At 47.8% G+C, this 121896-nt stretch overlaps 6 protein-coding genes across 8 annotated transcripts; 4 read left to right on the top strand and 2 right to left on the bottom strand.

Moving 5' to 3' along the window:
- The first annotated feature begins 328 nt into the window (after positions 1-328).
- PLCD4 (phospholipase C delta 4) lies at positions 329-18687 on the top strand. Its single transcript, XM_047083769.1, has 15 exons — positions 329-350; positions 472-651; positions 1940-2168; positions 3299-3428; positions 4246-4477; positions 8743-8944; positions 10462-10606; positions 11483-11635; positions 14366-14560; positions 16335-16491; positions 16832-16948; positions 17163-17335; positions 17873-18008; positions 18352-18501; positions 18580-18687. The coding sequence occupies exons 1-15, from the start codon at positions 329-331 to the stop codon at positions 18684-18686; spliced, it is 2328 nt and encodes a 775-aa protein (XP_046939725.1). The 3' UTR covers position 18687.
- Positions 18688-19358: 671 nt separating this feature from the next.
- On the bottom strand, positions 19359-37456 carry ZNF142 (zinc finger protein 142). Of its 2 annotated transcripts, none has more exons than XM_047083767.1 (10): positions 37214-37456; positions 36796-36947; positions 34925-35237; positions 30979-31578; positions 29680-29874; positions 27945-28769; positions 26111-26288; positions 22446-25362; positions 21794-21899; positions 19359-20865 (listed from the first exon to the last, which is right to left on the bottom strand). In XM_047083767.1, the coding sequence occupies exons 3-10, from the start codon at positions 35202-35204 to the stop codon at positions 20396-20398; spliced, it is 5571 nt and encodes a 1856-aa protein (XP_046939723.1). In that variant the 5' UTR covers positions 35205-35237; positions 36796-36947; positions 37214-37456; the 3' UTR covers positions 19359-20395. The 2 variants fall into 2 exon arrangements, with proteins under 2 accessions (XP_046939723.1, XP_046939724.1); XM_047083768.1 differs by having other exon boundaries at positions 29680-29847.
- A 375-nt stretch (positions 37457-37831) lies between these two features.
- Positions 37832-41494, top strand: LOC124515383 (mitochondrial chaperone BCS1). Its single transcript, XM_047084231.1, has 7 exons — positions 37832-39166; positions 39270-39409; positions 39612-39806; positions 40067-40130; positions 40369-40538; positions 40768-40885; positions 41032-41494. Exons 1-7 carry the CDS (start codon positions 38847-38849, stop codon positions 41282-41284), a joined length of 1260 nt encoding a protein of 419 aa, XP_046940187.1. The 5' UTR covers positions 37832-38846; the 3' UTR covers positions 41285-41494.
- Positions 41495-41773: 279 nt separating this feature from the next.
- On the bottom strand, positions 41774-48203 carry RNF25 (ring finger protein 25). 2 transcript variants are annotated; one of them, XM_047085190.1, is made up of 10 exons: positions 48139-48203; positions 45806-45880; positions 45461-45563; positions 45301-45368; positions 45139-45208; positions 43920-43991; positions 43685-43822; positions 43238-43330; positions 42624-42758; positions 41774-42424 (listed from the first exon to the last, which is right to left on the bottom strand). In XM_047085190.1, the coding sequence occupies exons 1-10, from the start codon at positions 48177-48179 to the stop codon at positions 41846-41848; spliced, it is 1374 nt and encodes a 457-aa protein (XP_046941146.1). In that variant the 5' UTR covers positions 48180-48203; the 3' UTR covers positions 41774-41845. The 2 variants fall into 2 exon arrangements, with proteins under 2 accessions (XP_046941146.1, XP_046941147.1); XM_047085191.1 differs by having other exon boundaries at positions 43238-43327.
- An 835-nt stretch (positions 48204-49038) lies between these two features.
- Positions 49039-73513, top strand: STK36 (serine/threonine kinase 36). The gene is made up of 26 exons (XM_047085818.1): positions 49039-49202; positions 49894-50034; positions 50145-50222; positions 52037-52167; positions 52398-52647; positions 54303-54396; positions 54690-54859; positions 55280-55467; positions 55980-56079; positions 57760-57903; positions 61893-62072; positions 63001-63098; positions 63487-63592; positions 64996-65146; positions 65338-65465; positions 66030-66134; positions 66479-66577; positions 66664-66752; positions 67036-67099; positions 67285-67395; positions 69019-69099; positions 69537-69699; positions 69916-70063; positions 70284-70431; positions 70994-71740; positions 72798-73513. Exons 1-26 carry the CDS (start codon positions 49119-49121, stop codon positions 72939-72941), a joined length of 3942 nt encoding a protein of 1313 aa, XP_046941774.1. The 5' UTR covers positions 49039-49118; the 3' UTR covers positions 72942-73513.
- Positions 73514-77943: 4430 nt separating this feature from the next.
- Positions 77944-116849, top strand: TTLL4 (tubulin tyrosine ligase like 4). The gene is made up of 19 exons (XM_047084871.1): positions 77944-78201; positions 96808-98419; positions 99506-99615; positions 99973-100036; positions 105240-105361; positions 105797-105907; positions 106266-106342; positions 107041-107232; positions 107326-107408; positions 107633-107761; positions 109446-109568; positions 109868-109966; positions 110288-110422; positions 110847-110984; positions 112391-112493; positions 113180-113390; positions 113531-113601; positions 114003-114088; positions 114584-116849. The coding sequence occupies exons 2-19, from the start codon at positions 96906-96908 to the stop codon at positions 114840-114842; spliced, it is 3627 nt and encodes a 1208-aa protein (XP_046940827.1). The 5' UTR covers positions 77944-78201; positions 96808-96905; the 3' UTR covers positions 114843-116849.
- Positions 116850-121896: the final 5047 nt, after the last annotated feature.

The raw sequence follows: 121896 nt of genomic DNA, 5'->3' as shown, positions 1-121896 counted from the left end.
GTGTATCCCTCTCTGGAGCTGACTATGGGAAACAGCAGAGGCTTTGGAATCAGACATATTTGGCTTTAAATTCTGAATCTTATGTGATCTGATGCAGGTTTCTTAGCCTCTCTAAGCCTCAGAGTCTAACAAACTCGAACTGGAAGTAAAAAGAGCTGAAGAGTCTGTAGATGAGGTACCTAGCACATAGTGGCCAGTCAGGGCACACTGGTTTCCTTCTCTTCCTCCTTTGATCTATTATTCTAAGACCACCAGTATTAACCCAAAGCTTTTTGTTCCTCCTTGCTCCTTTAGGTGACTCTGGCACCAGCTTGTGGAGCAGTAGGTGATGGTGTCCTTGATGCAAGGCCGTGAGTACCCCAGCAGGAGAGGAGGGCTTGGGGACACAGCCCAGGGAAGGGGAGGAGTCTGGACCCCTGTCCCAAGAGCTCCTCTGGGGCCCTCCACCCTCCCTGCCAGCTACCCACCCAGCCCCTTCTTCTCCTGGCCCAGGGCTGCCCATCAATCAAGATGTGCTGCTGATGCAGAAAGGCATGCTGGTGCGCAAGGTGAGGTCCAAAAGCTGGAAGAAACTAAGATACTTCAGACTTCAGGATGATGGCATGACAGTCTGGCATGCCCGGCAGGCAGGAGGCAAGGCCAAGCCCAGCTGTGAGTCACGTGGATAGCTAGGGGTGGGCGTGCTGGGTAGACAGGACTCTGAAGAGGCCAGCAGCTAGAGAGCAGGGGAGGGACCGGGATCCTACAATGTGTCCTTGTGCTGTCCCTCTTGTGTCTCTCTCCTAGCCTGCAAAGTGGAAATTATAACAGCACTTGCCTCGTAAGGCTATTCATGAGGATTCAACCAGTTATTGCATGTAAAGGGCTTAGGAGAGCCCTAGCATATAATAAGGCTCAATAAATCACAGGTTATATTTTATTACTATTAAATTAAGGCATGATCTCAGGCATCGGGCTGCTTGGATTAAAACCCTTGCTCTGCAACTTTCTAGCTGAGTGGACAAGTTACTTAAATTAAGCTTCAGTTTCCTCATCTGCAAAATAGGGATTAAACACTACCTGCCTAGATGGTTACAGGGACTAAATGAGTTCATGTATAAAGCACCTAGCATGGGACCTAAAGCCAGGATGCATTTAATGCATTAGCCACAATGATGAATATTTTTAAAAATCATAAATGCAACATAGCAGTGTGCATCCTATTGGCCAGAGATGCCTTATGAACCCTCTAAAAATCTGATCACAGGACACATCTAAGAGAGTCTGCTTTAGAGATATAATCAAAACTCACCAGCCACACCACCTCCAGCTGAGGAAAGGGGGTGGAAGAATTTCTCTGGCTCTCCCCTAGACATCTGGAAAGAGGAAGCCCTCAAACCTGGAACAGGGGAATTGAATTTGGGCACATCATGCTTCGGTGTAACTGCTACTATGTAGACTTCAAGAGTGTTTCCTTCTGTCAGCCCTGACAGTCCTCCTGTGATGCCTCTACATGGGAGCTGAATTCAGAGAGGAGATAAGGCAGGATGTTGGCAAAGGGGGTTTAGAGCCCTGTCCCCTAGAGTCTAAGGACCTGAGACATTCTGTGGCCGGGCCACGGAAGGGACCACCCCTTATTTCAGATGAGAGCACAGAGGGGTTAAGTCATTTTGGTCTGTGTCACACTGCCAGCTGGTGGCCAAAAGCCAGGTCTTGCCACTCCCAACACAGGCCCCTTACCATGCTGCCTATGAAAATGGCCGTGACTCATGGGGAATCTTGAATCCCAGGGGTCTGCATCTCCCTGTACTAAGGATTCAGGGGTTTCATCCTATGGAGGTTGGAGTTCCTCTTCCCTATGGCTTCACAGAGAGGAAGGGAGTACTGGTCCTTGACCCTTAGCCCCTGCAATTTGGTGGATTCTCTTCCTCAGTGCCCAACTCGTTTTCTTCTCCGGCAGTCTCAATCTCTGATGTGGAGACAGTGCGTGAGGGCCATGAGTCTGAGCTGTTGCGCAGCCTGGCAGAGGAGTTCCCCCTGGAGCAGGGCTTCACCATCGTCTTCCATGGCCGCCGTTCCAACCTGGACCTAGTGGCCAACAGCGTTGAGGAGGCCCAGATATGGATGCAGGGGCTCCAGCATTTGGTGGACTTTGTCACCAGCATGGACCAAAAGGAGCGGCTGGACCAGTATCAGCAGGATGGAATCAGAGTGGGGACCAGGGGTCACTGAAGGAGCTGCAGGGCTAAGGATGGGGGGGGCGGTGCGTGGCATGTAGGGATAGGGGGGTCTAAGAGTCCAGTTGGGGTGGGCAAGGGCAGCTCAGGCCAATACGAGACAGAGGATATTGGAGGAGTAATGGAGGCTTGGGACAGCAAAAAACATAGCCAGGCAGAGAGTGGGCAGAAGTTAGGCCCTTCAGGATTGGGACAGTGAGAGGCAAAAGGCCAAACAAGGTACTGATCTTGAGAGCTGAACAGAAGATCCCAGTGGCATTAGCTGGCATAGGACTGGGAAGCAGCTTTAGTGGTGTTGACTGATTCAGGTTTCCTAGATTGTATTCACCTTCCATGCCAGTTCGTTCATTCATTTGCTCGTTCATTCATTCATTCATTTGCCATTTATTAAGCAGAAGGTGTCAGTCACTATACCACACTTTAGAAGTACAAAGATCAGTGAGACTCAGGCATTGTTTTGGTCGTTGGAAAAAAATGGAATTGTGTAAATAACCTAAGTATCTTAGAAGTGTTAGGGGACTTAGATTATTTGTGGGTGTTCAAAGGAAGGAGAAATACTTAATTCTAGCTAAGAGAGTTCTAAGAAAACGTTAGGCAGGAAGTTGCATTTGAGCCGAGCCTTGAAAAGGAATAGAATTTGAACATAAAGAAGGAGGGAAAGGCTCTCCTGCCTGAGGGAATAGCATGAGTAAAGGCCCAGACATAGAACATTGAAGAGCAGGAGGGAGAGTGGGACATCAGAGAGTGGGGGGGGTTGCTGAGTCTGGCCAAAGTACAGGGAGGATAGAGGTGTGGTGAGAAGGCTGGGTGGGGGCCAGCTCATGAGGGTGAAGACCTTCATCTATGTTAAGAAACTTGGGCTCCTTTCTGCAGGCAACAGGGAGGCCCCTGCAGGCACCTCAGCCATGCAAGGACAAGATAGATCTCTGGGGAGATTATTCTGGCAGCTAATGTGGAAAATGCATTGGCCATGGACGAGAGACTGGGAAGATGATAGGGGAGAAGATGTCAGTGGATGAACATGCACACTCATCTGCACACACAAACACACACACGGTGCTTTTGCCTTGACTCACACCTGGGTGGCTGAGTGACTGGTTCCAGCGTGGAGACAAGAACCAGGATGGTCGCATGAGTTTCCCAGAGGTCCAGCGGTTACTACACCTGATGAATGTGGAAATGGACCAGGAATATGCCTTGCAGCTTTTCCAAGTGAGTCTTTTGGGGAAGGGTTTTCAGAAGCCAGGCAAGGCCACATTCTCAGTTGGCCAGAAGTACTCTGGCCCCATCCAGCATCGCTCTTTGTTGAATCTCTCCTATGCACCCTACCACTATGCCAGGCTCGATGGAAAGTGTCGGGCATGCTTCTTACCCTTCGGTCCTAGAAAGATGATTCATGGGACACCTGGGTGGCTCAGTCAGTTAAGCATCTGACTCTTGGTTTCAGCTCAGGTCATGATCTCACAGTTCGTGAGTTTGAGGCCTGCATCGGGCTCCACACTGACAGTGTAGAGCCTGCTTGGGATTCTCTCTCTCCCTCTCTCTCTCTGCCCTTTCCCTGCTCACACTCTGTCTCTCACAATAAATAAACTTAAAAAATCTTTTTTAATAAATTAATTTAAAAAAGGAAAGATGATTCATAATCTTATGAAAGGCAAACAATACATTACTATGTCGTAGCTCAAGGACCTCTCTGTCCATAGCCAGAATTTCACAGGTGCCTAGTATCAATGGAAAACTCCAACTGGAATGTGAGTAAATAGGAGGAGGGATCTTTTGACCTTGTTGGGGGGCATTTCACTCTTTCTAGTTGAAGTTTTTCTCTAGTAGCAAATGGTGTGGCTGCCATTTTGCTTTTTACTTACCAAAGTGGCTTCTATGAACACTAAATGTCAGGAGTTGTGTGGGCATACTGTGGAAATGTGTTTGTATCCATCTGTCAGTAAGATTGCCCTTACAAGGTAAGTTGAAGCCATAAAATTTGCTCTTAAAAGGATTTGTCCACAGTCCTCTAAACCCTCTCTTGCAGGCAGCAGACACATCCCAGTCTGGGACTCTGGAAGGAGAAGAATTTGTAGAGTTCTATAAGGCGTTGACTAAGCGCCCTGAGGTAGAGGAAGTGTTTGAAAACTTTTCAGCTGATGGGCAGAAGCTGACCCTGCTGGAATTTGTGGATTTCCTCCGAGAGGAGCAGAAAGAAGGAGAAAGAGCTTCAGACCTTGCTCTGGAACTCATCGACCGCTATGAGCCTTCAGATAGTGGTAAGAGGGCCAGAGGGTGGAGAGGCACCCGTCACGGGGTGGGGAGGGGGACCAGGGTTAGAAAGGTCCAGAGCCAAGCCGCCTTCTGCCTAGCTCAGGGAAGGCTGAGTCTACCCGTATGCAGTCCCTGTGCTATCATTTTCCTCTCATTCAACCACTCCCTGGGAAGGAGAGCAGCGATTTCCTTCCCAAGTAAGACAGGAGTCTCCCATCGTGCTGGATCTCTCCAGAGGAAGACCCTTCCTTAAGTCCCCTCTCTTCCACTCTGCTCCTGCTTCACTTTCAGAATAAGTTCTTCCTGATATCAACGTTTGTCCCCAGGGGAAAAGGGAGCTCCTTGGTCCTCTTGCCTTGGCTTCTCCTCTAGCGCATATGATTCGTCTTCCTCTAGCTCCTTCATGGTCCCTGTTTGTTGTTTCTTTAAGTGCTGGGTCTCTGCCCTTTCCTGAGCTCTCTCCAAATTCTCCGAGTGGTTCTTGAGTCGCTAAGCCCCTGGGGAAGGAAGCTGGTCAGTGCCTGGCTGAGGGGGCGTGATGAGGAGGCCAGTCACCCAGCTTTTAGCAAGCACCACTAACATACGCCCTCTCTGCCCTCAGACCTTTGTCCCTGCCCCTTCAGTGGACATCTCCCTGCCCTCCATGCCCTTCAGAATAGCAGGAACTGACATTAATAATAGATGATTTACAAGGAACTTTCACATCACTTGCTTCATTTAGTCCTCCCTACAACCTTGTAAATCAAAAGCATAATCTTTATTCGGCTTCTGCTAAGTATCCCGTCATGTGCCAATATTGCTACATGCCTTTTCTCTCCTCATCCTTCCAATGGCCTGTCGAAGTGGGTTCTGTTATTAAGTCAGTTGTGCGAAAGAAGAGAACTAGGGTTTAGAAAGATCAAATGAGCTGCTCAAAGCCAACAGCTAATGAGAGGAGGAATCAGGATTCAAACCCGAGTCACTTGACCCTTTCCTCATACCTCTGTGGAGCATGAGGATTAGAGATGAGATGAATGAGAGCTGGACAAGGGACCCACGTTGCCAAGTCTCAACTCCCAACGCCCTTTCATTCATTCATTCACTCACTACGTCAGCCAATGCTTATTGAGCACCTGTCATAGGCCAGGACCTAGGCTCAGGACCAGAAATACAGCAGGAAGAGGTTGGACAAGGACACTGCCCTCATGGAACTTAGAGTCAAACAGAAAGGGCTGGAATCGCTGATTCCAGATACCTGTTCATGCTCAGAGAAGAAAGGGGGCTATAAAGAAATCATTTCAGAAAACTAAATAGAAGAAGAATGCTGAGGCATTAGAAGTGGGATCTTCCCTTTCCAGTGCAGGATCTGGTAGACATCAGTTACATTTATTCTACTGCCGGTCCTTCTGGATATTCCCTCCCCTGCATTCACCTGGCAGTTACTATACTCTGGCTGCAGAGCATCGTATCAGCCAGGAGACCTGGGCTTAATTCCCCACTGTACTTCTTTTTTTTTTTTTCTTTTTCCTTTTTAAAAATTATTTATTTATTTTTAAATTTACATTCAAGTTAGTTAGCATATAGTACAATAATAATTTCAGGAGTAGAATCCAGTGATTCATCCCCTACATATAACATCCAGTGCTCATCCCAACAAGTGTCCTCCTTAATGCCCCTTGCCCATTTAGCCCATGCCCCCACCCACAGCCCCTCCAGCAACCCTCAGTTTGTTCTCTATATTTAAGAGCCTCTTATGTTTTGTCCCCCTCCCTGTTTTTATATTATTTTTGCTTTCCTTCCCCTATGTTCATCTGTTTTGTATCTTAAATTCTACATATGAGTGATATGATATTTGTCTTTCTCTGACTGACTTGTTTCACTTAGCATAGTACCCTCTGGTTCCATCCACGTTGTTGCAAATGGCAAGATTGCATTCTTTTGATTGCTGAGTAATACTCCACTGGATATATAAACCACATCTTCTTTATCCATTCATCCATTGATGGACATTTGGGCTCTTGCCATACTTTGGCTATTGGCGATACTGATGCTATAAACATGGGGGTGCATGTGTCCCTTCGAAACAGCACACCTGTATCCCTTGGATAAATGCCTAGTAGTGCAATTGCTGGGTCGTAGGGTAGTTCTATTTTTAGTTTTTTGAGGAACCTCCATACTGTTTTCCAGAGCAGCTGCACCAGCTTGCATTCCCACCAACAATGCAAAAGAGATCCTCTTTCTCCACATCCTCGCCAATATCTGTCATCATCTGAGTTGTTAATTTTAGCCATTCTGACAGGTGTGAGGTGGTATCTCATTGTGGTTTTGATTTGTATTTCCCTGATTATGAGTGATATGGAGCATTTTTCATGTGTCAGTTGGCCATCTGGATGTCTTCTTTGGACAAGTGTCTATTCATGTCTTTTGCCCATTTCTTCACTGGATTGTTTGATAAGTTCTTTGTAGATTTTGGATACTAACCCTTTGTCTGATATGTTGTTAGCAAATATCTTCTCCCATTCTGTCAGTTGCCTTTGAGTTTTGCTGATTGTTTCTCTCACCATGCAGAAGCTTTTTATCTTAATGAGGTCCCAATAGTTCATTTTTGCTTTTGTTTCCCTTGCCTCCAGAGACATGTTGAGTTAGAAGTTGCTGCGGCCGAGGTCAGAGAGGTTTTTGCCTGCTTTCTCCTCTTCCCCACTGTACTTCTTACTAACTGAGTAGCCCTGGGCAGAGTGAGACATGGTTTGCTCATTTGTAAAATAATTGGTTACCGAATGAAATGATGAACATGAGAAGTATCTGGCAACTGTGGATTTACCATCGTGATTTAAGTTATTACTATCAAGAAGAAAACTTCCTGCCTGACTTCCTGCCACTGCCTTTCTCCATCTCTAGGCCTTGTCAAAGCTGGAGCAAGGAAGCTGGGCATTAGAGTCAAGTTGTTTGGCCTCCCAAGAGAACCCCTCTGCAGTGTTGTTACCCTCAGTGAGACCGCACAGCCCAGTGATATGGGTGTGGCTCAGACACCTGGCTGCCTGGGTTCAAATCCCAGCTCCTTCACTTACTAGTTATGTTACCTAACCTCTCAGGGCAGGTTATATTATATCTGCCTCATCATGTCGGTGAGAGCATTAAGAGAGATGCTGCATGGAACGTCCCAGGTATAAGTGCTCAGTATTAGTTGTCATTGTTGGTATTGTGTGAAGCCCATGCTGAGATGGGTGAGGGCTATGGAAGGAATGACAGGACCCTACCATCAAAGAAAGTGTAGTGTAAGGTGATATTGGACAAATACTCTTCAAAATACCATCTGAGAATTGATGATAGGAAGAAACCCTCAGGTCATGGTTGGCAGCAGCTACGCAGCCCAGGGAATAAACCACAGGTACCTCGGTCATGCCACTAAGTGTTCGACTTTGTTTCTCTCTGGTCCTCAGCTTCCCCATCTATAAAATTAACCCTTTGCACTGAATACTGTGCTGTCCATTATGGTAACCATGAACTCTGTGTGACTATTTACATTTAGATTAACTAAAATCAGGGTGCCTGGCTGGCTCAGTTGGAAGAGCATGGGACTCTTAATCTCGGGGTCATGAGTTCAAGCCCACACTGGGTGTAGACATTACTTAAAAGAATAAATAAATTAAAACTTAAAAAATAATAATTAGCTAAAATCAAAATTTTAAATTCAGTTCTTCAGTCACACAACCACATTTCAGGTGCTTGGTAGCCATATGTGTTTAGAGGCTACCATACTGGATGGCACAGAATAGAACATTTCCATCATTGCAGAAAGTTCTATTGGATAGCACTGGATTAGAATGATGTTTAGTTTTGTTTTTAACTAATGCTTTTTTTTTTAAGCTTATATATTTTTGAGAGAGACAGAGAGACCATGAGTGGGGGAGGGGCAGAGAGAGAAGGAGAGAGAATCCCAAGCAGGCTCCCCGCTCAGCACAGAGCCTGACGTGGGGCTCAATTCCACAACCATGAGATTGTGACCTGAGCTGAAATTAGGAGTTGGATGCTCAACCACCTGAGCCACCCAGGCACTGCTGGACTAGAATGATCTTAACGATTCTCCTTGTAACTTTAACTTTCTCTGAGGGCGGTGATGATCGAAGTGACAGTGGGTGGGGCACATTTTGGGATCTAGAGGCTGGGAGTGGACACCATCTGTAAGTCAGGACTCTGGAAGAGGGGGTGGGGTGAAAGACGGGCTGGGGATGTGCTGGGATGCTCTCACTCAGAGCTTCTCACTCTGGCATTCCCCTGCTCCCCACCTTAGGCAAAGTGCGACATGTGCTGAGCTTGGATGGCTTCCTCAGCTACCTCTGCTCGAAGGATGGAGATGTCTTCAACCCAGCCTGCCTCCCCATCTACCAGGATATGACTCAACCCCTGAACCACTATTATATCAACTCCTCTCACAACACCTACCTAGTGGGGGACCAGCTTTGTGGCCAGAGCAGCGTCGAAGGATATATACGGTGCAGCGGGAAGGGCTCCAGCTCATGAGAAGGGGCCATCTGTGCTCTCAGTAGCTAACAGGGATTGAGAAGATGTCCTGGGGGGGGCTTGGGGCTGAGGATCCCTGGATCCCTGGGAGACTTGAAGGACATGTTGAAGACTGACAGGAGACTAGTATTGAAACTCTATGGGTATATAGAGCTGCTTTCTCTTTCATAGGCTATGAAATGCTCCTGGAACCCAGAGGTCCTGACAGGTTTATTTTGAACAAATAAAGTAAATGTTACACAAAAAGCAGTAGCGCATAGAAGTTAGAAACGTATGTTCTGGAGTCGGACCATTTGAGGTCAAATCCTAGCTCTCTCAGAGCTTGGTACTCTGGTTCTAAGTACTTAACCCCTCTGTACTTCAGTTTCCCCTTCTATGAAATAGGGATGATAACAATGCCTATTCTGTCTGAGTTGTGAGGACTTTTTAAAATGTTTATTTATTTATTTTTGAGTGGGGCAGGGGAAGGGCAGAGAGAAGGAGACAGAGAATCCCAAGCATGATCCACATTGTCAGCACAGACCCCAATGTGGGACTCGATCTCACGAACCTCAGATCATGCATGACCTGAGCTAAAATCAAGAGTCGGACACTTAACCGACTGAGCCACCCAGGCTCCCCCTGAGTCGTGAGGATTAAATGAGATAATCCATGTGTTAATAGCTAATAAGTGGTATCTTCTTTTATTGTGATTATCTGTGGCTAGATTGAATAGTCAAGATATCTTGACTTACAGTGTCAGCAACTGAACTAGCAGCTTCAGGGTATACAAAGATTAGTGAAATATATTGTTTCTGTCCCAGGACATTCAGTAGAGAAAATAAAGTATAAATTTACTGAGAATTTGAGGGGTGCTTGTCTGGCACAGTTGGTAGAACATGCAACTCTTGATCTTGGGGTCGTGAGTTCAAGCCCTATGTTGCGCATAGAGCTTACTTTGAAAACAAACAAATAGGGGCGCCTGGGTGGCTCAGTTGGGTTAAACATCCGACTTTGGCTCACGTCATGATCTCGCAGTTTGTGAGTTCCAGCCCCACGTCAAGCTCTGTGCTGACAGCTCAGAGCCTGGAGCCTGCTTCGGATTCTGTGTCTCCTTCTCTCTCTGCCCCTCCCCCACCCGTGCTCTGTCTCTCTCTGTCTCTCAAAAATAAATAAATGTAAAAACAAACAAACAAATTTCCTAAGAGTTTAAATAACTCAGGGGCCGCAGAACGATACACAACCAGATCACCAGAAGCATCATGAGGCAATATGTGATGACTTGCTGAAGGCAGCCTGTGAGTTAGGTGGGCTGGGGGTGGGGGGGTGGAGGTGGTGAGAGCTGTAACAGTGTTCCAGTGGACAGAGAAAGGCCCACGGAGATGTGGCATGAAAGGGTCTTAACAGATAAGTGCCGGCGAGCACTGTTCTCTCCAGAGTGGGTAAGGGTCCCTAGACGGAAGAGGAGACCTTAACCTCTCCGTCTCTTGGTGTTTGGGGTTTTTTGCAGGGCCCTGAAGAGGGGGTGCCGCTGTGTGGAGGTGGATATATGGGACGGACCTAGTGGGGAGCCTATCGTTTACCATGGACACACCCTGACCTCCCGCATCCCGTTCAAAGATGTCGTGGCCACTGTAGCACAGTACGCCTTCCAGGTAGGAGCCCCGGGATGAGCATACTGGTGAGGGAAGATGATCTGAGGGAGGAGCGGCTGGCTCTGGATCTGCAGAGGGTAGAGGGATACAGGGGAGGTCTTATCAAATAGCATGTATGTGTAACTGAAACATCAGGCGAATATTAAGGGATTATGAATAAGGGTTGGGTATGTCACCAGTAATTAGTAGTCAGAGAGGCTATTGCTAGAGATTAGTAACTAGTACCTTGAATAACTGTCACCTATTTGGGAGAGGGTGGATAAGGAAGCAGAGAAGATGGTGGGTAGGGCTGGGGGACAAGAGGAATCGGGAGAGGAGAGTGTAACATGAGCACATAGTTAGGGGAATGGCCTAGCCTTCCCACTCTGAGGCTAAACACTCAAAGGTCCCAGAGGGACCTGGGTCAGACCTGGTGCAAGTCTCAGATTTGGGATCCCAAGAGTGACTTTTTTATTTTTCTTCTTATTTAATTATTTAATTATTTTTATTTTTATTTTTTTTTGAGAGAGAGAAAGAGCATGCACAAGTAGCAGGGAGGCAGAAGAGGGGTGGGGAGAGAATTCCAAGCAGGTTCCAGACTCTTAGCCTGGAGCCTGACACTGGACTTGAACTCACCAACCGTGAGATCATGACCTGAGCCGAAATTAGGAGTCGGGCACTTAACCGACTCTGCCACCCAGGCGCTCCCACAACAGTGACTTTTAAACATGGGGTGGGCCCCAGACCCAGCAAGACCTCCTTGACACCTGGAATCGGGTCACAGGAGTTTAGCCATCAGGGTACTCCGCTGAGTGAGTCACCAGGGGAGGCCTGGAGACGCAAGGAAGTTACAGGCTATAGAACTCTGGCTCCAGCCTCCCCTCCCTTCCCTATCAGACATCAGACTACCCAGTCATCTTGTCCCTGGAGAACCACTGCACCTGGGAGCAGCAGCAGGTCATGGCGCTTCATCTGACCGAGATCTTGGGGGAGCAATTGCTGAGCACAACCTTGGATGGGCTGCTGCCCACTCAGCTGCCCTCGCCTGAGGTAGGCGCCCTGTTCCCCAAGCCCGGGCTCTACCATGGCTTCCATACCCTCCCCATCTCGGCTCCTTCCTCCATGCCCCTCCTTTCCCTTCTCCTCACCCTCAGATGGATTATCCTTCTCTTTAATATCTTGGAGACAACTTTTTTTTAATTAAAAAATTTTTATTTTAGAGAGGGAAAGAACATGAGCAGGGGAGAGGGACAGAAAAGAGAGAGAGAGAGAGAGAGAGAGAGAGAGAGAGAGAGAGAATCCCAAGCAGTCTCCACGCTCACGTGGAGCCCAGTGTGGGGCTCAATACCATGACCCGATGTCCCAACAATTTTAATTTTTAAAAAATACAATTGAATACAGAATTGTTTATAGTTCTCTAAATTTTAAATCAATTATTTACTTCTTACTTCTTTTTTCAATGGAAATATCTTTTTTTTTTCCTGATAGTTCATAATTATTGTAGACTATACAAACAATATACAGAAAGGGAAGTCCCCCACCATAATCTGAGCCTCTCCCAAAACAGCTGTCAATAGATTTTTAAGGTTTATTTATTTTGAGAGAGAGAGAGAGAGAATATGAGTTGAAGAGGGGCAGAGAAAGAGGGAGAGAAAATCCCAAGCAGACTCTACGCTCCACAGTAAGCCTGATCCGAGGTCGATCTCACAACCCTGAGATCATGACCTGAGCTGAAATCAAGAGCTGGAAAGCTTAGCTGACTAAGCCACCCAGGTGCCCTGTCAATAGTTTTTTTTAAATGCTTATATAAACATGTATGTGTATATATATTTATGTTTTTAAAAACGTGCATGGGGTCCTTTTCTATATCCCTTTTATATTTCACATACCGTATATATCATGGATGTCTTTTCATGTATAATTTTGCTCCTTCTAATAGCTATTCTATTTCCTATGTGGTATTCTATTTTCTGTTATGAACCATCATTTATTCAACCAGTAAATGGTAATCATTCAGGTTGTTGCTAAGTTTTCATTTTTACATACAGCTTTGTCCATTTATTCTTTCTGTGAGATGGGTTTCTAGAAGTAAAATTGCTGGGTTGGAGAGTTTGCATGTTGATATTTTGGTAATTATTACCCAGTTGCCCCTGGAGGAAAAAAACCAAATTGCATTCCAACCAACAGTGTAAGAGAATGACTACAAACAACTCCAGTAGTGAGATGATTCACAGTGGCAAATGTGGAAAAAAAGAAAGAAAGAAAGAAAGAAAAGTTCAAGTTTTTAAAAAAGAAAGGTCTATATTTTCTTCTTTTGGATTAATTTATATTATTTTACCCACTTTTATTGGGGTTTATAATCTTTTTCTAAATTTTATTTTAGATAGAGCTCATACAGGGTAGGGAGGGGCAGAGGGAGAGAGAGAGAGAGAGAGAGAGAGAGAGAGAGAGAATCTTAAGCAGACTCATGCTCAGCATGGAGTCTGACTTGGGGCTCAATCCCATGACCCAAGCCAAAATCAAGAGTTAGACACTCAACTGACTGAGCTACCCAGGAACCCCAGGTCACCCTGGGTTTGTAATCTTTGTTGATACATAACAAATTTGTTTGTTTGTTTTACAGAGATGATTCCTAAGCAAGAAACTGTAGTTACGGTTTTATTTATTTATTTATTTACTATTTATTTATTTATTTATTTATTTATGAGAGACAGAGGGAGAGAGAGCGTCAGCAGGGGAGGGGCAGAGAGAGAGGGAGTCACAGAATCTGAAGTGAGCTGCAGGCTCTGAGCTGTCAGCACAGAGCCCAATGTGGGGCTCGAACACATGAACCATGAGATCATGACCTGAGCCAAAGTCTGATGCTTAACTGACTGAGCCACCCAGGCATCCCTGTTTGTTTGTTTGTTTTATTATTTTTAAGTAGGCTCCACGCCCAATGTGGGGCTTGAACTCACGACCCTGAGATGAAGAGTCCCCTGCTCTCCCAACAGAGCCGGTCAGGTGCCCCTATTTTTTAAATGTTAAAGATATAAATGCTTTGGAAAATATCTGTTTTTGCAGTCTTTGCTTTTGGACTATTGTCTCTTCTGCCTTATTGGGGATTTTTTTTTTTAATGTTTATTTATTTTTGACAGAGAGAGAGAGAGAGAGAGACAGAGCACAAGTGGGGGAGGGGCAGAGAGAGAGGGAGACACAGAATCCGAAGCAGGCTCCAGGCTCTGAGCTGTCAGCACAGAGCCCGACGCAGGGCTCGAACCCACAAATTGTGAGATCATGACCTGAGCCGAAGTCGGACGCTCAACCGACTGAGCCACCCAGGCGCCCCGTGCCCTACTGGGGATTTGAAGCTTTATGTAGTCAAATCTGCCAGTCTTTTTTATGTCTTCTGAGTTTTCATCTCCTGGTTTTTTTTCTTCTTTTTTCCACCTCCTGTTTCTAAAGGCTTTCCCATTGAAAGATTATTCAAAAAGATTCTCTATTTTTTTCTGATACTCTTAGTTCTTTACATTTAAATCTTTAATCTGGGAGAAATCTTCAAATGTGAGGTAGGGGTCCCATGTATTGTTTTCCAAATGGATAGGGATGTTACAAGTTGGCTTAAGGATAGGGAATCCCTACTCTATGTATCATGCAGCGCCCCCCCCCCCCTCATGGGCACTCCTGACCACCCACTTCCCCTGTCTTTGAGGTGGTCCCATCAGAGCAGTGGGCACTGCATGGTCCCCAGGAGAGGCCCAGAGCAGACAAGTAAACAAGTCCCTTCATTTCCACCCCCAGGAGCTTCGGAGGAAGATCCTGGTGAAGGGGAAGAAGCTACAGACCCTTGAGGAGGACCTCGAGGAAGAGGAAGAGGAGGAAGTGCTGGAGTCTCAACTGGAGGGAGAGCAGGAGGCTAGGCCAGAGCTGGAGGCCCAGTTTGAGTCTGAGCCCCAGGAGCTGAGCCCCCGCAGTAAGGACAAAAAGAAGGACAAGGTGGGCCAGGAGGGTGGTCTTTCCACTCTAGCACTGGGTCGGTCTGTACCATAAGCTGAGTTCATGTGTGGAGAGACTAGAGCCAAGCAAGGTGGAGAGCCAAGGAGCAAAACGCCCCTTACCCCCAGTAAATGAGGTGTAGGGATGGCATCACTATATATGGTCAGAGAGAGAGAGAGAGAGAGAGATTGCAGTGGCTTTCTAACTTCTTTGGGCCATGAAATCTTTTTTGAATGAAATCTTATACGGGTGCTCTGTATACAAGAGATAAATGTGGAGCTGTCCTAGGTGGAGCACCTATTTGGCTCTCTCCTGGGTCCCCCCACTGACTCCTGAGATATCTTTTTAAAATAACAATTTTTGGGGGCACCTGGGTGGCTCAGTCGGTTGAGCGGCCGACTTCAGCTCAGGTCATGATCTCGCAGTCTGTGAGTTCGAGTCCCGCGTCGGGCTCTGTGCTGGCAGCTCAGAGCCTGGAGCCTGTTTCAGATTCTGTGTCTCCCTCTCTCTGACCCTCCCCCATTCATGCTCTGTCTCTCTCTGTCTCAAATAAACGTTAAAAAAAAAATTTAAAAATAAAATAAAATAACAATTTTTTAATGTTCATTTTTTGAGAGCGAGCAAGCTCAGGTGGGGGAGGGGCAAAAGAGAAAGACACAGAATCCAAAGGCTTTGAGCCGTCAGAACAGAGCCTGATATGGGGCTTGACCCCACGAACCAAGAAATCATGACTTGAGCTGAAGTCAGATGCTTGACCGAGTCATCCAGGCGCCCCTCCTGAGACATCTTTGTACTAATTCTCAATCTTCTTAAAGGCCAGATTGAAAACCACTGGTGTGGGGAGAGCAGGGAGAGGAGAGGGAGGGAGGGAGGAAAGGAGGGAGGGAGGGAGAGAGAGAGGACAAAAACACGCTCTACTGTATTGGGTAAGTAGGGCTTAGTGGAGGGACGCCTGTGGCCTCATCTAAAATGAGCTTAGAGAAAGCTTCTTGGAAAAGGTGACTCTGAGAAGGGGCCAGAAATGACCAAAAAGAAGGAACAGAAAGTCAGGGAAGGCGAAGGCTTCAAGAAGGCTGTGCCAAGGTGGTCCAACTCCCTGTGGGGAAGGGGTGCCATTGGTGGGTCCGCCAAGATCCTGATTTGAAGTCTGCATTTCCTTCTCATGCGCTTCCTTGACTTAGCTAACTGCTGGCTTACCCTGTCCTCTCTGGGGCTGTGGTGTCTAACCTGCTATCATGTCCAGGGAAGGAAATGGGAATTCAGGAGACAAATGTAACGCTATTACTCTGGGACCCTCACATCCTTCCAGGTGTGACTTCCATGCCCATTTGCATACCTTGCATATCTGTCTGGATTTGACCAAAATTCACTATTGTTTTAAAAGATGAGAGGTAGGGAGGATGACACCCCTCTGCTTAAAAATCATTACAAACCTGTTGCCCAGAAAGTAACAGTAGAGCAGACCCTTTAAGCCCAGAAGCTGAAACCAGTCCCATCAGTGTATGTAGACTGCCTTTATTCCCATTCCCATCCCCAGGTTGTGTTGTGTCCGCCGTTTTGTACGCCTATCTGTTGTCAGATTATGGTTCAGGCTCCTAGTTCCAAGCCTGAGTCCCTTCTCTTTCCCAAGCAGGTGAGGCAGGAGGGGGAATGCAATGGGGAGGCAGTGGGCAGAGGCTCAGGCTGGGTGGGGAAATTCAGATCCTGGCCACCGGCCCCTTCCTATCAGATCGCTGAGGGTTCAATTTCATCTTCCTATTTTCTCCTTTTCCAGAAATCCAAACCCATCATGTGTCCATCCCTCTCTGCCCTGGTTGTCTACTTGAAGGCCGTCTCATTCCACAGCTTCACTCACTCGAGGGAGCACTACCGCTTCTATGAAACATCATCTTTCTCTGAAACCAAGGCCAAGAGCCTCATCAAAGAGGCTGGTCAGGACCGAAAGGGAGGGCCAGGGAGGGAATTGGGATGAGTAGGGTCAGGCTGCTGGGCAGGCAGATGAGTCCCAAGAAAGAGGACAAAGGGACTAAGGAGAGACGGGGGAGCTATGAAACTCCTCAGAGTAGGCACAGGGACAGGAGTTATGAGTAGTGGGCTCATGGCTCCAGGGGGAGGGAAGCTGGGGAGACGGGTCAGGATGGAACAGAGAGGCATGGTGAAGCCTTCCGGAGCTGGCCTTGCGAGGTGCTGGGCACAAGAGTGAAGTACCTGGGGCCAGGGAAGTGGTGGAATCCACTCCATTGCCATCTCCCTACTATATCCCTTTTGCAGGCAATGCGTTTGTGCAGCACAACGCCTGGCAGTTAAGCCGTGTGTATCCCAGTGGCCTGAGGACAGATTCGTCCAACTACAACCCCCAGGAACTCTGGAATGCGGGTTGCCAGATGGGTGAGGGGTCAGCAGGGACGAGGAGGAGGGAGGGGAAGGGCCACAGGTGGCAAGAGGGCCGGGGAATGCTTGAAGTGTGCTAGGCTGAGAAAGATGCTAAGGGGGTGTTCCCAGCAGGCCCTCTTCTACCCAACACATTTCCTTACTCCCCTGAAAGAGGGCCTAGATGGTTCCTGAGATACATCCTTCCTTCCTATTCTCCTGGGGCTCTCAGTGGCTATGAATGTGCAGACTGCGGGGCTGGAGATGGACATCTGTGATGGGCTCTTCCGCCAGAACGGTGGCTGTGGCTATGTGCTGAAGCCAGACTTCCTGCGTGACATCCAGAGTTCCTTCCACCCAGAGAGGCCCATCAGCCCTTTCAAAGCCCAGACCCTCCTAATCCAGGTACCTTGGAGAGGAGAAACTGTTGGGCAGAGCCTAGGGTAGCTGGGATAGAAGCAGGGGGAGGAGATGGCTGGGCCCGGTGGGAGTGTGATGGGTGAATTCCTCACGAGGCAGCACAGCCCAACTGTGAACAGTGTGGTGTTTGGAGCCAGTTGCCTCGGTTCAAGTCCGTTCATGGGCTGTGTACCTCTGGGCAGGTTCCTTAACCTCTGGCTCCTCACCTGCAGAATGAGGGTATGATACCACCCACCTCACAGGGTTGTTGTGATTATCATAAAGTGCCTACAACAATGTCTGGTGCAGAGTAAATGCCGGAAAGGGGTTGCTGATGTTAACATACCTGCTTCCAAACCTTGTTAAATTTCTACTTGGATGCATTTTAAATTGCAGGTAGATTACTAGAAGAGAATATATTACCCAAATCCAGAAGCCGTAGCGCAAGGTCCTGTGTATCCCCGCCCCCCTCCCCTGGGTGTAAGAGTGAGCTGGAGCGGGGCTGGGAACAGGAACTATTGAGGTTCCAAGTCCTGCTTACAGGTGATCAGTGGTCAGCAACTCCCCAAGGAGGACATGACTAAAGAGAGGTCCATTGTGGATCCACTGGTGAGAGTTGAAATCTTCGGTGTCCGCCCAGACACAACCCGGCAAGAGACGAGCTACGTGGAGAACAATGGTGAGACTGGGCAGTGCTGGGGGGAGGGGAGGAACATGGCCGTTTTCCTACCATGCTGGCCTCCATGAAGCACAGTCCCGGTCACCACCCCTCTCCCACCCCCAAGGGGAGCAGTGTAGAACGGGACAAAGAAGGGCTCGGACATCTTGGGTCTGAGTCCTGGTCCCTTACTTATAAGCTCCAACAGTGTGGGCAAATTGCTCACCCACTCTGGGCCTCCATTGCCTCACCTCAACTCCCTCACACTGATTGCTCTGAAAAATCACAGTGGCCCAGGATGGGCTTAAAGAAAACCGCCAATGATCTGTCCCTTCACTCCCACCGTCTTTCACCCCCTCTTCAGGTTTTAATCCATACTGGGGGCAGACACTATGCTTCCGGGTCCTGGTGCCTGAACTGGCCCTGCTGCGTTTTGTGGTAAATGATTACAACTGGAAAACCCGACACGACTTTATTGGGCAGTACACACTTCCTTGGACCTGCATGCAACAAGGTGGGCCGGTCCCCCAAACCCTGGCCAGCGGTCCAGCTCCGGCTCCCTTCCTAATGCTGTCCTCCTGCCCCTTTCCAGGCTACCGCCACATACACCTACTCTCCAAGGACGGCACCAGCCTCCATCCAGCCTCCATCTTTGTGCATATCTGCATCCGGGAAGGACTAGAGGGGGATGAATCCTAAGGCGGGCACTTCTTGGGAAGGGTGGGTGCGCTGGCTTGAGACGGTAAGAAAAACCTGGAAGGGTGCTCCAGAAGGCAAACACAGGTGGTAAAAACCAAGTTTTGGGTTGTGCATTCCTAAGCACAAAATTACCTCACCTTTCCTAACAAGCAAATCTAGGACCTGATTTTTCACTCTCTCTCTCTTCCCTTTCTTCGTTTTTCCACCTGTGGTATCTTTTCTGCCCCTTTCTTCGCATACTCTCTGCTGGACTTCCTTCCTCTTGCCACAGCCTCAATCCCATACCTCAGTCCCAAAGGATGAATCTCTTTCATCAACCCTGGCTCAAACGATGGTTGCCACCAGAAACCCAGAGAGGGGGCTGGAGCAGAGAAACACTAAGAGGCATTATCCCCTCCACACTAACTTCCTTAAAGCTCAGAGCCAAGGAAAGGATAGACCAATCCTCCAGGTTCCCCAGGCAGAGGCTGGGGAAGGAGACCTGACCCCAAGACTACACAGACTCTCAAAAGAACACTGCACAGCCGAGTCCCCACTGGACTGCTCTTCCCTAGTCCCACTTGTATAAACAGAACTTTTCTCCCCAGTTGTGCTTGAGTATGGTCTGTCACTGTCGGGCAAGAGGAAGTATGAAGGTTGGGAGACATTCAGGTAGACAGGTGGGCTAGGGAAAGGGTAGGAAAATAAGAAATTTCCAGGGGCCCCTGCATGTGCTACATAATGTAGAAAGGTTCATTAGTATAGCTTCTAAGGGCAAAAGGAGGAGACAAAGGGTATGTGATCCCAACCCTGCTGAGGTTTATACCTGGAATCATCCTGGTTTACATCTGTTGTCCCAGCATAATTACTAAAAGTACCCTCTTTCATTTTCCCAGTGTGTCCCAGTGTAGATGATTAATCATCCAGTCATTGTGAGGTCTGGATTAGAGATTCACACCAGCCCCCAAGTCCTCTGCATTTCACACTACCTTGTACTTTAACTCTAGTGTCCCTGCTGAGCCAGGCTGAGGACAGATGCTGAAACAAACCTGCTTCTAGGAACAGGCTTAGTGGGGGGCAGTCCTCCCTCTATAGGTAGACCAAGGGACTTGGCAAGAAGGAGCAAGGCAAAGGCCTAGACAGGTTCAAGGACAGAGAGAAAACAGACCTGGCCCATTTCAGAATCACGCAGTGAAAATGGAAGGAGACAAAGGAGAGGCAGAGGTCTGAGAGGGAACAGGGCAGATCAAGAGGACAACCTGGAAATGGTAAGTCAGGGACGTGGACGAGTCTATAAGCTAGTAATCACTCTGTTTAACATGCTTTAGACAGCATCAGGCACAACAGCACATGCAGGTAGATACAACTGTTTTGAGGGCATTGAAAGAAAACAGACTTGACAGCAAGAAGAAAGGGGACGACAGAATGGGTAAAACCAGCATCTTAGAGCCAGGGACTTTGGGGGAGGGATGGTGAAGAAAGCAGGAACTCATGGGTTAAAAACACAGTGTGCCGCGACAGGAAATCAATTTGTGGTCCGTGTTGCTCTTTTATATATATGGCCATCAACTTCAAAGTACTAGAGCCTGAGTCCCAGGAGGCCTGCAGCCCCCTCCCCGGGCGCCTCAAAGCTAGCCCCTCCTCTGGCCCTGAGCTCCAGGCTCGCTCTGCCTCCAGTCAGTCTGCACTGCACGTCTTGGACCACACCCTCCAAGAGGTGGGGTAGGCTCTCAGCCCTCTGGTCCAGTTGGAAGAGCAGCAGGAGCAGGGGGGCTGGGGTCCTCCAACTGCACGTCATGCAGGTGCACTGTGGGGGTGGTGGGGTCTTTGCCCACTCCTTGGTTTGGGTCGGCCTGGTCGGGGTGGTGCCTGCGCACATGCTTAACCACCTGGAACTTCTGCTTGGCCTTGTAGCTGCAGAGGCGGCAGAAGAAGGGGTGGCGGTCGGTGTGGGTGAGGGCGTGATGGCGCAGGCCGGCAGCCCAGCGGAAAGCACGGTGGCACACGTTGCACACATAGGGTTTGGCCTCGCTGTGCTTGCGGAGGTGGGTGCGCAGTAGGAAGCGGGTCTTGAAGGCCTTGCCACACTGCTCGCACATGAAGGCCCGGGCTTCCCGGTGCCGCGTCTCCTGGTGCACACGCAGCGCATCAGCCCGGTTGGTACAGTATTCACACTCGGGACACTGGTATGGCTTCAGTCCTGGGGGACAGGGCGAGGACAAGGAACAAATTACTGCTGAAGGGAGTCGAACAATGCTCAGTGTGCCGGAAGAGTCGCCGTGATCCCGGGACACAAAGAACACAAGCAGCATGGTGACTAACGACTGCATCTTTGGAATGTTCCAGTCTCCTCTGACATTTCTATGCCCTTCTCCCAAAACAGCCCCTTGTATACAGCGGGTGCTCAATGGATGCTGATAACCGATTCCCAAGTAGCCACCTGACAGCAACAAATACTCACTCAAATATGACAGGGTTTCCAAATGGGAGATTCTAACCCCCTTTTGATCATGGGGTCCTCATGCAACTTGGAAATCCATTTAAATACAACTCCTTGTCCAACCCAAACAGGAAAATAAAATGTTTAAGAAGGAAGAGCTAGAGGCAAAAGAAGTGTCATTCATAGATGCAGAGTGCCTTGAAATGCATCTGGTTACTTCCTTTACATGAGGGGATCATACACAGTAATCACAAGCACGGCATCATTAAGTCTTTCCTGAGAAGCCATAGTTCATGGACTCCGTACCCAGAAGAAAAAAAAGAAGTCAAAACAAGTGAACCCTTCACATTCTCTTTGTTACCCATAACCCCATCGTGTCTGCAGGAACCAAGGAGACCTCCTTCAGTCACACATTTGAGTTCTCAATGGGAGGTGGGTAACCTAGGGCCATGAAGCTTTTACACAGTGCAGACGCATAGGCTCCCAGGTCCACCTCTCTTCTGATTCTGATAGGTCTTCAGTGGGCAGGGAAGCTATTCTGGCCATTCAGCCTCCCTCCCTCCTACCACCAATGTGAAAAACTGACGTGCACCCTGAACCTGACTAAGGACACCCACAACCTCAAGGAGGCTGGGTGTGCCAGAGAATGGGGGAACCCCTTGGGCCTGTCGAAACCGCACAGACTCACCTGTGTGCTTGGTCATGTGGTACTTGAGCTGGTTGACCCACTTGCACTTGTAGCCACAGTCAGGGCACAGATACTTGCGTTCTTCCTTGTGGATCCGCATGTGGTACTGGAGGAGGGAAGAGCAGAGTATGCCCAGAAAATGCATACCCTTGACACTCAAAGGATGTGCTCCCATCCCGGCCATACTTCTGTTACCAAGCAGGCTCCCCAGTCTGGCCATGTGGACACCAACCTAACCCACTGGGCCTACCTCTTGATCTGCCCTATCTCAGCTCTGCCACTTGCTACCTGTGTCTTTGGGGGCTTAACCTCTACCTCACAGTTTATTAACCTGTGAAATCAACTGCAGAAGAAATAGCAAAAGCAACTCTATCTTGTGTTTTGGAAGGACTAAAATTAGTATCCAGCATACAATAAGTGCTCAATAAATGTTAGCCATCATCACGGAGATTACCACCCAACTATTACCTGCCTTCATCACATACCAAGCACGTATGACGGAATTTTATCTCTGTTAACAACTCTGTGCAGTATTCTCTTCCTTTTACACACGAGGAATCTGAGGCTTGGAGAAGTTAGGGGGCTTGACGAAAGTCCCAGAGCTCATAGCTGCGAGTTGGGATCAGGGAAGTCCCCAGGGCCCCAACCTTACCTTGAGTCGAGAAGGGTCAGCACAGGCATAGGGACAGAGGTGACAGCGGTAGGGCTTTTCCCCGGTGTGGATGCGGCTGTGCCAGGTGATCTTCTGCCGGTTCTTGGTGCTGTAAGCACAGTCGGTGCACTTGTAGAGCCGGGTGCCCCCGTGCCCTTTCACGTGGTGGTCCAGCACGAGCTGATGGCGGCACGTAAAGTCACAAAAGGGGCAGCGCAGGGGGGGCTGGCTGGCACCTGCACCGCCCTCCGAGGCCGCTGCCGCCTCATGCTGTTCCAAGTAGTGCTTCACCAGGCCCGCCCGCTCCCGGGCAGCGAAGTCACAGAGCTGGCAGCGGTGGCTGAAATGCTGCTGTCTCCGGTGCTCATCCAGTGCCGGCCGGCTGGGGAAGGCCTCCTGGCAGGCCCCGCACTCCAGCCGCGGATGCTGTTTCCGGGTGTGTCCTCGCAGGCTGGCGGGGCTGGGGCACAGCAACCCACAGCGGGAGCAGTGCAGGGGGCCCTCGGTGGCCTCTGCAGGAGAGCCGGGGGCGGGGGGCGCAGGCTCAGGATGTCGGCGCAGGGCATGCTGCTTGAGTGCCGTCTCGGAACTGAACTGGGCCTCACACCGGGGGCAGGCAAAGGCAGGAGTGCCCCGGTGGCAACTGTTGACGTGGCGAGTGATGTCATGGCGAAGGTAGCCACTGTAGTCACAGAGGGGACAGAAGTGGGTGGGTGTTTTGTCATGTACCCTTAGCCGGTGCAAGCGCAGTTTTGAGTTGGTACCAAATGTCTGGGGACAGGAGCTGCAGGGGATGCGGCCAACACCTGTGTGTCGCGACTGGTGCGCCTCCAACCGGTACCGTCTGGTGGTGGAAAAGTCACAGAAGGGGCACTGGTGCGGCTTCACTCCCTCGTGCTTGAGCCGCCGGTGCTGCTGTAGGCACCGGCCCTGCTTACAGGTGAAGCCACAGTCCCCGCACTGCAGAGGGGGCCGGGGCCCACGGGCAGGAGCCGTGCTAGGGTGCCTCCGCTTCTGGTGTAGCCTCAGGGCGGCAGCGGCGGCAGTGGTGAACGTGCAGAGGCCACAGTGCAGCTCACCGGACCCCTCGAGGGGGCAGCCCCGGGTCTGGTGAGTCCTCAGAGCCCGCTCCTGCTGGCAGCTGAAGGGACACGTGGGGCAGGAGAAGCGCGCCCCCTTCTGCTTTGGCACCGCAGTCGTGTCCCCATTCCCAGGGCTGCGCTCTGTGCTGCCGCTGTTTAGGGGAGCGGAGCCTCCATCGCTCAGGAGGGATGCAACGGGCTGGGTCTGGGCGGCCCCCCGCTTTCCTCCCCCGCCACGTCCCCCCCGGCAGCCTTCGGCCACGTGAGAGGTAATGGAGGAGAGCCGAGAACAGAGGAACGTGCAGGAGTTGCAGTGAAACTTGCCCTGCTCGAAGTGGAACTTCTCAGGCGTCTCTTCGGGTGAGGGGTTTCCTGCAGGAGGGACTGCAGGGACACACAGTGTGCCAGGAGGCTCCTCTACTTCCGGCTCCCTGGGAGGCACAGAGGGAGCATCTTTTGGGAGCACCAGCTCTACTTCTAATGGCGCAGGTGGGGGCTTCCCACCTTCCACATCCCCTGAGTCCTGGGTGCCCGGGGGCGGAGGACGCAGAGGGACGGGTGAACTTGGTCTGGGTAAGCCCTTGTTCTTTCTGAGCAGAACAGGGCACTTCTTCAGCAGGTGGGTGCTGAGGCCACGCTGTTGCTTGAAGCTAGCCCCACACTCAGGGCACAGCAGGGGCTCTCGGCGGCCCTGGCACCCAGTCCTGGAGTGCACACTCAGGGCCTTCTCCCGGCGGGTGATAAAAGGGCAGTGCGGGCAGCGGAAGGCCCGCCCCTCTCCCTGTATCACAACCATCTGAACCCGCCCCTCCAGCACCAGAGCCTCTGCTTGCTCTTTGTCCTGTCTCCGCAGGGCCTTGAGTAAGGACTCTGACTCTGGGAACTGGGGGAGGGGAGCGGTCTCAGCAGGCAGAGCTGCCTTGAAGGTTCCCACCCAGCTGTCAGGGGCCTCCTCTGAGGAAGGGGGGTTTCTGGGGCTTTCAGGGGCTGGCTTTTCCAGAACGGGCTCTTCTTCAGCATCCAAACCAGACGTCCCAGCACCTTCAAAGGTAGACAGCTCTGTCAAAGTTGCACCTGGCCCTTCCAGTCTCAGGGGCCCCGAGGGGTCCAGGGGCCTGAACTCCGCAGGGGCGGGTTCAGTGATCTCCTCAAGGGGCGGCTCAGCCACGGGCTCCAGCTCCACCCCCAGGGCCTCGAGGTGCAGCGTGCAGCCACCTTCATCTGCCTCGGCCGGACTGGGGCTGCTACCCAGGTCGTCCCCCCGCGGAACCTCGCTGCCAGCCGGTCTCCCGGCGCGGTCCTCCTCACCGGGCTCCGGCGGGGCCCGGTCCACGTTGGGGTCCACCACAGTCCCGGGGTCACGGTCTGGCGCCTCAGGCTGGGGAGACAGCTGGCTCGAGGGCTCTGAGTCTGGCGGGGGTGTCGGGCACTGCCTGGCCCCCTCCGGTTCCTGGCTGGCAGAGCGGAGCTGCCACACCTGGTCCCCGGGCACGTAGCCGTGGGCCTTGCGCTTGTGGAAGAAGAGGGTGGTGTTGCTGAAGGTGCGGTAGTCGCAGAGGGCACAGCGGAACTCCCGGAGGCGGGTGTGCTTGCAGTTCTCGTGGCTCAGCAGGGCCTGCTTGTGGCGGCTCTGGTAGCTGCAGTAGCGGCAGGGATAGAGCGGGGCCGGCGCGCCCGGGTGGTGCTGGGAGGCCATGTGCTTCTGCAGCTCATACTTCCGCTTGCAAGCGAAAGCACACACCTCACACATCAGGGACTTGCCCTGGTGGCGCAGCTTGTGGCTGCTCAGCTGGTCAGCCCGGTGGCAGCGGTACGAGCACTGGTTGCACTGGTATCTGGCGAGGAGGACAGGGGTGGGGGTGGGGGGCAAAATCACAATTATCGATCTCCCTTGACAGGTAAACGAGCACTTACCATGGACAAGGCTCTACACTCGGTACCGTACACGCATCATCTAATTTATTCTTTTTTCCACTGCCCTGTGACGTAGGTATCTATTTGCAAGTGAGGTCACTAAAGCACGGAAATTAATAACTTGCCTAAGGTTAAAAAGGAAGTGAAGGGCAGAGACAGCCTAGCTTCAGGGCCTGTGTTCCGACCCCTCCTCTGTATCGCTTCCCAAAGGGAAGAGAGCATAAATCAGCAACCTGCTGTGGACTCCGAAGGAGCTGACAGGGCTACAGCCTCACGGGGCAGGTTTCTGTGCCTAGGTCCCATTCTCCCGTGGAGGCATGGAAGCTAGGAGAAACCCCCTGGCCAGCTGTGCCACAGCTCAGCGGGAAACATGCCTGGGTTGGGGTCACAGGTGCAGCCTCCCTACTTTCCCAGGACCGGACTCAGAACCCAAGGGACACCTTCGTGTGTAGGCCTGCGCTCCCTCCCCTGAGCCCAGACAGCTCTCACCATGCACACTGGGCCACAGGCACAGAGGCCAGCTACAGGCAATGGAGCTGAGGCGAGAGGAGCAGAGAGGGACAATAGGAGGAGTCGCTCTGGGGCCAGGAGAGCAAGGTGAGTTCAAGAGGAGGCTAGCCTGGCATAAGGTCCTTGGGAACAGGGACGGAGGCATGCGTGTGCTCATACCTGAGGTCCCCTGCATGTTTCCGCATGTGCACACTGAGGTAGTGCTTCCACTTGGTGACATAGCCACACTCGGTGCACATGTAATCCTTGGTATTGGAGTGGGTCAGCATGTGCTTGGACAGGTAGCTCACGTCTCGGCACGTGAAGTCACACAGCTCACACTTGTGAGGTTTCTCGCCTTATGGGGGAGTGGGGGTGGGAGAGGGGAGAGGACACAGGTCAGACATGGACTGAGCGAGCACAGACCATCTTCCCCAGCAAGCTTGCCCTGATGCCAAGCAGAACGAAAGCTTCACGCGCGGCCCGCGGCGTGGCTCACAGGTCAGTGCTGCTCCCAGCCCTCGCAGACGATTTCTCCACTCCGACACGGAGCAAGCCCCGGCGGAAAGTGAAGACCATGCTTTCCAAAACCAGCTTGGAAGTCTACCCTTGATTTGTTGTGGAGCTTGTTGGCACTGGCTCCACTTACCCTAGTTCCTTCCAGTTTTGTGGAAGAGGAGAAAAAAATCAGGCAATACAAGAAGTAGTTAAGAATTTGAACTCTGAAATCCGACACGGTAACAAAGACGTCAATAGTCAACATGTATAGAATGCTCATTATGTACCAGGTCCCCTCGTACTGACTCCTCCCAACAGCCCCCGGAGGAGGACTGCCCCATTTTACAGAAAAAGAAGCCAAGGCAGAGAGAAACCACAGAGCTATCAACTGGTGGTTCAGATCCCAGCTTACTAACGTATGGCTTTGGAGAGGTCATTTAACCCCTCCAAGTCTCAGTTTCCTTGGCTCCAAAGAGGGAGCAACAAAAATACTGACTGCTCATGGTTGACAGAAGATTAAATGAGATGTCCCAAAGTCCTCAGCAGTGCCCAGCAAGGACTCAAGGAAGAGCTGTCTGTGTAGTTGGTCAAGACCAGGTCCTTCAGGACCCTTCCCTGTGATCCCTGCCTACCAGCTCAGCCCACTTCCCCACGGTCAAAAGCAAGCAACGTGGTGGTCTGGCTCTGGTTCTGATACTAGCTGTGTGATCCTGAAACAGGCCATTTAAGTGTTCAGTTTCTCTTTTTCACCTGTCTTCCTTACAAGATTGTTATTATGAATTAAATGAAGTGATCTATCTAAAAGAACTCTAAACTATAAAGCACCGTAGAGATGAAGATTTTAGGAAAGGCCGCAGGAAACGAGGCTTGGTGACCAAAGCATGCGTAGAAATGACCTGTTCCAGGGAAACAATGGCTTTACCCCAAGCTACCTAAAACCTGGCCTCCCAAAAATCTTTGATGAGATTTTTTAAATATTTTATCAACCCAATGATTCTTGCCTAGAGAGCACAAATGGGGTGATGCTGTAGGAGGAAGCCTGATGTGGCTGTGTCACTCAAAGCATCAGCAATGCTGGTAACCAATTTAGACTCTGAGTCGGCTGCCAAGGCTACAACATATGTAGATGGTTCAGTCCCCTCGCCCCATCTCTCATAGCACACCTCAAAACTCGAATTGCAAAGGAAGGTATCTCCCCCCGTCTGGGTTTCTTCGCTCTAATAGGCTGGGTACTGACCCAGGCAAGCCTGACGAAGGGCAAGCAGAACTGGACGGGGCCTTAACGGTGAGACACAGCAGCATAGCAGTGAGAGCACAGTCTTTGGCTCAGTGGCTTAACCGCCGTACTAGCTGAGTGACACTCGGCTTAAGGCTTGATTTATATCTAGGAAGACTGGGTCCAACAAGACAATGCACGCAAGGCCCTTCCTGTGTCTTGTACACAGTAAAAGCTCACTTCTGCCGCCCCCTCCTCATCGCCACCCTTACGTTATGGGAAGCAGGGAAGCCAGCTCACCGGTGTGCAGCAGCATGTGGCGGATGAGCACCCTCTTGTGGGCGGTGGCAAAGCTGCACTCAGGGCACTGGTGGATCTTCTCGTGGGCGTGCATCTTGCCCACGTGGTCCTGGTAGGCCACCGGGTTGAAGGTGGCAAAGGGGCAGAAGGTGCAGCGCAGCTCTTCACTGCCGGGGTGGCCCTGCTTCTTGTGTTTGCGGAACAGGTGCTTATTGGAGCAGGCAAAGTCGCAGTGTGGGCAGTGGAAGGCGTAGTGGCTTTTGTGATGGGCCTCCATGGCTTCGGCTGTGGCGAAGAGCATGGGACAAGAGTGATGGCGGCACTCCACGGCCCGCACACCATGGGTCTCCCTCAGGTGCTTTATGAAGGCCTTGCGGTCGGGGGCCGTGTAGCCGCAGCCTTCCTGAAAGCAGCGGAGGGGCAGCGGCTCTGCCGCCGCCGCCGCCGTGTGGCTCTTGAGGTGCTCCTTGAGGGCCTGGCTGAGGCGGAACTCCTCGCGGCACACGGGACAGGTGTAGGTGTCTGAGTAGAAGTTGGAGATGTCCTCGTGCATGCTGGCCATGTGGCGGTTGAGCGCGTTCCTCTCCACCGCACTGTAGTGGCACAGCGGGCAGCGGTGGGCCTTCTGGCCCAGCTCCCGCAGCAGATGGGTCTTGAGCTTGCTCTTGCTGGTGAAGAACTTCTGGCAGTTGGGGCACTGGAGGCTGGGGTCCGGGAAGTGGAGATGCAGGTGCTCCACCAGATGGGTCCGCTTCTTAAAGCAGCGCTTGCATTCTGGACACATGTGGGTCTTGAAGAGGGACTCGGTGCCAGAAGCCACATCCCCTGGGAGAGGGAAAGGCACAGAAGGTAGCTCAGGGGCTGGCCAGATAATGGGAGAACCACAATCTGCCCAGACACAAACATCGTGTGGCCTTTCCCGTTTCTCTCCAGGAAACCGAAACAGTAGCACCTCAAACACTGTAGTCTCAAAGAAGAGACGAGAAATTCAAGTATTGAAAGAAGCAACATCACAAGGATTTCTCAAGCCTTGTGGCAAACCTATTTGAAGAGCTTTACCCAGCCACCTACTGTTCCTAAGCCTTTGTCTAGAGCTGCTCGAGAGAACAATCCGGATGGACCATTCTTGTTCTTCCTTGTCCTCGTTCATGGAGGTAGGCAGTGGGATCAGCAGGGTTGGTTGGAAGGAAAAAAACCCCATGGAGTGTGGAAAAGGGAAGTGAAGAAGGTAAAGTACTCCCACTTCCTAACACTGGTTCACTGAGTTCTAGATCATAGAGAACTGGTCATAAATACAACCAGATCTTTTCTATTCTCTTGACAATAAATGTGCTCCCTGTGGGCTGGATGGGTTTCAAATGTTCTAGTGAGTTAGAAAACTGGAAAGTAGGGTTTCAGGAACAAAATCTCAGTGGGCCCAATGCCAGACATGTCAGGCTGCTGATCAATAACCTCTAGCATCTTTGTATGATGAATATCACCCTCTCCTTCCCTGCAAAAAAGCTTTCTGCCCAAGGAAAACCAGCCCAGGAGAGCAAACTCTATTTACCCCGGCTCTGTTTCTACAGTCTTTACTCATTTATCATTTTCCCACTAGACATGTCAAAGTGGAGGGGTAGGAACAAAGGGATATGAATCAAAGCCCAGGAAACCAAACCCCGGAGCCTCAATGCCAGGCTCCCCTCAATCCATTCCTCCCCACCACCAGGAGGTTCAAGCCCAACCATGTTATTACCTTCTAACTGCTGAGCCCCCTGGGCTTTCTCTGGGGCTTTCTGGGAGTCCTTTAAGGTGCCATTCCCCTCTTCTTCCTCTACGTCCTCCTCGTCAGCTGACTCTCGCCTGGGCAAGGGCGTATCTGCTTGTTCTGAAGGCTCTCCCTCTCTACTGGGCAGTTTCGGAGCTGGAGACACATAACACTCGATGATGTCTATAGAAGCCAATGCCAGCAGTGAAGGCTTGGACTGCTCCTCTTACTGGCTGGCAGAATCACCCCCTCCCCATTTAGTGTAAGAGAATCTCAGATTCTAAGTCTATACATTTATTATCACTCAAGACAAGGATAGGAAGACCAAGAGCTAAGCTGTCATTAATGCTCCAACCTAGAGTAAATCAAACCTCAGATAACACCATCCTTAGACCCCTGAAAGGTAAGAGCTTTGAGATCACTGCAGTGGGGGTAGGGGACTGAGAGGGACAGAATGGGTACAGAGCCCTTCCCTGGCTTGGGTTCCCAGGGCTAACGGCTGGTGGCTCAACGCAGGGTAACATAGTCTGTCCTCTTAACTGCTCTACTGAGAAGCCTGATCAGCAAGACAGGGTCACACCAATCCAGCCCTTCTATCCCTCAACAAAGGGAGATGCCTCAGGAAGGCAAAGATACAAGACTATTTCCCAGGAAAAAGGGGTCTTCTCTTTGGGAACAAAGCACCAACAGGTCTTAGCAAGCCTAAGTCTCTCAGCAGAATCCTGACCTTCCAGGCCTGGTTTCTCTATTTTCTCCTGCTCTTCTATCCACCCCATGCCCGTTTTTTTTGTTGTTGTTGGTTTTTTGTTTGTTTTTGTTGAGACTGAGAGGAGTAAGGATCAGTGAGGCTCCACCCTCCTAGAAGGTTTCTTTTTAAAAGAATCCCGGCTTCTCTGGCCCAATCCCACGGACTCTAAAAAGAAGTCTACAGGTATTCTACCAGTGGCTACGGCCACGGATGAACATTTTAGCTTCTGCCCTCAGAAAGCTCTGAAATGAATCAAAAAAAGGATATTGGTTAAGTAACTTCAAGGCCACAGCACAGCTAAAGCCAAATATCACTCACTGTCACGGACAAAGACTTGCTCCTTGTCTTATATATTCTGACTGGTCCAGGGTTTCTAGATGCCTTCCACTGTCAGTCAGTAATGCTGGCCTCCTGAGCCACTGCTCCACGTTCCCTTGCATTCACATATACATTCATGGCACTGGAATCAATGGCCTGTCCTGTAAGACTGACCGTGGCTGCATTCCAGGCAAGGCACTGCTGGGCCTCTGGCCTCATACCTGGCAGCAGCTCCTGGGATGGAAGACCCTGAAGGGCAGACAGTTCTCCCTGTGTCCCGGCCCCGTGGCTCCGCTGATGCTGCCGGAAGAGTTTGACGTTGGAGCCCACGAAGCTGCAATGGTTGCAGTGGAAAGGGTAGTGGGCCTGCCGGTGCAGCTCCATGCCCTGCTGGCTCCCAAAGAGCAGGGGGCAGCCCCGGAAAGAACAGGGCACGGGAACCGTGGCGTGGGCCTGCCTCAGGTGGTGCTGCAGACCCTTGCGATCTTCAGCGGAGAACACACAGCCAGACTCTGGGCAGGAGAAGATGTCGGGAGTGGCCCGGTGAATCTTGAAGTGGCTCTTCAGGGCCTGGGGTTGGGCAAACTCCTGTCTACACACAGGGCATGGCAGGGGGCTATCTGGTGGGCCCTGGCCCTGCAGAGGGCCAGAGAGAATGAGGTTGCTGGGGGTCAGCTCTACAGAGCATGGAAGGCTAGAGAGGCCCTGCATAGGCTGTATAAGGGTCTCAGTACACTGGTGCAGGGCCAGCAGAGTGGGCTCTGCGAAGCTCTGCTCACAGCGCTCACAGAAGTACACCTCCACCACCTTTACCAGGACACCTGCAGGCAGAGGACCGACAGAGAAAGGCACAGAATCAGATGGAATGAGACTCACAGGAGTTAGCTACTAGTAGAAAATGTAGGTGAATCTTTTAATATTAGTAGAGTGGAGATGGACCTTAAGTCTGGTTCTATCCCTGGACAGTAAGCTCCATAAGGTCAGGGACAGTCTATTTATTTGCACATACATTTGGATTCCCACTATCAAGTGCTCGCTTCGGCAGCACATATACTAAAGTTGGATTCCCAGTATCTGGCCCAACATTTGGCACAAAATAGGTATTTAATATTTGCTAAATAAATACAACAAGCATTAACCAATCAGGAAAGCATTAGGAAAAGGCAATACGTTTTGCCCAAATGAAAAATTACGAACTTCCAAAAGAAGTAAACGACAATCTGCGGATAACATCTACAGTATAAATGACAAAGTATTACTTTCACATTCTGTAAAGAGATTTTTCAAAGGCGTAGTAATTTACAAAATGGAAAACATCCGTTTCCAAAAGACCCAAATCACGTTTACAGTAATCACTGCCATTTCTTAAGCAACGGGCAGGACCTTGACAAAGGTGTAGGAAACACTCACTTGGTGCTCCAGTTGCCCTACGAGAAGAGGGGCCTGGAGTTCTAAGGTTAAGGCCATGGTGCCTGTTAATGGTGGAACCAGGACTCAAGCCCAGGTCTGTGCCACATCTACCCTGGGAATCCTTTTTTTTTTTTATCGTTTCTTTGTTTAAATAAAAGTTCAGTGTGACAACTCAAATAACATAGATGTATATAAAGAAAAAATAACCCCCCCACACTCTCACACAAAATTTGGTGTATATTCTTTTTCTTTCAGGCCTTTTTCAGTCATTTCTCTGCAATTTGCTTCCCTCCCCGCCCCGCCCCGCCCCCCCCCCCCCCCCCGCGCTTGCTATATATATCAGATACTTTTTTTTCTGAGTACCTTTAGCTCTACCTTGTATTTTTTTTTGTCCAGTCCAGAGTACTTCCTGGCATGAACAAGTCAAAATGAAGTCTTGCCCTTACTGATGGACATTTGGGTTATTTGCAATCATTATAAATAAAGCTGCTCGGGACATCCTTTTACCCCTGTCTCCTTGTGCATATGTGTGAGTTTTCCATAGGACAGAGGCCTAGAAATGGAATGACTGGGTCAGTTTAAAGTTTGTTATATAGGGGTGCCTGGGTGGCTCAGTCGGTTAAGCATCCGACTTTGGCTCAGGTCATGATCTCAGGGTTCGTGGGTTTGAGCCCCGTGTCAGGCTCTGTGCTGACAGCTCGGGCCTGGAGGCTGCTTCAGATTCTGTGTCTCCCTCTCTCTTTGCCCCTCCCTCGCTCACACCTCTGTCTCTCTGTCTGTCCCTCAAAAGTAAATAAACATTAAAAAAAAATTAAAGTTCGGGGCGCCTGGGTGGCGCAGTCGGTTAAGCGTCCGACTTCAGCCAGGTCACGATCTCGCGGTCCGTGAGTTCGAGCCCCGCGTCGGGCTCTGGGCTGATGGCTCAGAGCCTGGAGCCTGTTTCCCATTCTGTGTCTCCCTCTCTCTCTGCCCCTCCCCCGTTCATGCTCTGTCTCTCTCTGTCCCAAAAATAAATAAACGTTGAAAAAAAAAAAATTTAAATAAAAAAAAAAAATAAATAAAAAAAAAAAAAATTAAAGTTCATTATATAAAATGACCTTCAAAAGATTATGCTAATTTATACACTCCATAAGCTATAAGGCAGTTATCTGTTTTCCTACCAACACTAAGTATTATAAAAAACGTTTAATTTTTGCCATAGTTGGGAAGCAACATGGGCATTTCATAACTGTTATTATTTTTTTTAAGTTTATTATTATTAAGTTTTTTTAGTAATTTCTACACCCGACGTGGGGCTCGAACTCATGACCCCGATATCAAGAGTCACATGCTCTGGGGCACCGGGTGGCTCAATCAGTTGAACGTCTGATTCTTGATTTAGGCTCAGGTCATGATCTCACGGTTTGTGGGTTCAAATCCCACATCAGACTCTGCACAGAGCCTGCTTGGGATTCTTTCCCTCCCTCTCTGCCCTTCCCCCCATAGGATCGCTCTCTCCCTCTCAATAAATAAATACACTTAAAAAGAAAAAAAAAGAGTCATCTGCTCTTCTGACTGAGCCAGCCAGGCACCCCTCATAATGATTTTTAACTGGAACTTATTTGTGTGTTAGTGAGATTATGCATCCTTATGGTTATTGACTATTTTTACTCTTCCTTATTGAAGTGCCTATAGGTTTCTTTTTCCCTTTCTAAAAAAATAACAAAACCCCCAAAAAACACCGTTTCTTTTTCTTATTTCATAGCTCTTTGAATTTTAAATTTTTTTTTTTTTTCAACGTTTATTTATTTTTGGGACAGAGAGAGACAGAGCATGAACGGGGGAGGGGCAGAGAGAGAGGGAGACACAGAATCGGAAACAGGCTCCAGGCTCCGAGCCATCAGCCCAGAGCCCGACGCGGGGCTCGAACTCCCGGACCGCGAGATCGTGACCTGGCTGAAGTCGGACGCTTAACCGACTGCGCCACCCAGGCGCCCCTGAATTTTAAAGATATTAACTCTTCCTCATGTATTGCAAATGTTTTTCCTAGGTTTGTTCTTTGCCTATTACTTGTTTCATTACACAGAAGGTTAGAAATACTCTACGATCAAATTAGCTAATCTTTCCCAGTAGTTGCTGTCACTATACTACACTGCCAAGGGAAGTTGTGACAGCCATAGCTGGAGGATGGCAGTTAACAGCAGGGAAGTTACCTAAAAATAAGAAGTTGTAGATATGGGAAGAATAAAGGGGAGAGTCTTTTTTCTAGAATAAATATAAATGTTCAACTCCCACTCTTGACAACACGCCTCGGATGAGTTAAGTATGTTATACACAAGAAACTAGGGCAAGGAAATACCAGATTACCTCTGGGAAGCCCTGCCAAGCCCAGGGTGGTGGAGGCGCTGGGCCTGTTGCCTAATCCCTGGCTGCAGTTCCCGAGTGGGAGGGTCAATATGGGGGAAAAACTCCCCGAGGGCTATAGGAGTAAGGATCGGGCAGAGGTGTCAGAAAGGTCTTCCCTTCTGGATTGCTGCCTAGCAGACATGAAGCCGTCACAGGGATAGACTCTGCCAAGAGCTCGGTACCAGGTTGTGAACCACCTTGCCAGCCTTCAATCAACATTCACCAACTGCAAATCAAATTACAACATCTCTAAGAATAAAAATAAGATGTTACCTTGTGTTCTCATCACATTTATATAGAAGGGTCAAAAATAGCACAGACAAAACCTCAGGGCTGACTGTCCCACTGGCCTGGTAGCAACTATGTTTGTACCTGGGGGCTCTCCAGGAGCACCTGGGGACAGGTTTCCAGCTACTGCTTCCACAATGATCTCCATGTTCCCTGTGTCCTCTTCAGTTGCCGTGGACTCTACCAGCAGGCAGCCTGGGTCAGCAGGCAAAGGTGTGGGATTCCCAGCAGGACAGGGGCTCTGGACAGGCTCCAGGATTCCACGGTTAGACAGAGATGGGGGGATCAGCAATAGCTCAGGGCACAGTCCATCCATCTCCCCAGTGCTGTCGGTTGGCTGTGGGTCCAACACGGGGTCTGTCATCACCACTGACCGGTGTTCTGTGGTTTTTATGTGCTGATAAGCCAATCAGAAGAGAACCCAAACAAAATATAGTTAGAGATCTCACTCACTTTCTTCCCAGCTGATGTGGGTGCACGGCCCAGTGCCTGCCCACTTAGGCATTTCCTTGCATGGCAGCATGCCACACCTAGTTAACCTAGAAGTTTTTACAACAATGCTCAGAACGAGAAGTATACAAATGTTAATAGGGATCAATATTAGAAGACAGCCAACAAGTTTTGGCCAATATACTAAAGATTGAAGGTTAAGTTTCTTGGATCTAAGTAACCCTGGTGAAATCATAAAGCAATCTGGGTCCCAGTTTTCTTAATCTGCAACAAAACTTGGGCCAAGGGATCTCAGATGTCCCTTCCCCGCTTAACATGTTATGATATCACTACTCCTCTGTATGGGTATAAGGCCCTTCCTTCATGACCTGGCCCCTGCTGACCTCTCCAGACTCATCTACCACCTCTCCCCTCAACAGATCTCTGATCCAGTCATACCAATGAGTTGCCATTCTCCAGGCTCACCAACTTCTCTTTTGCTCCCATACCTTCACACATGCCTCTCTCTCTCTCTCTCTTGGCTTGACGGGCCATTTCCCCTTCTCCATCTCTCGTCTGGCTAACCAACTCTTCACTGTCCTTAAGAATCTGCACAAATGTCACTTCTGCTGTGAAGACTTCTTGACACTGTTTATGTAAGTTACTCTCTCTGGGGTCCTCAGGGCCTTGTACCTTGTACCTAACTCTATCAGAAACTGTCACACTGCACTGTTGTTTAGCTATCAGTCTCCCTCCCTAGACTTAGAGCTTTCTGAGTGCAACTGACTGACTTATCACTTCACTGAACACAAACCACAACAATCTATGCAAGTAAGACAAATGAGATTCTAGTGGAGAACCGCAGACATGGAGATGCATCAGAGGGAAGCTAGGTCTCCTACAAAGATAAACCAGTGGTTCCTTACATATGAAGGAACACACCTGGAGAAATTTCAAACTCATTGACTATGGCCTCATATTGAAAACACTAGAACACAACTGAGAAATGAATACCAACTAAATTGCATATCCTGTTACACATGGCTAAAATTAGCGTAAGCTGAAGAATAAGTAATGTATGACAGTAATTACTCCATGAAATTGAGTCATGGAGGTCAAGTAAGGGCCTCAGGGATAGGAAATCAGGTTGCAGGTGTGAATCCTGCAACTCAAAACCTCAGATCGGGGGATTCGGAAGGTAGCTGGGAAGTGCATTTCCACGGTCAGAGGATTCTCTGGAAACCACAGCCTCCTCTCACAGAATTTTATCGCTGCTCTGCGGGGAGCCAAGGAGGACACAGTGCCTTCTAGATCAAGAACCTGAAAACCTGAACCTTCAGCGGCTGGAAAGCGGGTGAGGTGGGAGAGAGGCGGGCACAAGAGGAGAAATGAGCACATCTTTGGGGCAGAGGCACTGAGCAAGAAAAGGGACAAATTAATGCAGAGAGAAGGCCTGGGGAAAGAATGTGACCCGGCGTGGGGACAAAGGCACCCGGGTTTCCACGTGTCTTTGGGCTCTGACTCACCGCGTGGCCTCTGATAGATACAGTCACCTCGCTTCCCAGGGCCTCAGCTTTCCTATCTGTAAAGTGGAGATGATGACAGCGTCCACATCGTTGGGCGGGAGCGGCAATCACAAGAGCCAGCAAATGGGAAAGCCGTTTTGTGACCTGCAAAGCTTGGGATGGAGCATCGTCATGATTATGGTCCTGAGGAGAGGCAGCGGGCAACCGGGCGGGATCCAAAGCAGTGACGCGGCTGAGGCACCGGGACGGCTGCTGTGATGCGCCGGGGCCCCGACCGTCGGCGTGCTTCTTTCAGCACCTCCTCCAGGGGATTCCCACCGCCCAGGCCCACCCTCATCCTGGGGTTCGAGAAACTTTTGCCTCCGGCCCGCTCCACAAACACTCCCTACTAGTTTCCGCCCTGCAGCCACTAACTCACCTCCCGGGCCAAGGCCGGCAGGAGCTGTGTCTCTCTATGATCCACCAGCTGCTGGAGCGGCCTCCCGGGACTCCTTTTGTGCGACCGCCTCCGGCCCAGCCGCCTCTAGGACTTCGGGCCGATGGAGGCCGCTCTCTCTTCCTCTCGTCGGCTGGCGGTGTACTCTATGGTTTTCTCCGGCGTTTTCCCTTTGCCCCTTTTCCCAGCCGAGCGGCCCAAGGAGTACCATCGAGAGTTGTGGGGCAGAGTGGCACGGCCCGCTAGGTGGGTGTGGCGGGAAGTAGGTGAAGGAACGCCGGGGCGGGGCCGAGCGGCGCGTCCCTGGAGTGCCGGGGGCTGAAACCATCGAGAGGGAGGGCCAGAGAGTCATGGCGGTAAGGGGGCGGAGTGACGGGTTACTCCGAGCCACGCTGCTGGAGGCGCGAGCTGGGGTGTGGAAAGGGTTCGGGAAGGGGCTTCTGGGCGTCAGACAAGGGACGGGAGGGGGAAGGGCTTTGTCTGTGGCCTTCCACGCATAAGTATTTTGGCATTCTGGATTCTACTCTGAGCCTCAGCCGTGGTCTCGGCTGTCAGTTCACCGTCCCGCGTGCCTCGCGCACAGCAAAGTGGCAGGGGTCGGGAAGGTGTGCTAGAAACGATGTGACTTCCAATCCCTCGGGACCTTACAATCTAAAATTAGACTGGGTCACATTTTATTGGGGGAGAATTCGGGGAAAATGTCCGTGGAGGAAGCAGCAAATGGACAGGTGTTGAATTGGGGGAGAAGGAAGAGTCAGTTAGAATGGGGATTCCGAGTAGAGAAGACCTGCCTGAGCAGAATTATACAACAGAGATTATTAGGCGCTAAGCAATGAAAGATAGGTAGGCCCTGTGTTGTGAAGGGTTTTGAGTACCAGGCAGAGGAGTTTTTACCTAATTCAGGGATCTGTTCACAACAAGCCATTGGATTGAAGCAGACTGTGTAAAGAAAGATCTGGATCCCTGTGTAGCAATTTGGTACGCCAAAGCCAGAGGTAGAGGCCCATTAAGATGACGTTTTAAGAACTAAAATTAATTTTAAAGAGACAGTTTAGTCGTGAGGTAATAAAGGGCTAACTAAACAGGACATTAGGAATTGAGCATGTAAAGGAGAGGATATTTGAAGGGTATTACTCATGGTGGTAAGGCATGGGGTTACTGACAGGTCAGTGGAAGAGAGTAGCTTCATCCTCTGTTAACTCTGGGCAGTGGGCCCCTTTCCATCTCAGCTAGTCCCAGGGACCACAAAAATTCTGCCCATTATCCTGATGAGAAGATGGTTACATTGTTCTCTCATGTTTAAGGAATCTTTAGACCTCGTCCTCTGGCAGGAAATTGAACTATGAACAGGATAATGAAGGGCAAAATGGGAAGAGGGCCCTGAAGTCTCAGCCCTTGCATTCCAGCAGGACCTCCATCCCACAAAGGGAGGATATGGAAACACAGAACTGACCTGTCCTTCCTGCACCTGGCCTCTGTGGGAAGAAGGGATGAGGGTGACGAGGAATTGCAGAGTCCTTTCTAAACTAATCTGCTTTGTCCCATCTCCACTGCTCTCCACCCCCAGGTTTGAAAATGCGTCAGAGCCTGTAAGGTTCAGTGTTTCCCTCTCAAGATGCCCCTTTCAGACTTTATTCTGGCCCTGAAGGACAATCCCTACTTTGGGGCTGGATTTGGGCTTGTGGGTGTGGGCACAGCCCTGGCCCTGGCCCGGAAGGGTGCCCAGCTGGGCTTGGTGGCATTCCGGCGCCATTACATGATCACACTGGAAGTCCCTGCTCGAGACCGAAGCTATGCCTGGTTGCTTAGCTGGCTCACCCGCCACAGTACCCGTACTCAGCATCTCAGTGTTGAAACTTCATACCTTCAGCATGAGAGTGGGCGCATCTCCACTAAGTTTGAATTTGTCCCCAGCCCTGGAAACCACTTTATCTGGTAAGGTTGGGAGCCAGGGAGGGCTCTAAGAGTAGAAAGGAGAATGAGGGGAGCTGGATTTGACCCCCCATTCATTCACCTCATTGTGACCATTTTTATTCAGGTACCAAGGGAAATGGATCCGAGTGGAACGAAGCCGAGAGATGCAGATGATAGACCTGCAGACAGGGACTCCTTGGGAATCTGTCACCTTCACAGCTCTGGGCACTGACCGAAAGGTTTTCTTCAACATCCTGGAGGAAGGTGTGGGATAGCACGGGCTGCCTTTATGGCGAGGGGGGCGGGGGGGCAAGTTGCAAGAATAGGGGCATATGACGTCAGAGGAAGAGAAGCTTGGAGAGGAGGATCTTAGCCCATGAGACCAGAGGGAAGCTGTTTTGGCACAGGTCTGCCTAATAGCATGGCAAAGACGAATTACTGGCTTTGTCTTATTTCCCCCTCTTAGCTCGAGAGCTAGCCTTGCAGCAGGAGGAAGGGAAGACGGTGATGTACACAGCCATGGGCTCTGAATGGCGCCCTTTTGGCTATCCACGCCGACGGCGGCCACTGAGTTCTGTGGTTCTAGAACAGGGTCTGGCTAACCGAATTGTCCGAGACATCCGGGAATTCATCGATAACCCCAAGTGGTACACTGACAGAGGTGAGAAGCTGCTGGGGTCTTGGCCAGGCTGTTTTTGATGTGGTGCTATAGTAAGGGAAAACAGGCTGGTCTCTGTGGTCATATGGGATGAATATGAAGCTCTAGCTTAATTCCCAGATGAAAGTTGGCCCCTAGGGTTAATTTCTTCCAGTACTGAGGTCATCAGGCCACTAGGGGGCAGGGCTGGTAATGAATGTGGACATTTGAAGTAGAGTACTTGAATTCATTTTAGGTCCTGATCATCTTGGCTGTATTCCTAGGCATTCCCTACAGACGTGGCTACCTGCTTTATGGGCCCCCTGGTTGTGGAAAAAGCAGTTTTATGTGAGTAGGGTCACATTTTCTCTTAATCCTTAAACTGGAGAAAAACTGAGCTGTGGGGTTGGAAAGGGAATTAAATGTGGAGACCCGGGAACATGATACACGTAGGACATGAGATGCCTTAAGATGGGGTGATAGAAGGGTTAGGTCTCTGAGACCCCACCTGTTATGGGGAGGACAAGTATTTGGGCCCAAGGACTGATTCCGGGTTGCCTGCCTGCTGTCATCCTGTCCTCCATAGCACAGCCCTGGCTGGGGAACTGGAGCACAGCATCTGCCTGCTGAGTCTCACGGACTCCAGCCTCTCCGATGACCGGCTCAACCACCTGCTGAGCGTGGCCCCGCAGCAGAGCCTGGTGCTCCTGGAAGATGTGGATGCAGCCTTTCTTAGCCGGGACCTAGCTGCAGAGAGTAAGTGAGGGGAGCTGAGGAAATGGGGAGCATTTCTAAGTGACGGTAAATGAGGTACAGGAGTGAGGAGCAGTGGAAGAAAGTGGAAATCCAGAGGGCTGATGGAGGACGCCTGAGTTGGCAACGAGAGTTCACAAGAGTCACTGATAAGTAGGGGAACGTGGTGGGGAGTAAAAGGTTTAAGTAGGGTTATGATCATCCACGTCTCTTTATCTCTGCCTTCCTCTAGACCCAGTCAAGTACCAAGGTCTAGGTCGTCTCACCTTCAGTGGACTGCTCAATGCCTTGGATGGTGTGGCTTCCACTGAGGCACGCATTGTGTTCATGACCACCAACCATGTTGACAGGTAAGAAGGGATGAGGCAATCTGAGACTGTGAGGCAGGACTCCCTGCCCCCTCGGTGCCTTGGGAGATCAGGAGGTTCAGAGAAACCATCATTTTAGGGGGTAGCAGTGGTACTTGTGCCTGTGATCCTGCTTTTGCTGCTCTTAGGCTGGACCCTGCACTGATCCGCCCTGGACGAGTAGACATGAAGGAGTACGTGGGCTACTGCTCACACTGGCAGCTGACTCAGATGTTCCAGAGGTTCTATCCAGGGCAAGCACCTTCCCTGGCCGAGGCCTTTGCAGAACGCGTCCTTCAAGTTACAACTCAGATCAGTCCTGCCCAGGTCCAGGGCTACTTCATGCTGTATAAAAATGACCCTGCAGGGGCAGTTCATAATGCTGAGTCTCTGAGGACGTGACAGGCTGGCCATGCTCAGCTCTTCTCTAGCTCAATAAACACCTGCCACACCGCTCTGGTCTCTGACCCCCTTCCTACCTCCCTGTATTGGTACTTGAATAAAAAGCAAGGACCTTCAGGCATCCAGCATACACAAGTGTTGGGGCATAAGCTAGGGCAAAGCAGAAAGAAAAGATACTATGGCAATCAGGGAAGTAGAGTCTTCCATTTAAAAGGCATTCAATTAAAAAGAATGCATATGCATAAAAATGTGTGTGTGTGTGTACATAGTATATATATGTTATGTTCCCATATATTCTGCTTAAATGCTGGCTGGCCTCTACTAGTTTTCCTGAAACTCACACTAGCAGAGACGTCAGACCTGCCTTTACTCAGACCCTGATCTCTTGGGAAAACAGACTTTAGAGCAAAGTTAGGGCTATTCTGCCACACTCCAGTCTTGCCAGGAAGTCAGAAAAAGCCATACTGCACAAGCTAGGCGCTACTAAACAAAGAAGCCAAACAAGGCCAGATCTCTTTATTGCCCCCTGCCGCCCCAAATCCCTGTCCCCCCACAGTACTGCTAGGAACCATCCTCAGACTCCAGGCTCAGGGGCTCCCTTCGAGTACCAGGACGATAGGCTCCCCGACCCCGAGGCAGGCGGGGGTAGGAAGAGCCCGGAGTCCGACCCTTGGAGCGCTCCCAGCGAGCACAGTCCCGAGTCCTGCGGGGTGGGGGACCCTGCCAAGTGCCAGGCCCCTTCTCTTGGGGAGGACCTTCAACCCCTTGGCTACAGGGTTCTGGCTTTAGGTCCATGGGCTCCTTGAGGGGCCCCTCGGGAGGTGGCAGTTCCTGGGTGTCATTGGTACCTTTGTGGGCATTGCACTCCCCTCCCTTTAGGTGCCTCCGTTCAGGCTGTCTCCAGGGGCCTCGACCGGCCCGGGGAGGATCTAGCATAGTTTTCGGGGTCTCGCCCAACCTTTGCTGATTTGGCCCAGCCCCTGGAATCTTCTCACACGTGTGCTGGGAGGCCATAGGCAGAGGAGCTGATAGGTCGGGTTGGGCAGTTGATGAGGTGGACAGTTCTGTGTCAAGGGCACTGGGTGGGTGGGATCCTCTGGAGGCATCTACAGCTGACTCTGGTTCCAAAGGGGCAGGAGGCTAGAAAGAAGTGAGCAGATACAGTGAGGGAGACGCAGTTCCCCAAAGCAGGGAACTGCAGGCCCCTTGCTCACTACTGGAGCTGACCACCATCAGCCTCAAGGGTAGAAGAGAGCTCACCCTCAGGGCCACTGTGGCAGACGCGTGCTGGTGGGAAGGTAGGTGGCATTAAGTGAGGACTGAGAAAGCCTTTCCTCACCTGCTGGAGGCTGATGAAGTACCGATTACGCTCAGCCTCAAGGTCGATGATACCCCCCCGCTCCTGCTGCCTTTGGTAGAGCCGCTTGCGCTCTTCTTGCTGGCGCAAGCTCTCTGCGTTAGGCTGGTACAGCTCCTAGAGGGAAGCGAGCAGAATGACAAGGAGGAAAAAATAAACAGTAGAAGGCAGACTTGAACCTCTGCTCTTTCAGGATTGCCTCAGGAAATCTGCACAAGGTTCCTTTTTTCTCTGAGAGACAGAGGATGCAAGCGAGAGGGACAGAGGCAGAGAGGATCCCAAGCAGGCTCCACACTCAATGCAGTGCCCTGATTAAGGGCTCAATCCCATGACCCTGGGACCATGACCTGAGCTGAAATCAGGAGCCAGGTGCTCAACCGGCTGAGCCACAGGCACCCCCTGTACAAGGTTCTTGGGCTTGTCGCTCAGATGGGGCTCCCAAAGTCTTGGCCTAGTGGGGGCTACGGCTCTGCAGAGAGGTCCCAGGCTGGTCAAGCCCAATTCCCAAGATCCCATTCGAAGCGGACAAGATGCCATCCTTCCCTCCTTGGAGAATGCCATTATTTCTGGCTCAGATGAGAAGGGGGTTCCCTTACCATGGGCTGTTGAGGTTCGGGGGCTGCTTTCAGTGAGGCAAGATCATACACGAGGGGCTCTCTGCACACCGGACACTGCACACCGACTGCCTTCTAAAAACAGAGGAGCAATCAGAGCCCTGCTTCACAGCCCATGGTGCTCGCCAGCTGCCTAACCCAGTCAGCCAGCCTAATCCACACGGGGCTGGGACGAAGGGCAGAGGTACACCGTTCAGTAGTGAAGGATAGGACAGGAGTCGTCTCCCTAGATGGAGATGTGGGAACTCTCTGAAACTACAGCAGTACATAGATATGTTTAAAAGAATGCCCTTTTTTTCTGGACAGAGGTGAGCTTTCATTAACCTCAAAGGTATCTGTGACCCTAAAAAGGTGAAGAGCCCCTGGAGTGGAGAGACAGAAAGGGTGTGACGCAGGGGGTCAGGTGGGAGCAGGGGCTGGGGAGCTGACCTGCTTGGTTGCGGCATGCTGTCGTTCCTGCTCCTGTCCTTGCGCCTGGAGCTCATGCTCCATGTGCTGGATATACCGAGCAAGGCAGTGGCAGTGGAAGTAGTGGTAACAGGGGGTTTTGGTAAAGGCCTCCTTCTCCTGAAGGCAGGACAGACATCCAGCATGACATCAGAGCTCTCATGAGCCCTCCACTGCCCGTCCCAAGCAGACCCCAGGTCCCAAGAGAGAAACCCACCTGGAAACCGTACAGGCAGATGACACACTGGCCATGGGGGATGTTGTTATCTGTGAGAATTTCCTTCCCTTTCTGAAAGGAGAGAAGACACTGTTCAAACAGGGAGGCAGGGGCAAGAACTGTGAACAAAGCCTGTCTATTATTCCCAGGAGTGACTGGAGGGACTGTCTCCTATCAAGTCAATGTTACTTTGTGTTCATGAGTTTCTGTCTTGGTGAGGAAGGGAGGATTCACCAAGGGAGGAATCAATCCTCCGTGGCCCCGCCCATCCTCCAGAATCTACCCAGCTGCAAAATCCAATTTCATTATTTTTCCACTCATTAAATCACTTTTAATGTGTCTCGGGGATGAAAGTAATACACCTTCAGAGAACAAAATGTTCAATTAAAACGTATCTTCTGGGAGGTGTTCCTAGGTTAAACCCCTCTGAGTATCACTCCCACCCAAAAGTCTGTTCTGGAGTCAGCCTTCAGAAAGAAAGTCAAAGCATGGACAACCCAAACAGAGAACTCAGGCATCAAGTTAGGCAATGAACTAACACATCTGCACTGCTGTCTGAATAGCTAATACTCTGGAATTCTGCAAAGTTCAAAGTGGCATTGTGGAGGCTGGGCTCAGGAGCACTACAATGGTCTAAGCCCACTCTCTGACTCTGGGCCGCCCACCTTCATTCTCTTCTAAACATTTTTTCTCAAAACTCGAAGTTAAGGAAAACAAGACTGTACTTATTGTGTGTTTTTAATCTCAAGCAACAGAAATTATCTGTGTATGTGAACGTGTAGCTCTATGTGTTCGCTGTGTGTTGTTAATTTCATCGGGGTAGAAACTCTGAACCATGATTTTCTCAGTCAGTTCCAAGGGCAGGTGAGCCTTCAAATGTTCATTTGTGGCTAGATCCTCTAAGCAAGGCCCCTATCTCTTGCTACTTTCAGCCACCAATGCCAAGAGAATGCACTGAAATGGAATAAAAAAATCCAAGTTAAAGAGAAAAAGTAATTTTCAAGATACTGGCATAGGCAACTTGGGGAAGCTACAGAACTGTCTTTTTTTTGGGGGGGGGGTTATTCTCAGAAACAGAAGAAAACCTTATTTTTCTGGATTTAGGCCTTACCTAAACAAGGACTAAATTAATGACTCCAGACATATTTAAGATTCTAGGCCCATTACCTCCCTTGAGAGAAACTGCTCTAGCAGTTTCCCAAGCCAGGACACCTCTTACCTCGATGAGTTCATAGAGCATGGCAGTACCCAGCCCAGCATTGGCCACATGGCTCAGTGCCTGCGAAATCCTAAAAAGGGCAAAGCAAACATTAGGCCTGCCCCCTCCCCTCACCAGACTGAGCTGTATCTCCTTTTCCCTCCTCTGAACTGTCCAACTTACTTGTGGATCTGTTCATCTGAGAGTCCTCGGGGGTTACGGATAGAGATCTGTGGCACCTCATTGGGGTACTAGTGGGAGAGAATAACAAGTTACTGCTAAAGCACTCCACCTCAGGGCCTCTCCCCTTCCTCTCTTTGCTACCATAAAGTAGGGGCCTCACCTGTGCTGGGACCTGAAGCACCAGAGTGAAGCAGACATACTGTGAATCCTGATCTTCTGCCGTGGCAGGGTGCAGGGTAATGTAGATTTCCCATGGTGAAGATCTGCAAATGGATAAGTGGGGACCTGGGATGTGACTAGGCAGGAGTTTGAGGACTGGGGAAAATGGAGGTGAGACAGTAAAGTGGGTGGAGGAAGTGAGCACTGGGCTCTTTCTTTTGGAGATTAAAGGAATAGTCTTTGTCTCCAGGAGAGCAACATTTTCTCTGGATCAAGGCTCACGGATTCTCCACGGAATCCTCTCATTACTAAGGGGACTCCTGCCCACCTCTAGTTGAATACGTACCTTCCATTTCCTTTAACCACCTGTAGTTCATCCAGATAGATAGACTCTAACACCTCGACTTCAGAGGGAAGTACCCTAGAGAGACAGGGGGAGATTGACTCACCATTACAGCTCTCCCTGTTAAAGCCTGCTAAAGCCAATGAAGGCTGGCTTTGTAGAAAACTGGCACTCTACCTGAGTGCATTCTCTTGCTAACCTCCATAAAAATTGGGGAAATATGTTTTAAGCTGTCAAGTGGCCAGGAAGGAAGCATGGAAGTTATTCTGTCAACAGTTGAGGAAATGGATTCCCAGGAAGGTGAAATAACTAGCTCAAATATCAAAGTTTAACAGAGGCAGAACTAGAACCAGAGCCAGGTTCCCTGACCTCCTTTTTAAGTTCCATCGCACTGTTGATTGGCCATCTATCTGACCCAGAAATATCACGTCCATTGATTACCAACACCGCTCCTGGATTTCCCTACACCACTGTTCACATGGGTCCCAGTGTCTACACATACTGCCAGTATCGGTCACCCTAAGCCTATTCAAAAAGAGATACCAAGAAAAAGAGATAAAGGCCATGATACAAAAGAGCCACCAACTTTGGAGTAACAGGTACCAGTCACTTACCAGTTACATGATCTAAGTAATTATCTCTGTAAGCTTGAGTCAACCTACCATATATAATACCACCTACTCTCTAGGGTTAAAGAATAAAAGGTTATTTATGTAAAGTACCTAATAATATCTTGGCCACAGTAGCTAGCCTATGTCCTCTTTTCTCCTATTGGTATATAACTTTCTCCCTTAAAAGGAAAGAAGGAAGGATGTAGTTAATATTCAGTGTATTCATGACCCTTGTTGTTTGGCTGATCTAGATCAACCTGTTTAGGTCAGGATCTGGTGGTCAAATGTAAATGAGAGGACATACATATTTAATCCTAGAAACAGCAGTTGTAATGCCATTGAAGATGAGTGGCTGGGTTGAGTCCGTAGCTCTACCCAGGCAATGCATGTAAAAATGCATTCTTGGTTTCCTTTCTATAGTTATTGTTCCCTCTTCATCAAGAGCAGGTCTGCCCTAGCATGACCTATATATTACTGGCTCTCAAACTTTCTTTTTAAGTCTTAGAGGCCTCAAAATATAAAATAGGTAACAGTGGAGTACTTTGGTTGACATGAGTGTGGGAGTCTCAGAGCATCACAAGCCAGCTGCTACCCTTTCCATGGCTCAAAGTGTCTCCTCCAAATCTTAAAGTTCCCCTGAAGAGGGTTGAAAAACCATGAGCCTAGATGGTCTCAATAAAGGCCAACACAGGCTGGGCTCCCTGAACCAATGAAACACTGACATGTAACCTCCATTAAGAGGCCCTTCAATACTTCACCCCACCATAGCTGTGACTTGCCCTGGATGTGAGGGATGGGATGGGATGGTGGTAAGGAGGTGGCCAAAAAAAGGGCGGGGGAGATTATAAGAGTGCTAGTCCTAAAAACATAAGATTTGGAGTCAGATAACTTGGATTCCTAGTCATAACTATGTACCTTTTTAGCAAATCGATTTGCCTCTTCAGGCCTCATCTAGTCCCACTAGATGCCCCATCTAGTGCCCACACCTCAGTTATTAATGAAAAGAAGGCTTTTATATAGGTTACAAATCCATCGTGATCCTCTCAACTATTCTGAGGTAGATGCCACACCCACTTTTTTACATCTGAGTACACTGACTCACAGAAGCTAGGTGGCCTGGTTAGCATCACCCAGCTAATAAAATGTGGAGTGAACCCACATTTATCTTATTTCCAAATCCCGGAGTCCTTCCAGGTTTTGGTCTCTTGTTGAGAACGTTTGAGAGAGAGAAGGACTAGGAGAGCATTTTGTGAGGTGTAAAGCTTTATTCAGACAATAGTCCTCATTAGTGCTAGCGGGGAGGGAGAAGGTCGAGGAAAGCCTCGGCGGAACTAGGCTGATCCAAGGGGAAAGAGGGACGTGAGCTGGAGGACATCATTCTGGGAAGTAAAAAGCGGCGGGGAGGGGGGGGGGGTGTGTGCTGATAAACAGGCATCCTCCGGGACCCTGGGCAAATCCACTTCAGGGGAGAAGAGGGGATCGAGCCAGACAAGGCGCAGCCCGAGCTGGCCTGGGCGGCGCAGATCCTGTCTCCTCTCCATCAGATCAGCGCCTCTCCACCCTCCCGCTCCCCAGTGCAGAAGCTCTCTGAGACATGTCAGCGTCTCTGCCATCCCTTATCCCTCGCTCCGCCCCACGCGCCCGCCATACGGACCGTCCGCGGCCACTGCCAGTCCCCCGGACCGGATCCAGGCGGCCAGCCAAAGCCCATGCCCCCAAAGTTACCAGTCCTCCTCCCCGGCAGCTGCCGACGCAGACGCCGCCATGTCTTCTCCGGCCCACAGCCGGAACCGGAAATACTCTCGGGGAAGTCGGAGGCGGCAGGTTAAGGGAGGGAACGAGGGAGGGTGGCTACGGGCCGTTTCTAGGCAACCATAGACTCCAGGTCCTTAGTGGGTCCTGATGGCCAAGAGAGGGATCGGAAGTGCCCTAGAAAGTGCCTGTGGGTGGTCCGACGACTCTCCAATACTTCTGAACGCCTTTGTCCTCTGAACCTCTCTGACCAGTTCCAGCGAGCACATGTGGTAACAATGGGAGTCTAAAGAGAAAGGCAGCGGGGGTGGAGAAGAATTATAAGTCAGGCAAAATCCACAGGCAGCCTGAAGGGGCGGGGCTGAAGGCCAGGGCCTGCATCCCTCGGCCTGAGGAGCTTGAAGCTCCTAGGCTGGGGGTGAGAGTGGGGCTCCGGTCTGCGAAGCGCGCGGGCAGGTGGCACTGGCGGGGGTATTGAGGAGGTTGGCGGTGGCAGGAACCTGGGGAGACTGGAAGGGGCGGGGTCGGTAGGCGAGGCTGGATGGAAGGGGCGGGGTCGGGTGGGCGAGGCGGGACGGAGGGGGCGGGGCCGAGGGGAGAAGCTGGATTGAAGAAGAGGGGGAGCGGTCGAGTGGGCGGAGCTGCGTGGAGAGGGGCGTGGGGCACGGGTATCGGTGGGAACGAGGTTGGGTTGGGGGCCAGGAGGAGGTTGAAAAGGAGGGAGAACAAGAGGCTCTCTGTTTGCTCCCAAGATCTCATCTTTCCATCCACTCCACCCTACCATGTTTTTGAGGCCTGGATTATTATGAAAAAGGAAAAGGCAAGGTGGCTAACATAAACCTTTCTTTTATGCCCAACCCAGGCCTCCTAGATGTGTGGAGCTGTCCCTGGAGCTGTAGCCCTTCACCACCATCTCTACCTCCTTCCATCTGAAGGATCCTGAAACCTCTGTCATGGAGAAGTACCACGTGTTGGAGATGATCGGAGAAGGCTCTTTTGGGAGGGTGTACAAGGGTCGAAGAAAATACAGTGCTCAGGTGGTGAACAAGGAGGGATATCTCTTGGGTGGGATTCTAGAGGGACCAGAATACGGACCTGTATTCCAAAGGCACTGACTCGGTCATTCCTCTTGTGGAGTGTGTGCTCTAATATTGGATTACTAGGTTCAGACCCAAATCCACCATTTCTAGCCTTAGAACTGTGGATAAGTTACTTAAACTCTCAATGTCTCAGTTTCCTCATCTGTAGAATGAAGATAAGAACAGTATCTGATTGATGGGTCTTGAGGATTAAATATGATTCATGCTGAATCACTACATTAGTATAGTGTCTGGCACCTAGTAAACAATAAATTTTATTTTTATTATTGTTATTGTCTATCATACCACGCAGGAAGAGATAAACCACCTTAACTTTATTCTTCCTTCTTCATTTTCTTCTTCCTTCTCTTTCCCCTAAATCTTTTAAATTTTTACCCAGAGTTCTTTACCCAGATCAGAACACCTCTCCCAGATTCCACCAAAGGGATCTGTCTGGCAGAGGCTGTTTTCTCCTAGGGCAAGAGGTGGGGGGAGTCTGGATAAGGCCAGGGTACTGTAAGGAAGAGGAGTAGGAGACTAGCAGGTAATGAGAATTTGCCCAAACAATCTGAAGCCTGAGTTCTGGAGCTCTGAGGTGAATGTTTCAATAGCATGGTTAGGCCTTGACTCTTCTTCTTACCACTGACAGGTGGTGGCCCTGAAGTTCATTCCAAAACTGGGACGTTCAGAGAAGGAGCTGAGGAATCTGCAACGAGAGATTGAAATCATGCGGGGTCTGCGGCATCCCAACATTGTGCATATGCTTGACAGCTTTGAAACTGACAAAGAGGTGCACTTCAGTTTTGGGTCACCTCTCCCCAGGAAGAAGGGTCCCCCAAATTTCCCAGCCTCAGAATGCATAAATCTGGAGCCATCAGTACCATTGCCTTCTCCCTGCAGGTGGTGGTGGTGACAGACTATGCTGAGGGAGAGCTCTTTCAGATCTTGGAAGATGATGGAAAACTTCCAGAAGACCAGGTATGTTTCCTGGCTCAAACTTGTCCCCTACCCTGACCTCTTTTCAGATTAAGGACTGGTAGCAAAAGCTGAGGGCACTGAGATTCTCCATTTTGAAAACTCCTGAGGAAACTGTAAGAGTCTAGGTGTATATAGAGACAGTGTGGCATGTCAGTAAAGTAGGTGAACACTGGAGCCAAAATCTCTGAGTACAAAGTTGTCTCTGCCACTTTCTAGCTGGATCCTTTTGGGCGAGTTACCTTAACTTCTTAGCACTCAGTTTCCTCATTTAAAAATGGATGTCATCGGGGCGCCTGGGTGGCTCAGTCGGTTAAGCGTCCGACTTCAGCTCAGGTCACGATCCCGCGGTCCGTGAGTTCAAGCCCCTCGTCGGGCTCTGGGCTGATGGCTCAGAGCCTGGAGCCTGCTTCCCATTCTGTGTCTCCCTCTCTCTCTGCCCCTCCCCCATTCATGCTCTGTCTGTCTCTGTCTCAAAAATAAATAAACGTTAAAAAAAATTTAAAAAATAAAAAAAATAAATAAAAAATAAAATAAAAATGGATGTCATTTTAATGTCTGTCTCATGAGACTATTGTGAAGATTAATGAATTCATGTAAAGCATTTAAATCTTTAAAAAAAAATTTTTTTATTTTTGAGAGAGATTGAAAGCTCGAGCATGGGAGAGGAAGAGAGAGAAGGAGAGAGAGAGAATCCCAAGTAGGCTGTGCACTATCAGCATGGACCCTGATGTGGGGCTCAAACCCATGAACTGTGAGATCATGCCCTGAGCCAAAGTTGGATGCTTAACTGACTGAAACATCCAGGCACCCCTCATATAAAGCATTTAAAAGAGTGCCTGATGCACAGTATTCAACATTCCTGTTATTAATGCTTTTGCTGTCACCAGATAGCACGTGTGGTGGTACCAGAGAGGGCAGGAAGGGAATAAGAGTTGTTGTTAAGGCAGGATTCACCACCCAGACCTGCTGGTTGGCAGTGGGATTTGGTGGAACACATTCTCCAGCCACACTCATTCTAGGGATTTCTCTGTACTCTAACAAGTAGCCCCCCTCCCCAGGACTTCCTGTTGTAGCAATCCATTTCTTTCTAAGCATTGTCGTTTGTAAGTCATCATCGTACTTATTTTGTCTGTCTTGTTTGTTGTCTGATTACTTGTCTTGAGAAAAAAGACTTTGTCTTGTTTAATAACAGCTAACGTAGAGGCACCTGGGTGGCTCAGTCAGTTGAGCATCCGACTTCGGCTCAGGTCATGATCTCCCGGTCTGTGAGTTCGAGCCCTGCGTCAGGATCTGTGCTGATGGCTCAGAGCCTGGAGTCTGTTTCTGATTCTGTGTCTCCCCCTCTCTCTGCCCCTCCACCACTTGTGCTCCGTCTGTCTCTCTCAAAAACTAAATAAACAAAAAAAAAATTTTTTTTTTTTTTTAGTAACAGCTAATGTATATTGAAGGCTTACTAAATGCCAGGCACCATTCTGAGCATGGCATGCTTTGACTTGTTTAATCCTCACAATAATCCTATAAAGGAGGTGGTATTATTATCATGAGCTTACAGATGATGCATATGAGAGGCACGAGATAATTTGCCCATCCCAGGTCACAGCTAGTGAGACTCGATACATTTTCCTTGAATGAGTGAATGAACAAATGAAAGAATGAGTGAATGGGAGTCAAGAGCTAAGGAAGATGTGGGAAGCTCTGGAAGAAAGAGCAAGAAGAGAAGATCTCATCAGTAATTTAGGGAAATGTCTTTGGGCTCGTCAGTAGGCTCCTTCCTCTGGCCTCTCCTTTCCTTCCCCTGCCTGTTTGACCCCTAGGTTCAGGCCATTGCTGCCCAGTTGGTGTCCGCTCTGTACTATCTGCATTCCCACCGCATTCTCCACCGTGACATGAAACCTCAGAACATCCTCCTTGCCAAGGGTGGTGGCATCAAGCTCTGTGACTTTGGGTGAGGACCCTGACCTTCTGTCTCAGCTTCCAGTTCTGCAAGGAGTCTTCGACCATATGCTTAACTTACCTGGACCTCATTTTAGAACCCGAGCTAAAAGACTGGGGGTTCCTGTTGGGTCTTTGGAAGGTGTTCTCTGTTTGAGTTTGGAATATCTCACGCCATGATAGGCCTTGTTTTTATTGAATATGTTTTTTCTCTTCCCAACTCTGTTCCCTCATCTCCTGCAGATTTGCCCGGGCAATGAGCACCAACACGATGGTGCTGACATCCATCAAAGGCACACCACTTTATATGTCTCCAGAGCTGGTGGAAGAGCGACCGTACGACCACACTGCAGACCTCTGGTCTGTGGGCTGCATACTGTATGAGCTGGCTGTGGGCACCCCTCCCTTCTACACTACCAGCATCTTTCAGTTGGTCAGCCTCATTCTCAAGGACCCTGTGCGCTGGCCAACCACCATCAGTCCTTGCTTCAAGGTAATGAACGTCGAAAGGGAGATTACTTTTGCATTAGAAACCTGTCTTCCTCTGCCCTGGTTCCCTTTTCCAAAATCTGGGGCAAGACTCTGCAGTTACTGAACTAATGTGGGAGCTGGGCCAAGCTGCGTTGCTTTTCTGCTGCAGGGGCTTATTTTCTGGGAGGCTGTTCTAAACTCTGCAGAATTTGGGAATACCAGCCAGCCCCTCCTTGGGGCGGGCTATTCATATACATAGTGGGATATTCATATGTATGCGTGTGTGTATATATGTGTATATATATTCATATGTATGTATGTGTGTATATATGTGTGTGTTTTTTTAAGTCTATTTATTTGTTTTAAGAGAAAGCACGTACGCGCTGTGGGGAGGGACAGAGAGAGAGGGGAGAGAGAGAATCCCAAGCAGGCTCTGCTCTAGTGCAGAGCCCAATGTGGGGCTTGAACTCACGAACCTGTGAGATCATGACCTGAGCTGAAATCAAGAGTTAGATGCTTACCCCACCGAGCCACCCAGGTGCCCCCGGGGCAGGCTATTCTTTATCACAATGGTAAGGTAGTTTCAAGCCACCAGAGACAGAAACTGTCCTTTTACACATCCTCTCTTCCACTTACTTTCTATCAGATGCAAAGTCCTCATGATATCTAGATTTGCCCACAGACTTCTTAGTCTTCTTCCTGAAAGAAGGAATCTTCAGAAATCCAAATGGCCAGAGCTAGTGGGGCTAGATCAGCGAAGAGGGGCAGATGATAGAAGTGGTATCTGTTGATTGCAGCTAAGTCTCAGGAGGTGAGGGAGGGAGGGAGAATAAAGAGTTGACCCTTTTTATTTCTTATCTAGGGCAAAATTTGGGCCCTCAATGGAATTTAAGTGCAACCTTTTCCCAGAGTGCAGTCTCATTATAACTTTCCCTTGGCCTGTCTAAGATGAAAAGGGACAAGTTTCTCCCTAACCTATTTAGTTGGGGAGGCTCAAATAATTATCAAAAAGAATCTAAGCAAAAGAAATTTAAGTGGGTGATCTACATAGGATATTCATTCTCCCTTAGAGCAGACAGGCAGGCATCTTCAGCAAGAGCCACAATATACTAATCACCTTGTTTTAGAACAGTGGTCATAATCGACCAGTACCTTCTATCCTTATTTTAGGCCCAACTGGGGATTTTCCCAAGGATACACCATAACAGATACACCCTTTTCAGAGGCAGTCTCCCTTCCCTTCTGCCATCTCAAGACTTGCTGAAAGATTTCTGTTTTTCTGTGCTCCCAAACACATCTTTACACAATGACTTGTGTGTGAGTGTGCTTTTAACCACCAATGCTTCTGGTCCTACCCAGCTGCAAACAAACCCGCAATCAAAGGGAGGGCAAAGTGAGCAATTTGGACTCTTTTGAATGTTTGCTTTCTGAAGATGGTTGTGAAGGTGACAGTAAGTCTCTGGACAGGAATTGGGGCTCTGCAGGAGGTGAGGCAGAGAAGTCTGTCCCTGAAGCCAGCTAAATGAGGCCTAAGGATAGGATTAGAGAGGGCGTGATCAAGACCAGCTAGTTTGCTGATAGAACGGACTCAGGAGTCTTGGTTTCCTAGTTCTGCTGGTGAGTTAGAGGGAGTCTGTAGGAAAGCGATGACCCATGGGGTATTTTTTCTCTCCACAGAACTTCCTGCAGGGACTGCTCACCAAGGACCCTAGGCAGCGTCTGTCCTGGCCAGATCTCTTACATCACCCCTTTATAGCTGGTCGTGTCACCAGTGAGTCATTGGGGTTCCCAGGGCTTTTACACTTCCCTGCTGCTCTTTCCAATCTACCCCCTTCCCCCACTGTCTGGATGTAACATGTCTGCTTTACCCTACCAGCTGGAACTTTCTTCCTAACCTTTTGCCTAACCTTTGGCACTTCTCTTGCAACCCCACTCCCTCTTTGTCACATTGTCAAAATGGCCTCCTTCCACAGAAGCCTGAGGACACTGAAGTTGTCTCTGGCCAAGTGGAGATGGTGGTGCAGCCCCAGTGTGATCACATATTCTCCCTCTTCTTCCCTACAGTAATAACTGAACCAGCAGGCCCAGATTTGGGTACCCCATTCACCAGTCGCCTACCCCCAGAACTTCAGGTCCTAAAGGACCAACAGGCACACCAGCTGGCCCCCAAGGGCAATCGTTCTCGAATCTTGCGACAAGCCTGTAAACGCATGGCTGAGGAGGCCAAGCAGAAGGTATGTGGACAGAAGGGAATATGTGACATGACCAGCCTAGTGACGGAGAGAATTGGAGAAGGAAGGTTGAGAAAGGGCCATGAATAGGTTTCATTCTGCCCTCTGAGTAGGTACCATTCATACCTATGAATGATTTTGTTTTGTTTTTAAATTTATTCATTTTGAGAAAGGGCATGCGCAGGGGAGGGGCAGAGAGAAAGAGAGAGAGAGAGAGAGAGAGAGAGAGAGAGAGAGAGAGAATCCCAAGCCGGCTCCACACTGTCCGCTCAGAGCCTGATGCAGGGCTCGAACTCAGGAACCACAAGATCATGACCTGAGCCAAAACCAAGAGTCAGATGCTTAACCCACTGAGCCACCCAGGCAGCCCACCCCACAACCAAATAGTTTTGATTCAGTGTGTCTCCTGCCCATTTCCCACAGAAACACCAGAACACAGGACCTGCCCTTGAGCAAGAGGACAGGACCAGCAAGATGGCTTCTGGCACAGCCCCTCTGCCTAGACTAAGAGCCACTCCTCAGGAACCAGGCCTCTTGGCTGGGATCTTGGCCTCAGAAATGAAGAACAGCTGGGCTGAGTGGGGGGCTGGAGAGGCCCCCCCTGTACCTCGGTGAGGAGGGACTAGCCAGGGGTTTATAGATGGAGGTCCCTTGAAGATCTTTGGTTTTAGTCGAAACAAATACAAAATGGTGTCTATCACTAGCCACCACCTAAGTATGGACAGGGCCCTCGGAATCCAGGTCCTGTGTTCTTGAATTCCGATTCTGGATACTTTCCTGATTCATCAGTGGAAATGGGAATTTTCCTTTCTTTATGCCTCAGTTGTACATTAACTGAGAAGGAAAGAATTGTCTCCATGTAAAAGGGAAGATATTTGAGTTGAGAACGACAGGTGAAAACTGCCAAGGTAGGCTTGAGGGTAAGGTTCAAAGTGGAAGGGCAGTCAAGGATATGTGTAGTGGTCAACATCCTGTCCTGCCATATCCTAGAAGAAAGCTCTTTTCTATCCAGTCCTATATGGCTCGTTTTTCATTCGTATCTTGGGCCTAGAGAGAGGAATATGTAGATGAACCCTAAGCCTCACAGGTCTGGAACTCTTCCTGTTCCCTGTTCCTCTGGCAGGGAAAACCAGATCAGCCAGGATTCTGAACCAGCTCTCCTAGAGCTGAGGCCAGAGGTGGTGAGCCAGCGGAGCATTGATGCAGTGGACCTAGAAAATGAGGTGAGCTGTGGGGGCCCCTCTTGGCCTTGACCTTGCCATCAGATGTTGGGTCTGGGTACATGTTTTTCTAGAACAGTGATTCCCAACCATCCAAGAACAAGCTCCCCTGGTGTTGAAAATTGCTTTCTTACTATTAATTTGTAGATTTTTAATTGCACAGTATAAACATGCAATTATCAAAAATTGGAACACATGGGTAGAAATGAAAGTCCTTCTTGCGTCTTACCCCAGTTCCAGAGGTGTCTGGCATTATTAGTTTAGTCTTTCTTTTTCCAAATGTTTGCACTTCTACATGTATGTATACACATACATAGAAATCTGTAGTTTGACTATTTTAATGTTATTGAGTTCACACTACATGTACTGTTTTGCATCATGCCTCTCTTACCAGATGATCCATTTTGGAGATCTTTCTACATCTGAACATATAATTCTACCTTAATCTTTTCTGGCTTTTTTTTGGGGGGGGGTAGTTAACTTTTTATTTTGAAATAGTTTCAAGCTTCAAGAATAATTGTGAGGATACCACAAAGAATTCCTGTATGCCCTTCATCCAGATTCACCAACTCTTCAAATTCTGCCACAGTGGCTTTATGACTTTCTCTCTGTATATGTCTGCTTATATAAGGGTGTATCCTCTTTCTTGAGTCATTTTAGGGTAAGATACAATCATGTCCCTTTACCCCTAAGCACTTTAGTGCACATTCGTTAAGAACAAGATCCTTGACCTACACTACTACAGTACAATTACAGAAGCCAGAAATTTAACATTGATACAATTCTGCTACTTGATCTATAATCCATATTCAAAGTTTGCCAATTGGTCCAGTACTATTCCTTATAGCAAAAAAAAATTTTTCCTGGTCCATGATCCAATCCAGGGTTATGCATTGCTTTCATTGTTATATCTCATTAGTTTCCTTTAATCTGGAATAGTTCCTAGTCTTTCTTTGTCTTTCATGACTCACAGTTTTGGGGTACACAGGCCAGTTATTTTGGAGAATGTTCCTCAAATTGATACTTTCTCATGATTAAATTCATTTATGTAGTTTTGGTCAGAATACTACATTAGTGATGTGTCCTCAGTACTATAATCTTTTTTTTCTATTTTTTTTTTGTTTTTTTGTTTTTTTATTTTATATTTGAGAGAGAGAGACAGACAGAGCATGAGGAGGGGAGAGGCAGAGAGACAGAGACAGAATCCGAAGCAGGCTCCAGGCTCTAAGCTGTCAGCACAGAGCCTGACATGGGGCTTGAACCCACGAACCATGAGATCATGACCCAAGCTGAAGTCGGACGCTCGGACACTTAACCGACTGAGCCACCCAGGCGCCCGAGTACTATAATCTATTTAATAACTTCATCATATTTCTTAATATGGATGTGCCATGATTTATTATTCCCTTACTGATTGCCTTTATGACATTGCCAATTTTTTAAAATTATAAATGGACATATTGTAGGTACCTCTTTATGAACACATGCTAGTGTTCTCCAAGAGACTTTTCAAGACCCCTCACATACTGCCAAACTATACCTTTTTAAACCGGTGGTTGAAGCAAATACATCTGTGTTGAAGGATTCCCTGGTTCTTGCATTTACTCCATGATTCTTCAGGTTGAGGGCTACTACCCTTGAACCTTACACACTTCTGACCTTGTTCGTTCCCCTATGCCTCAGGAGCCCGACAGCGATGATGAGTGGCAGCACCTGCTAGAGACCGCTGACCCTGTGCCTGTCCAGCTGAAGGCCCCCCTCACTCTGTTGTGCAATCCTGACTTCTGCCAGCGCATCCAGGGTCAGCTGCGCGAGGCAGGAGGGCAGGTAACGGGCAGAAGGATACTGTGGATGAGATTAGACTATTTTAATCACAGATGAGGTATTAAAAAACATAAGGAGAAAAAGAAAGCTTGTCCCTTTCCAATTCTCTTGCAATCATCCATCTATTTAATTCAATATTTGCTAACCTCCTTTAGTGACATAGAAAGAACAGGCCTTAGATTTCTCTTTCTTTCTTTTTTTTTTAACGTTTATTTTTGAGAGAGAGAGAGTGCAAGTGGGGGAGGGGCAGAGAAAGGGAGATATAGAACTCGAAGCAGGCTCTAGGCTCTGAGCTATCAACATAGAGCCTGATGTGGGGCTCGAACTCACGAACCGTGAGGTCATGACCTGAGCCGAAGTCAGATGCTTAACCAGCTGAGCCACCCGGGTGCCCCATTGGGTTCTCTTTCGGAAGGGAAGAGCATTCACCGAGAGCAGGGGTCGGCAGACTGATGGTAAACGTTTTAGGCATTGAAGAGCAAGAGGCAAAAATGGAGGGTATTATTTAGTACTTCCATAGTGAGAGAAAGCGCTTTTCCATGAAATCTTTCTTGATTAAATTAAAAATCCTAATTAAATCAGAAATTTTAAAAAAATTTAAGTAAGTTAAAAATAAGTATACAATATTTTCTAATATAGGTATACTAATGAGAAGAATGAGATTCTTTTTTAAGGAATAATATTTTGCTTAATTGGTATTCATAGTGTTCTCTCTTACAAAGCCTTTCCTTTTTTTTAATTTTAATTTTAACTTTTTTTTAATATGAAATTTATTGTCAAATTGGTTTCCATACAACACCCAGTGCTCATCCCAACAGGTGCCCTCCTCAGTGCCCATCACCCGCTTTCCCTTCCCTCCCACCCCCCAACAACCCTCAGTTTGTTCTCAGTTTTTTAAGAGTCTCTTATGTTTTGGCTCCCTCCCTCTCTAACCTTTTTTTTTTCCTTCCCCTCCCCCATGGTCTTCTGTTAAGTTTCTCAGGATCCACATAGGAGTGAAAACATATGGTATCTGTCTTTCTCTGTATGACTTATTTCACTTAGCGTAACACTCTCCAGTTCCATCCATGTTGCTACAAAAGGCCATATTTCATTCTTTCTCATTGCCACGTAGTATTCCATTATGTATATAAACCACAATTTCTTTATCCATTCATCAGTTGATGGACATTTAGGCTTTTTCCATAATTTAAGCCTTTCGTTTTCTGAAACACCATGATCTTCCTTCCTGGGAACTGGCCAGAATATGTTGCCTGCATTTCTTTCCTTCTATTTTCTTTAAAGTTTTTTTTAATGTTTTTTTTTTAATTTATTTTTAAGACAGAGCATGAGTGGGGGAGGGGCAGAGATAGAGGGAGACACAGAATCTGAAGCAGGTTCCAGGCTCTGAGCCATCAGCACAGAGCCCGACATGGGGCTCGAACTCACAAACTGTGAGATCATGACTTGAGCTGAAGTCGGACCCTCAACTGACTGAGCCACCCAGGCGCCATTTGTTTTTTTTTTTTAATGATTTTTAGGAAATTTACCAAGTTGTGAAACCATCACTATAATCTAGTTTTAGAACATTTTTATCTCCCCGGTAAGATCCCTCATACCCATTTACAAGTCATTATCATTCCCAAAGCCCTGGTCCCAGGCAACCCCTAATCTATTTTCTGTCTCATAGATTTGCCTGTTCCAGGTAGTTCACATAAATGTAATCATACAGTACACAGTTTGGTTTTTTCTTTGTTGTTTTTTTCATGTTTATTTCTGAGAGAGAGAGAGAGAGAGAGAGAGAGAGAGAGAGCGAGAGCACATGCACGCACCAGCAGGGGAAGGGCAGGGAGAGGGAGACAGAGAATCCAAAGTGGGCTCCACACTGACTGCAGAGAGCCCAATGTGGGGCTCAAACTCACGGAACCACAAGATCACAACCTGAGCCAAAGTTGCACACTCAACTGACTGAGCCACTCAGGCACCCCAATACCCAATTTTTACATCTGGTTCCTTTCACTTAGCGGAACATTTTTGAGGTTCCTTCTTCTTGTGACATATCAATACTTCATTCCTTTTTATTGCTCGTTCTCATTAGAATTCTGTCATATGGCTACATCACATTTCGTTTCTTCATTCATCAGTCCAGTTGATGGACATTTGAATTGTCTCCACTTTTTGGCTTTTATGAATAATAATGCAATGAACATTCATATGGAAGTATTTTTGTGGATAAATGTTTTCATTTTTCTTCTGTGGATACCTAGGATTGCTGGGTTGGATGGTAATTTATATTCAACATTTTAAGAAACTACTAAACTATTTTCCAAAGTGGCTGCATCATTTAACATTCCCGCCAGCAATGTATGAGGGGCCCCATTTCTCCACATTCTTGCCAGCTTGTATTATTGTCTTTTTATCACTGCCACTCTAGGGAGTGTGAAATAATGGCTTATTGTCATTTTAATGTGCACTTTGCTAATGACTAATGTGGAGTGTCTTTTCATGTGCTTATTAGCCATTTGTGTATCTTCTTTGGTGAAATAGCTCTTCGGTCCTTTGCTCATTTTTAAATTGGGTTCTGTCTTCTTGAGTTATAAGAATTCTTTGTATATTCTGGATAAGAGACCCTTATCAGATATGTGATTTGCAAATATTTTTTCCCAGTCTATGATTTGTCTTTTTATTTTCATAAGAGTGTCTTTTGAAGCACAAAGGTTTTGAATTTTGATGACATTCAATTACCATTTTTTCTTTTTGTGTATTATGCTTTTGGTGTTACATGGAAGACCTCTTTTCCAAACCCAGAGTCAGAAAGATTTCCTCCTATGTTTTTTCTAAAAGTTTTTTTTTTAATGTTTATTTATTTATTTTGAAAGAGAGAGAGAGAGAGAAAGCACTAGTAGGGGGAGGGGCAGAGAGATGGAGAGAGAGAGAATCCCAAGCAGCCTCTGCGCTGTGCTGTCAGCACGGAGCCAGATACGGGGCTCCATCCCACGAACTGTGAGATCATGACCTGAGTCAAAATTGAGAGTCGGACACTCAACCGGCTGAGCCACCCAGGCGCCCCCATCTGAACTACTCTTTAGCTGTGTGATTATTGACTCCTTACTTAACCTATCTAGAACCTTTAGTGTAAAATGGTTAATTGCATTTCCTGCACAGGGTTATTGTAAAGAGTAAATGAGCAAATAAGTGAAAAGATTTAGAAACACTGAATGGCATATGATAAAGCACTTGATGTAAACATTACTCTCTTTTGAAGAGTATCCTTTTATTTTTTAGAAATTTTTAATTTATTTTTGAGGTGGGGGGACAGAGAGACGAGAGAGAGAGAGAATCCCAAGTAAGCTCTGCACTGTCAGCACAGAACCCGACACGGGGCTCAATCTCACGAAACTGAGATCATGCATGCCCTGAGCCGAAATCAAGAATCGGGTGCTTAACTGACTGAGCCACCCAGGCGCCCCTAAAGAGTAACCTTTTAAAGAATAGCCATTTCAAAGTATCATACTGACCCTACTTTGCAGGCTATATGAAAATAAGTGGCAGGCTAGATTTGGCCTGTAGGTCATACATAGTTAGTCAAGTCCTGATCTAGAGTTGGATGATATTGCTTTATCTGTCTGGAGTTGAATGACACTGTTTTGCGTCCATTGTGTTTAATCTTTGGAAGTGCGTGTGGGCACATACATATGTTTTTTAAAGTTACAGGCTGGAGAAGGGAGGGAGGAGATAGGAATGGCACTGGGCCTGACGGAGATTCTGAGGGAGGTCCCCTGTCCCTTGGTCACCACTGTTGTAAGTCAAGTGACCTGACCATCTATATCTATATTCTTCTTCCTTGTTACTGCTTCCCTTTTTCTCTATTCTCCTTCTTTGGGTTTTAGAGTCCCAAAGAAAGGAATGAGAACATTGGTCTGCTTTGCCAACTCCTTGGGGACAATTAGTATTTGTGACTCCTTTTCCCTCTGATAAGATCGATTACTCTCTCTTTCCCTCGTGTCGCCCAGATCCTGAAAGGCATGCTGGAGGGTGCTTCCCACATCCTTCCTGCACTCCGGGTCTTGAGCAGTCTTCTGTCCAGCTGCAGCGACTCTGTTCTCTTGTACTCCTTCTGTCGTGAGGCAGGGCTCCCCGGGCTGCTGCTCAGCCTGCTCAGACACAGCCAGGACAGCAACAGTATCCAGCAGGTAAGCAGTAGGCCAGTAGCCTTGAAAGACTTCCAGGACTTTCTGCTCCTTGGATTTCTCTTCTTCAAAGTGCCATCTCTATTCGGCCCACTGCCTTTTCTTTTCTTTCCTCCTCTCCGGTTAGTAGACCACGAGTTGCATACTCCACTGCCTTCTGATGCCAGGCAGATCCCGTCAGTCAGGGAGGTAGACTCTGTGTGACTGTATGAGAGTAGTGGGGAAGACGACAGACTGGAGATCTTGTGCCCAATCTGAATGGGACATGCCCTCAGCTTCAGCTCACTGTTGCCACATGAGAACACGGGCCCCGTGTTGCCAGATCTTCCAGTTTTCTAAGAGAAGCTAGAAATCCAGATTTTTATGCTCAATTTCCCAATATTTAGAGCACTGTGGTTTGGAATATTAAATCCTAGGTTTTAATTGACCTGCTTTTATAGAACAGAGTACTGAAATTCCGGGATTAATCAACTTATACACCAGCATTAGCTTGTAAATGGCCACAGGGACAATAAATGGAGGAGGTAGGATAAACAGAGGAGGTAGGCATGAGGCTCAGGGTGTCTGAGGCCAGATCTGTGCTACCCCACGCTGCATTCTGCTGTGGCTGAGCTGAGAGGACAGAACACTGAAATGTTTAACGGGAAGCTGCATCCTGCTGGTGAGTGTTAACCTTGAATGTTTCTAAGGAATTTAGAAAGGAATTTGAGTTATTTGAAAAATAGAGCCTCCTGAACTCCTAAATGCTATTCTGGCCAAGCAAGATACAGGCTGTTTACAGCCCCCTGGCTGCCCCTTTGTTACCTCTAGATTTCCTCTTTCTGTCCAGAAGCCTCCCTGTTTGGTCAGCCTGATTGGATATCTGACACCTTTTTCACTGCCTTTTCTCTTCGTCTACATTGCCCTTATTCTCCGTCCTCTTCCCTGGCAGCAATGTTGGTATGGGACCTTCTTACGGCACCTGATGGCTGTGATTCAGGCCTATTTTGCCTGCACCTTCAATCTGGAGAGGAGCCAGACAGGTGACAGGTGGGATGAGAGCCAGCTTTGCTCTGTTGGCCACTTTGGCTTCAATTTCTACCCCCAATTCTTCCTTCCTCTATTAGGAAGAGGCTAAGTGAGGAGAAAGCAACAGGTTAGGGATCCCCTGATGCTCTTAAGGACCGAGACCACTCTAAGTTCACCCCAAGACTTTGAGGTTCTAAGGGTCACCATACACTAAATGGAAGGGTCACAATTTAAATAACGTAGAGAAAATGGCAAAGAAAGGTCTTGGAGGGTATGTAAGACTCCGTGTGTGTTTAGTGGGGGGAGGGGAAGGAGCATTCTGATACATTCCTTTGCACAGATTCTCCTACCTGCAGAACTGACGTTTACCACACGTGGGCTTTTAGAGAGATGGGCTATTTTTTCCCAGCCTACAGGTGTTTCAGGAGGCCGCCAACCTCTTTTTGGACCTGTTGGGGAAACTGCTGGCCCAACCAGATGACTCTGAGCAGACTCTAAGGAGGGATAGCCTTATGGTAATCTGCTCCCTTGTCCAGATTTCTGTCTCTGATATCTTTCCATGTTTCTCCCTTTCCCTTTCTTATAACTATAGAGGGTTAGATCAAAGTAATAGAACAAACATTTATTGAATACCGACTGTGTGCCTTATGCCACTTGAGTACGAGAAGGTCCCCCTTGTCAAGGGACTAGTAGTCTAGTAGGAGAGATGAAAAATGATCAAGGACAACAGCATGAAAATCATCTTTGCTAGGATTCGAAGAATGCATAGAAGTTTGCCGGGTGGGTGAGGCAGAAAGTAGGGAGGACATTCTAAGCAGAAAGAGCAGCATTTACAAAGGCCCAGAGGCATTAAGGACTGTGGCCTGTTTCAGGGAACTACAAATAGAAGTATTTCTTCTTTTTTTTTTTAATTTTTTTAATGCTTTTTTAATTCATTTTTGAGAGACAGAGAGAGACAGAGCATGAGTGGGGGAGGGGCAGAGAGAGAGAGGGAGACACAGAATCTCAAGCAGGCTCCAAGCTCTGAGGTGTCAGCACAGAGCCCAATGAGGGGCTTGAACCCACGGACCGTGAGATCATGACCTGAGCCAAAGTCGGATGCTTAACTGACTGAGCCACCCAGGCACCCCTAGAAGTATTTCTTTTTGAAGAGACTTGCAGATGGACTAGTATTTCCCAAATGTATTTACCCTACGACTAGCAAGCTAGTGGGTTCTCGCCCCTGGACTCTGGAAATGAGGGACAGGAGAATAGAAGATTGAATGAGAAGATAGCGGAGTTCTGACTGATCTCCAAGGAGACACTTAGGGAGGAACATGAGCAAGGAAATAAACAGTTGCCTAGCCATTGTTCAGACTGGCAATTGGGAACACAGATCTGGGCTGCATTTCTGCCTCCAGTGAGCAGTCCATTCGAACTCTTCTAGTCTGAGAGCCTATTTTAACCTCCCTCATCCTTTCAAGTCAGGAAGCTTTCAACGTCTAACCTAAACTTTGGCCATCAGTGACTCACATTATTGGCCAGCATTTGTCATATGTCACCGTGCAGTGAGTGCATAGGAAGTTTGGAATAAATATCCCACCTCCTGAAATTCTGAATCAGTAAGACTGGGTTGGAAGGGACCCAGGAATCCCCGGGAATTCTCATACTCATGGACTACAGATAACACTTTGAGAAACATCATCTAGGAAGCAGCTGATCAGAGAATAGGATTGATAACCTAAAATTGCCATCCTTGAAATGTGAAGGCAATTAATTATAATGCATTTTCTGTGTGAGGAATACTTAGAATGCCACAGCTGGTCCCCTTGGGTTTTCTCCTTTATTCTCAGGTTTTCTGGGTGGATTCTTGCTCCTTACCCTAAACCCAGTCAGTTTTCTGCTGCCCTAATGTTAATGCCACCCTTGTCTCCCTTAGTGCTTTACTGTTCTGTGTGAAGCCATGGATGGGAACAGCCGGACCATCTCCAAAGCCTTTTACTCCAGCCTGCTGACTACCCAGCGGGCTGTGCTGGATGGGCTCCTTCATGGCCTGACAGTACCCCAGCTCCCTTTCCACATACCCCCAGGTAACCAGAGTAGGGAGTGGAGGTTCTCTTGCCTTCTGAGTAACTCCGGCTGTGCCCTCCCGACTGCCATTGCCTCGAAGAGTGCCTGGCATTTAGTGAGGGTTCAGCAACTAACTGTGCACTGAAAGAATGAATGGGGATCCGAGACAAACAATCAGACCCCACCCTGCGTTCTTTGCTTTTCTCCATAGGAGCCCCCCAAGTGAGCCAGCCACTACGGGAGCACAGTGAGGACCTGCCTGGAGCCATGTCTTCTGCACTGGCAGCCATATGCACTGCTCCTGTGGGGCTGCCCAGCTGCTGGGAAGCCAAGGAGCAGGTCTGAGCTGCAGTTTCTGATTTCCTCTCATCCATGTTGCTGGAGATGAGGCTGGCCTCAGCTTCTCAGAAAGGCAGAAAAACAAGCATTTTTGCTTCCCCTGACTCTGTACTTCCAGAAACAGATGCTTCCACCTGGGTCTGGTAATCTGGCCACTTGTTGAACACGATGTTGCCAGAACCCTTGGCCCAGAACCCTTGGCCCAGAAATCCCAGAACCCTTGGCCAGCTGGCTAGAGAGCTCATTGACAAACTGCCCATGTGGTAGGGTAGCTGACCCGAAGCTACCTGTGATGCTGCCTCAAGGGCTCAGGATTTAGATTTCCTGCTCCCTTTTGGCCAGCAACACTTTCCTCTATACCTGTCTCTACTAGGGCTAAACTAGGCCATGACTTTTGGTTCTTCTTTGGCCATGAAGACTGGGAATAGAATGGGATCTGAGGTTCCTGGTGAACCTGAGGAAGAGTGGCTAGCAAGGGGTTGAGAACCCTGAGTAGTTGGAGACATGAGAGGAACAGGATTGGAATATGGGAATGGGGTTGAGGCTTCAAGTATGTCCCTACAGATCTCTCAGCATTTGGCGAATCAGCTCACCGAGGACAACAACCAACTGAGACCGTCCCTTATCTCTGGCTTGCGGCATCCCATCCTGTGCCTACACATTCTCAAGGTACTGCCTGTCGAGAACTCTTGGGACTTCAGATTTCTTTTTAACCCCCAAGACCAAGAGAGAAAGACACTGAGAGAGACAAGAGACCCCAGAGGGTCCCTTTCTTTTCAGTCTGTTCGACCTGAGATGGCCCCACTGTTAGCCAGTCCTCACTAGAATAGAGCAGTAGCCCTATCTCACCGTCTTATAGCAAGAAGAGGCAGAAGTTGGCCTGAACTTCTCGAATTGCCCCGGTGTGGACACTAGATCTGCGGAGAGGCTAGCCTGCTTCTCAGCTGAGCCTTCTGATCCAGGAACCCAGGGGCTGCTCGGCTTCACTGACAGACTGCTTCCCACTCCTTTAGGTTCTCTACTCATGCTGCCATGTCAGTGAGCGCCTGTGCCATCTGCTAGGGCAAGAGCCCCTGGCCTTGGAGTCACTGTTGATGCTGGTCCAGGGCAAGGTAGGCCAGGAACACAGGCAGGTATATCGTGGTGGCCCTACTGTCTCAATCAGAAGTTGCTCTGATATCTTTGGTTTCCTTTGTAGGTAAAGGTAGTAGATTGGGAAGAGTCTACTGAGGTGGCACTCTACCTCCTCTCCCTTCTTGTCCTTCGGCTGCAAGATCTGCCGTCTGGGTAAGCCTGAAGTAGGGTCTGTCCACTGGAATCTTCCCTCCCGATAGCTCACCCTGATGTAGAATATGGGGAATGGCACCTTACAGCCTATCCTCAGAAGGGATGGGGATAGAAGGGATGGGGATGTTCCCTACACAGAACAGAACAGACCTAGATTCCTACCAACTTTGTGCCTCGGGGCAAGGTCATGCAGCCGTGTGGAGAGTGCCATCCAGTGGGGAGGGAGGCCACTCCCTAGCCTCCTTTCATTTGGTGCATCCTTTGATGAATCTTCTTTTTCCAGAATGGAGAAGCTAGGCAATGAGATTGCTACTCTCTTTACCCATTCACACGTTGTCTCTCTCGTGGTGAGTTTTCAGTTTTCCCCTCCTTCCCCTTTTCACCCTGCAACCCAGGCCTGCGGGGTGCACGGGCATCACTCTCATAAGAGGTGGTTATGAGGCATTCTTCTGGGCCAGAGACATAAATCTTCTCTGCCTGTCGTGACTACTGGGCAGATTCAGACATTCCTTCTCTTCCTCTAATTCCCCAGAGTGCAGCAGCCTGCCTGTTGGGTCAACTTGGTCAGCAAGGGGTGACCTTTGACCTCCAGCCTGTGGAGTGGATTGCTGCAGCCTCACACGCCCTGTCTGCCCCTGCAGAGGTGAGGTATACCGGAGAGGGCACAGACAACATTTTCACTGAGTCAGACCCAGGACTCCACTTGGGGGCAAGACTGAAGCGCCAGCTTGTCTGGGGCAAACTAAGCAGTCATTCATTTCCTCCCTGTCTGCCCCCAGATGACAGCTTCTCTGAGCCCAGACTGGGCTGGCACTTCCAAAGAGGGACAGAGGGAGAGGGACCCGAGTTACCTACTGGAGGATGAGATCTTCCTGCCTACTTTAGTCTCCTCCCGCAGAAGCTCCTTCTCCTGTTGTTAGGGTCATTTCAAAAGCTTAATCTCTTCCCCTCTGACTATAGTTTGGCTTCCCTGTCCCCCCTCCTTCTCCTTAACTGAAATGGAAAAGGTGGCTGGCATCCCGAGAACTCTTGAGGAATCCAGTCCATTGTGTAGCCTCCTTTCTGCTTTCTCCTTTTCCAGGCCTTCCCCCCGCCCCCCCCCCCCCGCCTCTCCTTTTTAGGTACTTTGGAACCCCTATTTCTTTCATTTTGTAATAAGGATAGACTTTGTATTCAAATGATCATCATCCTTATAGATGCAGAATTCTTTATAATTTGGAAAGCACCTCACATCTTATCTTACAACACACTTGAAAGAGAGACGCATGAAATGTAATGAGACTCACCTGATTTTTCGAGATAAAGTTGAACTTCAGAGAGGTGGTACCAGTAGTGATGACACTCACATTCATCGAGGAGCCCCAGTCAGAAATCTGGGAGTCATCATAGACTGTGTTCTCTGCTCCATTATTCCCCCATCTAGATGGTTCCCCCAGGTCCCATGTGTTCCACCTTCCTGTTGTCTCAGATCTTTTTTTACCTGGCACCATCACTGCCCTGCCTTAGTTTGTGTGCACACCATCTATCTTGCACTGTGGTGCTTGCCCGCTGAAGGATCTCTATTCTAGGCTCTCTCCTCTCCAGTCTATTCTCTTCACTGCCACCAGGGTGAGCTTTCTTAAAAGTCTAGTCATTTGTTCAAGTATTTAGCACAGAAGTATCTATTGAGTACCGAACACTATTCTGGGTTCTGAGACTACAGCAGTGAATAACAGAGACGAAAATCTTGCCCACGTGGAGCTTGTGGAGCTCAGTGGCTTCCGATTGCTTCTGGGATAAAGTCCAGACTCCTTTACCTTCTCCTCAAAGCTCATCTGTTACCTCTGGGCTCTATAATCCTGCTATACCGGGCCACTTCCAAAATTCACTATCATTTTTCATGACCTGCCTTTATTTATGCTACAAGGAATGCTGTCCCTTCCTGCCACCTCCTTCTCTTGACTGCTTTTTGAACTTTTAATTCATCAGTGTCCTACCTCCAGAAGGCAGAGTTAGGCACTCTCAACTGTGTCTCCACCCCCACCCCAACCCCAGCCTCTTGTGTGGCAAGTGTCTTCCGACCCTACCAGATGATGTGTCTTTAGAGCAGAGGTAGTCATTGAATGAATAGTCAGGAACCAGGACTTGTGTAAGTCCAGGAGAGCTTTCCCCACTACACCAGGCAGAGGACAAGCTCTTTCTGCCTGACCAGGAGTTGCAGGCGTGGGTTTGTGAGGCCCCTTCATCTCTCTTGGGGATCTGCATTCTTCCTGCCTCTCTCTGTCAGGTCCGGCTGACTCCACCAGGTGGCTGTGGATTCTATGACGGCCTCCTCATCCTGCTGCTGCAGCTTCTCACCCAGGTACAGGTGCATCCTAGGTTGGATGGGAAGGCAGGAGAGACAAGCTAGGCATTTTGATGAACCGCTAGACGATAGGAATGAAGAAGCAACCCACACTTGCCTCTTCTGTCAAATATGGTGGCCGTGATTACCTTCAAAAGGGCCCCCCCTGCCCTCATCGTGGACCCTTTCTGGGGAATCCCAGCTGCATCCCAGGATTCAGTGGGGAGGAGAGCTGTAATTCCCTGGTTTCTAGCAGACACTTGCGTGGGTTAAGATGTGATAAGAAAGGCAACTAAGACAACAGGGAAATCCGACGTTGTTGGGAAAACAGAGGAATTATTTCTGGGACTCCCTTTCCTTAGAGGTCAGGGATAAGAGTGAAAAAAAAGAAAAGAAAAGAAAAAGGCATTTGATACCTGACTTTGACTTCCCTACCCACCCTCCTTCAATTTCATCTCCAGCCAGGGAAGGGTAGCCTGATAAGGGACGTGGCTAGCTCAGAAATGTGGACCATTCTATGGCACCGCTTCTCCATGGCTCTAAGGCTCCCCGAGGAGATGTCTCCACAGGAATCACAGCCATCACAAAGCCCAGAGCCAGACTGGACGCTGATCTCACCCCAAGGTATCTTTCCATAAGCATGGCCTCCTTTGATCCTTTTCAAGAGGAGGCAGCCTAGAACTGGGTTAGCCCACAGAGATTGCAGCCGCTGCCCCCTGGGGAGAGGATGGCACAGGCTGCGCTGGATGGGAAGGGGACTAAATAGGTGGGGGCCCTGGAGAAGCTGGAGCATCCGGGGCCCTTCCTGCACCACTGGGTCTCCATTCTCGGTGTTTCCAGGCATGGTAGCCCTGCTGAGCCTGGCCGTGGCCACCTTCACCCAGGAGCCCCAGTTATGCCTGAGCCACCTGTCTCAACGTGGAAGTATCCTCATGACCACCCTGAAGCACCTGCTTTCCCCCAGCTTCCTGCGTCAGTTGGGCCGGGCGTGAGTTCGAGCTAGACGAGGGAGACCAGACTGTCCAGACAGTCTGCAGTGTGGCGGTGGGGAGGGGTGGGCAGGAGAGCCGTAGCTGGCAGCTTGAGCTATGAGGCCAGAAATGAGGTTGGAGAAGGGGCGCTGGACTCAGGGATTTGAGAAGGGGGCAGAGAATAATAAAGGGTGGGTGAGTAAAACCGAGTAAATCCTTCCACTCTGCCCTCCTTAGGCCTCACGGGTCTGGGTTTCTGCCCGTCATGGTGCTCTCTGTCTGCCAGCTCCTCTGCTTCCCCTTCGCCCTGGATGTGGATGCCGACCTCCTTGGAGGTGTGTTAGCTGACTTCGTGGACTCAGAAGTCACAGCCCGCCTGCTGCAGGTATTTGGGAAAGCCACCAGGCGTGAAGGTGGAGGAGGAAGGTGACCGACCTCGTGTATTGTAATTCACTTCCCAACAGCTCCAGGGCTCCCCTGAGCCCCTGGAAGAGTGGAGCATCTGGCTTGATGTAAGCGTTGGAGTGGAGAAAGCATTCAGGCCTGAGCAGAAGCACTAGTTGGAGCTGGGGCTGGCGCCTCCCGTCTCCATCTGTCCCTCATCTGGATCTGTTGAAGCTCTGTGGGGAGGACATCCCAGTCTGGGCAGGGAGACTCAGCTCCTCAGCCAGGAGTCACTTCTGTGCAATCCTTGGCATTCAGCAGTGGGTTTTTGAAGGCAGAGAGCCTGAGTCCTTGCAGAGCAAGGAATGATCCTGCACCTGTTCCCTTGGGCTCCACAGTCTCACGTGGAGGGCTCGGGTCAGGTCTTCCAGCTCTCTGTGGTATTTCTCAGCATAGCTTGGCTTTTCTCTTGGCCAGAGCTTGGGCCCCTTCTAGCTACCTCGCTGCGGTGAATTCTTCCTCTCCCTGAACCACTTTGCCTGCTCCTCTATCCCTTCTCCCAGGTCTGCTGCCACCATCTTCCGTTGACGCAAGTTGAGTTGCCTGTCAGCCTCCTCACACACCTGGCCCTCACGGATTCCACCTCTCTCAACCAGTTTGTGAACACAGTGGCTGCCTCCCCTAGAACCATCATCTCCTTCCTCTCAGTTGCCCTCTTGGGTGACCAGCCGCTGCTGACCTCTGACATTCTCTCCTTGCTGGCCCACACAGCCCGAGTACTGTCCCCCAGCCACTTGTCCTTCATCCAGGAACTCCTGGCTGGCTCTGATGAATCCTATCGGCCCCTGCGCAGCCTCCTGGGCCACCCAGAGAATTCTGTGCGGGCCCGGACTTACGGGCTCCTGGGCCACCTGCTGCGATACAGCATGGCTGTGCGTGGGGCACTGCAGAGCCAGACTGGGCTGCTCAACCTTCTGCTGCTGGGGCTTAGAGACAAGGACCCTGCCGTGCGGCGCGGTGCCAGCTTTGCTGTGGGCAACGCAGCCTACCAAGCTGGTCCCCTGGGACCTGCCTTGGCAGCCGCGATACCCAGTGTGACCCAGCTACTTGGAGATCCTCAGGCTGGTATCCGGCGCAATGCCGCGTCAGCTCTGGGCAACTTGGGCCCTGAGGGGTTGGGGGAGGAGCTGTTACAGTGCCAAGTACCCCAACGGCTCCTAGAGATGGCCTGTGGAGACCCCCAGCTAAACGTGAAGGAGGCCGCCCTCATTGCCCTCCGGAGCCTCCGACAGGAGCCCTGCATCCATCAGGTACACCCCTGGGGACTTCCGGACCATGACGATGGGGTTGTATTTCACATTTTTCTGAGATAGCCTTTAAGGAATTGGGATGCTGGGAAACCCATGGGCGGTGTCTTGGAGATGGGTGTGCCATCTACCATCTCCCACCCCGGAAAAGGGAAGGAATGTGGGAGAGGGCTCCGATGAGTGGCAAATTCCCAGGATCTCCAAGCCCAGGGGTTCTCTCTTCTTGAGGCTATGTGGGAAGGAGGTGAGGCCAGATGAGGTGATGTTGAGGTCTAGAGGGATTTCATTCTGGGGGCTGGGAAGGGGCTATCTTTTTTCTTTTTTTTTTGCACTTACCACGTGAAAAGCGCCATGCTAAGCATTTTACCTTTATTACCTGGTTTAAGCTATTATATTCCTCATTTTGCAGGTGAGGAAACTGAGGCACTAAGGATTTAATAACGTGCCCAAGTTACAAAGCTAGTTTGGGGAACTGGACTTCTGAGCTCAAGGGTCTGAGTCCTGAGCCCATACCTTAACCACTGCTTTATTCTGCTTTTTCTGCTTGTGACATAAGTAGCCTAATGGGAATCACACATCTCCCTATGATAAGGCTAAACCTCCAAATTATAATAAAGCAGTGTGGGAACATTGGCTGGTTCATGCAGAACAGAAATTTTGACGGGATGGTGATGATGTAAATTATAGGATTTTCTGGCAATCCATATGGGGAAATAATATAAGAGACTCTTGGTGGTACTGAGGTTAAGACCCACTGGTCAAGATTCATGACTAGAAATCACACTTTTTGACCTACTGTCACTGCTGCACTTATGACCCCTTCCTGGGACAAATGCATGGATCCCTCGGTGCCTCAGTTTCATGGTGTGTAACCGAAGAGAATGGCAGTAGACCTCCGGTCTCGATGAGCCCTCTCTCCAAAGTTTCTCTTTCCCCGCAGAATCTATATTGATTCCCCAGGGGCCCATTGTCTTTTTCTTTCTTTACTAGAGTGGGAATTGCTGGGCCAAATGAGAGTCCTCTGCATGTCCTATTCTGTCATCTGCTCTCTGTCTCACAGGTGCTGGTGTCCCTGGGGGCCAGTGAGCGATTAGCCGTGCTCTCTCTGGGGAATCAGCTACTGCCGCATAGCAGCTCCAGGCCTGCCTCTGCCAAACACTGCAGGAAACTCATTCACCTCCTGAGGCCAACCCACAGCACGTGATCTCAGATTCCTACGGTCCATCCACCCACTTTCGTTATCCCTCTATTGCCAACCTTTTTGTACTATTCAAGCCACCAACTCAACCAAGAACTAAAAAGAGACTAAAAAAAGAGATAAGCTACAAGTCAAATGATTTAAGAACGAGAAACTAGAAGAGATTTATGTATAAAGCTCCCTCCTTTCCCCAGATTCAGGATGATTTCAATCAGTAAACTTCATTGCTGTTGGTGCCAGAGAAGATTCCTTCCTTTTCTACATGCAGGGGTCTTTCTCCAATAATGTGCCTTTAACCCCAGGAGCATACCTCCCAGACCTCAGGGAGGTACCTTCTACCTGAGAGGCCGCTTCCTTTCTAGAGCTTGTATAATCCTCCCAACAGGTTCTTGCTTTTGTGCACTGGCCGTAGGACAGTGATGAAGACTGAGCCCATCTCAGCTCTAGGCTATGGGGATAAATGCTGCTGTGGATGGTTTCCTGACCCATAGCCCACATTCCCATCCATGGGTTATGGTAGAGAGTCTTTTCTTTTTTCTTTTTCCTTTCCCCTCTCTCCCCTCCCCTTTCCTCTCCTTTCCTCTCCTTTCCTCTCCTTTCCTTTATTTCTTTAACTTTCTTCTTTCTTTCTTTCTTTCTTTCTTTCTTTCTTTCTTTCTTTCTTTCTTTTTCCTTTCTTTCTTTTCTTTCCTTCCTTCCTTCCTTCCTTCCTTCCTTCCTTCCTTCCTCCCATCCACCCATCTTTTCTATGTAAACTCCTGTAGTAAAAGGTATACCTCACCTTACTTGGAGATGCCAGGGTAAGAGCTTGGGTGGGGGGTCAGCTCCTCTCTTGGCTGCTGGTTGGTGCTGCAGCTCTTGTGTCCCGTTCACACAAGACCATGGTTTGGGACCTTATTTATGTATATCTGTTCCTGCCTTCCAGCTTCCTGCATCTCAGCTGAGCTACATGTGGTCACCTACTTCCAAGCCAAGACCAGTGGAGCTGAAATAGGGAGAGATAGGATTAAACAGAGCCGTACATTGGATTGCTTTGTGATCTCAGGCTTAGTGATGAGTTTTGATGTTTGATGGAATTTCAATGTATAGGGAAGCCCAATTGCTTGAGAAGGGCAGCTGTTTAGGACGTCGTGCATTTCACCAGAAAGAGATGTTTGGCAGACCCATTAGAGTTGAGATCCAGCTGGAAACATACTACAAAGTTTCAACCCTGACTCACTGGATGGCTTGCGACAAGCTTCCCAGAGCCTTCCTTGGTTTCTCTATCCATAAAGTGGGGGTATTACTTTTTGTCCTTCCTTAAATTCCAATTGTTTTTGAAATGAAAGATGAATAAAGTGCCTTAGTTTTATAAGGAATTTTATTTAGCATTCATCTTCATTGTCTGTGTTTATATTTTAGCAAAAATAACATTTTTTTCTAGAGACCACTGGAATTTCCTCCTGTCCAGATTATGGCAGTTCAGTTCAACATTGAGTTCTTTCTCTGTGCGAGGTACCCTTGTAGGCACTGGAGATACAGCAGTGCTTGTTTGTCGTAGAGTTTCCATTCTAGCTGCGGAGTCAATGAACTTACCAAAATAAGTGAATTCTGCACAGGATGTAGAGAGGTGATAAAGCTCTGGAGAACAATGAAGCGGAGAAAGAGGACGAGGAGTGCTGAGTTGGATGGTTAAGGTAGGCCTCACTGGGATGACCTTTGAGCAAAGACTTGATGGAGATGAGGGAAATGAGCAGTGTAGCTATCTGAGGGCAAAGTGAGGCAGAGAGAATAATCACTTCAAAGGTCCGGAGATGGAAGCTTGCCTGGTGAGCTTGAGGAGCTATGATGAGGCCAGTTTGGATGGCAGAAGTGAAGAAGGGGGAGAATAGTAGGAAATGAGGACAGGAAGGTAGTGAGGACCAGATGTAAGCCTGTAGTAGACCTTGTACTTCGGGTAAAGTAGGGATGTATTGGAGAGTTTTGACAGAGAAGTGATGTAATCTACTTATGTTCTGAAAGATTACTCTCCATTCTGGTGTTGTGCATGGACTGTGAGGAGTGGGGGAGGCTGGAAAGCAGGGTGAGGGCTTAGGAGGCTGTGGTGGTACTAATGGAATGGTGTAAAGTAGTCAGATTCTGAATATATTTTGCACATGAAGCAAATAACATTTCTTACCTGATTGGATGTGAGGGTGTGAACGAAGGAAAGCAGACAAGGATATGACTCCAAGGTTTTTGGCCTAAGCAATTGGAAGAATGGAATTGCCATTAACTCAAATGGGGGAGGCTATTAGTGGAGTGGTGGTAGGTGGGAGAATTCAAGTTCAGTTTTGAACATATTAAGTCTATTAGTTGGAAATTTTTAAACACACAAAATTAGAGACATTAGTTCAGTGAATTCCATTACTGTTCCAAAAGCTACCATATCTATTCTTTTTCTATTCAAGTATTTTAAAACACATCTTGGGAAATATATAATGTAACCCATATTACCTTGGTGTTTATCTTTAACAGATCAGAACTTCTGTTTTTGTTTTTAACAAAGCCATAGCTGGGGCACCTGATTTCAGCTTAGGTCATGATCCCAGGGTCATGGGATGGAGCCCCTTGTCAGGCTCCGTGCTGAGCGGGAGAGATTCTCTCTCCTTCTGCCCCTCTCCCCAACTTGAGCTCTCTCCAAAAAAAAAAAAAAAAAGAAAAAAAAATTAAAAAACAGAAACCCACAAAGCCACAGTACTTCACTAAGACTTGTCTGGATTTAGACAAATAAGTATTGTGTTTTAAAATCTAGATTTCCCCCCCCAAAAGATAAACTAGGAAGAATTACCTTAGGAAAGAATTATTCTTTTTATTTTTTTAATGTTTATTTATTTTTGAGAGAGAGACACACACACAGAGTGCTAGCGGAGAAGGGTCAGAGAAAGAGGGAGACACAGAATCCAAAGCAGGTTCCAGGCTCTGAGTTGTTAGCACAGAGCCCAACACAGAGCTCAAACTCACAAACCGTGACATCATGACCCAAACTGAAGTCGGACGCTTAACCGACTGAGCCACCCAGGTGCCCAGGAAAGAAGTATTCTTTAGGAAAGAATTATTCCTTCCCCCCCCCAAATAATTCATTAAATACTAGCTAGAGATATCATGCTTGTCTGGCATATAAAACACTCGATGTAGAGAAATTAAATATACAGACTTTTTAGGTTATCACATAAAGCAATAGTTAATCATTTTATGAGGAAGCATAATAAGAAAACATATTTCCATCCTTGTGAGCATACAATCTAGGGGATTAAAAATCTATAAACAATCTTACACCATTTTATATCATTGCACAAAGTGCTGAGAGGATTAGAAGTGAGTGCTGTGAGAAGTGTCTGGAATTCACAGAACGTCTGGAAGGTTTGAGCGTTTATGCCCATGTTTCATTTTGCGTATGTATGAGTGCATGTCTGCTTTAACTCTTTTGGTGGGAGAGGGAAGTTAACGTTTTCAAACATAAAAATAGAATAGCATAATAAGCTCCCAAACTCTGATCTCACAGATTCAGCTATTATAAACATTTTGCCACACTGGTTCTACCCATTCCATTAAAAAAATTTTTTTAACGTTTATTTAGAGAGAGAGTGAGAGAAAGCACAAGCCAGGGAGGGGCAGAGAGAGAGAGAGAGACACAGAATCTGAAGCAGGACACTTAACCAACAGAGCCACCCAGACACCCCAATAATGGTTTCCTAACATCTGTCTTTGTTCTTAATGTCCCCAGCCCATATTCAGATTTCTCCACTGTCTCAAAAATATCTTTTACAGTTGGTTTGTTTGACTCAGGATCCAAACAAGGTCCACTCATTGCATTTGATAATGCCTCTTAAGTCTCCTACAATCTAGAACACCTTTTTTTAATACTCTGAAATCGTTGAAGAAATGAGGTCATTTGTCTGTACATTGGCCCACCTTCTGGATTTGTCGGATTGCTTTCTTGCAGTGTCATTATTTCTTTTTACTGGAAGTTGGAGACAAAAGCTTGATTAGATTCAGATTCAACTTTTTCAAAAATGTTTATTTATTTTGAGGGAGAGAGCATGAGCAGGGGAGGGGCAGAGAAAGAGAATCCCAAGTGGGCTCCATGCTGACTTGGGCTTGATCTCATGACACATGAGATCATGACCTGAGCCAAAATTAAGAGTCTGATGCTCAACCGACTGAGCCACCCAGGCACCCCAGATTCAACAATTTTTTGACAAAAATTCACTACTTCCTAAATATTGTGTAGTTTAAATTGCATCACATTAGGAAACATAATTATAGCTGTCCCACAATACACGATCTAAGATTGGTTAAAATCTATAGGGGATCCCCCAATCAGTCCTCTAATGGTTTTAGCATCCGTCATACTGTTGCTGAAATCAATGATTTACTACGCATCCTTGCTCTGGTCCAGATTGTTTTCATTAGGTTAGTCTCACCTTTTATTGTTCCCTTTATTTCTGTAGCCTACTGTTTAGAAAAGATCTTTTCACCCTCCAGCTCTCTTTCGATTTTCAGATCCATTAAGTCTAGGGTCATATGGGACTGAGGACATCTAGGGCACGGTCTGCCTTGCCTAGGGAGATAATGAATTGGAGTCAGTGTTTCCTAAAGTTCATACCTGAAGCTCATAAAGCAGGAGGTTGTAATAGTACTCTGAGTGGACTGGAGTTAGGGGAAAGTGGGTTGGAGGGAAACAAGGGATGTGGCCGCGTGTCCTTTACTGGAGTCAAATTCACAAGGCTTTTGCTGAGAAATAAGAAAATTCTTCAATAAAGCCTTAATTCCTTGATTTTAGAGGAGCGAATTAAGGCACGGCCCAAGTCAGTCCATAGAGGTGAGGTGGAATCAGGGCCCAGAAAAGGAGAGAATCCTGGAATCCCAGAATATAGTCTTTCAGGGACTCAATCTCGGGACTACAACTCCCAGAATTCTGCTCTCCGGGTCTCACGCGCACTGAAGCGACTGCGCTTGCGCGCGGCTGGTGACGGCCGGCCTTCCCAGGTCCCACAACCCCCGAGATTCCGCGCGCCAGCCCTCCTCCCTCCCTGCCGAGATAGCCCCTTCCAGGCCCTCTGTCCGTCCGCTGGGGGCGCGCGCAGTGCGTGGCAGGCGGCCGCGGTGCCGGCGGCTGGGAGCGCGGGTCGCGTGGTGGTGTGTGGTTGCTAGGGGCGTCTGAGGCCGCCCGCTCGCCCCAGCAGGCCGAGGGAGGAAGCAGCGCGGAGCCGGCGCCGAGCCGGGGCGAAGCTCGGTCCGCTAGGTGAGTGTGGCGGTGAAGCCGGGGGAACGACCCGCCGCCGGCCCGACTCTCTTGCCCCTCCCTCTGCCCCGGTTCTTTCGCGCGGGTCCCCAAGCCCTCCGGCGGCTCCCGCCCCAGCCCCGCTTCCTGCCCGCCAGCTCTCCATCTCCGGGTAGGCGAGGGGGCTGCGGCCTTCCACCGGGCAGGGTCTTCGCGCGTCCTGGGGACCCTTCTCCCCCTCCGCCACGCCCCGTGAACTTAGTCAGCCCCGCCTCTGGGCGCCCGGACCCTGCAGCATCCCCTCACCCTGGGCCTCCGTGCCTCCTCTTTCCCGCCGCGCTGCGGTTTAAATTCTCCTCGCCTGTGTGTGAGCCCAAGCTACCTCTCAGGCTTCATAGGTGAAGTGAACACGGATATCCACTTTTTTAGTTCCCCACCTTCAGTAGGTGTAGAGAGATACTATTCCCAAACTGTAGAGTTTCAAATAGGGTTTGAGATCCTGTAAACGTTAACTCTTCATTTGTTCATCCCTTTATTTAATCATTCATTCAACAGTGTTTTACAAATATCGACAAATATTTAATGAGCCAGGGACTGTGGAAGGCGCTGGGGAGGTGTAGTGGTGAACAAGGCAGGCATGTCTTCGCGGAGCTTGTAGTCTAGAGATTTTCATCAAGTAAACTAGCATTTGCCATACTGTGTGGTGTGTGCTCCGATAGAACGTTAGATATTTAACCCAGCCTTGCTCGGAAAATTATATCATCCCCATTCCCTGGTCTTCACATTCTCTTTCTGGATGTTGGAAATGTTTGAATCCTTCCTCCTTTATTGAGTAATCCTTGCTGCCCCAGATACTCCAGATCACATCTTCCTCAACTTCATCATCTGTTGGTTTAGCCAATCAACAAATAGCTGGGGGACCCTTTGGGACAGTGTTCCCTCCGTCCTTCATTTCTTGCAGTAAATATTGAGCCACTGTTTGCATAAAACCCACCCCCTTGGTGCCCAGAAGGCAACCAGCTGCTTATTGATTGGTGGAATGGAACCTTGAAAAGTTATCGAGTGTTTTCTGGGAATAAAGAAGTGAGAACACATTCCAGATACAAAATAACTTTAGAGAAAATACAGCAAGGCCTAAAAAGAGAACTGGAAGCAGTTTGACAGGCCTCAGGTGCATTTAGAGGTAGCTATCCAGTGACAAATAAGAAAAGGAAAATTAATAGGGGTTAGATCACAAAGGGCCTTGGATGTTTTGTTAAAGAGAACAGTATCCTCAAGAGCAGTGGTTTTTCAAGCAGGGTAATTGGGGCCCAAGACTTCCAAGGGATACACCTGCGTATATAGCTTTAGAAGGATCCATTTCCAGATCCTCAGCTTTCAAATGAACTCTTCTGAAACTGACTTTACAAGAAAAGGCAGGTGGAGGGGGGCCTGGGGAGGGATGTTATATCCTTCACACTTCCCTGTATTATCCCAAGTGTAAAAACCTCGGGTTGCCAAACAAAGCATTTGGAAATACTGATTTCAGGAAGGCCTCCTTTGGTGATTAAATTACTTTGAAAACTCAGAAGGCTTCCTCTCCCCCTAATACACATTGGTGTTAGGGTGAAGTCTGTGATATTCTGAATTCAGAAGAACCCCACAGTTAAATGTGATGAGAATGTTTTTTGGGACCACGGGTTTTTCAAGCTATAGGATCAAACTTGCATGAAAAGCTTTTAAAGAGATTTCTTTTAATTTAGGTGTGTGTTATTCAATAAGATAGCTAAAAATTATTTTATTAAATCATGAAATGCTTATTCCAATTATGGTTAACTTAGTTCTTTTTTTTTTTAATTTTTTTTTTTTAACGTTTATTTATTTTTGAGACAGAGAGAGGCAGAGCATGAACGGGGGAGGAGCAGAGAGAGGGAGACACAGAATCGGAAGCAGGCTCCAGGCTCTGGGCCATCATCAGCCCAGAGCCCGACGCGGGGCTCGAACTCACGGACCGTGAGATCGTGACCTGAGCTGAAGTCGGACGCTTAACCGACTGAGCCACCCAGGCGCCCCAACTTAGTTCTTTTTATGAAATGTTTAGTTTCTACCTCCTTTTTTTTTTAAGTTTATTTATTTTGAGAGAGAGAGAATCCCAAGCAGTCTTCTTACTCTCAGCGCAGAGCCCGATGCACCCAGCTCTATTCCATGAACTGCGAGGTCATGACCCGAGGCTATGCCAAGAATTGGAAAGCTAACCTACTGAGCCACCCAGGTGCCCCTCTGTCTCCTTTTAACAGAAGAATAAACTTGTTTAAACTTGTGATGAAAAATTTTAGAATTAAACTTTATTTATTTTTTAAATGTTTATTTATGTATTTTTGAGAGAGACAGAGCACGAGCAGGGGAGGGGAAGAAGAGGGAGACAGAATCCAAAGCAGGCTCCGGGCTCTGAGCTGTCAGCCCAGAGCCCGATGTGGGGCTTAAACTCACAGCCCTGGGTTCATGACCTCAGCTGAAATGAATGCTTAACCGACTGAGCCACCCAGGTGCCACAAAGAACTTTGTCCTTGGGAGCCCTCAAGGGTATTCTGGACAGACAGTGGTATTCTAGACCAGAGTGCTCAGACTTACTACTCTTAGGACTTCTTTATACACTTCAGAAGCTCTTTGGGATCTTCAATATATTTTTTAATTGGGATACATAATCTTGATAGTTACCGTACTAGAAATTGAAATATATATTAATTCATTTAGAAATAAAGCCATTACAAGTTAATGTAGAATTTTTAAAATGAAAAATGATATTGTTTCAAAAAGATTAGTAGAAGAGTGACATTTTTTCAAATCTCTTTAATGTCTGGCCTAATAGAAGATAGCTGGATTTTCATATCTCTTTCTGTGTTCAGTCAGATTTGTTGTTTTGGTTGAATTATTAAGAAAATCCAGCCTCACATGGACGTTTAGTTGGAAAAGGAAGAGTATTTTTAATAGCCTTTTCAGATAATTGTGGATATTCTTCTTTGGTATTACACACAAGTTAACAAGGGATGGTTTTATGAAAGTTATTACAGTGTGGTATCTGAAATGATACCAGTGAACTTTTCATACTTTGTTATATTAAAATCCATTGGTCTGTCTCTCATTTTGACTGCGTCTTTTACCCAGAGAGGATTCTGTAGCATTGTGTGATAGGTATCTGGAAAATACTGGTTTCACTGAGTCACGTGGCTCTTCCAAATGTTGAAGAGTCAACATTTTATTAACAGTGTCAGAAAAATCATATCACCACACTCTCATCAGAAAAAGGGTTAAGTGTTGGGAAGCTGTCAAGCTCATGGCGGCAGATACAGTTTTGCCAAAATTCTAATTTTCTCTTGGAAGCTCAAATTTTATCATTGGCAACAAATACTGTCAGTTGTTTTTTTCTCGAGTTGCCAGTCTCACTTTGTTTTATTTTCTAGAAAATGTTTGCCAGATGCCAAAGTCTGAATAACCCATCGCTTTTGTGTCATTTATTCTTCCAAGTGAGCATGATGTTCCACAGAAAAATTTTGCAATTCATACGCACAGTGCTTTCCTTAGAGGTAGCCATCACCTTCTGTATGCCACATAGGTGTTTTATACGTGCTTCTTGTTTTGTCACACAGAATATTAAAAAGATGCCCTCCAGAATTGAGCTTTAATAGAATTTTTACTCTGCCATCAAGGACATTCTTGGGTAAAGCTGGCATTCTTTCACTGTGTGGTGAGGAAGCATGTGGTGGTGAAGGATCTAACTTGGCGTGCCATTGTCTCACTTCCTGTTCCGGCACCAAATGTTGACCCCCCATCGCTTTTGTACCGTCAGTGGGAAGGCCAGCACAGTTAAAAAGGCGAATCCCATCTTAGTTTTGTTAGGAAAATAGTTTCACCAGCAGAACCTGTGGACTATCCCCAGAGGACCACCGTCCACCCTCACTCAGGAGGAGGGAAGAGGTTCCTTTCTGGTGATAAAAGCGAAGGCTTTAGGAGAGCTAGTCACCCAATTATGTTAAGCCTCCAGCAGTTTTCACTTTTCAGTAATTTGTAGATTTACCTCCCTCAGCTCTAGGTGCTGTAAGCTAGATTTTTCTCTCAGGTTGGCCAACTCCTTTTGCATTACTGAACTGTGTTCTGTAAAAGCTGGCTTTCTTAACTTGTGGTATTGACCCTCCCTTCTCATAGGGCTACAGTATTGACCTTCCTTTCTCAGGAGGGCTTCAAGAAGTTCATTGCTCCTCCACATTTTTTTAGGGAGACATAGCTTGGGATTTATCTCATAAGAGAAATTCAGTCTGATTCCTATATTCCTCCCCATTCAGCTTGGTTCCAGATAAGACAGTTCTATCTTCTAACATATCTACTGAGCGATTAAAGCAGTCTCATTAGAGAGCTTTCGAATTGTAGACTCTGAGCCATTTCTGATGTCCTGAGTTCCCCCTGGTGACGGTGAGAGACAACCTAGGTGGAGGAGGAAAAGGAAAGTGCAGGTCCCAAGGGCCACACCCACTTCTGTAATATAGGAGAGTGATTTGATCAGTGGGTAATGAATAATTGCTTTCTGTAGAAATAGATACCTTGTCCAAGTTGGTCTGGACCTGGCCCCTGGAGACTTGATGGTTTGAAACAACAGCCATAGATTTTCTAGCGTAGGTTGCTCATCATTCACTCTCAACTAAGGAGGAAACTTGAGGCAAAATTACATCTCAAAGCGTGGAAGGCGGAATGAAACGGGCAGTTTGTGGATGCCGGATAAAGATGACAAAGCAGATTGGTGTGCTTCCTGAGACTGCTTGCTCTAGAAGAGCAGAGGCTGCAGCCCCAGTTGGGGATCTACTGCAAGAGCCCTGCGTTTGGTGAGGTGGGTGGGTGGAGGGGGTAGATATTGGGCTAAGCTAGCTCTATAAACAGAAAGAAAGGGACGTTTGAAGTCATTTTGTTTAAGAATGTTTTGCAGTTCTTTATCCTTTTTATTTTTTAAATTAATTAATGTTTTTATTTATTTTTGAGAGAGAGAGACAGAGTGCGATCAGGGGAGGGGCGGAGAGAGGGGAGACACAGAATCCGAAGCAGGCTCCAGGCTCTGAGCTGTCAGCACAGGGCCTGACGTGGGGCTGGAACTCACTAGCTATGAGATCATGATCTGAGCCAAAGTCGGTTGGTTAACCGGCTGAGCCATGCAGGCGCCCCCTATCCTCCTTTCTTATCTGTTTAGTCAAGTTTTTTTGTTTTATTTTTAACAGATTTTTTTTTTTAATGTTTGTTTATTTATTTTGAGAGAGTGCAGGGGAAGGGCAGAGAGGGAGGGAGAGAAAGAATCCCAGACAGGCTGGGGACATCAACTGTGAGATCATGAACTGAGCCAAAATCAAGAGCTGGATGCTTAACCTACTGAGCCACTGAGGCTCACCTATTTTTTTTTTAATTTTTTTAATGTTTATTTATTTCTGAGACAGAGACAGAGCATGAGTGGGGGAGGGGCAGAGAGAGAGGGGGACACAGAATCCGAAGCAGGCTGCAGGCTCCAGGCTCTGTGCTGTCAGCACAAAGCCCTACGCGGGGCTCGAACTCACAGACTGCGAGATCATGACCTGAGCCGAAGCCGGATGCTCAACCGACTGAGCCACCCAGGTGCCCCTGAGGCTCACCTATTTTTAACAGCTTTGTGGATGTATGAGTGACATTGAATGTACCCATCACCCCCAAGTCCATGGTTTTCGAAACCTTCTTCTAGGGAGCCTAGTGCCGGTGAGGTTGTTTGGGGAGGAGACGTGGGAGGCATTGCTGAGGAGGAGGTCAAACTAGGGCAGTGATCTGCCCCCTTCTGCCAGATTAGCTTTGCATTTGTCTGTTATAGGTACACCGGGATTCCCTATGAAGACCCATCATGGAGCTTGTGACGTATATCCAGGTGAAAAGAGAACAGTGTTGAGAGTAGCCTTTGCAAAGTATCACGTTAGAGGAATAAATACGCAAGAGATATTTATGGAGAGAGTGGGGCTTGAGTTGTGCCTGGAAAAGGTAAATAAAATATAGGGATTCAGAAGGAAGAGGCTTAGTGGAGTAAAGGCCTGCAGACAAGTTTGGAAGGTTTATTCCAGGAGTTTAGTGTTAAGACCAGCACAGTTCATACGGCAGTTCAAGGTAGAAGCAAATGGAAATAAGCCTTTCAAACCCAAGCTGAGAAATCTGGATTTTATTTACTGACTCATGTGAGAATCATCTGGAATGTTAAAAATGCAGATTCCTGGGTGGCTCAGTTGGTTAAGCCTCTGACTTGTGCTCTCAGCTCAAGGATTTGATCTCAGGGTCGTGAGTTCAAGCCCTGTGTTGGGCTGGATGTGAAGCCTACTTAAAAAAAAAAAAACAAAAAACCACAGATTCCTGGTCCTACCGAATCCTCTCTGAAGATGGGATTCAGGAATCTGCACCCCATGTTATTCTGATGCGGATGGTTGTTGGGCTACTGTGGTATTTAATGAGGACTCCTAGAAAATGTTTGAATCGGGAGTAACCCATTGAAGTAAAATCAAGCAAAGTGAATCTGGAGGCTGCCTGGAGGATGGAATTCAGGAGGGCAGTCCCTGGAAACACAGACTTCAGTCTGGATGTTATTGCAATGGTCCAGAACTGGGGTAGGGGTGGGGAAATGAAGCCTGCTAAGGAAGAGAATCTCTTAAATTTTATCACTGGTTTGGCCATGGAGAATAAGGGAAAGGATGAAGTCCGAGGTGACTGACATATTCTTAGGTGACTGAGAGAAAGAAAGTTCCACTGAAAGAAATTGAAGGACAAGTGTGCAGGGCTGGTTTAACAAGCTGGATTGAGGTGATTGGATACGCATGATGAAAAGGTAGAACAGACGGTGACGAGGACATGAAGCTTGAGAGAGGTCAGGTCTGAAGAGTGGCTCTTCTGTAACTAATAGTTGAAATTGCAAGAGCAGATTGGTTGGATGTGAGGGACTTGGAGGACTTTGGAGGGGGCTTCATGGGGAGAAAAGGCACTGGGGAGGAGTTGGGTGTGGCTGTGGCCTGGTTCCTGCACCGAGTAAAGAAGTAGCAACAAGGAGATGGTGGTAGGAGCACCTGTGTGACCTGAAGAGAGTCCACTTGTGGCTGTGCTGGTTTTAGCTGTTGTAGATACATTTGAATATTCAGCAAATATTTAATGAGCCCCGATTACATTTCCAGGGCTTGTCATAACACTATGTAAACAAGGTCCCAGTTCTCAAAGAGCTTTCATTCTGGAAGGGAAAATAGACAACAAAGGAATGCATAAATAATTGAAGTTTTTGTTTTAAAAATAAGGAATATGGTTTTTGACTAGGTGATTCATTTTTATAGCCAGAAATTAAAATGATAAAGAAGATAGGTAAGTCTCACACCCCATTGATAAACTTAAAAAAAAAAAAATCAGTTCCTATTTATTTTTCCACTATTTCTTTAGGCAGTTACAAGGAAATATTCACATCCAATAATTTCAGTTAGTGGAGGAGTGAGACTAAAACGAGGTAGTGTGATAGGGAAGGATCGGGGGTACTGCATCAGCGTAGGCAGGCTTTTTGAGGTGGTGATATTTGCTGAACTCTAAAGATCTGAGTGTTTCAGAGAGAACAGTGGAGCCTCTGGGAACACAGGTGGGAACACACCTAGTGAGGAGGAAGAATGGCTCTCGTAGAGTCAGAGATACAGGAGTCAGATCATGTAGGCCTTGGAACCACCAGATGGCTTTAAGCTACATTTTATTTTTTTATTTTTATTAAAAAAATTTTTTTTAACGTTTATTTATTTTTGAGACAGAGAGAGACAGAGCATGAACAGGGGAGGGGCAGAGAGAGAGGGAGACACAGAATCTGAAACAGGCTCCAGGCTCTGAGTGGTCAGCACAGAGCCTGACGCGGGGCTCGAACTCACGGACCGTGAGATCATGACCTGAGCCAAGTTCGGACGCTCAACCGGCCGAGCCACACAGGCTCCCCTAAGCTACATTTTAAAAAGGGCACCATGACCACAGTCTGGAGAATTGATTATAAAGAAGGCATAAGAGTTAGAAGCAGGAAAACCAGCAGGTGAGAAGTGATAGTGGTGTGGACTAAGGTAATGGTAGAAATGGGGAATAGATGGCTCCAAGGGCATACATTTGAAGCTGGAAAGACTTGATGGTGGATTGAGTGAGTGGGAGTGAAGATCTGAGGTCAGGGTGAAATCATTGCCACAGGGCATGTTGGGAGTGTTGGTGTTGCATGAATACCAAAGGGACTTAGCCCCTTCTGCCTGCATGTTTTTTTTGCTGAAGTCTTTTTGTGCATTTGAAGCTTATTTACTGCCTCTGATTCTACAAGGTCTCTAAAGGTGAGTCGGTTAAGTGAGGAATAGGATTGAAATGATTGTTTTTTTTTTTTTTTTTGAATGTTTATTTTTGAGAGACAGAGACAGAGCATGAGCAGGGACGGGGCAGAGAGAGAGGGAGACAAAGAATCCAAAGCAGGCTCCAGGCTCTGAGCTGTCAGCATAGAGTCCGACACCGCCTGGTGCTGGAACTCAAACTGCAAGATCCTGACCTGAGCCGATGTTGGATGCTTAGCGGACTGAGCCACCCAGGCACCCCTGATTGATACATTCTTATCTCAGCCCCCTCCCATTGTCCTTAGCACGACTTTACTGAAATCTGACATTCCCATCTAGTTTCAAGAAGATTAACAGAAAACATGTTCCCTTCTTGAGTAACAGTGGTCATAGGAAAAAAACAAAAACAAAAAACCTTAAGCTTCCCATGTTGTCCCCGTGGTCCTTCGACCCTAGCCATTCCTTATCTCAGCCTCTAGGTTCTTGTTTCTCAACTGGTGCTGACAGCAGCTGCTTTTCAGTTGAAGTCAGGACCAGGCCTTGTGTTTTGTTGGACAATGAGGTTTTGCTTAGAATCAGGTTTAAACAGCATTTCTCCCCTAAAAATCAGAGACCTCCCCCTACATGGTGTGTTGATGGGCCCCAGAGAAAGTGCTGTTGAACTTTATCTGCCAGGCTCCCGTGTTTGCCTTCTTCCTCCTATTCCCCTTTAAGCCAGGGTTGGCAAATTCCCTGGCAGGTTAGAGCAGAGTATGCTGGGTGACTAGTTCATATTAAGGTGGCTACCAGTGGCTACACTGAAAGGACTTATATACTGGGGAGGCCCTTCTTTAAGGCATGTGACCTCAGTTCTTGCACCTTAGTGATGGATCCCCAGTCAAGCCTGCTTCAGGTAATGGAGCAATGAGTGAGTTTTACTTCATTGGCTGGAATCATTCACTGGTAAAATTCATTCCTGCCAGTCTAATTTCAAACAAAAATTGAAGTCGATTGTGCGCTGCCTACCTCCTGGTCTGAGGACAACCAAGCTTCCCTTTAAGTAGTAATAACCTTTTTTTTTTTTTTAAGTTTATTTATTTTGAGAGACACAGAGAGAGAGAGAGAGAGAGAGAGTGTGTGTGTGTTTGTGTGTGTGCGCGTGCGCGTGTGTGCAAGCAGGGGCAGAGAGAAAGGGAGAGAGAGAATCCTAAGCAAGCTCCGTGCTCTCAGTTTGGAGTCTGATGTGTGATGTGGGGTTTGAACTCGCCGTGAGATCATGACCTGAGCTGAAATCAAGAGTCAGACACTAGGGGCGCCTGGGTGGCTCAGTCGGTTGAGCGTCCGACTTCGGCTCAGGTCATGATCTCACAGTTTGTGGCTTCAAGCCCCGCATTTGGCTCTGTGCTGACAGCTTAGAGCCTGGAGCCTGTTTCAGATTCTGTGTCTCCCTCTCTCTCTCTGCCCCTCCCCCACTTGTGCTCTGTCTCTGTCTCAAAAATAAATAAACATTAAAAAAATTAAAAAAAAAAAAAGAGCCAGACACTCAACCAATTGAGCTACCCAGGTGCCCCCAGATGTTTTGCCTATTTTTAAAATTGCCTATTTAAAAAATTTTAAATTGGGTTCATTTTCATCCTTTTTTTTATTATTTATTTTGAGAGAGAGGAAGGAAGAGTGCATATGCACACACGCATGAGCGAGCAAAGGAGGGCAGAGGGAGAATCCCAAACAGGTTCCATCCTGTCAGCTCAGAGCCCCACTCAGGACTTTATCCTATAAACTGTGAGATCATGATCTGAGCTGAAATCAAGAGTCGGAAGCATAGCCAACTGAGCGACCCAGGTGCCCTTCATCTTGTGAGAATTCTTAGTATATTCTGAATACAAGTCCTTTATAGTTGCAGCTATTTCCTCCCCGTTTGTAGATTTTTATTTTTCATTCTCTCAGTAGTGTTTTTCTAAGTTCTTTTTTTTATATATGTGTGTGTAGCTTTTTTTTTTTTTAACTTTATGTGTTTATTTTGAGAGAGAGTGTGGGTGACCGAGAAAGGGAGAGAGAAAGAATCCCAGACAGGCTCTGTGCTGTCAGCACACAGCCCAACACGGGGCTCGATCTCACAAATTGTGAGATCATGACCTGAGTCAAAACCAAGAGTTGGACACTTAACTGAGCCACCCAGGTGCCCCTTTCTAAGTTCTTAATTATGATATAATCCAGCTAACAGCTGGACTGTTAACCATACTTTCCTTGAAAATTTTTCAGTCACGATTTTTGTATCATATCTAATAAATCTTTGCCTTGCCCAAGGTCATAAACATTTTCTCCTGTTTTTTTTTTTTTTACCGGAAGTGTTATAGTTTTGGTTCTTACATTTAGCTGTATGATCCATTTTGAGTCAATTATGGTCTAAAGTAAGAGTCTGAGTTCATGTTTTGTACATGGATACCCACTGTTCCAAAGTTATTTGTTAAAGATTATCCTTTTCCTCATTAAGTTGCATAGGCAACCTTATTGAAAATTAATTGACCGTAAATGTAAGGGTTTATTTCTGGACTCTGTTTGGTTCCATTCATCTGTATGTTTATTATGCCAATACTTACATTGCCTTGATTACTATAATTTTATACTAAGTTTCTAAATCAGGTAGTGTAAGTTCAACTTTTTTTTTCCCCTCTTTTAATTGTTTTTGGCTGTTCTGGGTCTTTTTCATTTCTGTATAAATTTTAGGATCAGCTTGTCAGTTTCTCCAGGAAAGCCTGCTGGGATTTTGATAGGAATTGCGTTTACTCCATAGATCAGTTTGGGAAGAATCGTCATCTTAACAATGCTGAGTCTTCCAGTTTATGAACATGTTATATGTCTCCATTTATTTAATTTTAAATATTTCTTGGCGGTGTTTTGTAGTTTTCAATGTACTTCTTTTGTTAAGTTTATTTAAAAAAAATTTTTTTTTTAATGTTTATTTTTGAGAGGGAGAGAGACACCATGAGCAGGGGAGGGGCAGAGAAAGAGGGAGACAAAGAATCCGAAACAGGCTCAGGCTCTGAGCTGTCAGCACAGAGTCCGACGTGGGCCAGAACTCATGAACTGTGAACTTAAGACCTGAGCTGAAGTCGGACATTTAACTGACTGAGCCACCCAGGTGTCCTAAGTTTATTATTATTTTTTTTAATATTCGTTTATGTTGCGAGAGAGAGCACACACATGTGCATGCACAAGTTGGGGAGGGGCAGAGAGAGAGGGAGAGTGAATACCAAGCATGCTTCACGTTCAGCACAGAGCACAATGTGGGGCTGGATCTCATGACTGAGATTGTGACCTGAACCGAAATCAAGAGCTGGATGCTTAACTGAGTGAGCCACCCAGGCACCTGTTGTTAAGTTTATTCTTAAGGATTTTATTTTTTTTAATGCTATTGTGAATGGATGTGTTTCTTTTATTTCATTTTTTACTTGTTAGTATATAGAAGTAAATCAATTGTTGTATTTGATCTTGTATCCTATTTTACTAAATTTGCTTATTTAGAAGTTTTTTTTGTAGATTTCTTAGCATTTTCAATGTACAAGATTATGTCCCCTGCAAATAAGTATAGTTTTATTTCTTCCTTTGCAATCTACATATGCTTAATTTTTTTTTCTTGCCTTATTGCACTGGTTAGAATTTCCAGTGCAGTGTTGACTAGAAATGAGGAAAGTAGACATCCTTGTCTTATTCTCAATCTTAGAAGGAAAGCATCTAGTGTTTTACTATTAAGTGTGATATGAGCTGTTTCTGTGATCTTACGATGCCTCTATCAAATTTTGAATGTTTCCTTAGTTTTTGCAGCATAAGAGATAGTCTGGGCTCATCTGATGCTTTTCCTGTCCCAACTATTTTCCAAGGAGCTCTAGTTCCTTTGTTCTTTTTATTGACAAATGGTATGTAGTGATCAGGGTCTGGGCACTAAGTGAGTAACAATCACTTTTTAACTCTTCACCCAGTGTTTTCAGAAATCCCAACCATCTAGTTATATAAAAACTGTAAGGGTATAGCCCAAAGCACTTTTTTTTTTAAGCTTATTTATTTATTTTGAGAGAGAGAGGAGAGAGAGAGAATCCTAAGCAGGCTCCACACTGAGTGTGGAGTCCGACACGGGTCAAACTCACAAACTATGAGATCATGACCAGAGACAAAATCGAGAGTCAGAAGCTTAACTGGCTGAGCCACCCAGGCACCGCCCTCCCCCCACAAAAGCACTTTTCAGTTGTTTTTTAGTGCCAAGTCACACCTGCAGGTGAAGAACCTAGTTACCAGTAATATAATAAATTGCACAGAAGTTTCCCAAATGACCAGACTACTATGTCTTTTTATAAAAGAACATTATTTGTACTAGCTGAAATTTTGCAGCGGAATACTTGCTGTGCTGCCTCCTCCATGTGTGTTTCCCCCTTCCGACCCCTCCCCCCCTCCTTCACTGATACTTGAGAAAAGAGCTGAGGGAAGAAGGTTTGACCATACAGTGCCAGTAATGAGCATGATAACTGTCACCCACCCCTTGAATGTTTAGTGTGGACTGTGCTTTATGTGAATTTTCCAATTTGATCTCACTGCTACCCAGTGGGGGTTATGATACTTCTTCTCTTGTCTTTTCTCAAACATTCCAGCTGTGTGGTTTCAGCATTGAATGAATTCACTATTCATCAGAGCTCTGTTTGATGTGAGTTATGAAGGGATGGTAACTGCTGACCCAGCATGTCTGTGAGGGATCATAGTGCCCTGGAGACTCTTGGAATACTTCCCACAAGTAACATGTGGTTGGTTGTTGTTGTTTTGAAGGATTAGACAATACAGATGCCCATGAAGTAAACTGGAAAAATGTCCCCCTCCCTTCCTCTCCCTTGCCCCATCCTTCATTCCACTCTTCTCCCCAAGATACTTACCATGATAGTTTAGTGTATATTCTTCCAGCCCTTTGTTTTTGCTTAAACACATTCAAATATCCTGAGAGCTGTTTCAAAGGGGCTTTTATTCCCAACAACACGCTCCTCAGCTGATCTGCCCTAAACTAACCTTTCTTTTCAGCTGGGCATGTTCCTGTTTGGACCTTGACTGAGGAACTTAATCAGAAACAGGCTTGTTTGCTTCTAAACTTGAACGCTTCTGGCAATAGCATAGTGTTTGTATCCCCTATTCACCCCTTGAGTTCTCCTATTCCCCAGGGATAATCTGTAGGAGCAAGAAAGGTGTAAGATTAGTAGCTCTGTGAAATGTTAGATTGTTCAAAATCTAACAGATGAGGTCAGTTTATTGGTTCCTAAAGTAAGTTCCTCACAAGCTCTTGGTTGGAGGGTTAACTAATGGCAGACCCTTGAGAGAGAGTAAGTATGAGTGCCTTTACTTGTCTTTAAGTAGTGGATATATATGTGGCTAAAAAAATGTATGTAAATTGAATGAAAATAATGGGACTTGTGAATCCTTTTAATTTATATAATCACCAATTACTCTTAAGTTTAGACTTGCTTGGGTTGGGTGTTCTTGTGTTTTGTTGTTGTTATAGAAACAGACTCTTTTTCTTTTAATGTTTGTTTATTCTGAGAGCACACACACGAGCACACGAGGGACAGAGAGGGAGGGAGAGAGAATCCCAAGCAGGCTCTGATGCTGGGGGTGGGGGGTAGGGGGGGTGGTTTCATCTCAGGAACTGTGAGATCAAGACCTGAGCCAAAAGCAAGAGTCGGATGCTTAGCCGACTGAGCCACCCAGGCGCCACCAGTTGGGCGTTTTTGAAACAAGGCTTTCATCAGTAGCCTTTGTGAAGCTTCCTACATATATAAATACCTTTCCTTCTTATTCTTGCCTTCGATGTCTCATCCTATAATGTTTCCTGGGAGATGGGCAGCCTGTTTCTGAGATTCTAAAGACACACATAGACACACCAGTGTGTATCATCACAGTGTGCTTAGGAATCTGAGGGAGTTGGGGCGGGGTGGGTGGTGTACATTGTGTCAGGAGCCCAGGGTATACTACAAGGGACAGGTTTTATGACCTCGTGGGAAAATGGCCTTCTGAGTATATGCTTTCTCTGGGGTCTGGGTACCAGACATTATTTGTCCATCTAGGCTTTGACTTTATGGCAGAAACCACTATCGCAATGTGTTAGATTTTGAAACTATTTTCTCACTTACTCTACTTTTTTTTTTTTTTTTTAATTAAAAAAAATTTTTTTTCAACGTTTATTTATTTTTGGGACAGAGAGAGACAGAGCATGAACGGGGGAGGGGCAGAGAGAGAGGGAGACACAGAATCTGAAACAGGCTCCAGGCTCTGAGTGGTCAGCACAGAGCCTGACGCGGGGCTCGAACTCACGGACCGCGAGATCGTGACCTGGCTGAAGTCGGACGCTTAACCGACTGCGCCACCCAGGCGCCCCTACTTTTTTTTTTTTAATGTTTTTATTTATTTTTGAGAGAGAGGGAGAGAGAGAACAAGCAGGGGAGGGGCAGAGAGAGAGAGGGAGACACAGAATCTGAAGCAGGCTCCAGGCTCCGAGCTGTCAGCACAGAGCCCGACGCGGGGCTTGAACTCACGAGCCACAAGATCCATGACCTGAGCTGAAGTCAGACGCTCAACCGACTGAGCCACCTAGGAGCCCCCCACTTCCTCTACTTCTTATATTTAGGCCTTCAAAGGCGTTTTTCTGTTTTTTGGGTTTTTTTATGTTTATTTTGAGAGACAGAGTGGAGAAGGGGCAGAGAGAGAGGGAGACACAGAATCTGAAGCAGGCTCCAGGAGCCATCAGCACAGAGCCTAATGCGGGGCTTAAACTCACAAACTGCGATATCATGACCTGAGCCAAAGTTGGCCATTTAACTGACTGAACTACCCTGGAGCCCCTGGAAGGTTTTTTAAAGTTTGTCGCTTCTCATTCCTATAGTCAGATGAAGTCATTCTTTGGTACTAGAGTGGCAGTGCTATTGAGGGTAGCATATGGAAAAGGTGACCCGTGGCCAGGAGTCAGAGGTCCCTGGGACCCAGGTTGCCTGAATTTTCTAGCTAGGTCTCTACTTCCCCATCATATGGGGTTTTGATTTCATTAATGATCTCTGTAAAGAGAAAGAAGAAGGTTGCTTTTAGCAACCATTATTTCCTGGTCTAAACCAGACACTACTTCTGAACCAAAAACTATGATACTAGGTCAGAACATTTGTACGTGGTACTGTTATGAGTGATACTGTTTACTTCATGTTCTTAAAGCTACTCTGTGTAGGTTATCTGACATGCCAGATCGGTTTTGCTTGGCAGTTCCTGACACCGTCATCTTCGCCAACCCTGGTTATCTCTTACTAGCTCTGGAGCTGTTTCCCAGAAAGGGATGTACGGAACCATCTTCTCATCTGTTTGACCCGTGTCCAGATAATGTGTCCTTACAAAGACAGGTGGCTCGTTTCTAAGTTGCCATCCTACACATCATGGGGACTACGAGAGGAAACAGGGAGTGGGAAACAACCATTGCAAAGACATAGGAGATCTGGAATCCTGTTAGAGGAGAACCCACTTTACTCTGGCGCTTGCCCAGCTGGCCTGCTTCACACTGTGCCTGGGAGCAGGCCACCCGCAGCCTCTGAAGAGGGCAGAAGTATATTCTTTGCTCCTTCTTCCTCATTCGGATTAGAAGTCAAGTCAGCCAGATGCCAGGCCACTTGGTTCAGTATTCCTGGCACTGAGGATTCATGTGACACGATGCAGAGAGGCAGACATTGCGTGGTGTGCGCAGAAGGGAGGAAGAAGGGTTCTCTTCACCCAGCCCTGAGGCAGCAGGCAGTGGGCCTCCATGGCTGCAGGGGGAAAGTGGGATTGGCCGCGGTTCTGAGACGAGCACATGCTTTTACAAGCTTCGTCCACGAAGGGGCTCAATATAAACGGTGGGAGAGTGTTTCCAACCTGGGTTTTCTCTTGAACCTGAAGCTTAAGGATAATTGAGGGGACAGGGAATGAGTGTGTGTTTCATTCCTGTTTAAGAGGCATTTAGAGTCAGACAAACACTAGTTTTAATCTAGCCACCACTCATTATCGGTTGTTTAATTATAGAAGAGTTACTTAGCTTTTCTGATTTTCAGATTCATCACCAGTAAATTGAATATAAGGTTTTTGTGAGGATTAAATAAGATAATAGAGGTAAAATGCCTAGCACACTACCTGGCATTTGTTAGATGCCCAAATTAGTCTTCATCACTGCTAGCGTGGTCCCCTTCATTTACTGAACTTTTTCAGTGTATTCATTCATTCAGCAGAATATTGAGCACTTAATTATGTTCCAGACACAACTGAGGACATGGGCTAAAGGAAAACATGCTTGTCGCTTCTGGTCAGATGAGTGGTCCAGTAGACCGTCATTAAAGTTCAGCATAATAGAAACAGTGACGGTAGCATGCACACAAATGAGGCATCCTTTGCAAAGTGGAGAGTCCAGGAAGGCTCCCAGGAGAAGGGGATATTCGAGCTGATTACTTTTCAGTCTGGTGAAAAGAAGGAAAAGGCTCCAGGGAGTGGCACTTGCAAAGGCATGAAGGTCTGAGATAGTGCAGTGCCCACGAGGAGCCACAAGTGGGGCATTTTTCAGGAATACCAGTGACATTTCCTTAGCCCTTTTCTCCAGTCACTTTGGTGTGTCTGTCGGGTCGCATTGGTAGGGCAAGACGTGAGGACTACGTGAGTTGGGACTGTGAATCTGTTGCGTGTACACAACGCACACGTGTGTGGTCTTGTAAAGTCCACGGCAGGCTTTGATATTCCCTCGTGTCTGCCTCTCTACCATAAGTGCACACTGTGTGATTGTCCCCGGCAGTATTTCCATAGTTTGGACTTGGTGGAGGTCCATTTTCTGTCTCCTTAATATGAGGCTACTGGCATCAAAATCTAGTTTTAGAACTTAGGCTGTTTTTAGCCCACTGCCATTTTGAGCGTTGGCAGTAATGAGTTGTGGTTTTTGTACTCTCTCTCCTTGAGAAAGAATTCACATAGGTCAGCCTTTGCAGGAAAAGAGGGCGATGTCATGTGGCTTCTGCAGGCTTTCTGTTGTTAGACAACACCAACAGTTCCTATAGGTGTAGATAGGAATAGTGGGTCTTCCTTGGCCATTAGTCTCTTAATCAAAATACAAGGACCTCTCCCCGTTGAAGTTTGTGTTTTAGAAGTAACTTGAGCCAAAAAATTCTCTGCTAATTCTTTCCCTCTTGCCATTGCAAAAACACTTCCTTGGTAAGGATGCCAGGATTCCATTCAGAATTATCCCAGATGAATGACTTCTTATAGAAGGGTCTTATTTTTTTCCCCTTTGGATGCTGTCATTTGTGAAAATTGGAGATTATTTTGTGACTTTGATTTAGAAAGTAAGTGACCATGCTTAACAGACTGTTTGGAACTGAGAATTACTGGCTGGTTCAGAGGTTTTGCCTTAGAGGAAACATTGAATGAGGGAACGTCTGAGACAGGCCCTCCCTCCCTGAGATCCAATCCCCAACTGATACCTGGGGTTTGATGTAAGGAAAGCTCTCTTACTTCTTCCTCTATATTCTGCCCCCTGAACTCTCCTGTCCCACTGTGGCGGCTGGAAATGAGGTCACTTGAAGTAAAAATACCGTTGGTGTCCAGTTCCATTTTGTTTCTACTTTTTCCCACCAACAGCTGGCATGGGATTTAAGTCTATATAGTTGGCAGGACGCTTGAAGAGATGAAATCACTGTCTCAGCTTCTGAGCGAACTGCAGAGGTCAGCCCAGGAATTCTCTGCTTATATCTCAACTTGTCACACTTAACTATAAAATGCAGGCCACGCAAGGGGTGACTGAACGTTGGTCAGGGACTCCTAGATGTAAAATCTGTTTCTCAAGTGACCTTTGATCTTTCAGAATTGGTTGGTGAAGAGGAAGATATTGGCTGGTTTCTCTGCCACCCCCAGACTTGCCTTATTCCTTGCCACACTGGGGGTTAGGCAAGGGAAGGAAGCCACTCAGTGAAGTGGATGGTGACACAGAGAGATGTATTTTGCTTTGAAGAGAGAGGAAAGATCTCCCTGAGGGTGTGGGAACACGTGAGCAGACTCACTGGTGGAGTCTTAAAGTCCGTGTCCTTGATGAAGCCGGCTTTGATTGCATGAGGGTAGCAGGAAGACCACTGGAAGCACCCTAGGACTCTCGTGCTCTTCTCTCAGGGTTCTAAATGACAGCCACGGCCGGGTGCCCAGGAAGAACTGAAGGGGGGCTCTGTTGCCCGGTGTCTGTCCTTCTGGGACTGTGACGTTCCCTATGGCTTCTCTCCCCATTCAGGCTGACGGACTTCAAGGATGCAGCCGCTACTACTGGAGGTGTGTGGCACCTTTTCCGAGTTGGGCCATGAGGCCACGTGGCCATGATGTGGGCCCCTCATGGCCTCAGCAGGAACAGAGCACTACAGCATTGGCCTCCGCCAGAGAAACGGCTTCAAGCAGAGTGGCCCCTCAGGCACAGTGCCCGCCCCGCCACCGGAGAAACCCTCCGAGGGCAAAGCCTGGGCTCAGGCCCATCAGCAGGTGAAGCCAATCTGGAAACTGGAGAGGAAGCACGTGGGGACACTTTCAGCAGGGTTGGGCCCAGGCCTCTTGGGGGTCCCACCCCCGCCAGCATACTTCTTTTGCCCCAGCACTTTATGTAGCTCAGGGCGCACGGCCGTCATCGCAGGCCACAGCACCTCCTGTTACCTGCACACCCTCCCAGACCTGTTCGGCGGCACCCTCCTGTACCGCCGCGCCGGCTGCAGGCACAAACCGTACCAGCAACTGGAGTCTTTCTGCTTGCGCTCGAGCCTGCCCGGAAAAACACCTTTTTCTCTCCCTCAGAAGAGCCTCCCTGTCAGACTCACTGCCAACAAGGCCCCTTCTTACACAGTCTCCCCCATGGCTCAGCCCATGGCATCCTCATCTACAGATCCATACCTCTCACTGGGAGCGGCTGGGGAAAATCCTTCGGGGAAGAGCCTGGCCTCTGCCATCTCAGGGAAGATCCCCTCTCCATTCTCCACCCCCTCCCCCTCCTCCCCCTCCTCCCCCTCCAAGCCCACGCTGAATAACAACTCCTTCATGCGGCCAAATAGCACTAAAGTGCCTTTATCGCAGGCCACAGAGGGCCTGAAGCCAGTATCCTCACCCAAGATCCATCTTGTCTCCTGGCATCATTCGGGGGGTACTGGAGACTGTGCAGTGCAGCCTACTGAACACAAGGTCCCCAAGAGTACCGGCACTGTCCTAGATGATGCCCCTGCCTCTAGCACCCTGTCTGCCCCCAGCTCCTTAGACATGTCCACCACCAGTGTTGCCTCTCCCCAGTATAACCGGAGTGACTTAACCACAAGAGCAGAGCCACATCCCTGTGGCCTGGATGGCGACTTTGTTTCTCAGGCTCTGACTAAGGAGGTTCGGTTCACTGAGGCCGTGAGGAAGTTGACTGCAAGAGGCTTTGAGAAGAAGCCAAGGCAAGGCTGCCAGTTTGAACAGTCTTGTTTCATGAACTCCAGCTTGCAGTGCGATCTCCTCAACAAGAACAGGCTGTGGAAACCTCCCTCAGTAGGCCAGCAGTTCCCTCAGGAGGATGCTGGAGCAAACAGCAGGATCCTCCCTAGAGCCCGGGACACGTTGGAGTTGGACAGCACAGTCTTCTGTACCAAACGCATCAGCATTCACCTCCTTGCCTCACATGCCAATGCGCTCAGCCACAGCCCTGCCTGTGGGTCTACGATCGACTCCCCACCACTGGGAGAAGACAAAACTCCCATTCTGCCTTCTCCCTCTCAGCCCCTTGGCGTAGCTGATGTGGCCACCCGTCTCTCTTCCATCCATCTGGGCCCGCTTGGGACGGAGGGGCCTAAGGAAGCCAGGGAGCTGGACTCACCTGCTAGGGATATCGGGTAAGTTGGGGGACGTTTTTGATTGATTTAGAGCAGGAGAATGTATACACCATAATTTAATGACACTGACCTTATGTCTTTGAAGGTGGTTTTATTTTTTGGCTGCCCTAGAATTTTGGTTTTCACTTTAGGGCAGAACTTGGCAAACTAGACCAGTAGGTGGGCCAAATCGTGCCCACTGTCTGCTTTTATAAATAAAGCTTTATTGAAACACAGCCTTCCCCATTCATTAACTGCTGTGTATGGCTGCTTTCCTGTTACAATGGTAGGTTTGAGTAGTTGCAACAAACTGTATGGCCCACAAAACTGAAAAGATTTACTCTCTGGTCCTTTAGAGGAAGCGTTTGTTTTTGATTAAAACCAGGGAGAATAATACCAAACATCTTGTGTTGGGGCCTATGACTTTTCTACTTAATTCCAAACCAGATCAGGCTCTTTGCCATTCCTGGTATGATAGCCATTAAAAAAAATTTTTTTAATGTTTGTTTATTTCTGAGACAGAGAGAGACAGAGCATGTTTTGGGGGAGGGACAGAGAGAGAGGGAGACACAGAATCAGAAACAGCCTCCAGCTCTAAGCTGTCAGCACATAGCCTGATGTGGGGCTCGAACTCACAAACCGTGAGATCATGACCTGAGCCGAAGTCAGACGCTCATCCAACTGAGCCACCCACGCGCCCCAATGCAGCCATTTTAGAGTTAGGGTATACACATGCTTGGCTTCTTCTCTTGTGCTTTGTTACCTCTCTGGAATCTTGGTCTACCAAGTCCTTGTTCTGAATTCCCAGAAGTCTAGCGACCTTCGAAGTCAGTCACCAGGCATTCGTTGATGGTGTTTTTGTATGCAGAATTGTGTACTTACGTGCTATGAGGGACTTCAGAGAAGATAGGAGACAGGGTAGCTCTCTACACCACAGGGGCTGTGGGCTTGAGGAACTGTGGCTAGACCTAAGCTCTGAGGGCAAGAGAAATGAGCAAGAGACAGCAGGTTGGTGAGTGGAAAGAAACACTGGGACATGATCAAGGAATGAGAATCTAACTGTGACCTGTCTTACTGACTGGGCTGGGGCATGATTCTTTCTTACAGTTCAGCTACACACCTCCAGGTAGACCTGGGTGAGGCTGAAGATCTAGAAGAAGAGCTGGTAGATGGTTTGGAAGACTGCTGCAGCCATGATGAGAATGAAGAAGAGGAGGGTAAAGGACCCTCTTACCTCCCACTGGGAAGTGGTCACCACCTGCAAGGGAAGGGGGCTGACAGCTGTATGCTGGCTCCTTGACTCCCTTTATCACCTACAGTAATCATTTGCTTCGTGGGTCTAAGGGTGGTAGTGGCTTCTGGGGAATGGGTTTCCTAGCCCTCCCATCCCACCAGTCTTGCTTTCTCTGTGCTGCTGCCCAGCTCACAAAAGGCCGTGCAAGGCAGCAGGGTGGTGTTCGTGGCTCTGCGGGAAGGCTGAGCCAACATGTCCAAGGAAGAGCTGCCTAGGCTTGGTGAGTTTATGTAGCAAGCAGCCTCTCCTAGTGGAACTTCTCTCTTTGCCCCCCCCCCAGGAGACTCAGAGTGCTCCTCATTCAGTGCTGTCTCCACCAGCGAGTCGGTAGCAGTGATCTCTAGGTGAGTATTATGTTGATCATTGGCAGAGGCTCATTTGCTGTCTCTTTAAGATTATAAGGAGATTAATTACCTATGTCATTAATGGCCCCGTTAACTGTAACTCATTTTTACCAGAGTTTTACATTTGCGATTTTAGTTTTCAAACAAGGACCAGAAGCGTATTGTATCATTTAGGCTTAAAAATAGTACCATGTTTCTTAGCCTACAGTTTGGTCTTAATTTCCAAGAAATTGTTCAAGTAAAAACAATGATTTCAAGAAGTACTTGGAAAATTGGGCCACCTGGGTGTCTTAGTCAAGTGTCTGACTCTTGATTTCAGCTCAGGTCATGATCTGATGGTCGTGGGATCAAGCCCCAAGTTTGGCTCATGGAGCCTGCTTAGGATTCTCTTTCTCCCTCTGCCCCTCCCCCACTGGCACATGCGCATGCTCTCTTTCCCTCACAAAAGGAAAAAAATCTTCTAGCTTAAATCTAGGTTATTTTATTGACTGCCCTTGGTAGAGTCTGAGAAATATCCATGTCTAACCAGGGAACCAAAAAGTCAGTCTCTTCATGTAGGCTCTTCTTTTACAAAACAGGTTGTTGGAGGATGCTGCGTAACTGAGATGGGGAACCCAGGGGAAGGAAGGAACGCAGGACTGTGAGGAAGTTATTATAAATGAGGGCAGTCATTCTGCTGAAGGTCTTTCAAGGACTTGCTGAAGGGTCACATATGCTGCCTTTCTGGGTAGAAAGTTAACACCTTCAACATAACCTTACTTGTTCCCCTCACCACTTACAACTTTGCCTTATTACATTGTTTTATTAAACATTATTTAAAAAATATTATAAAGAACCCCCCTGCCCCAAAGTACTAATTTCTTCTTTTTTTTTTTTAATGTTTATTTTTGAGAGAGACAGAGTGCAAGAGGGGGAGGGGCAGAGAAAGAGGGAGACACAATCCAAAGCAGGCTCCAGGCTCTGTCAACACAGAGCCCAGTGCAGGGCTCGAACTCACGAAATGGAAGATTGTGACCTTAGCCAAAGTCGGACACTTAACTGATCAAGCCACCCAGGCGCCCCTAGAGTGTTTTTCTTTTTAAAAATAACTTCTGGGGCGCCTGGGTGGCTCAGTTGGTTAAGCGTCTGACTTCGCCTCGGGTCGTGATCTTGCAGTTCAGGAGTTCGAGTCCCGCATCCGGCTCTGCGCTGACAGTTCAGAGCCTGGAGCCTGCTCCGGATTCTATGTCTTCCGCTCTCTCTGCCCCTCCCCTGCTCATGCACTCTCTCTCTCTCTCTCTCTCTCCCAAAAATAAACAAACATTAAAAAAATTTTTTTAGAAAAATAACTTCTACTAAAAATGTAAAAGGAACAAAATACAAGTATTGACAGTTGGTGTTTTGTTTTTCATGTAAAATTTCTCTGCTAATTTTAATGAAAATCAAGCCACGTGTCAAGGCTAACATATACCTACTGTACAGAGCGCCCACACTCAGCTTGCTTTTGTCTGTGTCAGCTGTGCCTCAAATGAAGCAAAGAGGACAAGGAGCCTTCCATGCCTTGGTTGGTGCAGACCAGGCAGGCTGTAGCTCTGTGAGTGGGATGGTGGCAACGCCAGCACCATTTTGAAGCCCCAAACTAGCAAGGGGAGAGAACTGTTTGGAAAGAGAAGACACAGAACTAGAACTTTCTGTGAAGGTGGATAGAAATCCTGTCCTAGGTAACCCTGAGTCTAGTGTTACTCAAAGCCTAACTGGTCCTCCTTCCAGAAAAACAAAGCCACATCTGGATGTTGACTTGAGAACCTCTGCTCTCCATAAGAGGAGGATAATTGACTTGGAGTCCCACCTTTTCCGTACTTAAGGGTGACCTGGGTTTGTCTTCAGGCCTACTTTGAGACAGCTGCACAGCCCTTTACTTAACCTTTCTGAATCATATACTATAAAATTCACAAAAAACAGTTTGTTCACTGGTTAATTTAACTTCTACAAGATGTACAGACCTTATCTATACAGGCTTAAAACATAGATTTTCAAACACATGGAGGTTGATGAATTCCAAACCACTTTGCATTTTAAGGATGACTAAAATCAGAAATACTTTGGGACTAGCTAAAATCATTTTTTCTGAATTGTGAGAGATTTATATATTTTATCTTTTAGAAAAGTTGACAGTCATAGAAAGGTCATTGAAGACCCTGTCTCTGTTTCTCTACCTAGCAATAGTTAGTTTATTGCCTTTTCTGTTTCATATTCTTTTCTGAAGAATCACTTAATTTAATATTTTTTTAATGTTCATTTATTTATTTTGAGAGCAAGAGAGCGTGAGTGGGGGGAAGAGCAGAGAGAGGAGAAAGAGAGAATCCCAAGCAGGCTTTGCACTCTCAGTGTAGAGCCCAACATGGGGCCCAATCCCACAAACTACAAGACCATGACCTGAGCTGTAATCAAGAGACAGACACCCGACTGACTGAGCCACTCAGGTGCCACAAGAATCACTTAATTAAAAAAAAAAAAAATTGGGGGGTCACCCAGGTGGCTCAGTCGGTTAAGTATCCAACTTCAGCTCAGGTCATGATCCACAGCTAGTGAGTTTGAGCCCCACGTCAGGCTCTGTGCTGAGAGCTCACTTGCTAGCTCTCTCTCTCTTTCAAAAAAATGAATACATGTTAAAAAAAATTTTTTTTTAATTTGTTTTTTAACATGTATTTATTTTTGAGAGAGAGAGGCAGACTGCAAATGGGGGAGGAGCAGAGGGGGAAAGACACAATCGGAAGCAGGCTTCAGGCTCTGAGCTGTCAGCACAGAGCCTGATGTGGGGCTCGAACCCACAAACTGCAAGATCATGACCTGACCCAAAGACGGATGCTTAACTGATTGAGCCACCCAGGCTCTCCAAGAATCACTTAATTTTAGAGCTGGAGGTCATTAAGAGTCCAGTGTCTGTCTGTCTGTCTCTCTCTCTCTCTCTCTTTTTAATGTTTATTTATTTTTGAGAGAGGGAGAGACAGTGGAAGCAGGAGAGGAGCAGAAAGGGGGAGACACAGAATCTGAAGCAGGCTCCAGGCTCTGAGCTGTCAGCACAGAGCCTGACACAGGGCTCGAACCTGCAAAGTGTGAGATCATAACCTGAGCCGAAGTCGGATGCTTAACCTGCTGAACCCCTCCAGTTTTTTTTTTCAGATGTGAATATTGAGGACCAGAGAAGTAACTGTTGCAGCGGCACAGTTTACTGCTAGCTCAGAAGCCAGCCCTCTTGAGGAGGCAGCTAACAAAGATTTTCTACCTTTTTTTTTTTTTAATTAAACTTTTGATTTGGGGACAATTATAGATGCACATGCAGTTGTAAGAAATAATACAGAGAGATCCCCTGAACTCTTTACTCAGTTTTCCCCAGTGGTAATATTTGGCAAAGCTAGTACCATAGAGTACAATCAAGATATTAACCTTAGTGAAGATACAAGTATTTCCATCACTGCAGAAATCCCTCTTGTTGCCCTAATAGCCAAACCTCCCTCCCTCCTGTTCCTGTTTCCTCCTTAATGCTTGGCAACCACTAATTTGTTCTGTAACTTTTTCACAAGTTGATTTCATCTTGATTTCATCAAGAGTATCATAAAAATAAGATGATTGCCATATGTAACTTTTTGGGATGGGCTTTTTTTTTTTTTTTAACTCCGCATATTCTCTGCAGATTTATCCAGGTTGTTGCATGCATCAAGGTTGTTCATTCCTTTTTATTGCTGAGTAGTGTTCCATGGTGAGGTTATGCCACAGTACATTTACCTGTTGAAGGATATTTATACATGGGTCATTTCCAGTTTGGGCTGTTGGGAATAAAGCTGCTGTAAACCATCACATACATATATTTTTTAAATTATTTATTTATTTTAAAAATGTTTATTTGTTGGGACACCTGGGTTTTCAACAATCCTAAATTCTGATACTCAGTAAATTCAAAGCCTTTCAAGTAGACTGTTTTGGAAATGAGGAATTAAGAGTTGAGTTCAGTGACATTATTTCCTTGAGAATTAGTATTTAACGTGACCCAATAACATTCTTTAAAAATTCTTGATTTAAAACGCTGAAGTGTTTTACATATAGTGCCGATTTCTGGTGTGCTGTGAAATAACAGGTAGAATGGCTGTTTAGAATCTAAAGATTAATCTTAAATAGTAATGTTTGTGGATCATACCAACTCAGCAGAGAGAGTAATAACTATTTTTTCCACCCCTAATGCTATTTAAAGAAACGGTCTGCGTGTGTTAGCTTGTACCCAATACATAGTTGAGGTGTTCATTTATTTGAGATCCCTTGAGATAGCCTTGGCTATCTTGGCTAGCCACTGTTGGAACAATAGTAGGGACTCAATAGCCCACTGCCCCAGATTCCCAGACCTGTGTTACCATACTGTTACATAAAAATCTGATACCACAAATCATTTCCAAAATGGAGAAAAGCATTAATTACCTGTGTATCTTCAGATTTAACCTACATATAAAATGTGCTAGAGGTATCACTCTTTTCTTTCACTTTTTTTTTCCTTTTTCTTTTTAAAACTCTGTTCCTCTTAGGTCTTTTCTGCTCTTCCTCCTTTTTAATTATTCTTATCAATTTTTTTCTCTCCTCTTTGTCTCTGTGTAGCATATTCCTCTTGCACGCACCCAGACCCATTACCTACTTGCAGAGCCACTCTTTTCAGGGGCTTCCCCTGCCTGTGACCTGTCACTAGAAATTTTGGAGCTGAATCACAGAAGGAAGTATTGGAAAATTTGGTCTTTAGGTGACATTTAATAGTGTAGCTTATGGGTTAGCCCTAGCGCTTTATGGATTACTATTTGCAAAATAATTACTGAGCACTTGTCTTTGTAGAATCACAATTTAAAAGACAGCATCCCCAGGGTTCCTGGGTGGCTCAGTTGGTTAAGCATCTGACTCTTGATTTTGGCTCAGGTCATGATCTCACAGTTGGTGAGATCGAGACCTGCATTGGGCTGCATGCCTCAAGCACAGAGTCTGCTTGGGATATATTCTCTCTCTCTCTCTCTCTCTCTCTCTCTCTCTCTCTCTCTCTCTCTGCCCCTCCTCTGCGTGTGCACTCTCTCACCTTCTCAAAATTAATAAACTTAAAAACAGCACTCCGAAAGAAAGTATATGTCATAGTAACAGCACTCCACGGTTGTGGACTTCCCTTTCTCTACCATGTGTCTGTTTTTCATCCTAGGAGCTGTGCAGAGATTCTGACCAAACCCCTTTCCAATGAGAAAGTTGTCCGACCAGCTCTCATCTACAGTCTCTTTCCCAATGTGCCCCCTACCATCTATTTTGGCACCCGGGATGAGAGAGGTAAACCTGGCCAAGTGGCTAAGTCCATAAGTACCCCCAGGAGAAGGATGCTAACAAAGTTAGGAGGAGGTGGCAATAAGGTAGCAAGGGTTTTCCAGAGTGGCTTTTTTTGGCGCTCGGTATCTCACCTGGTTCACCAGTCTGAAATGGGGAACTTTTCCTTGTCTGTCCTGAGCTGACCCTTGTCAGCCCCATAATCTCATGCCCCATTCTTGCCCTCTAGCCTTGTTTCTTCTCCCTTGCAACCTCCCTCCTTTCTGTGTTCCTCAACCCTGTGCAGCCCCCCTTACTCCACAAAGGACTTCTCCTTTGAAACTTTGGCCTGGAACAATACTTAGTGGCTTGTCTACCTAGGTGAAGTTGAGCAACAGTGCCACCTTTTTCCTCTTCTCATCCTGACTCGTGCTCTTCTTCACCCCCATCCCTTTTCCCCAGTGGAGAAACTTCCCTGGGAGCAGAGGAAGCTGCTCCGGTGGAAGATGAGCACAGTGACCCCCAACATTGTCAAGCAGACCATTGGACGGTCCCACTTCAAAATCAGCAAAAGTGAGTCACCTGCCTTAATGCAAGCCTGTTCTTTGCCCCAACAGATGGTCTTAGGTAGGAGGAGAGCCCTAGTTACCTCCTGATATGTGGGGACCCTGTCCTGAAGTTTCCAACCTCAGAGGAAGACCTAGCTGTGAACTGCTTCTGGGCTGGAGCCTGTTCCTCAAAATTAGAAGACAAGGAGCCGTTGTTCTATTCCTGACCCCAGAGCCTCGTGTAGGACAGCTCCATGGCGACTCTCAGAAAACTGGGTCTGGGAGCTGTGCCCAGGCCCAGTGGTATTTCTGGGGCCTCTGAGCCTCTCCATCCCAAGGACTGAGCTGCTAACAGAACTGACTCCCTGATGTGCCCTCTGTAGGAAACGATGACTGGCTGGGCTGCTGGGGTCATCACATGAAGTCTCCTAGTTTCCGATCCATTCGGGAGCATCAGAAGGTAGGGGTCCTTTCTGGGGAGCAGGCGGGAGGAGGTCAGTGTTGGGAACAAGGAAAGAGGGGGGTGGCCGTGGCGAAGCCAGGAAGGTGTCTAGAGGAGCAGAGGCAGTGCTGGAGGAGGGTGCGGTGGGACCCTCGCAGACCGCGCACCTCTAGCGGTGCAGGGGAGGTGTCCCGGGCAGTTGCAGACTGCCCGACACACTTTTCCCTCTAATGTGTCTGGAGGTGCAGCACCTGTTTCCATTGATCATGTTTCTCCTGTAACTGCTGCGCGTCACCTCCACTCCCCCAAGCTGAATATGCATAAAGAGGGTGCTGGTCTAATGTTGAAACAAAGGAGTCCCTTGCCCCCAGACTTAATGAAGGCCATGTGCTTTCCTGTCTTTGTCCTACAGGCTGTCATAGCAAAAGACTTAAAACACCTTTTTCTTTGCACTTATCTGACTTAATCACTATTGTACGGCTGTTCGTGAACTATCCACTCCTTGAGAGCACTACATTTTGGTGTATTTTGTGTGTGCTTTCGTCATCTTTTGGTACTTATGTAACTGAGTACTTACCATTAGATGGTGATGGTAAGATGGATCAAGGGGTCATGCTGTCATTTAAGGAAATTGGAACGGTACCATGAGTCTTGCTCTCTTCCTCGTGGCCTCACCAGGGCCATCCCCCTGCTCTCACCCTTTGTCCCTTCTGTAGCTAAACCACTTCCCAGGTTCATTCCAGATTGGGCGAAAGGACAGACTGTGGCGGAACCTGTCTCGCATGCAGAGCCGCTTTGGCAAGAAGGAGTTCAGCTTCTTCCCCCAGTCCTTCATCCTGCCTCAGGATGCCAAGCTCCTGCGCAAAGCTTGGGAGAGCAGCAGCCGCCAAAAGTGGATTGTTAAGCCGGTGAGTGGATCACAGTGGGTGGTAGGAAAAAATGGGGAACAGTGGTGTATTGGGCCGGGAGCACATCTCGTCTCCTTTCCACTCGGTTTCTAGCCAGCGTCAGCTCGAGGCATCGGCATCCAGGTCATTCACAAGTGGAGTCAGCTCCCCAAGCGAAGGCCTCTCCTGGTACAGAGGTGAGCCTGTCTCTAGCTCCCATCTGGCTCCCCATTCTCCCATCTCCTCAACCTGGAGATTCCCTGTTTATAGTGTTCTTCTGTCCTGTGTCCTCCCAGCCAAAGACCTCCTTCGCCAAATGTTTTAAGGTCTTTATCCCAGGGACTGTTCGCTGGCTTTTGCCATTTTATCCTGAGCCCTGTCTCATTGGTCATGTCCCTGAAGCTGGCCTTTCCTCATGTAGGTATCTACACAAACCCTACCTCATCAGCGGCAGCAAGTTTGATCTGCGAATCTATGTTTACGTCACCTCCTATGATCCTCTGCGGATTTACCTCTTTTCAGATGGACTCGTCCGCTTCGCCAGTTGCAAGTATGTGGTAGTGGTGAGGCCGCATCCTGACTCCTCTGGGGGGTTTGTTTTCCTGAAAGAGAAGAAAAACTGGAGGATGCTGAGCAGAAAAAACACACTTTGGTAGTTTGGGTTAAGAAGAGAGAAGGAGGAGGGTATTTGGAAAACCCAGTCTTCTTTTCCTTCCTTGTGTCTCCTTTTACATGGAACGCTTCATTTCTTTTTTTTCTTTTTTCTTTTTTTTTTTAATTTTAATGTTTATTTTCAAGAGAGGGAGAGAGAGAGGGACAGAGCATGAGCAGGGAAGGGGCAGGCAGAGAGAGGGGACACAGAATCTGAAGCAGGCTCCAGGCTCCGAGCGGTCAGCACAGAGCCCAACGTGGGGCTTGAACTCACAAACTGTGAGATCATGACCTGAGCTGAAGTCAGATGCTTTACCGACGGAGCCACCCAGGCTCCCCATGGAATGCTTCATTTCTGACACTTCTGGTCATGAAATGCATTGGGGCTTTTTCTAAACCACATGAGGCAGTTCTCTGAGACACTGGCTGGGTACCTGCAATTTAACTCTTGCCACTGTCCAGCCCCCAGAGCATCCAGTCCCCAGAGCATCCAGTCCTCCAGGTTGGGGCTCATTCTCACAAGGTTGCCTCTTCCTCCTGCTACAGACGCCAGTCATAAGTCCATGTGCCACCTGTGCATCTGACAACCGGTCTGCTATTAGAGGTTCCTGGGACCCCCTTCTCAGGTTCCATTAATTTGCCAGAGAAGCTTACCATAAAAGGAGATGGTAAAGTTTGATTATAGATTAATATCCAGACAAAGCAAGGTGTCAGAGGAGACAAGGCACAGAGCTTCCCTGCCTCTCTGGATACCAATCTCCCAGCATGCCCCACGTGCTTACCCACCCAGAACCTGAACCCCTTACTTTTAGAATTTTTATGGAGGCTTCATCACATACACATCAGTTCTGTTTTTAGCCTTTCAGATCATCAGTTCTGTTTTTAGCCTTTGTCCCTCTTAAGAGAATGGGGGGTGGGGTCGAAGATTTCAAGCTTTGGTCTGTCTGGTGATCAGACCCTATCCAGGAACCCACCCAAAGTCGCCTCATTAGAACAAAAGACCCTTTTGTTGTCTAGGAAATTACAAGGGTTTCAGGAGCTATGTGTCAGGAACTGGGGTCAAAGACCATATATGAGAACAAAAGATGCTTCTAGTGCTCTTATTACTGAGGAATTCTTAAAGGTTTTGGTAGCTCTGTGCCAGGAACCAGGGGCAGGGACACAGAGGTCAGTTTCTTATAAATCGTATTGTCAGTTGGGGACTAGGAAATGAGAAAGTTCTCTACCTCATTGAAGGTGGGTTGGGTCTTTCTGCAGGACCAAGGTGGGGATGAAGGAGAGGAGTCCCACATCCCTTGCCCTATACTTCTCTTCCACTTGGCTTTTCATTTGTATCCCTTGTCATCTCCTTTTATAAGAAACTAGTCAACATAAGTAAAAGTTTTCCTGAGTTTTGTGAGCTGCTCATGATAAAAGAGCTGTGGTATTTTAGAAACCTTACTGGCAGATATACTTCTCAGACTCTTGTGCATCTGAAAAGATCTGTCCACTTGTCCTTTACCTCCTCAGGATTTGGGAAATGTTTGGACCCTTGTCTGCCTGCCATCTCTCTATCTTACCTCTGCCTTTTTCCTCACTCCCAGGTATTCCCCTTCCATGAAGAGCCTTGGCAACAAGTTCATGCACCTGACCAACTACAGCGTCAATAAGAAGAATGCCGAGTACCAGGCCAATGCAGATGAAACGGCCTGCCAGGGCCACAAATGGTACCCAGGCTGGGCCCCCATGAAGTGGAGGCCTAGAGGGGCACAAGGTTCTAGCCTTTGGGGAGGTTCAAGGGGATGGTGAGCGGAGTATTGATGTAAAGCCCAAAGGTTATTTAAACACTGGGCAGTTCAGAATTAGTCTGTTTGCATCTACGCTCCTTTCTTTCTTAATTGAAAACCTCAAAAGAAGAGACGTGGAGAAAACACCTTTGGACCTCTTACTCCTTTTTCTTTCTCTTTCCTTGATCACTCATTCATCGAATATAACCCCAAATACTACCCCCGTCCCACCCTTGCAGGGCACTAAAGGCCTTATGGAACTACCTGAGCCAGAAGGGAATCAATAGCGATGCCATCTGGGAGAAGATAAAGGATGTTGTTGTCAAAACCATCATCTCGTGAGTCACACTGCCACCCTGGGTGCAAGGCCTGCCACTGGATCCCCTTTTCTTATGGGCCTCCACGCTGCTGTGTCCTAGACATTGACCACGCTGTGTGTCAGTTTCTGAGGACGGGCAGTAGGAGGGAGTGGATAGAGTTCTGCTCTTCTGCTGAACTTCCTCTCCAGAAGCTGGCTCTGGATCAGAGGCGTCTCTTGGGAGCTGCTTTTCCTGGGTTACTTCTGTTCTCCCATCTCTGGGCAACTCCCCTGGCAGGGCGGCCTGTGTAGGGCCCTCTGGGAAGAGCTGGGCTGAATACTTGGTCTTCCCTGTGACCAGGTCAGAACCCTATGTGACCAGCCTGCTGAAGATGTACGTGCGGCGGCCCTATAGCTGCCACGAGCTCTTTGGTTTTGACATCATGCTGGATGAGAACCTCAAGCCCTGGGTCCTAGAAGTCAACATTTCCCCAAGGTAAGTGGGATTCTCAGGGCCCTGAGTAGAACTCTTCCTGTAGCTCCGTGATCCTCTACCCCTTTGCCCCCCATGCCTTGCTGACTTTGGGAAGACCTCTCCTTCACTAGAATTTGTGTTTTCCCCTCATGGTCTGTTTTTCTCATTCACTCATTCTTTGCCATTATCTCAAGAGTCTTTGAGGATGGAGAGAGATTGTTAAAAGTTACTCTTTTCAACTTGATCCCTACTGCATGCTTTTGCCCTAGCGGATGAAGGTCATGGCCAGGAACCCCCCCTGAGTGAGGTTATTCACTATCTGTGGGGCAAGAAGTCCCCCATGATGATGCACATGAGTTGGGGAGGCAGTGAATAAATGGGGCTAGCCCTAACTTGGGTGCATAACCAGAAACAGTTTTACTCCTCTTTGTACCCTTTCCCAAAGCCTCCACTCCAACTCTCCATTGGACATCAGCATCAAAGGCCAGATGATCCGTGACCTTCTGAACCTGGCAGGCTTTGTTCTGCCCAACACAGAGGATATGGTTTCCAGCTCCAGCAGTTCTAGCAGCTCCAGCACCAGGTCAGCCTCCCTGCTTGGCTGTGGCTTGCCTGGCAGCATGAACAGCCCCATGGTGACTGTGGGAAGGGATGATGTCTGGGCGCCCCCTCCTGATGGTCTCCTTTGCGACTCAGTCTGCCCCCACAGTCTATCCACACACCTTTCCCACGTCAGTGCCCCTCAAAAGCATGTCTGGTTATCTTGTTCCCAGCTCAGGAATCTCCAACAGGGTGTGGGGAATCAGCTTTGAACTCCTCATAGGCACATTGGAGGCCACAGCCTCCTTTTCCCAGGTGCCCCTCCCTCTACTCCTCCCCCTGGCTCCTGTGCTCTGACAAATCAATCGCCCATAGGACCTCAAAGTTGGAAGGATCCTTAAGGATCAGTGAATTGAGTCTCCCCCCTGCAATGTATATGGCTTCTCGCTGTCCTCCCATAGTATCCCCTCCTCCGCTCACTGGGATTCTTCCTCCTGAAGTTCCCCTCAGTCAGACCTCCCTGCTGTGACCTCACCCATCCATGAGAGCCTAGCTGAAGACAGAATCTTCATGAAGCCAGCCCTACATGGGCTTTCTCCACCATAGCCCCACACCACTTGGAACCACTCTTGAGGAAAGGGAGCTAGTATTTAGTTGGTACCTGCTGTGTGTAAGGAGAATCCTGTAACTTATCTCCACAGCAACCCCATGAGGTTGGTATTAAGTATCCTCAGTTTACAGATGAGGAAACTGAAAATCACTGGGGTTAAGTAGCCCACCCATGGTTATTCAGCTACAAAGTGGTAGAGCTGGGATTCCTGATTTGCTAGGAACAAAACTTGCTTTCCCCACCATGCCTTGCAGACTCCTGTTTGGCTCTGTGCTGTGGTTGTCATTTGACACCTGCCGTCTTGTGAGTATTTTGGAGGCTATCTTTGTGTCTCTCAGCAGTAATCATAGTGATGTGGATGAGGAAACTGTGGTTCAGGGAGGTCATGTGATTTGCCCAGGATAACACAGCCAGTAGGGCTGAGCTGGGTACTTAGGAAGTGTCCACCAAATGAAACTGAAGTATCCAACAATTATTTGGGGGGGGGGGGGGTCCTCTTTTTTTTTTTTTTTTTTAACTACTGAAATGCAACCTAATGAGGTACCTTATACTCTTTCAGTTTTCCATGGTAATTGATCTTTGGACGCCCAGACAGGGCATTGTGGTGTGATCAAGTAACAAATATTCCTCTAAACTTCTTTGTCTTCTCTTGAGAAGGGTGTGACTCCATCCAACAAACCACTTAACCTTGGTGCCCTAGTGAGTCCCATGACCCTGACCAAGAGTATCTTCCTTCTCCAGTTAAGCTAAGGGTCCTGGGATGGACCCTCTCTCCTCATGTCTTCAGGATGTGAAGCTGCTGACCTTACCCTTTGCTTCTTTTCCATCCATTGCCTTAGCCTGCCCAGCTCCCCCAGGGACAAATGTCGAATGACCCCAGAACATTTCACTGCACAGAAGATGAAGAAAGCCTATTATCTGACCCAGAAAATTCCTGATCAGGTAGGAGATTACACACACACACACACACACACACACACACACACACACACACCGGGTGCCAACAGAAAGTTTCCTCAGTCAAATATTTGGGACCCTAAGGCGACGGGTTTTCCCTTTCCCTAGGACAGGGTTTCCTAACCCTGGTCCATGATCCCTTGGTGTGCAGAGATCTGCTGGCGTATGTGTCGTTCCAGGAGAGAGTTGATGGCCTCTATCACATGGTCAAGAACCACTGCTCTTAGCAAAATGCTATACTAGCCATCCCTTGTTGTCAGAGCCATAGATCCTTTGGGTTTCTTTCCTTGAGGTGCGTTGAGCCCCTAGGAGGGTTGACATCTTCTCAGAGCAGATGAGGGAGCCAGATATGACAGTAGCAGACAAAAGGCTGCTACCAAATCAGAGTTGTTGGATTCTGCTCCTGACTCCAGCCAGCAAACCTCTTAAAATCTCTGTGTCCCAGAGGCTCCCCTACCTGGACCAATGGCGTCTTCCCCAGACAGCAAAGCTCAGTAGGCTTGGGAATAGACGAGTTCCAGAGATGACCCACTAGTCGGCCTTGGTGCTGCCTTGGGAGTCCTGGAGCCTAGGACCTCAGAACTGTGCTCACTGTCCCCAGCTTCTGGATTCTCTGCCTCCAGCTCACACTCTCTGTCACGCCCTCTTCCTCTCTGTTCTTTGGGCCTTAGGACTTTTATGCGTCTGTGCTGGATGTCCTGACACCAGATGATGTTCGGATTCTGGTTGAGATGGAAGATGAGTTTTCTCGCCGTGGTCAATTTGAACGAATTTTTCCTTCTCGAATCTCCTCTCGCTATCTCCGCTTTTTTGAGCAGCCACGATATTTCAACATTCTCACCACCCAGTGGGAACAGAAGTACCATGGCAACAAGCTCAAAGGTGATGTGTCCTCCCTACCCACAGGAGGCCATGTTTAGTGAGTGATTAAATCTCAGTAGACCAAGAAATGGGCCTCCCTGGCAAGAATTGACCAGTTGATTCCACCCTCTTAAGTCCCACCCCTGCTAATCTTATCCTAGGAGTAGATCTGCTTCGGAGTTGGTGCTACAAAGGGTTCCACACAGGAGTTGTCTCTGATTCTGCTCCAATGGTGAGTGACACCGTTGCGGGGGAGGGGACAAATTCAGTCAGTCCCTCACTCCACCTGAAGAGTGCAGCGAGAGTTGGATGGAGATCCAGACCTTCTCACTTCTCCCCTAGGCCATGTCTCTGTGTCTCATGACTCTTCCCATCCAAGGGAGTAATGGCCTCCGGGACTCCCTGGATGCCTTTCTTTCAAGGGCCAAGAGTGCTTTGTAGCGTCAACTTCTTGCCTGAATCTGGAAAGGAGAAATTTTTGTCCCATATGGGCCCATGCTTGAAGGGTAGGGAAGAGGAGAGCCCCATGGTCACTCAGTGCTCCATAGAGCTGGGAAAGAGTCCCAAGACCCCAAACACTCCCTCCTGACTTCTGCCTAGCCCTTTTGACCTCACCGCTTCCTTTGTTTTTAGTGGTCTCTTCCAACATCACTTCTGACTGTCCCAAAGGGTGATGTGGCGCTCAGTGCTTTCAACAAATCAGAGACTGGCAAGCTGGGGTGAGTGCTGTCTGAGCAAGGGAATGGTGTTGGATGTGAGTTCAAGGAGTTTTCTTCTTCCTCCCTTCCCAGATTATGAGAAGATCAGCATTCTCCAACTGCGGGTTGGTGGGATATGCAGCCACATATGGGATATGCGTATCACAATGGGCAGCCAGTGTCCTCTGCCTGGTGACTCCCCTTCTGCCCGGTGACTCCCCTTCTGCCCAGCAAAGCTGAGCTGGAGCATGGGGTTACCTGCAGACACAGCCCCTCTTAGCCGTGCTCACTAGCTGTGGGCTCCTTGAGCCTTCCTTCTCTCACACATTCATGTTTGCACCAAGCTCTCTAGCCTTCAGATAAAGAAGGTGTATTTTACGGTTATTTATATCTTCGTGTAATCATGGTCTGTAGCGCCATAGTGTTGTGAATGTCTGGTCCAGACTCTAAAGACAAATCGTAGGCTGAAGTCTCAGCCACATAGCCATCTCTTTCTTTTCCCACCCGCTTCTTCAGAAAACACAGCTTCTCTGAGGGAAGCATACCACTCTCTGAAGATGGGACCATGCCCAAGCCCAAGAAGACCCAAGCTGGCCATTCTTCTCTTCCCAGAAAACCCAGTTCTTCCAGGGACAGTGAGGATACCAGCAACGAGCCCAGCCTCTCCACCCAGATGTTGCCTCTGATCAAGTACTCTGGGCAGACTTTGAGACTCTCTGCTTCCCCCACCTCCCAGTCAACCGGTGACTCACTCCTGGCTGCTGTGAGCCCATGACTGGCCTCTCTCCATTAGCCCCTGCCTAGGAGCACCGGTGTTAGCTACCTCATGGGAATTGGCTGGCTGGCCAGCCAGCCTGAGCCCCGGCCCCTTCCTCAAAGTATTTTTTTGAAGTGGTTGAATTGCAGAGATGGGTATCTGAAGGGCTGGAGGGGTGGTGGGAATGGGGAGAAGGTGAGGAAGGTTCACTGGCTGGTACCTCATATCCCAGCAGAGAAGTCACTGATGGCCACTCAGCCTTATAAAGCAGGGTTTGGTTTCTAACTTCAGAGAGCCACGTGTGGTTTGTGTGAGGCCTTGGTGCTGTGAATGAGTTACAGCTCTGGAGGAAAAAACACATCGAACATATTTGGGCCTGAAGTCCTTTGCCTGTAATTGAGGAGGTCCCTCCGAAGGTCCTTATCTCCTCAGGTCTCCCCACCACCCTCTTCCCCACACTGTGCCCCGAGGAGCCACTTTGAGAAACCTTCTGACCTCCTCAGTAGACAGGCAGGGAGAGGCCATATGTGATGAACCCATTTCCTGTCATCCTAGTCTTTAGGGGCTTCATATTTCCTTTCATATACCCACCAGCCAATAGCCCTGAGTCTGTTCTGACCTCACGTCACTACCTGTTCAACCTTCTAGACTTCTTTCTCATGAATGTTAGCTCTTCGCTATCTGTGAGGTGAGAGGTCTTGAGCTTTGTGAATTTCCTGTGGCCCCAGTGAAGGAGCCCAGGTAATCCCAGTTGCTGTTGTCTGTGTCTACACATCAAAAGACACAACCCAGGGGCAGGGCGGAAGGAGCTGAGATTTCCCCACAACACACAGGAAGTTGTGGGTTCTTACCTCCTTCACTGATTAGCGGGGTCTAGCTCACAGGCCACCAGGCGAGCAGAGTCTGGGGGCATGGCCGGTGGGTTGCAGGAGCAGTCACCATTGTAGAATGGCCTTCTAGTCAGACCGCTGACGAAACTCTTGTACTCTTCACTGAATCTACCTCCCTCCCCAAGACTCCGTAAACAGCAAGTGTTCAATAAACGTTGACTGAGCGAACTGTGAGTACAAAGAACATGAACACCTGAACCAGAAGTTCTCCTCTCTGTGCTGGGGCCCAGTGATGCCCAGGGGAAGCACGCGGTGGGATAGTGGATCAGAAAGGTGGTTTTCACTTGAACTATGGTTTCTCCTCAACTCAACCCAGCACTTGCTGGTAGCTGCTCACTCCTTCCTGGGCCCTGTGGTCTCTTCACTTCAGTTGTCTAGCAGCTGTGCCCAACATGAATCCACCTGGCCCCAGGCTCTTTGCCTTTATTCTCTCTGAATTTCATAAAGATGATTACCCTGCTTCGTGGCTTCTGGAGTTCTAAGTGGTGAGTTGGGTTGGAGCCATGGAAAAGTCACTGAGAGGCCTGACTGGGTTCAAGGCCATGCAATAGATGGCTACGCTGGTCAGTCTGAAGGCCATGTTGACAATTGTGAAGAAAGCTTTGTGACAAAGTCCTGAGATATTACCTGCTGCTCAGTAGCAAGGACTTCAAAGTCAGGCCCAGGAGGAGAGGCCCTGGCGGTCCTTAAATCTGTTCTGATAGAATTGAAGCCAGCTCTGTCCTGTGCCACCTTAGTGTGGTACTCCACTGCAGTGTCAAAACCTTGTGATGAGGGCAGTCAGCAGCCTTCCTAAGAAAACTGGCCACCTGCGTAAGTACTTTTGTGGTGGCTGGTCTGGTGCAAGGGCTTGGCTGTGGAGGCCTGGCTGAGCTGGTTTATTCTTTGGAAACTAGCTTCAGTTCTGTGGCCTGCCAGCTGAGAATCCCCAGAAGGCATAACCAGTGCACTGACATCCCTGTAACTGGAGAGGGGACCAGCATTGCAGCATCATGGGATAAGGAGTGGGAGGGGAGCTTACTAAGTTAAATAGGTAATGAAAATAAGTGTCCATAATAGTTGAAAACGTGTTTATGCATACATTATTTTTTTTTTTTAATGTTTTTACTTTTGAGGGAGAGAGAGAAAGCATGAATGGGGGAGAGGCTGAGAGAGAGACACACAGAATCTGAAGCCGGTTCCCGGCTCTGAGCTGTCAGCACGGAGCCCAATGCAGAACTCCAACTCATGAACAGTAAGATCATGACCAAACCAAAGTCGGATGCTTAACTGACTGAGCCACACAGGCACCCTTATACATAATTTTTAGTTTCCATCCTATTACAATCTCTGGAGGTGTGGTGTTTTGCCACATGGGACAAAGGAATGGGGATTATAATCCCTCTTCACCCTTGAGAGAAAAAAATCTTGCTTAAGCATTCAGCATACATGTTTAGCAATGAACACCTGTGTTAAGGTATTCAGCTCAATAAGGACTTTGGGAGAAGTAAGATTTGTTGAAAGCTTAAATCTGGAGGTGTAGTAGGATAAATGTCAGAACATGTCCGCTGTTTTTTTTAAATTGATAACAGTCCCTGTTTGGAGACGGAATGGAATGTTCCGGAGTCAAGAAATGAAGTACAAGATATTTCTAGATCAGTGGAGTAGGGATTTGGGGTGGGGGCATAGAAGGTAGTCACTATTCTGTTTACTTCAAATTCACTCAGGATTGATCAGAAACTGATTTAGAATGAACACCAATGAAGAATAGTGGTGTTGTGATAAGAAGAGAGCATGGACCTTGTAATCTAACCTTGGGTTCTTTTTTTTTTTTTTTTTTTTTCTTAAGTTTATTTTTGAGAGGGAGCACGAGCAGGGGAGGGGCAGAGAGAGAATACCAAGCAGGCTATGCACTGTCAGCACGGAGCCCATTGCAGGGCTCAAACTCATGAACTGTGAGATCATGACCTGAGCTGAAATTGAGTTGGACACTTAACCGACTGAGCTATCCAGGCACCCCTGACGTTGGGTTCTAATTTCAGTTCTGCTGTGTGACTTTGGGCATGTCATCTAACTTTTTAAAGTCAGGGTTTTTTTAATAATTTTTTTAATGTTTATTTTTTTTACATTTATTTTTGAGAGAGGGAGCACAAGTGGGGGAGGGGCAGAGAGGGAGACAGAATCCTAAGCAGGCTCCAGGCTCTGATCTGTCAGCACAGAGCCCAGTGCAGGGCTCGAACCCACAAACCGTGAGATCATGACCTGAGCCGAAGCCAGATGCTTCACTTCAGCCCACTTCAGATTCTGTGTCTCACTCTCTCTGCCCCTCCCCACTCACGTTCTGTCTCTCAAAAATAAACATTAGAAAATAAATAATATGAAAATAATACCTACATTAAGCATTACAAATATGTGAAGTATTCAGTCCTATCCCAAGAGAAACTAATTAAAAAGGGACAGCAAAGGGTGCCTGGATGGCTCAGTTGGTTAAGCGTCCATCTCTTGATCTCAGCTCAGGTCTTGATCTCAGCATCATGAGTTCAAAGCCCCATGTTAGGCTTTGCCCTGGGCATGAAGCCTATTTTTAAAAAGAGCAAGGGAGCAATGGGGACCTGGTGGATGGAAAGGGGGAGGAGCAGGGTACAGAGAGTAGGAGACCTTGAACTGGAGCCAAAGAGCAGGTGCACCAACCCAACAGCTGTGCCAAGAGACTGTTGTTACAGGTGCATTCTTCTGCTTTTATGCTATTTACTTGTTGATGGTGATTGTCCCTGTCATGATAGCCTAACAACACGCTCAGTTGCCCTCTGGGGCCATCCGGCACTGGGCCAGTGGAGGCAGGGGATAATCTGGCACATGGTATTGCCATGCCCCTCTCAGCTGAATTAGTTGTACAACGAAGGTGGTCACCACAGACAACTGGGGGACCTCCCCTCGTTTCCTTTAGAATTGTCCTTTAAGAGTTTTAAGATTCAGCTGTGTACTTACTGGGTGAATCCCCCAACTGCTTTGAGACTTAGAAACATTGGCAGTTTCAGAGATGTATAGCTGAGGGACCTCCATTTCATGCCACTTGTGATTCTGATCCAGCCTCTCAAGCCTTGGCCTTTTAGACAACCCTCTCCACCACAGAGTTTGCACCTTCATTAATGTCCAGGGATCAACAGATGCTCTTTTTAAAAATTTTTTTTAATGTTCTTATTTACTTTTGAAGGAGAGGGAGACACAGAATTCGAAGCAGGCTACAGGCTCTAAGCTGTCAGCACAGAGTCCGATGGGGGGCTTGAACCCACAAACTGTGAGATCATGACCTGAGCCAAAGCCAGATGCTCAACCGTCTGAGCCACCCAAGCACCCCGATAGATGCTCTTTTGACATGACCTTTCATCAGTTTTGGAGCAATGAAAGCTGCAAGCGATCTTACGTTGCTCTTGACAGATTTCTCACGTAAATGAAAGAATACAAGAAGGATCAATAGTTATTTTCTAAACCCATTTGTGCCTTTATTATAATGGACTAGGACACAATGCTAGGGACTAATTTTGAAAAGATACAAGTTTCAATCAGTGAAGTGAGGAGACCAAAGCATACCTCATATAGTAGTTACGAGGTTTAAATGAGGGGAAAGTATATGTAAAACACTTGGCAAAGTGATAACATATATAGTGCAGATTTCAAATGGATTCTAGGGGCACCTGGGTAGCTCAGTTGAGTGTCTGACTTTGGCTCAGGTCATGATCTCGCTATTCATGAGTTTGGGCCCCACATCAGGCTTGCTGCTCTCAGTGGAGAGCCTGGATCTCTGTCCCTTCCCTGCTTGCACTCTCTCTCTCAAATATAAACATTAAAAAATAATAAAATGGATTCTAAAACAACACCAAAAAAATTCCTTCCATAAAGTAATAGTAATCTAGCATGTTACTATTTCAATATTTTACAATACTATTACAATAGTGTGTGTCTATTACAAAACTGATTAAAATATACTTTGATTCTATCCATGGGATACCAAACCTGATTATTTAATCAAGATAATTAGCTTGGAAAGATTGGACCCCCTAACATTAGTTGTCAGGGAAGTACATTTAAAACTAGAATGATGCAGATTCAGATTTGTGTATATGCTTGAATGAGGGCGAAGCTACCATCTGTAGATTATGACTGAATCTCTAAGTCAGAATTCTGTCAAGGCCAAATGATAGGGCAGTGTGTGGCTGGGCCTCCATTCACCCATTCTCCCAGGTGCCCGCTACAGGGGCACACTGGGCGGCATCCTGAGCGAGAGCCGCTCCTCCTGAGACATGGATGCGTCTGGAAAGGGAGCTGAGTCCTAGCACGCAAGGCACATTTATGGAGAACCTGGTGTTAAGCTGTTTGTAGAGCACTTGCTTCTGGGTCTGGGTTGCTACGTAGCAGAGCAGTTCCCTCACTGGGGTCTAAGGGGTTGGGGCGGGGGGGAGGGGGCAAAACAAAACCAAAAGAAGAGACAAACTATAAGGATGCCCACTTTCAAAGCAGGATGGCTCAAAGGAAAAAGCTTGCAAATCCCACGTGTCAGTGAGGATGTGCAGGAAGTGGAACATGCATTGTGGGTGGGAGTGCAGAATGGTCCATTGGAAATCAGCTTGGTAGTTTCTTGTAAAATGAAACGTACCCCTAACATATCACCCAGCAATTCACTCCTGCATGCAAATGTTCATAGCAGCTTTATTCATAATAGCAAACACTTGGAAACAACCCAAATATCCAACAACTACTGAAAGAACAAACTGTGATGTATCTACTCAATACGACTTAGGGATAAACTGATACATGCACCAATGTGGATGAATCACGAGAGCCTTGTACTCAAGCCAAAAACAAAGGACTACGTACTTTGTGATTCCACTTACATAACATTCTAGAAAACATTCTAGAAAAGGCAAATTGCAGTAACAGCATATCAGTGGTTGCCAGAGGCTGTAGATGAGGGAGGGGATTGACTGTTCAGGGGCACGTTGGAAATATTCTGTATCTTGATTGTGGTAGTGGTTACATGACTGTACATTTGTTGAAAGTAGTCAAATTCTACACTTCAGATGGGTGAGCTGTGTAGTATGTAAGTAAATAAAGCTAACTTTTTAAAAAGAACAAGGCAAAGATACCATTTCCTGATGCATATGCAAATTAAAGGGACAATGAGATAAAACTAGAATAATTAAAATTTAAAAGGCAATCAAGGGGCACCTGGGTGGCTTAGTTAAGGTTCAGACTTTGGCTTAGATCATGATCTCATGGTTCATGGGTTCAAGCCCCGCCTCAGGCTCTGTGCTGACAACTCAGAGTCTGGAGCCTGCTTCCGGTTCTGTGTCTCCCTCTCTCTCTGCCCCTCCTCCACTAGTGTTCTCTCTCTGTCTTTCAAAAATAAATGTTAAAAAAAAATAAAAGGCAATCAAGAACAAATGTTGGAGAGGTGCTACAACTGGGGCTTTCACATACGGAGTGTAAAATGGTGCGACCATGTTGGAGCCCCAGGAGTTACTTGTGAGTTAACATCTATTTATGAGTCCGCAATCCCACCCCTAGATAGTCCTCCTCCCAATAAAATAAGATGCCCAACAAAAATGGTTTTTGTTTTTAACTTTTTAAAATATTTTGTTTATTTTTGAGAGAGAGACAGAGCATGAGCAGGGGAGAGGCAGAGAGGGAGACACAGAATCTGAAGCAGTCTCCAGGCTCAGAGCTGCCAGAGCCCGACGTGGGACTGGAACTCATGAACCGTGAGCTCAAGACCTGAGCCAAAGTCGGATGTTTAACTGACTGAGCCACCCAGGCACCCTGCCCACCAAAAATGTTTATTGCAGCCTCATTCATAATAACAGAGTTGGAAACAACCCAACTCAATAGAAGATCAGATAAAATGGTCTGAAATACTACTACTCAGCAATAAAAAGAAACAGAACTAATCTATTCAACAACATGGATGAATCTCAAAAAAATTATGTTGAGTAAAAGAAGGCGATGCAAAAGAGTACATGATGTATAACTCTACTTTGGTGGAGTTCAACAACAGAGGAAAATAACCTCTGGGCATTAAAATCTGAACAATGTTGGGGTGCCTGGGTGGCTCAGTCAGTTAAGCATCTGACTTCTGATCTCAGCTCAGGTCTTGATCTCAGGATTGTGAGTTTGACCCCCACATTGGGCTTCATGCCCAGCATGGA

The sequence above is a fragment of the Lynx rufus genome, unplaced genomic scaffold (assembly GCF_022079265.1).
Source record: "Lynx rufus isolate CCGP_SWC_20201006 ecotype Redwood Valley unplaced genomic scaffold, mLynRuf1.p SCAF_2, whole genome shotgun sequence".
In the NCBI taxonomy this organism is placed as follows: Eukaryota; Metazoa; Chordata; class Mammalia; order Carnivora; family Felidae; genus Lynx; species Lynx rufus.
Note: the sequence above shows the minus strand (reverse complement) of the source record. Positions and strands in the feature narration are given on the sequence as shown.

Coding starts and splice junctions, on each gene's coding strand:
- PLCD4 (XM_047083769.1), top strand. CDS start 329: ATGGTGTCCTTGATGCAAGGCC. Junction 2,169..3,298: donor CAAAAGGAGCGGCTGGACCA/GTATCAGCAGGA, acceptor ACTCACACCTGG/GTGGCTGAGTGACTGGTTCC. Junction 11,636..14,365: donor CTCAGCTGCCCTCGCCTGAG/GTAGGCGCCCTG, acceptor TTCCACCCCCAG/GAGCTTCGGAGGAAGATCCT.
- ZNF142 (XM_047083767.1), bottom strand. CDS start 35,204: ATGACAGACCCCGTGTTGGACCCACAGCCAACCGACAGCACTGGGGAG. Junction 31,579..34,924: donor TGCTCCTGGAGAGCCCCCAG/GTACAAACATAG, acceptor CTCTGCCTGCAG/GTGTCCTGGTAAAGGTGGTG. Junction 26,289..27,944: donor CCACATGCTGCTGCACACCG/GTGAGCTGGCTT, acceptor CTCCCCCATAAG/GCGAGAAACCTCACAAGTGT.
- LOC124515383 (XM_047084231.1), top strand. CDS start 38,847: ATGCCCCTTTCAGACTTTATTCTGGCCCTGAAGGACAATCCCTACTTT. Junction 40,131..40,368: donor TGTGGAAAAAGCAGTTTTAT/GTGAGTAGGGTC, acceptor TGTCCTCCATAG/CACAGCCCTGGCTGGGGAAC. Junction 40,886..41,031: donor ACCACCAACCATGTTGACAG/GTAAGAAGGGAT, acceptor TGCTGCTCTTAG/GCTGGACCCTGCACTGATCC.
- RNF25 (XM_047085190.1), bottom strand. CDS start 48,179: ATGGCGGCGTCTGCGTCGGCAGCTGCCGGGGAGGAGGACTG. Junction 45,564..45,805: donor GTGGTTAAAGGAAATGGAAG/GTACGTATTCAA, acceptor ATCCATTTGCAG/ATCTTCACCATGGGAAATCT. Junction 43,823..43,919: donor TCTGCCTGTACGGTTTCCAG/GTGGGTTTCTCT, acceptor TCCTGCCTTCAG/GAGAAGGAGGCCTTTACCAA.
- STK36 (XM_047085818.1), top strand. CDS start 49,119: ATGGAGAAGTACCACGTGTTGGAGATGATCGGAGAAGGCTCTTTTGGG. Junction 67,100..67,284: donor CACACGTTGTCTCTCTCGTG/GTGAGTTTTCAG, acceptor CTAATTCCCCAG/AGTGCAGCAGCCTGCCTGTT. Junction 70,064..70,283: donor CTGCGTCAGTTGGGCCGGGC/GTGAGTTCGAGC, acceptor TGCCCTCCTTAG/GCCTCACGGGTCTGGGTTTC.
- TTLL4 (XM_047084871.1), top strand. CDS start 96,906: ATGGCCTCAGCAGGAACAGAGCACTACAGCATTGGCCTCCGCCAGAGA. Junction 109,569..109,867: donor GCCTGCCAGGGCCACAAATG/GTACCCAGGCTG, acceptor CCACCCTTGCAG/GGCACTAAAGGCCTTATGGA. Junction 110,985..112,390: donor TCTAGCAGCTCCAGCACCAG/GTCAGCCTCCCT, acceptor CCATTGCCTTAG/CCTGCCCAGCTCCCCCAGGG.